Here is a 144179-nt window from a genome sequence, read left to right on the forward strand (position 1 = left end):
TAAATTTTAGATTTAAAATACATCCAGTTACAGCAGTTAAAATAATAAAACATATAAAACAAGCGATCGATCAGAATACTACACTACAGCCTTCTATAGAGTTTCCAATGCCAGTTAGTTATAGGCCAGCCGAAAGAGGGCTGTCTTACAGGCCCTGCGGAACTGGCCAAGGTCCCGCAGAGCCTTCACCTTTTCCGGCAGCTGGTTCCACCAGTAAGGAGCCGTTACAGAAAAGGCCCTGTCCCTGGTGGATTTCAGACGGGCCTCCTTTGGCCCGGGGATAACAAGCAGATTTTGGGAGCCTGATCTCAGTACTCTCTGGGGAACATGCGGGGAGAGACGGTCCCTAAGGTAGGCAGGTCCTAGGCCATATAGGGCTTTAAAGGTAATAACCAGCACCTTGTACCGGACTCGGTATATTATTGGCAGCCAGTGCAGACCCCGGAGCTCCGGCCAAATGTGCTCCCATCTTGGGAGCCCTAATAACAGCCGGGCAGTGGCATTCTGCACTAACTGCAACTTCCGGGTTCGGCACAGGGGCAACCCCATGTAGAGGGCCTTATAGTAGTCCAACCTTGAGGTGACTGTTGCATGAATCACCGTTGCTAGATCGTCATGCTCCAGGAAAGGAGCCAACTGCCTCGCCCGCCTAAGATGAAAAAATGCAGACTTAGCAGTGGCTGCTATTTGAGCCTCCATTGTTAGGGAAGGCTCCAATAGTACCCCCAAACTCTTGACCTTGGCAGACAGAAATGAGACCTGCTGGTGAGAGTATTTAAGGCCTTGCACTGCAAGTTTTATTGAGGAAACAAATAAAGCTGAAAGCAGAGATTGAGCTCCACTTTTGATGATTTTGCAAGGGGCAGAAGAAAGATGATGAGGCACTGCAGTCTTTGGACTGTCCCTGGCGAGAGCTGAGCTGAGCTGGACGCGGACTGTGGAGTGGTGCGAGGCCGGGGCGAGAGCAGAGCCTGGAGGAGTCGAGCGGCGGCGTTTGGTGAGCTGCGAAAGAGGCGACGGGGTGAAGTACCGAGGTAGCTGAGCTACTGACTGGACGACGGCCCTAACTTCTCCTCTCCTCCCCCCCCCCCCGGATGTTGTGATTGGGGGTTGCGGACAAAAAACAAGGGGGAGTCGGAACAGGCTGGGAAGACCAATGGCGGTGAGGTGTGACCGGAGGACGCCTGGTGGGGGCTGTAACATCAGCAAGCTACTGTGCAACTCTGGGTCCCTGAGAGCGTCGGCTGCGCAGCTGGAGGGACACAGGGGGGGCTAGTACCTCCCTGGGTCCCTTGTGTTGTGTGGTGGGTTGCCTCAGGTTTGCCAGACAGCACCCCCCGGAATAAGAACACGCGCACTGTATGGTCAACGCCCAAGAATAGGATCATTTGCACTCTATGGACACTGATGCACTTTAACAATAAGAACATTGCACTTTATGGCCATCGTCACTTTAAAAATAACAGCACTTTTATCTAGTTTTAAGTCCCTTTAACCTTTTAACTCTAATGGATTTTAACTGTCAATATTATTAGAATTGGATAATTATCTATTTATTGGTTATTTAAATGAATTGTTTATTGATTAGCTAATTGGAGGGCATATATTTACGGCAAATTAATTAGAGATGAGATACTGGTTGGGGAGGGTTTTTATTTAAGGAGCCAATGGAGGTATCAATATAATTATTGTTATTGTTAGCTAACGAATTAGGGGTTGATTGGGGGAGGGATTTAAATTAAATAATTTTTAGTTATTGGCAGATAGTTTAGTGATAAATTGGTTGGAGACGGGAGGGCTGAGGAGGAAATAGGTACAGCTATTCTGCCAGTCTAAAGGGCTGGTGGGCACCAGCAGGAAATGACTGGCCTGGGGATTCCTGTACTCCTGGGAAGGGGAAGGGACGGTGGGAAAAGGCAGAATTATAAGGGAAGGAAGCTGAGACATGACAGTGCTCGACCACCTTCTAGCCTGCGTCCCAACCCGACGGTGACAGGTAGTGGGGCAAGGCGAAATTACTCGCCTCCGTCACTGGTGTTATGTAATGCCAGGTCCATTAATAATAAGACCTCCACCCTTCGGGAATTCCTGCTCAAGCAGGATATGGACCTGGCATGCGTGACCGAGACCTGGGTGTGCGATGGCGAGACCGTAGCTATCTCCCAGATGGCGCCCCTAGGATACTCGGTCTTTCACCAGTCACGGACTAGTGGTGAGGGGGAGGAGTGGCACTATTCATACAAGAGGCTTACTCCTTTCAGGCTCTCCCGGCCCCGGAGATCAAGGGCATTGAATGTGCCGGTCTGATGTGGGATGTTGGGGAGCGGTTGGCGATCTGGCTGGTGTACTGTCCGCCTAACACACCGGCCGGCGCCTTGCCATCCCTGATGGAGGCTGCGGCAGGCTGGGCATTGGAGTACCCAAGGCTTTTGATCTTGGGCGACTTCAATGTTCATGCCGATGACGTGGCCTCCAATCGGGCGATGGACCTAGTGTCATCCATGGCGACACTAGGACTCTCCCAAATTGTTACAACGCCCACTCATCGGGCGGGGTACATGTTAGACTTGGTCTTCGTGGAGGAAGTTTTAGTGAACGATATTACTGCTAAAGCAGTGCCATGGTCGGATCACTATGCCCTTAAGGCTCGTGTGGATGTGCTACCCCCAGCCTGTTTAGGCGGCGAGTGTATTTTAGCTCGCCCGCGGAGCCTGATGGACCCGGAACGGTTCCTGGCAGCGCTGCGGGATCCCTGGCCCCCTGGCGATTCCTTAGATGATCTGGTGGAGTCTTGGAATGATAGGATCTTCAGAGCCATCGATGAGATCGCACCTAGGCGTCCTCTGCGCCCTTGTTTAAAGCCGACACCTTGGTACAACCAAGAGTTGCGGCAATTAAAACAGGGACTCAGACAACTAGAGAGGCAATGGCAGCATACTCGAGACAAAGCAACTCGAACATCCTATAGAGAGATTATGAAGTCCTATGAGATGGCAGTCAAAACCGCAAAGGAAACATACTTTGCGGCTAAGATTGCGTCTGCAATTTTGTGCCCGGCACAACTGTTCAATATAATTCGGACTCTTACAACGCTGCCACAAGGCAGACCAAATTCTAATGAATTGGAAATTGGCTGTGAGGCTTTTGCGATTTTTTTTGCGGAAAAAATTGCGTCGCTCCACCACGACCTCCCTGCCATATTAGAGACAGTTTGTGAACCCGAGGCACCGTGCCTGTCTTTGGATAGTGTTCTGGATGGTTTCAGTGCTCTCAGCCTGGAGGAAGTTGACAGGATCCTCTTATCTGCACGCCCAACAACTTGCAATCTGGACCCATGCCTCTCCTGGCTTATCAAAACCTGCCAGAGGGAGCTTAGATATCCTGTGCAGGATATCATAAATAGATCCCTGATGGAAGGGCACTTTCCAACACCGCTTAAAGAGGTGGTGGTCCGTCCCCTCTTGAAAAAAACAGACCCGGCCGAATTACACTACTGGCCGGTCTTGAATTTGCCCTTTTTGGGCAAACTCATCGAGAGGGCAGTGGCGATGCAGCTACAGAGTTTCCTGGAGGATGCTTCCATCCTTGATCCCCATCAGTCCAGCTTTTGCCCGGGCCACGGGACGGAGACGGTGCTGGTTGCCCTGGTAGATGACCTTCAACGGCATCTGGATCGAGGCGGCTCGGCGGTGCTGATGTTGTTGGACCTATCGGCAGCATTCGATACGGTCGACCATCAGTTACTGACCTGCCGACACGGGGATTCAGGGGTTGGCCTTACAATGGCTTTCCTCTTTCCTTGAGGGGACAAAGGGTGGCGATTGGGGGTGAACTGTCCCAGAGACACATGCTTGACTGCGGAGTGCCTCAAGGGGCAGTGCTCTCCCCGATGTTATTTGACATCTCTATGTGCCTCCTTGCCCAGATTGCCCGAAGGTATGGGTTGGGTTGTCATCAGTATGCCAATGACACCCAGCTCTATCTGCTTATGGACGGCTGGCCTGCCTGCGCCCCAGAAAGTTTGGACCAGGCGTTACATGTTGTGGCTAGGTGGCTCAGGCTGAGTGGGCTGAGGCTAAATCCGGCCAAGACAGAGGTCCTTTGCTTGGGCCGTCATGGCCCGGGAGGGGAAATCCCCCTGCCAGTTGTTGACGGTGTCACAGTGGCCATTATAAGTGTGTGTGTGCACACACACATATATACTGTGGCTAATAGCCACTGATGGACCTCTGCTCCATATTTTTATCCAATCCCCTCTTAAAGCTGGCTATGTTCGTAGCCGCCACCACCTCCTGTGGCAGTGAATTCCACATGTTAATCACCCTTTGGGTGAAGAAGTACTTTCTTTTATCCGTTTTAACCTGATTGCTCAGCAATTTCATTGAATGCCCACAAGTTATACATACATACATATAATGCATAATAATAATAATAATAATTATTATTATTATTATTTATTTTCTTCCAGACTGGCCCTGATGTAATGACTTGGTATATGGAAAAATTCCTTCATAGATTATCAGAAGCAGTTTACCTGATTACACTTTTCCCAGAACAACCTGGAAAGCAGCTTCCAGAGACTGAACTGTGTGACAAATTAAGACATGTCTGGGTTTAACCCCTGGTTAAACCACTTCATTTTAGCAGCTCAGGAGAGATTTTTATTTATAAAATGAAATAATAATATGGAGAGACATCATAGCTCAGTGCTGTACATGAAAAAGACCTCACATCCAGTCCCTATTTTCTGCTTTTAGAAGGATTTCATTGTAGCTGAGCTGGGTAAGATTCTCTGCCTCAGACCCTGGAGAGCCACCACCAACCAAAGTAAACCATATTAGTTTGACTCAATGTAATGCAGCTTGAGACATTTTCTCCCACCATATGCTTGTTGTGTTACGGATGAGATGGAGCAGGTATTTTGCTTGAAGTTTAGTTGTTTTCTGATCAGCTAATGGAAGGGAGACCTGATAGAAGTTGATGGAGAATGATGACAGAGAAACTCAGACCTCAATTATTATTCATGGGCTAATGTATTGATTTATATGGTTTGTGATGATAGAAAACCAGTTTGATGTAGTAGTTAAGTGTGTGGACTCTCATCTGGGAGAATTTGGTTTGATTCTCCACCAGGCCCATATCTAGGATTTTTTTCTTGGAGGGAGCTAATTTAATTAGTGAAGCATAAACAATAGGAGAGGGGGCAGTTACAGCACTGTTCCCCACTCCTCCACATGCATCTGCTGGAATGACCTTGGGTCAGTCACAAGTTCTGTCAGAGCTGTTCTCTCAAGAGCAGTTCTGGAAAGAGCTCTGTCAGCCTTACCTACCTCACAGGGTGTCTGTTGTGGGGAGAGGAAAGGAAAGGAGACTAAACCAATCTGAGACTTCTAGTGAATGGTGGGGTACAAATCCAATCTCCCCGTCTTCTTTTACATGGACAAGGCTAATTCATGGAGGATGGGTCTCTCAACCAATGACTGTTGGCTAAAGGTCCAGCAGATACCTGAAGATGTCTTACACAAGTCAAACCACTGGTCCATCAAGGTCAGTCTTGTTTATTCTAAGTGGCAGAGATTCTGCAGGGCATGAAGCACAGGAAATGCAGGGTGCTTCCTACCTGATCCTCTTAACTGGAGATGCCAAGGACTGGATCTGGAATCTTTCTACATGCAGAGTAGATGATCTGCCACTGAGCCACTAGCTACTGCAGTGCAGGCCACCAACTCATGGGGAAAGGCTGTTGTCTTTACGCTTGCTAATGGGTTTATGCCTCACAGCTATTACAAACAGGCAGCTAGATTAGAGGGTCCTTGGAATTATCCACCATGGCTGTTATCAGATTAGAAGTTAATCAAATCTGTGTGGAATTATGGTGCTGTGTTGAGGGAAAGCAGCCCCCTGTGTTACAACGCCAGGGATGGCAAGGAAGGCCCGAAGACCCAAAGGCTCTCGCCTGCTTCCCCTTCCTTCCCACTGAGGACTGGCTAAGTGGGAAGCGCATCGATCCGCTGTTGCTGCTGCCGCCGCCGCTTCCCGCTCGGGCAGCTGAGCTAATCTTCCCCAATGCCGGTTCCCCATCCTTCCACCCCGCCCTTTCCCGCCCCACAAGAAGGAGAAGGCGAAGCCCGCGAGTAGCCCAGCCAAGTTGCTGCTGGTAATCCCTCCAGCTCAGATGCCGGAAAGATGCAGCCCGGGCGGGCGACTGCGCGAAAAGGGAGGCGCGTGACGAGGCAGGAGGGCGTCCAAAGGAAACGGGAGGGGGGGGGGCGAATGAATACTTCAGGTCGGCTTTCTAATTAAGAGAAATTCGGGCTGTGCCCCCCCCCCCGTCCCTTCCTCACGCCCTCCCCCTCGAGCGAGCTCGGGTTCTTTTTACGTCTGTGGGAGGCAGCATAAGAAGGGCGAACGGAGGCAGGAGGGGAGAACTTCTTGCGGTGGCAGAAGCAGGCGAGCGAGCGAGCCAGCCAGCGGCGCTTCGCGGGGTTGCCTTGCGGGGGACTTGGAGGAGCTGCTTCGCCCACCCACTTTGCAAGTCGATACCAAGCGCTGACTCTGCCGCCCCGGCCACCTCACGGATACCTTCGGCGCCGATATAAAGCGCGGCCATGGAGTAGGTGGGGGAGACTGGACGGCGTGAGCGCCGCGGAACCGAGACCGACGGGAGCAGCCAGGCGAAGCAAGCTTGCGGCGGCAGAGGAGAACCGTCGAAGGCACCCAGTGAGAGACAGGTAATGCTAGCAGCTGCGCTCCAGCAACTGCACGTCCCCAGGCTTACAAGGCGGCAGCGGCGGACGCTTCCCGCCAAATCCAGCTGCCTAACGGGAGGCTTGCTGAGCGCGGCGCGAGGGTGTCGCTCGCCTCTCTTGCGACGAGGGAGGCAACCCAGGGGTCTCAGCGAGAAGGTTCAGCTAAAGGGCGCCCGCCGCTGGCCGCCGACTACGCATGTGCTGGGTGGTACTTCCAAGGGAGCGCGGCCGGGCGTTTGGTCCATTGGCGTCTGCGGGGAGGGGGAGAGGCTAGCCGGAATGCACCTGCTCAGAAGGGAGGGCGCGGGGAAAGCCACCTCGGCCCAGCCAGCCTTGCCGGTGGTACCCCCCCCCCCCTCTTTATAAAGTGATTGCTCTGCGTCCTGCTTCTTGCAAAACTTTTGCACGAGGACATGCTTGCCTCTTGCGTGCGCCTTCTTAGCAGGACGGTTTCCCACTTCCACACGCGTCTGTTCTTCCTTTGTCGCCTTCTATCCCGCCGGTGCTCGGAGGGGCTGCTCAGCGTGGTTTCGATCATTCGCCTCCCCCCTCCCTCCCCCCCTCTTTTTTTTTTTTGTTACCGTTTCGCACTGCAGTCCTCTAGATTAGGGAGCGGAGTGGGGATTTGAACCTGTGTTTCTTTGCGCCTAAATTGGGCGCAATACTTGACCCTTGCAGCACACTGCCTCACATCCAAACCGCGAGGCGGGGCCGATCCTCTCCATTGGGTGCATGTCGCCCTATCGGGCTCAGTTGAAGAGCTTTGTGGGGGGCGGGGGAGGGGGCGTCTTCGAGTCTTCTCGCTGAGAAAGCACCAAGTTCTTTTTCGCTCTCATTCCAGTCCATTAATGGGCAGGATCGAAGACCCAAACGAGGTTGGGACTTTTCAGAGGCTCGCCTGGCGGGCTTGTGTTTCTTAACCCACGAGGGCTCCAGAACTGGCTGGAGATCGTAGACGACGGGCTGGCTGGGATGTGAGATCTCCAGGATCCCTGGGAATCCCGACGTCCATCGCTACTTGGGGACACTCCCTCGGAAACAAAGTGTGAGGATGTGAATCTGGGGCGGGGTGGGGGGAGTGCAGTGGCCAGGGCTGCGCCGCCAGCGTGAATGACAGGAGGGAGTCGCCGCTGTGCACATGAGGCTCCAACCCATTCCAGACAAGCAGAGGAGAGTTCCTCTGAGGTGTTGCTTTTGACCGACGCTGGCGGAAGTTCCTCTGCCAGGCCTGAGAGGATCGCTGTAGACAAGCCAACTCTTCTAAACTTTCTTATACCCAAACAAGAACTGGGCGGGCGCAGCGGGGAGAGGATTTGCCCTTTCTCCCTGGCTTCTTTTAGTGGGTTGGATCTGGGAGGAAGAGCAGCCTGCCTTTCTGGAAGGGACACCTGACTGCCTCCGCTTCCTCTCCCCAGTCTCATTTGTGTAGCGTGAGTTGTGAGGAAAGCCCTGGATTCCCAAATCCATTGCTGTAACGCTCAAGGGAGGACTTGGGTGCAGCAGATCGGACTGTTAGTTTAGTACACGGGAGAGTCCTCCGACCAGGATTGCCCCGAAGAGCGTAAAGCTGTCGTGCAGCAGCTAAGGATCTGAGGGAAATACGCCAGAGAGCAGAACTCCCCATTGTTTTGCTTGTTGTGTTTCGGCAACTGGCAGTTTCTTTCCACCCTGACATTCCCCCCGCCCCAATCCTCCTCTTTTTTTCCTTCCAGGGAATTACCCAGGAACGTGGCTCCATTGCATCGCTCTGAGCGGTTCTCCTTTGCAGTGCAATGTGCAGACTCCTAAAATCTCCTGCGCTGCTCGGACTGGTGCTTGTGATGCTTTCGGCGGGACATTGCAAAGAGAGAGCGGAGTCGAGTGCGGAGCTAAAGGAAAGGCAGAACCTCCTAAATCTGATCATGGAGATCATCCAGGAGCTGAGAAAGTACCACCTGGAGGACGAGGAGGAGAACGGGGCACAGTATAAACAAAACTATCTGTTGGACCAGAGGGAAGTGACTGATTATGGAGGCTCCTCAGAGGAACAGAGAGTTGGTAAGTGTGCAGACTGTGCTGTGTTAGGACAACACCCCCCCCCCAAAAAAAAAATCTGGGGAAAGAGAGAGTGAGAAATTGTCAATCACTTTAAAATTATCTTACATCAGATAAACTACCTTAACGTTTCTTGGAGGATGTTTGCAGATCATCTCAGAAAAGCCCTGGGAGAAATTCCTCAACAAGAAGATTGGTTGTGATGGAAAATCTCAAAGGGAACACCCACCCAACAGCATAGTAGAAGGGATTTCAAGTGCTTGCCACCGCTGGATGGCGCTGAGGAGCACAATCTATAGAAAGAAATCGGGAAAGCATCATGTAAAAGGGAATCAGTTTCCAGGATGGCCCCTTGGTAGTATTTGTTAATATAGCTGGTGATAATTTGAAAATTCTTTCCCCTGAAAGTTTATTTTTCCAGACTTCTACTTAAAAAAAAAACTTGTTTCATAGTTCAAGAAACTATTTCCACTGTACAAAGCCGGATTACCTTTGTTTTTCTCCCACCGTACCTTAAACTCTTTTTCAAACACATGTGGGCTACTTTCTTGCATCCCTCCAGTAGTGATCTGTGTTTAGCAATCCATTGGTGGGCTCTTAGACAGAGTTACTTCAGTCCAAGCCCCTTGAAATCTGCAGTGTAAGGTTGATCGTTTGCTTCTGTTCTAAATAATGGAAACTTCAATACAGGTTTTCAGAAGGATAGCACCCCTGGTGGTTATTTTGTTTTTTGAGCTCTTTAGCTCTTGAATAGAACAGAAATCCTATTACAACTGCCTTCTGGAGGATTTTGGTCTTCATATGCAATCATGCTACACACTTTAGATGCAGACTGTTAATTTGTGCACATGCATATTATGCTTTTCTTGGTGCCTGCACAGCACTGAAATTGCAATATTTGACTACTAGATACCACAAAGAAGTCTCAAATTGTTTGTCTTTCTTACTGTTTAATTTTAGAAAAATTCTAACATTGAAATTAAACATTTTTAAAATCCCATTGACTTTAATGAACAAAAATTATGAAGCACGTTTAATAGAGCATGTATTAAGTCTCATTCTCTCCTCCCACCAATCAGTGGCAATTAGCATTACCTGGGCTACTGTGCATTTTGATGTATGGTTTTGATTTATTTCTGTTCACTTTGTTTACACCTGTGAAATCTAAAGTCTCCAACAGTGCTAGTTTTTGTTGTGGTGGTTTAACTGGGTATTGCCTATTCAAGAAATCAGTTGTGCTAAAACTTGATTTTAGTCTATTTTATTTGCATTTATGACAATTGAAATAAACCTACATACATCGGAGCATGTTGGCCTAATGGGTGAAAAACAGCATGGTGTAGTAGTTAAGAGCAGTGGATTCTAATCTAGAGAACTGAGTTTGATTCCCCACTCCCCCAAATGAAGCCTGCTTTGTCACAGTTCTCTCGGAACTCTTTCAGCCCCACCTACCTCAAAAGGTGCTTGTTGTGGGAAGAGGAAGGGAAGGGGGTTCTAAGCCAGTTTGAGACTCCTTAGGGAAGAGAAAAGTGAGGTACAAAAACATCTTCTGAACTAATAGTATTGTTTCACTTAAGTGAAATAATTCTGTTGACAGTCATTTAAGGGATGTAACTTTAGGCATTTCCAAGTCTTTATGCTCTTTGGATACCTTTTAAAATCATTGAGACAGGACTGTGCTTTTCATCTGTTTGATTTTCTCTATTAGCATGGACTGTTATGCAAATGAGGTAGTAGGGCTCTAACCCAGAGGTCCCCAACCTTTTAAAGCCTGTGGGCACATTTGGAAATCTCAGACATTGTGGTGGGCACAGCACAAAATGGCTGCTGGAGCTTACTTTCAGTCACACATTGAATATTCTTATGCTGCGGTGGCAACTGCTGTCAAAGCAGTGTACAGCCAATCAAATCTCCAGTGGCCAATCAGAAGCATTGCTGGGCAAAAGCCCCACATGGCCCCACCCACTTTCTAAAGCACTTGGTGGGTGCCATGGCCCCCATGAGCATCATGTTGGGGATCCCTGCTCTAACCTGTATCTCTTCAGACTGCAGGCGGAGGGTGTCCCCCCCCTCCAAATGTACTAATACAGTTTTTTCTAAATCTCTCTCCTTGTTAGTCACTCTAGTATTCTACTTGCAGAGATTTTTTTAAAAAATATGATCCCAACCATTTTTATATTTGTCTACATGAATGTGTTGAATAGGTCTTCGACGGCTGAAAATCTGTTAATCCCAATTGATTAAAGTTCCTGCATAGCAATTCTATATCACTTAATTAGAATATATCAGCTCAGACTGTAAAGAGAACCTGTTATAATCAAAACAAAGCCAGTTCTGAAAGATTCCCCATTTTTCTGAAAGTTTTTTTTTTAAATTATTGTCACAATAGTTTTGTTCCTATCGCTGAAAACAATCATTACCTAAAGATCTTATCAGTCTTCTGTGTCTCTCTGGGCCCTGAGGAACTTTTGAGAGAAACATGTCTTTAATGCTCCATATGACACATTTAGGTCAGCTATGATAAGGTCAATTCTACTGAGGCTGCCTATACTAAGAAATAAGAATGAGTTTCAAGAAATGTCTAAACTCACCAGTGAATCAGATCTGGTTCAAAATCTTCTAGCTTTAAATGCGATAAGAGGTTCCAAGGGAATTCAGTGGCCACTTAGACATTCATTTATGGTAAAATAAATAAAGTATAATGTTTCATGTGTAATCAACATTAAGACATAAATGCAAGTAACTCAAAGCAATAAAAGATGACAATAAATCAAGGAGACAGCCCGAAGTAGCGAAAGCAGATTTCAGTAAACTAGTTATATTCCCATCCATTGAATACAAGATGTGGGAAAGCAACCACAGGAAGACAGACAAAGTAGTTTCCTGGGCACATTTTCTGTTTTGCTCAGTGCTTCACATAATTCCTGTAAAGATAAAGCCATTGGTTTATATACATTCAGTTTCTCAGGCATTTTCCCTGGATTGTTCTAATAGTCCATTATAATCCCATGAGTGGGACAGCAAGATGGGGATACAACATGGTATGCTTACTCAGGGGCCACTCTGGGGAGGCATAAAAGTACTGGTTTGTACATTGAAAAAGAAGAAAACACATCTGAAATAGAACAGTGAACACTAAACATGCCCATTGCTTTACCACAGCAATGCTGAGCTTCAGTTAAAAGTGGAAGTAACTGGAGATTGATATTATCGTTTGGCACACACACCTCCCTTTCCATTCCAAGATCCTCTAAACCAAATATTCTGATAACTGTTTTAAAGTCCTAGTTGGGGTATTAAGAGCACTTCCTCTGATCAAACACAGTTGATCCACCAGCAGTTCTTAAGTTGTACAGGGATCAGAGCACCTAACAGCAAGGATCTGAGCCTAAACTGGAATTAGGGGGTGGGGGGGAGAGGAAAATGTGCTAGGAAGTGTGCATTTTTCATTCCCAATATCCTTCTCCAGAGCCTTCCATGCAGCATGGAGTGGTAAAAGAATTCCCACTACCGAACTGTACTGATCAGATTCAGGACTTCCTGTTCATTTAAGCCCAAAGTTCCATTGTTACACTATTGTACTTGGGTGATGATGTGGGAGAGGGCTTTCCCAGTTGTTTTCTTCCACTTTGAGATACCTTCTAAGCCTTCAACTATTTTTCCCTGGATAAGAAATTTGTTAACTTGTAAAGAAAGGAATTACAGAACCAAGTCCAGGTTGTCTTTATTATGAGCATCTGTACTTCTGTGTAATGTAAGGCAGTACCAAAGAATATCTTGTGAAACTCATCATGGATGTGGAATAATAACATAAGATGATATCTGTTTCTGAAATTCTCCTTAATTCCCTCACCCCTGAGCATCAGCATCTATCTTCAGTAAAAGGCCATGACACAGCTCAGCCAGTTGATATGAACATAGTGTCATTTGAAAGACTGTGATGTGTGGGCAGTGCAACTTAACTTAAAAGTTTACCACAGAGCTAAGAATTGAAATGTTTATAGTGAGGTTGAATGGGTATACTTAGGGATCCCTGTCATCCCAAACTCTTAGAATTTTTGGGTGGGGCCCGATGTGGTGAGGTCAAGTAATGTCATGGGGTAGAAAGTGGTGATGTAACATAGAATAGCAGTATTAATAGCAGTACTCCCACATTCCATTAAGTACTGTGCCATCTGTGAATGTGTGTAGTCACAATTATGTGGCTACCTTGGTAATTAACTATGCACTAAATGTAAACTGCAGTTTAGCTGGTGGTGCCAGAATATTATCTCCCACCTCCAGTTTACCAATGCTATTGTTACCACAAGCAAGCACAACAAGGATTGATTTGCTTATGAGTCCATTGATTTAATTAGTTCACCTATATTCTTCTCTTATACCAGATGTGTGATTATTGTATAAAGGAAAAGTCCTCTGCACGTGTGCTGAGTGTTTGCAGTCTCAGCATTTAGGGGAGGAATTATTTTTTACTCAGATATACGTAGTTACACTCTCGCAAAGACCTTATTTTTCTGTATGGAAAGGTGGCAGGCTTGCTACTATACCTCCTGTCTTTTGCCCTTCTGCATTGAAGTGCCTTTCCCCCCCCCCCTGTGGTGAGAGACTCTAGAGCAGGGCTAGCCAAACTTGCTTATCGCAAGAGCCACATAGAATAAATGTCAGATGCTTGAGCTGCAAGACATGAACATCAGGTGTTTGAGAGCCACAAGACACGAATATTAGTAGTAAAAGGACTTACTACTACTAATATTAAATGTTTGAGAGCTGCAAGACAGGAAGGCAGGCAGGCAGGCAAATAGATGGTAGAAGGGGGAGAGAGGTAAAAAGAAAGCAATTTTAACTTTAAATGCATTCTCCAAGCTGCTGGCTGGCTTGGAGAAGTGATTTAAACAGACAAATGCCTTCTCCAAGCCAGTCAACCAGGTGGTGGGAGCTTCAAGAGCCTCAAAATATGTGTGAAAGAGCCACATGTCGCTCCTCAGCCACAGTTTGGCCACCCCTGCTCTAGAGTTTGTGTGCTTAGATATTATGCCTCTTTCTTGTTCTAACATAGAAACTTTATTAAAAAAAAAAACCTGGAAATTTTTATACCTCTTGTAGCTATAGTTCTGCCTAATTTACCAGGCTATTGTATGTATTACTAAGATGATGAATATAAAAAGTGCTTTGAATATTTTTACGCTGATCTTCATTAATTTAGAAGACTTACTCCTATGTAGTTAGTTACTGGATTATTTTTGAGAAGAACTATTTATTTATTTTAAAAAATGCATATTGCCAGGGACGGTTGCACCAGTTTCACACAAACACACATTGTGCAAGTGAAGCAACTGTACTCTGGTTCTGTGAAGAACATGAATTATTTTAGTATAATAAATGTCAATTTCTTTCATCAGAAATAGTTCCTAGAGACCTAAGGATGAAAGACAAGTTTTTAAAGCATTTAACAGGTAAGCAAAGTTTAACATTTGAATATGTTACTGTTAGTTGTTAACCTGTCTTCAGATACAAATTCAGTTAATCCATGTTTTCTTCTTCTCCAGGTCCTCTCTATTTTGGTCCAAAATGCACTAAACACTTTCACAGACTTTACCACAATACAAGAGACTGCACCATTCCTGCATGTAAGTGCCACAGCCTATAAACAGTTGCCAGCTGCTGAACTTAGTTCAAGTTTGCATGCAGCTATCGTTCCATTCCTGCAAGGAGCTTGTGGAATTACAGAAATTAATCAAACCACAAACTGTCGCTAAAATAAAATGAAGTTCCAGTGTGGATACCCATTACCTGTCATTGTTGATTGTAAAACAGGCATGTTTACTGATCATCAAGTTGTATTCCATGGAAAAATATTTTGCTGTTGCTGCGGTTCCTCAGAGAGGTATTAATGGCTCCCATTTCATTTGCCATCAGCTAAAAATGACCTTTCTGCAGGGAAGGGATAGCATCTGAAATCAAAACAGACTGTTCATATATTCCAGTTGTATTAGTCAACTCCTTTACCTCAGATTTGCAGCACAGTAACTTGACACTTAAGCCCATATGCTGATAAACTTTAATAAGTCAAATATATTTTAGCTTGGGATAAGTTTTTTTTTTAATGTTTTCTGCCACTGCAGTTGACAGAAATAACAATGGATGCTGATCTTCATTCTTAAGAACAAGGGCATATTCTCAGCATCTCAGATTTGCAGGTTCTCTGTGTGCCAACCAAATAATCTCAGAAAAGGTGGCCTATGGATAGGGTGCTTCTGGTGACGCATTCTGGTAACATCTTCTCATCCAGCCAAACTGGAATCCCAAGCTAGACCTATACTTTTATCAACTCTGCTCAAATGTACATATATTTACATATTTAAAACATCTATATCTTGTCTTGACTCAAGGCAACTAGCAATGCAGCAATCAGGTTGCAAGGATCCAAAAGATACTAGTACAGTATAATTTCTAAAAAGCAGATATGTTTCAGTTAAAATGAATACAAACTACATATTGTTGAGGGCAGCTTCTTGTGAAGATATCCAAGTACAAAACGATTATATAGACACACATACACATGTCATACAGAGGCAGTACACAGTTGAGAAACCAGTAATGGAAATTTGCTTTTGCCCCCCGAGATCGGAAAAAAGAGTCAGACACAATGCATTGGTATAAACTTGGGCCACTTTATTAAACATCATAATAAACGGCAAGGGCACCCAACCAGTGGCCTGGCCAGGGCTAGGGGTCACCACGACCGCTCCCCTACCATTAGCGGGCAAGAGACCCAGCTCCCCAGCTGGAGCTGTGTGACTCAGTTCCCGCCAGGGAGGCACGCACCAGAGGGCCCAAACCCAGACGCACGTCTCGACGGAAGGCACCCTCTAGTCGAGCCTCCAGGACGGTCTGCATTCTCCACAGCCCGGGTCACCAAACCCCAAGGTTGATCATGCCAGACCCCTAATTCCCCAAAAGGGGGATGCTTCACAGTCCTCCTCTAGCCACATAGTGCCCTAAACCCCCAAAACCTGCCAACTAAAGTGACGACCTATTTAACAGCACCTCCCGATAGCCAAATCCACAATCCACTCTACTGCTATGTAGGGTAAGCAAAAAACACCCCCCCACAACTGCCAATCAGCTGGGCCGTAAAAAATTCCTACCCGGCTCCCCAAATGAGGCAACCAGCAACCACCTACATAACAGACAGGGTGGGCAGGCCAATCGTCTGCAGGACTGTAAGCAAAGCATGGGGTTGGCCATTAGAACTGCCAGGCCTCACCCACAGCATTGCGCATGTGCCAAATGGCGCATGCAGACTCTCTCCTCCCCGGGCGGCAAACAGGCTAATGCAGCCTAGCAGTGTTGCTGCTGGCTGCAAGCTTTGGAATGTATATATTTTAACCAGCAGATAATACACACCTGTATAATTGCTGTGTTTTGTAGTGACACTAAGGAAACAAATCATTGTGATAAGGTTGCCTAACAGTAGTAAAGTTCTGCTTTGGACCCATGATTCAAAATAAATACTTCATTCTAGGTATGTAAGCCTATCCCAAACTCTGAATTGTTGATGATAGCTTCACATGGCAACTGAACCTCTTATCTATGAAATAATTTCCTCATCCCTATAGTACACCATTGGCTGGACTAGTAATGAATGTCAGATCCTTCCACCTAACAAACAAACAAATGTATATATTATTGTCATGTTCCTCAGTTCTCCTTAATGGAGCATCTTTAATTTGCCTTTCCGTTCCCTCAATAACTTTAGCTTAACTTGGCAGTCTTCTTATACAACTTGGCTCATATTCTGATTTTTAGGTTTAGAGTTTACATTCATTCTTGGCAACTGTTCATAAGACAATTACTTACCTTTGCAAGTTGGACAGTTGTCATTTGATGCATTAGCAGAGTTATTCATTCTGCTGCCAGTTACAGCAGACTTTTCAGTGCTATATGAATTTGACCTCACCCTGGTTAGGTTTCACACACAAAGAACCATCCTGATGCTTCCTACTTAAATTAGGTTGAAGGAATTCTCAACTCAGAACATGAATGTTCTCTAAATATTTCCCTTCCAAGCCGTTATTTCCAAATCTCATTACTTGCATAAGCATTTCTGGCTTGGAGATTTTTGTAATTCTAATACTTGGTGTTCTACAAAAAACTTGTTGCTTATCACTTACCTTTTTCATAGAGAATGTTTCTCATAATGTCAGTAAACCTGGGTTTGCTACCAATGCTGCATCTACACAGCAATTATTCTATGTTGCTTTCAGTGCATTTGCAGCAGTAGAGGCATTCATAGAGTATTTCCATGATCACCTGAGGAATGAATTCCTGCCCCACTTCATCTTGCCCTCTCCATTTCTTTCCAAACAATCTGTACAAAAACTGCCTGTATCTTTCCCATTATGTCCAGTGTGATGCAGTGGTTAGAGTTCTGGACTGGGATCTGGGAGACCCCAGTTCAGTGGCCCACTCTGCCATGGCCGCTTGCTGGGTGACCTTGGGCCAGTCACATTCTCAGCCTAATGTCCTCACAGGGTTGTTGCGAGAATATACAGAAGGGAGAATGATGTAATCTGCTTTGGGTCCCCATTGGGGAGATAGTGCAGTAGAAATGAAGCAGATAAATAATTACAGTGAAAAGGGCTACAATTGCAGTTTTCAAAACAAAAACCCAGAAGCTGGAAATTAAGAGGCTCAATTAAGTAGCTCATAGCAGTAGATTTTTATAACAAGATAGCTTTTTTTTTTTTGCTGGCACAAAGAAAAATAATGTTGATGTGGGAAGAACCTTCAAAATGTAAAACTTCCTATCCAGATAGTACTTGGATTGTATTCTTTCAAAAAAGAATGAGGCAAAGCCAGTTTGGGAAAAAAATGGGGCAAAACAGGGAAACCTGGAAAGTGGTTGATTAGAGAATGGCATTCTGTAAATTCTCTGGGGCAGGGGGAAGCACACACCAGTGTGGAAGAAAGGCCAAAGCAAAACATCTGTGTGGAAACATTCATAATGTATATTTGTCAGGGAACTGCAGCCAAATAGCTCTCGGTGTACCTGTTATGATTCATATATTTGCAAATACAAACTGATCACATTCACGTTACATTTTTGGGTAAACACTTTAAACAATATGTGAAATGACTAAAACATAGGCAACTTTCACAGCTCAGGAGCCAAACACTAAGGTATAGAAGGCATTTAATATAGCACTCTTGCTGAAACTAAGCAAGTATGTGAGTGCCTGAATGGAAGGACTCCTTGGTACCTTTTGCTTGCTGCTTTGAATTCTATGAAGGAGGGCAGAATGTAAGTGCAATTCATGAACAAAATGCAACTGTTCTTTCCTGCTAGCTTGCAACATCGAATGATTTTTCATGTTATCAGTCTTTTGATATCACTGTTAACAAAGACAACACTACAATTCTAGTGTAGTGCTTGGTGGAGTCAAAGTGTTACGCTTGCTATATACAGCATGTATGTACAAGGATGACATACATAACTGACTGTTTTTACAGATGTTTTGCATGTAATGTTAAGACCGTACTAATCCTGTTGTGGGCTACACTGTTTGATGTCCCACAAGAAGATTTTTGGAGTATGAAATTTTTGAGAGTCAAAACTCCCTGTATTTTTTTAACCAGTCAATAGCAGTGTGTTGGTTGTTTAATTTCTATTTATGATCTTTTTCTCTGTAGACTATAAAAGATGTGCCAGGCTTCTTACTCGGCTAGCAGTAAGTCCAATGTGCATGGAAGGATAAGGTAAGCTTTTGGTACAAACCAAATGGCACTTTATTTGCATATGTCTAACCACAACTACATTGTAATATCAAAAACTCACAAGGGTCAAAACAATATATATATTTTTTATTTATCTAAGATTTATATCCCGCCCTTCCCACTGGGTGGCTCAGGACGACTTACAACATGTAAAACTAACATAAAATATAAAATTAAGCATTAAAATTAACATTTCATAATTTATAGTTAAAAATCTAAACAATTATTATATACATAAACATTAAAATCATACAGCGGTCTTAAAGCTACACTCGATTCAAGTTCGATTTCAGATTCAGTATTTCGGTGTTCAGTGTTCGATGTTCGATGCCAGTTAGCTGTGGGCCAGCCAGAAGAGGGCTGTCTTATAGGCCCCTTGGCTAAAGGACCCCCCCCTTCAAAGAGATTGGACTAACTGCCTTTATATGTCAAAATACTAGTTTAGGGGTGGCCAAACCAGTTTGGTGTAGTGGTTAAGTGTGCGGACTCTTATCTGGGAGAATCGGGTTTGATTCCCCACTCCTCCACTTGCACCTGCTAGCATGGCCTTGGGTCAGCCATAGCTCTGGCAGAGGTTGTCCTTGAAAGGGCAGCTGCTGTGAGAGCCCTCTCCAGCCCCACCCACCTCCCAGGGTGTTTGTTGTGGGGGAGGAAGGTAAAGGAGATTGTGAGCCGCTCTGAGACTCTTCGGAGTGGAGGGCGGGATATAAATCCAATATCTTCTTCTTCTTCACAAACTGCAGCTCAGGAGTCATGTGTGACTCTTTTACACATATTGTGTGGCTCTCAAAGCGCCCAGTGCCCCCAGTGAATGCATTTAAAGTGAAAGTTGCTTTCTTTCCATGTCCCTCTTCCCTCCCCCATCTACTTGCCGTCCTTCTTTCTTTCCTTGCAGCTCTCAAACATCTGATGTTCATGTCTTGTGGCTCTCAAACATCTGACAATTATTCTATGTGGCTCTTATGTTCAGCAAATTTGGCCAACCCTGTACTAGTTATTATAAAAGGAACTCTCCCACCATACTTCTGGGCTGGAAAGCATTATAAAGAATTAAACCTAATGTATGAATTAATGTATGAATTAAAGTATGAAAACTGGGGAAGGCAAGCCAAACCACCCAATAAAAAGTCTGCAGTGAAAACATCGTGGTGCAGTGTCACCCCAGAGTCGGAAACGACTGGTGTTTGCACAAGGGACTACCTTTACCTTTATGAATTAATAGTGAATGTTTAAAAAACAAAGCATCCCAGGCAGAGATGATTCAACAGTTGAGTCAACATCAATTTCCATGTATTGGCATTTGTCATCTTTATTTATAACTGAAGATTATGCACATATTTTAATAAATACATGTTTCTATTTTGTGCATACAGAAATGAGTAGGGCATCTATGATAATTCACTTATTATATATTCTTAGCAAAGAAAACATTGTATAGATCTGAAGTCAGAGTTGCATTTATTTCTCATTGAAGTAGATGCATAACTAATGTAAGCATATTGGGTTTGTGTGTTTTGAATGTTGTTAGAACATTCAAAACACACAAACCCTGAAAACAAAATTCATGCCTACTGGAATTAGCATAGTGATGCAGTATTCATCTTTGAAAACTTGTGAAAAACAAATGTAGCTACTTAATATAAAATACCCACTCACAAATGAAGAGTGTATTTCAGAGGCTGGGCTTATGGTTCTTTCAATAGTTATTTTCTATTTGTTGAATTTATTTCAGTGATGACAACCACAAATATGGAAAGCCGTGCCTTTCCAAAGGCAGGCAGCACTATGCAAGACAGGAAATAAGGGGGTATAAGAATCTCAGCCAAGTTTGGTCTGAAGTGCCTCCCACCAAATAAAAGTATTTGCAAGGTCTAGTCCAGGAGTGGCCAAGCGGCTCAGGAATCACATGTGGCTCTTTCACACGTATTGTGTGGCTCTTGAAGCCCCTACCACCCTATTGGCTGGCTTGAAGAAGGCATTTCTCATCACTTCTCCAAGCCAAGCCAGCTGGCGGCTTGGAGAATGCATTTAAAGTAAAAGTTGCTTTATTTTCACCTCTTCCCTCCCCCATCTATTTGCTTTCCTTTCCTCCTTCCTTCTGGCTCTCAAATATCGGATGTTTATGACTTGCAGCTCTGAAACATCTGATGTTTATTCTGTGTGGCTCTCATATTAAGCAAGTTTGACCACCCCTGGTGTAGTCCAAGAGGCGTTAATTCTCCGTTTTCATGTAGGCCATAATGGAGAATTGTCCTCAATCTATGCTATTGCTACACTAAAAATGCAAGAGTTGCAACCACCAGACCAGCTGCTCCCTTCTTACTCTGTGTGAGACTGTCACATTTGCTTCAAGGTGCGTTAGACGTTTGTTGAACAATATCAGATAAATGCACAAGAGACTGGAGAATGTAAACACTACTTTGTCATACTGCCATCTCAGTAAGCCAAGTAAATCAAGATTCAAAGGGGGGAAGAGAATCTTACTTCACCATTTATAAAAACTACTTCCTGGGCGTTATTCCAGGATTTAAACCGATCTAATGAGAAGAGAATTTGTCCTTTCACAGATGATGATCAGTTTGGAATAACGTGCCAAGCAGACATGTTTCATCTAAGCTCTTGTTCTCTCTTAAGACCTGTTCACACAATTCACATCTGCATGTGGTAGCCATGGAAAAACACTGAAGAGGGAGACTGAGGGTCAATTCATAGTAGTTTCGCTACACAAATCCACTACACCAAATGTTACTTGTAAGCAGAATTCTGACCATACCACTAAGTTGTATGACTGACTTGGAGAGAAGCTCGGAGCCAGCATGTAAATACATTTAAAAATCACTATGGTGCACTTTATGTGAGCAGACATTTCATAGTGCCTTTCAAACTGAGCATCATGTGCTGTTTATACAGGACATTCTAATTTCCATAGATGGCAACCATACAGTTGTTTTAAATTTAGCATGTTTATTATCTTGCTTTCCCCCCTTAAACAGCAGTTCAAACCATCTAATAAAAAAGTGCAAATTATAAAATCAGAATACACCTTATAAGTGTTTGCACTGATGAATATGCCTATGGCATCACTATGTTAATGACACTGCTTTAGTACAGCTGTTGATATAATTGATGTAAAGTTAATTAGATGCCAGGTATGGCAGCAGCTATTGGTTAGACTCTGAATAAAGTTTACATCGCTAACAAAAACAGCTGTTGCCACAAAGCAAAGTTTAGACATATGAAAATGCGTAGTATAGTGAGAGACTATACAGGTTTTAAGAACAGAATGAATTCTGAGTCTTTCCAATTCCCCTCCCCCCAATAACTGTGTTGGACTAATTTACGTTCACACCAATCTAGTGAGAGGAGTATGATAGAGGAAGTTATGATTTTAAATCAAGTTTCCCTGTGAATTTACTGCTTAATAGCATATATGCTGTAATGCATCTAGCTTGGCTATTAAAATGAAACACTTCAAATTAAATTAGTGCTTTAATTTTTTTTTAACTGCTGAGGAACAGCATCCAGATTACATTTCCACTGAAAAGCAGTGCACATTTCTCCTCGTGACATTTGGAGATTTGAGTCCGCATACCATCTCCAACATCAGAAACGGCGGATACTAGCTATCCTCCCAGAGCTACCAAAGGCCATCACTACCATCTAGACAAGTTTACTGAATATAACTTTTTGTAGCCGTTCCCATGCAGTGATTGGACTTCTGTGGTGGTGCAACAGTGCTGCAACTTCTACTGAACTTTGCACTGTTCTGTTGAAAATATGCTCATTTTCACCTTCTGTCTCAATTGCATTAGCAACAAGATAGAATTGCACTAGTGAACTTCATACCTGGTGGTGGTGCTGCTGCTCCAGTTCTAAACTAAGTAAAATGACTGAATCCTGCTTGCATGTGTGTCCGAGGGAAAACCAATCAACTAAACAAACGAAGACGATTTTTCAAAGCAGTAATTTGTTGTAGATTCTTAAACTCATGGAAAGGAAATACTGCATAACCAATTATATCTTAACTGATTTATAAAGATGTCAGTGTGTGGAATTAAGTAACTAAAATCATTTTGTATTTAATGAAAAAAAATCTTATTTTGTTCCAGATGTTGGTCTTATCAAAGGAAAAAAATAATAATCAAGAACCATGAGAAGTGCCTTGGAAACTAACAGGGAAATCAAATACCATCTTTGTAACATATTCCATTGTGAACAAGAGATTTATTTTTGCAAGTTGATGGACTACTTCTCATAATTCTTTAAATATGTGTTTTGTATACTTGTCAACACTGTTTACAGATACATTCTTTATGGTAGATAAACTACCACTAGAACATCAGTGTTTAATACTTTTAGCTGCCCTACATCAGAAGCGTTACATTGCCAAAAGATCCAGTAATATCACCCTTTTCAAGTAAAAAAATTTACATTCTAATACTTTGTGGGATCCTGGTCAAGGAGAAGTTGAGACCTTTCATGCTTAGGCAATTACAAAAGGTTTGGTTACAAACTTATTCACAAATCTGTATGGTCAGGATCAAATCAAACTCCTATAGTACGAACTGCATGCCACGTGCAAAAGACAAATGTGTTTTAAGTGGAACTTTGAATTCTGACATATGTTTTCTGTACAAGAGAGGTATAAACATTCCAGCTAAATGTGCAATATGTAAATAATGTAAATATCGTAAGTAATAAAGTGTTTGGTATATGACTTGAGCATTCTTCCTGCTTCTGGACTGTAGTTTCATAGATGTAAAATTGAAAGAGACAAACACTGTAGTTTCATAACAAGATAGAGCTGGCTGAAATAAAGTGTTCAGATGTTAGGTACCAGTCACAATAGTGTATAAAGGGTAACATGAAATTTACTAGATCCAGGTGAGCAGCCATGTTGGTCTGAAGCAGAACAAAGCAAGAGCCAAGTTGCACCTTTAAGAACAACAAAGTTTTATTCAGAATGTAAGCTTTTGTGTGCTAGAAGCACACTTCATCAGACAATAGTATGGAATGGCAAGCAGTCCTAAATATAGAGAAAGTGGGTAGTGAGTCAGTATGCAAAGTCATGGACATTTTTTTTAGTAGATTAAAAGAATCAGAAGTGGGGGCCTGGTGTTTCTTAGTTTGTGCTGACTGGGCTGAAACAACAAAGGGTAATATAAGTCAGAATAGCAGATTGATGTCTATGTCATTAAGTATCCTGGGTGTGAATGAGAGTCTGCTGTAATGTTAGCTCTGGGTTAAAATGAAATTTACTGGAAGAGCATCCTTTCAAATAATTCTTTCAGAAAAATCACCTAATATACTCTACAGACCTGTGGCACTACCACCCATACTTACTTTGACTATGCTTCACTTCCATGGAAGACCACCACTTTTAGGCTAGGAGATCCATTCTGCATGCACAGTCAACTCAGCAGGGCTATACTGTTGTTTATAGATGGCTCTGCTTCTATCTCTCATTAGGACAGTGGATCTTAAGAACACACACACAAATCCTTCTGTTTCATTTATAACAAGGACAGTCCTCTGGCTTGCTGAGAGGATACGGCAGAACTATTGTTTGATACAAGCACAGTTCAGGTTCTCTCCTGAAAACTTATCTTTTACAGGTAAAAGAGAACAGATAAATATCAAGGCATGCCCAAAGTGGCCAAGTTTCTCCCACAGTCAGTACCAGGGACCCAGCCAAGACAGGGAGTATGAAACGGTTCCTGAATCATTTGTACCTGGAGACACAGGGCACAATGGCAGTTCTGTATTTGGAAAAGGCTTGTGTGTAGACTTTTCAAAAGCAGAAAAATTGATGGCAATATTAAACATTAGACTTTATTTCAACCGTTAGTTTTATCAATTAGAATTACATTTTATGGTAAAAGGACATTCAGTTGGATCTAGCCGTCTTTTTTTTCTATTTTCTCAGCACACTATGACAATCCACATATGCCTCCAAAAAGCAGCTTCTGCAGGACTGTGGGTAATCATGTGGGAAGTAACACAGCTGAGGACTGCGATCAGCAGAAACTGTCCTTCCCCCTTGCCCAAGCCACAGAAATAACTTACACTAGCAATTACCAACCCCATTACAGCTCCCTGTCCGAGAGAGTTTTATTTCTGGTGCAGGGAACTGTCAGAAGAATAGGAAGGTGGTGAAAATTCCTTCTGTGTGTCTGCAAGACCCAAACCATTATTTGGCTCAGTTTTGAAGCAGCACCTAAAAATTTATCTTCCTTTATTTAAAAAAAGAGTGTGTGTAAGCACCTCAATTTGGAGTTGCTTGTTATTACAGCAGACAAGGATTTATATTCTTATCCAAAGCTTGCTGTATTTAGCTTTCTTAAGATAGATGTAATGCAAACAGTGACATAACAATGTAGAAAGAGTCTTTCCTTTTAGAAAAAAAAATGAGCTAACAAATGGGATATAATCCAACAGATGGTCTGTTTAAAAGCAAGAAACTTGGGAAAAAACATTAAAAACCCTCCCATTATGCAAAAAGTTATGCTCTAAAACAATGTTCTTCAGCCCTTGACAGAGAACTTTCTGCTGGGTTATGGGATCCTATACATTTATTATTTTTCACTGAATTCTGAAAGGACTTGAAGCATGCGGAGCCTCCTCTTCGCATGGACAATGAGAATAGCAGCACTGAAAAAGTGAGGATTGCCACCATAGCTCTGGCCCCTCAGCTTGTTCCTTACTACAGTATGGTGCTTGGCTTGTGTTTCCAGTCCCTAGATCTTTGGTCTGCTTTAACACGGGAAATTGTAACTCTTCCTAACACTTGGCTAGTCTGGACCAACAGCCAGCATAGTAGCTGCCTCGCTCAAAGAATGCATGCTCAACGAGGGTAAATTTGACAGAGATGTGAAGAAGGGTCATAATGGAAGTATACAATTGTTTCTGCCTAAGAACATTCAAGGCCTGGATTCTTACAGTGCGACAACCACAAAGAATGTACAGAGTTAAGAAAGCAGTGTAATTAGATGCAATCTATGACAAATCACATAACCACTAAAAATGATTTAATAAAGAACAGGAAAATAAAGGAAATCCAACTTCTATTTTTGCTGGAGAAAAGGGAAAATGGAAGTCTCATGATGCACTGAAGGCCCTTACTGGAAATCTCTCTCAAGCAAGCACTTGGCTTCTGACTTTTCACAAGGCACTGCCTACACACTTTCAAGCATCATTGCAACAGTGAGCAAGAATAGAGCTTCTTGAAAGAAAAAAGAAAGCCAAGATTGAACTCATTACTTAGCACATTTTGAGCTTTTCTTGTGTTTACGGTAAGCTGCAAAATTCACACACCAATTACGGTATTCTAAAGGACTGCTGGCATTTACAAATGGTTACCGGACTTTTTTTGTCTGTCTCCAGTACCTAATAATGTGACAACCCAAGAGCTTATACAGGAAACATATGAAACTGCCTGAAACTGGAAATATAACAAAAACACTTAAGATAGGTAGCTGTGTTAGTCTGTAGCAGGAGAAAAAAGCAAGAGTCCCGTGGTGTCTTAAAGACTAACAGAATTTGTGGCAGGGTATGAGCTGTCTGAAGTGAGCAGACTTGAAAGCTCATATCCTGTCTTTTGGCCATTTAAAATGTTTCATATTTAGAATATTTATATATGAATTCTTATACATAATAGAACACACACACACTCAGTTGCATGTTTATTCTTTTCATTGAAAAACTTCTCTCCTATTACACAGATGATCAAGCACAATACTGATTTTTGAAAGTGTGCTGTTTCTCAAATAGGACATACAGGAACTGCAGCGCAACACAAAAATTACTAAAATTCAACTGAAATGTCTTTTAAAGGCACATTATTACAATTTGATAGTTAAGTTCTAGAACACACCTTCTATAGAAGAGTTACTGTTTGTCACTTTCAGGAACACCTGAGCATGTTAATGAGGTTTCACTAAAAACTCTGTACAGCATCTACGGCACTGTTCATAAACAGTATCAAAATCTTCATCATTCCCCTATGGGGGAAAAAAGAAACAGAAGGTAAGTGGCGATCAAGGGCACCAATTCAAGCTACAAACACATTTATTTATTAAGTACAATGATTGATTTTATGTTAGACAGGGGTAAAGGGGCTGGGCTACTTACATAGTATGGATCTTCAATAATAAGCTGTTTCTGGGGATCATAGCTGCCCAACAGCTCAATTCGGGCTTTGCAGTTCTGAATTTGATTGCTCTTCCTTTTCAGATCTCTGTAATTGAAAAGACAAAGCAGCTTCTTTTAAAGAAGTTTTGGGAGGTATTTACTGAACATCAGCATGTTTGTAATTAGAGTCTGTCAAGTATGAAAGATACTGAAAGACTGCAAGGAACACTTTGTGATGCACTTTCCCTACAAATGGTATCAAGGATGGGGATGGGCATGGACCAGACCATGGACTTAATTCTTCCATGAACTGGGGCCCAGTTCATGGTCCATGCCATCCTGCTAACCCTCCCAGGAACATGAGTGAAGGTGAGGGGCAGCTTCACCCATCCAAAAGTGGGTGAAGTTGCCATTTGCCTTAGCTTGCACGCCGCATGGCTTCGAACAAGGGCCATTTAAATGCCTTTTGTAAAGCTGCACAGCACATGAATGAAGGTCAAGCAGCGACTTCACCCACTTGGAAGCGGGTGAAATTGCTGCTCACCTTCACTCGCATGCCATGTGGTTTTGCACAGAGGCTATTTCAATTTTAAATGACTTCTGCACAGACCACAACCTGGTCCATTAAACCTGAAGGTTTGTGGTTCAAGGTCCATAAACATCAAGGACCTAAAATCTCTGTGGTCCATTTTTTTCTGGACTGTGCCAATCCCTAATTAAGAACACAACGTATACAAAAGTAATTACAAATCTCTCCCTTTTGCAGAAATAAACATGTGACAATACAGTTAACTGGCTTTTTGTCAGTGACATGAATTTACATTGTTCATCCCCCAATTCATTTCCCCTTTTAATTTTAACTTCTGTATAGTAAAAACGTTATTTATGTATTCCTAGAAGATAATCGGGAACACAAAATCTCCTTACCATCCCTGGGCCGAAGGAAGCCCGCTTGAAGTCCACCAGAGAAAGGGCTTTCTCTGTTATGGCCCCTACATGGTGGAATCAGCTGCCGGAAGAGGTGAGGGCCCTGCGGGACCTTGTTCAGTTCCGCAGGGCCTGTAAGACGACCCTCTTCCGGCTAGCCTATAACTAGCTTGAGAATTTTAATGTAACTTGCTGGATTTCTTTTATTTACAGTTGCAATATTTATTAATATGTATTAATAACTAAGGTTTTATCTGTTTTAAATACGGATCCCTTTATATGTTTAATTATTGTAATTTTGTTGGATCTACTATTGGAAGCCGCCCTGAGCCACTTGTGGGAAGGGCGGGATACAAATCTTAAATAAATAAATAAATAAATAAAAATAAATAATGGAGAAAAACACTTTGATGTTTCCATTGCACAATACTCCCTTGTTAAATGTTTCCCTTTATTTTCATTCCAGGTCAATTCAAAAACAGTATTCCTCATGAACATTCTCCAGTAATACACCAATAACTGAAATGCTGGACAATATAGGATCTGAGAGACCCTGGTTTGAATCTCCAATCTGCCATGGAAGCTTGGTGGGTGACTTTGGGTCAGTCACACTCATCTTACCTATCGCACAAGGTTGTTGTGAGGATAAAATGGATCCCATTGAGGAGAAAGGCGAGATATACATTTTTAAAAAAATTCTACTGCATCTTCTCATTTTTCAGCTTTACAAAAACAGAAAGTCCTTCTCTCTGCTTCGGACTTCCACCCATGATCAGGGACTTGTAGACAGCCAGCCAACAGTATGTGGATTTCCCCACATTCAGTTCCCTCCCACCACAGTCCCTTTTGCCCCTGGAAACAATTACTGCTGTAGCTATAGGACCTACAGGGATGAATAACTGCACAGTTTGGGACAGGGTGGTGGTGGCTTCAGTGAGGAGGGAGAAGAGGTTGAAAAGTGTCCCTTCTTTTGTCAGTGGAGCTTACACTTGCCCCTTTCCCATTCTCACTGCAGCTCCCCCCCCACAAGCCCCTGGGGCTGTTTGTCTTTGAGGGTCCTGCAAACCCAGGGATAATCTTTCCAGGTCAAAAGGACATCTGGTGTGGAAGAAAGGGGGAGAAAGAACATGAGAAGAATCAACCTTACTCTAACAGTTGGTGTGGTACAAGCCAATAGTTCCATGGTTGATGGACATCTCTGGTTTAGATGATAGAAGACTAAGAGGGCAGCCCAGGATCAGATATGGCCAGCCAAAGACACATAGCACCTGATGGCCATTCAGTGACCAAGGCACAATGAAGTGTTTTCCTCAGTAAGGAAAATATCTTCAAGCTGCAAAAGGAGGATACCAGATGCCACTGCCCCATCTCTCTTTGATTATGGAGGCAACTAAATGTAGGTAAAACAAAGCCTTTGATAACCAGAAAACTTTTAATATAAATGGGCAGCAGCTTTATTATGGGTCCCAGACAACAACGAGGGGCTCAGTTTCTGTGGCAAGATACACTTTCAGCTCTAGCACAGGAGAGGAACTTAACAACTCTGTAGGAAGCTTTGATACAATGGCTTTTGAATACGACGATTCATCACAAAGACACATTCATGTCAGCAGCCTTTTCTCCTACTGCAGAATAAGACTGGTGATCGTTTGCTTGTAGGAGGAACATTTTACTGTGCTGTAAGACAACACTAGTCTGGCTGCTCCCTGACAAACTGCCAAGCAACTGCTATGGATGTTGTGGAGGGGCACCTTTGAAGACTGTATCTTCTATGGACAGTTTTTCTAAACAGAACACATTTTGAGGTTGCATTTAACAGAAACATCATCAATATCGGCAGGAATGCTTCTTTTGTACAACTTACCGTAAATTGCTTTCATCCATACAAAGTATATAATCAAACGTCAGGAAATCATCCTTTGTAATCTAAAATACAACAAACATGTTTGAAGACTATTAAAGCAGAGAGCACATCACTGGCACAGAATTCCAAATGTATATGCATAGGTAAATAGGAATTTTACATTATAAGTTGCATATATATTTGTGGAAGTGTGGTTTCAAACAAAGAAAAAAAATTCTAAGTATCACTGGAACTTCTGTAAAATCCGAAGTTCTGCATTCATTGTAAGAGATGCTCATATGGGCTATTTCAAAAACTGTAAGAACTGGTCTCTTGCAAGTATGCATGTAGTCGAAAACTTATGCCCCACTTTCTTATGAACAACTATTTCAGACAGAGAATCATGAGTAGCTGATTTTTAAGAATTACAAAAAATGAGCAGGCCACTGGGTAATTAACTGTGTTAAAAGCACATGCTAGAGAGAATAAAGTCTGCTAAGACTTGAAAGTGTCTCCTGCTTTGTGTAAAAAAAAGGTTCCGCTTATCAAATGATTTTCCAGATGTGTCTTGGCTTTCCCTTCATGAGGAAGGTAGCTGTTCAACTAGACGGAAACTCTTCCCCCACATACAAATGTGGATCTATGGATTGAGTCATGCATGCTGGGTGGTTTCAAATCACCCAAAGGTTGCTGACAGGCCTAGATCCACCAACCTCCAGGTTGCAATCTCCTGCTATTACAATCGACCATCAGATGATCAAGATTAGTTCCCCTGGAAAAAATTGTTAGTGTGGAGGATGGGCTCTAAGGCATTATACCCCAAAAAGGTATGTAAGTTTTTTGGGCAGCAACATTCCTCTTGAGACCCTCTTGGGGCAGGTCCTATTGTTCAAAGTTTGGTGGGGTGAACAGGTCAGAGTGATATATTCCTTAGGCATGCCTAAAGCAGATCTTTAGTTACTGACCTAAGCTTGGAAAAATTTTATTGATTCCTGTACATATCTGGAAAAAGAGGAAGAGGCAAGAGAGCACTTATTTCAGACAATAAATGAACTTGCACCTGGGTATCTGGTACCTTCTTTAGATGCTTACCTAACACAACTCTTCAAACAATTTCACACACCAAACATTCTTTAAAGAGTATATAAAGCTAGAAGGAAGAATAATGGTCTGTCCTGCTTAGTGGGGGAATATGAACTATGTTATGTTGTATTACATGTGCATGTTTTTTGCTGAAGTGTTTTTAAAAATTATATATAAACTATTTTAAATGCTGCTTTAGTATAAAGAATTTTAATGCTGAAATGTTTTAATGTGTGCTACCTTGATGACCTTATTTGGGTGGGAATGTGATATAGAAAGGTTTTAAATATTCAAGAAATTCCTGGAACATAGCTACTAATACAAAGGAGATATTAAAGGTTCCCACCGTTGGGCTTCTTTCAAATTATGTTAAAGAAAATATTCACAGAGAACATTCTGATCCATTGACAGTCATAGGTAGGTGTATTATATCTTAACTATAGCTAAAAATTTAACTGCTAAATACTGGAAAAAAATCTCAAAATGCTACCAACATTTTTAAAAAGCACCAGAATTGTTTAATTGCTGAGGAGGAAATCAAATATATGCTGCATTGTGTAGGTAAATACGAGCTAAGGGAGCATAAGATCTGTGAAAGGCATTAGTGTAGCTGAAAAAACTTCATTCAAAGGACTACTCAGTATTTCTAAAGGCAGAGTGAAGGTAACAGAATATTTTACATAATACAAAAGCTGGAAGCATGACCTCACCTAAGAAAGGTCAGGCCTTGAAAGGAATGTTTGAAAACTGAAACAGAACAACTGAAAAAAGTTACATGCATTTTTTTGAAATACGCAATTAAAACATTATATTCTCCTTTAGCTTCTTTCTCTTCTTCATGCTTAGCAAGGAGACTGTAGTATGTACTCTGAGAAATGGCAGAACATAAGCACTGATGTCACACAAGCATTGATGTCACTCAAGAACCAAGTCTATTTAACTTGCTATTAAATGACTGGAATCAGGAAGTATTAGAACGACTGGAGTCTATGAAGTAGCCAAATATAAAGAGGACACCAAAATTACTCATGGCAAGAACATATGCAGACTGCAAAGAGCTCCAGAATGCCACTGTCCAAACTGGATAAATGGTCAACAAAATAACAAATGAGATTCAGTGTAAATCTGAATCCCGCCCCCCCTGCCCAATCACTGGGCTGGATCCACACACAGTACCATGAGCAGCATAAAACTCACAGAATATGACTTTCTCTTATCCCCTGTCCTGCTGCAGCCCACAAATCCCCCTGAACTTTGCTTCTGGGGATTAATGAATAGTACAGTGGGGAAAACAAGGGCTTGCAGTGTGTGCATGTGGTGGGTTAAGGGAGACCGGCAAAAATAATATAAATACCATTAAGCTGGTGGTGGAACAGCATCTGAATCCAACCCGCTCTTCTAAACACTCAGGTTAGAGCCTTAAAAGGCACTAGAAACTGGGTACATCTGACTTATCATAAAGATGCTATTAACAACTTAGTTAATACGTCGTATTTGCATGTGAACACACCCATTACCAGGACTAGACAATAATTACAGCATAAGACACTCCCATTATTTCTGCCAAACAATGAAACAGACTCTTTCTACCTGTCGTGCAATATGGGCCGTCTCAACGCCATGGTTTCTTAAACAGCTTAAAGCCCTTGCATCTGGGGAGCGCCCCACGTTCCAGTCAGAAACAGCAGCACTGTCTATCATCCACTGTGAACAACAATACACATGCATTTAAATAAACATTGGTACAGTACCTGCCTGGCAATATGATTCATGGTAATGCCATGTTTCCGCATGCAATTCTGGCCCCGATAATCTGGAGGGTTTCCTATTTCATATGTAGACGTTGCTGCACTGTCTATCCTCCACTACAGAAAGACAAATACAAATATTTACATTTCCCTTATAATGCTAAGAGAAGTATTGCTTCAGAGGACAGAAACAAAAATGTACCTTGTTTTCAGCATTCTGATCAATTACGAGTCTTCTGAATACAGCTTCTGCTATAGGTGATCGACAAATATTCCCTGCAGGAAACAAAAATATAAGGATTTAGTATAATTTTAAAATACAGACCTGTACCTCTGACAGCCAAAAAATTCCCAATAGTTACAGAAGCAGAGAAGGTAAACTGGCATAGTTCTAGGGTACTGTGACAGCCACACAGCTGTTTAAAGGGACTGCGCAAGACAACCTAAAACAGTTGGGCAGCAGGAAGCAAGCTGCTCCCTATCGCTCAGGTGTTTTTCAGGCTTTCTGCAGACCCAGTTGAAAAGGACCGAAAAGACATGGAGGTTTGCAGGGCCATGAATCACAAACCAATTTAGTTCATGAACAAACCTCCTGGTTTGGTTCAGGATTCAGTTTGTGGTCCGACCATGAAACACAAACTGAACCACATTGTCACAACTCCCTCTCTAAATGTATATAATGCTGCCACCAAGAATTTAATTCCAAGCACTTTATTTAACGTTCCTCACTTAACTGTGCCCAAGCTCTAAGGCTTCTTCATTGGACTATGTGGCCCTGAGGATGAGACTCTTATAATTTAATATCATAGAACTCAAGGTTAATATAAAACAAAACAAAACTTTATTTGTAAAATATGCATATTGGTTTCAAGATGTTTATCGCTTAATTCTACAGTAAATAATTTCTGATTGAGGTATCACTCACTTCACGTTCTCACTCTCAAATCCTCCTTTCTCTTCCTAGCTCAACTTTCTGACAGCTTCTGTCTCTCAAGTTATTATAATATTCTGACAATATTAGGTTTTGGCTCTCTATCTAGCCCCTAAAGTATTTTACTTTTCTTCTCTAGATTCTTAATGCCTTTCACAGCACTAGTATGGGATTCTAATTGGAAGACTGCTTCTCAGACTCTGTAGATTGCTGATTGGCCAGAACTGACTGTTAACTGCTGTCTGACTTCTGTCTCCACACATACCGTACATCTTAGCTCCACCCACATTCTCTCAGTCACCAATCACCTCACTCATTCCCCCTCTTTCACCCCCTCCTTTTTCTACTGCAACTTACCAACAATTAAAGGAATACACATATATAAATTCAAATCATTACATGCATTTTCCCAGTCTTGCCCTTCTCTACTCAAAAATAGCAACCCTATGGACAGCGGAGAAGGAATCCCACCCACCTTTCCTCCTAGCTTCCCTGATTGTGGAACACTGATAAAGCAACAGTGCCCCAAGAATCAGTTTTCCATGCTCTTAAAGAAAAAAACAGCCACTCATGTTTGAGCAGGGTGGATAAAAATTAATGATAAAATAAAAAAAAAATAAAAAAAAAATCAGATTTTTAAAATTTAAATCGGATTTTAAAAATAAAATGCTTTTTGAGGAAAATATATTATCATCCAAAGGTTATTCCATCATGAAACAAGAATTCTTTTTAAATTCTGAAGCATAAGGCTGTATATGCATGCAATATTTGAATTTTTTGGTAATAAATTCTATTAATCCATTCACAATGTCATGCTCTTCCAGAGGTTTCTGTAAGATTACTGGGCAGTTTTTCTGTCTACAAGATATTATCACAGAACACAGATGCTTGGTTTTGCAGTTCTCAAAAACGTAATTTGTGTCTGCAGAGATCACATGCCTCTTCTACACAGCAAAAATGTTATAAAATGAACAAAAAGACCTTAATCTCATTGTTCTACAAACCTATGTACACAGAATCAACCCCTTAAGTGTTAAGTTTCAAAAAGTTCAATGAATAGAAAAAGACTGCTTGAAGTGGAATAGATCTGCACAAGAAGAATTTAATTGTGAGGAGGCAGGGGCAAGCAGTAAATATGAAGGTGAAACTTCTTGAGCAGAATATTCCACAAGACTTTGGATCTTTTGTGTGTATAACACGAGGTTTATCACATTATTCTTTCCCTGGAGAAAACCTATAATGGCAGCAGGCCGTAAAAGAGACCCAGTTTGGGAATATTTTAATGAAGTTCCTCTACCTATTGGTAAGCCAGGCATGTGTGCAAAATGCAAACAGTGCAACAAAGAAATGCAAGGCCTGGTGGCCCGAATGAGACAACATCATGAGAAGTGCTAGGATGAAGATGACAACAAACATGTTTGAACAGGCAGGATCTTCAGGTTGGTAAACATTTTTATTTAATCATCATATTTCTTATTATTACTGCATGTTACTGTCATTTTGATACAGTTATGAAGAAAAGCAAATATTCCTTTTTGGGTAGTGCTGCATGACAATGAATACAATAAGCAGAAATTGTATCAATAATAAAATAACAGCACTGATTATTTTTTTTTGTTTAGGGGAATTCATCATCAACACTAAGGATTCTGGAACCTATCTGCCTTCAACATCACCATCCTCCTGTTCTACAGTTTCAGAGTTATCTATCCAGGATAGTGTTTCAGTTGCACCATATACGTCATTATCAGACACCCGCAGTATATCACCTAAAAGAAATAAAAAACCCTTCCCTCATGGAACCACCATAGATAAGTTTTTGATAAAAACCAGCAGATTAGAAAAAGAGTTAACTGACGAAAAAACTGCCTAGTTTGTTTATGCAACAAACTCTTCTTTCCGTCTGACTGAGAGCCCGCAGTTCATTAATATGGTTCAATCACTGAGACCAGGATGCAGTCCACCCAGCAGAGCAGATGTTGAAGGGAAACTGCTGGATAAAGTGTATGATAGAGAAATGGAGCAATGTGCAACAGCTCTGGAGGGTAAAATTGTTAACCTAAGTCTTGATGGGTGGAGTACTGTCCACAATGATCCAGTTGTATGTGCTTGTATGACAACAGAAGAAGGGAAAGTCTTCCTTGCACAAACAATTGAAACGTCAGTAAATGCACACACAGCAGAATACTTACAGGACGTGGCAGCAAAACATGTATACAACAACATGTAAACAAAAATTCAAATGTCCAGTACGCAGCTTGGTCACAGACAATGCTGCAAATGTATCCAAGTTGAGAAGAAATTCAGAAGAGCAGGAAGGGAACACAAAGCTAATAACATATGGTTGCAGTGCTCATTTGCTGCATCTCCTAGCCAAAGACTTCAGTGTTCCAGAAATAAAGACTAATATTGTTGATATTGCTAAATACTTCCGTAACAATCATTTTGCTGCAGCAGCTCTGAAAAGAATGGGTGGACACAAGCTAATGCTCCCACAAGATGTTAGATAGAACTCTGTGGTGGACTGTTTTGAGCAGTATATCAAGAACGGGCCTATTCTGATGACAATTTGTGAACAAAATCGAGATAAAATAGATGGCACTGTCACGCCCAAAATCCTCAACATTGTGCTTAAAATAAATGTTGACTATATGCTGAGCATCCTGAAACCCATTTCTGGAGCTTTAAACAAAATACAGAAAAATAGCTATTTTATTGCTGATGCTGTTGAAATTTGGAAGGAACGGAGTGAGCACTAAAAAACAGAACTACATATTGACAGAATCAAATTACAAGCATTAAAAAACAAATGGGACGAGCACTGCCTCCAGCTCATTTTCTGGCAAATATTGTCAATATCCGGTACCAGGGTCAAAACTTAAGTGCTGAGGAAGAGGAGTTAGCTATGACATGGGTATCCAGCAATCATCCATCTGTAATGCCAACTTTAATAAACTTCAGAGCTAAGGGGGAACCATTCAAGAAATATATGTTTGCTGAAGATGTTTTAAAGAAAGTCACACCAGTGAACTGGTGAAAGTCACTTAAGCACTTGGATTTAGAGACTATTCAAATAATGATTTCACTTTTAACAGCAGTAGCTTCTTCTGCCAGCGTAGAAAGAATATTCTCTTCCTTTGGACTCATTCATTCTAAATTGAGAAATTGTTTGGGACCCGATAAAGAAGGAAAGCTTGTTTTTCTTTTCCAGATTATGAACAAAGAAGAAGATGAAGATGATGAGTGAGCTAAAGATGATAGTATTTAAGTTTTTCATGTGTAGGCTGGGCTAACAGTTTAAGTTTTTAAAAAATGTATATTGTTTAATCACATCAGTTAACAAACATGGATGTTTAAGCAAACATATGCTATAATGTTATTGTTTTAGTTGAATAAAACGATTTAAATTATTATTATTAAGGGAATTATTATTTTTCTCCTTCCAATAAAATACAGCAGAAAAGTCGCCCAAATATGAATGATTAATCTATTAAACTGGAGACAATTCACCTCACAATTTCATAATGACCTATCTATAATGTGTTTCTAATAGTATTAAAATCAATATTTTTATATAACTCTAAAACTAATATGAACAGTTGTTATTCTAAAAATGAAATCTTCATCTAATTGTGAATATTAAGATTATACCAGCAAAAATGAGTCTTTATGTAGAAAACTATGATTTAAATCAAGTCTTACTGACTAGTGATTTAAATTGTGATCAATTTGATTTAAATCAAATCTACCCTGATAAAAACTAAATCAATCAAACACAGTTCTATATAAACTGTCTTCAACTGCTTCCTGAAGACTGACAGTGAGGGGGACAGGTGGACCTCCCTGGGGAAGTTCTTCCATAATCGTGGGGTTGCCACTGAAAAGGCCCTTTCTCATGTGGCCACCAAATGAGCTTCTTTGATTGATGGAATAGTCAGGAGGGTCTCTACTTGTGATCTCCATTCCTGTGCAGGAATATATGGAAAAAGACAGTCCTCCAGATACCCCAGTCCCAAGTCATGTACGGCTTGAGAACTACAACCTTTAAAGAAAGAGCTATTACAAAGAAGTGAGTATGCAAATTATGACTAGCAGATGTTTGTGTGTTCTTGTGGCACAACATTAACTGAAAAGTTTCATCTAAGAACAACAACAACCCAGAGATGCTTTTAATCTAACAAGCACTTATTTCATCAGTCGTTGGGGTCCGATTTGTTGGAGTCTTTACCTTTCAGTTAAGTAATACATTTTCAGCTATTCCACCTCTGGGATATAATTAATATAGCAAAATATTAATCCTGGTCCATATGGTACAATCTCTTCTTCATAGGTCATGCACTCTACTTATTGTTAACAGCAAGAGCAACTCACAAACATATAACTTTGCAAGTATTAACTAGATTATAGATTGCTATGTAAAGTATATGGGCTACTCCTGTTACGAACAGAAGGCAGATGGTATAGTGATATTTTACCAGATTTATATTTTGAAACCAATGTAAAAGCAGTCAGATGTTTACACCATGCAAGAAAACCCATAAGGTCACCCACCAAGTCCTTCCCTATAATTTGGGGCAACTTGTGACTTGTAAATCAAGGTCTGTATAAATCAAGTCCCACCTAGTTGTTACTATCTTATACCACAGATGATTAAGTGTGACTAGTTTTCTTTTGTTTGGGCCACAATCTTCATACAAAGAATGCACTACAGAAAAGGCATGGCACACCAAGGTATCTAAGCAGAGGACTTTAACCTGTTGGCATTCCAACAGGTCATTAATACACTGAACAAGGAAGAGATTTGTTGTACCAAATGCAACTATGATGATCAAAGAGATCCTAAGTGCAAAATGAATCCAACTGTGATGACGAATGAGATTCTAATTGCAAAGTGAAACCATCATATTTTTCCACTGCTCTCAGACTTCCAAGGATTCTGTGGGTCTTGCTTTGTCTGAGAAACATCTCACTAGCTGCTGGTTTTTGTATCTTCAATGGAATGCTTCCATTCCACATTTCTTCTTCCCAGCATGCCAGGGGCACAATCTGATGCTAGCTAGCCACATCCTGAGCCTACTGAAGTCAGCTAAGCATCCTATGGACACCATGGCTTGAAAAATCTATCTTCCACCCTCACACTTTTTAAAAAATCCAGCATGATGAAAAAATATGGAGAACTCAAAAAGCTTGCACACTGTTCTGTATCATTTTGGTTTGCTGTAACAAAAGGTATTTGCAGCTTTTGGATTCTGCTTTGGACCAAGGCCACTACCTGCAACTTTTATCTAATCAGCTCTCATAAAGGACATGCCATCGCGCACATCCGTAAATGTCCCTACCTAGCTAGTCAAGGAGTTCAGTACTCAGTGTATATATCAACAACTAAATCATACTCTGTTAACTGTAGCTGATGTGCTTTGCCTTTTTGTGTGCATTTCTTTTGAACCCGGGTAATGAGGAGAGCCTTACAAAATAACAGTCAAGACACATCAGAATAAACAAGTAAAAAGTACCATCCACTATATCATGTTATCACAGAAGTTTCACATGAAATAACAACAAATAGGGATCTAGAGCATCTGAACGGCCTGCAAGGAGAGTGGACTTTCAAAATGCTTTAACCATCAAACTCTTATCAGCTCCCTAAGTTAACCAGGAAGGAAAGATTCTGACATGTAATTTAATTACTTTAGTTAAAAGGATTCAAAGCATTCAGTCAGCAGCTTTATACACACTACCAGAAAACCTGCTAAGGTGGGAGCTGTATGGCCCAATTTTTGAAACAAAAGACTGCTCCCACAGTTTAGTGAACTGCAACATGATCAACAACTGACAAAACTACTAAACAAGAATCAACATCTATAACAATGCAAGCTACATGATATCACTTTACAACCCCGTGACTGTCTCTTCCAGGCAACCAAACAAATGGAAAATTACTAGGCATAATTTAGAAAAAGCATAAAGTAAGGAATGGCTCCTCTTTTTTTTTTTTTTAAAGTAAACATTTATACACTGCCTTTTGCTGCAGCTCAAGGTGGCTTACAAGTCACAGTTAAAACCAATAGAATAAGCCCCTATCTCTGATATGTCTCAGAGATATCCCCTAAGCCTCATCTTTCTAGAGGGGGTCTGTAAGTCTCTTTGCTAAATGCTACTGAGCCAGTATAGCAGCTTGGTAACGAATTGTGATGTGACTAGAGAATTTACCAATGGAATACAGCAAGGCCAGGGAAGAAAAATCTTTCAAGATTGTTCTGTGTGCTATTCTTCTGCAATACTGATGTAATCCAGACATCTAAGGTATAGGCATTATTGCTAGGTTCCTGAACAATCCAGCATTTGTAGTTTGACAAAAATAGTAATCAGGATTCTTTAGTAGACCACACTCTAACACGACAAAGTTATTATGCAACTAAGAGCTGTGGATTAAGTTCATATTATGAGACAAGAGCCTGTCTTTAAAGAGTAACAACCCAAATAGCTGAAAAAGATACACCAAGGGAGCCAATCAGTGTGAGAGTACTCTGCAGAGTTCCAAGCGTATGTGGCTAAAGTAAGAGATTGGTCTGAGGGGGTGAAGATAAGAATTTTACCAAGCAGGAATGAACCCCAACCTGGTGGCAAAGGTGATGGTGCAGGGTGATGGGGTGATACAACTGGCCTGCAGGATGGAGAATTGAGAGCAGGTGGTAAGACTTTTATGGCAGCAGCACCAAGCCAGTCATGGGAAGAGCACCCGAGATGGCTGGGGAGAGATAGCCCGAACCAAGCATGACTCTCCAGACACTGAGAAAGACCAGAGAAGGAAACTGGGATTGTGTTTGCAGTGTGGGGCCGATAATCATTTTGCTGCCTCTTGTCTGAAAGTACCAGCAGCCCCTCAGGGAAACAGAAACTGAGAGGCTCCAAAGAGTAGTGGATTGAGACCAAAGCCAGATTGATCCACTAACAGAGTGAAGGAGGCACAATGAAGCCATGAGATGAACGAGTAGACAGCCCCCCAACTTCATCATCCAGAAGCAACACTGAACAATACCCTCCATCAGGAAATGAGCAAGACCTGCTGTGAGAGACATAAAGCAGCAGGTCCAGGGAATTGATGCACCACCTCAAGTGAGGAATAAAGGAATTTTGTTTTATGTTCCACCATAGTTAATCCCAGGTTGGGAACTCTTATAAGATTGAGTGCACTGCTGAATTCAGGCTGCAGCCATAATTTAATCATTCCTACCATAGTTATGGGGTTGGGTTTGAATCTGACCAACCAAACTGCCAGAGCCAATCAGGTTTGAATGGATGGATGGGACTCCTATGAAAGGAGACCCGTGTACTCTAGAAACCGAAGCAGTCCATGTGGGGATGGGCCACCACTGGGGGAGAGAACTTTTGTGGTTACCCCCATCGGCTAGTTTCCCCATAGTGCTAGAGGTGAGGTGGCTGGTGGATCACGACCCTTATGTGCAGTGGAGTGAACAGAGACTGTGTTTCCCCAATAAACTGTGTGAGATTCATGTATGGAATGCTGAATGGGGCCCTGAACCTCCTCTCATTCCAGAAGCTGATTGCCTAACCAAGGAGGACTTGGGCCAGATCTCCCCACAGTACCAAGATCCGAGCCAAGCATTTGGAGAGAGGGAAGCTGATGAGCTCCCTTTTCATAGGAACACTGATTGTGCGACTGAATTAATCCCCGGGGAATCCCTACCTAAAGCTAAACCGTATTCAATGAATTTCTTAAGGAGGTTGCCCTCCTGCTCAGTGACTTATTAGAAACTAAGAGAAAAGAGCCAGAAGGGGGAAAAAAAAAACAGGAGCTAAGTTAAAAACAGGAGCTAAGTCCCCAGAGTGTCAACAGTCTTTTCTAAAGCTAAAACAGTTGTTCACTTCTGAGCCGGTCCTCCTTCACCCAGACGAGACTAAACAATTAACTGTTTAAGTGAAGGTGAGTGATGTGACTATGGGCAGAGTCTTATTGCAAGAGGGATGGTAAACTCCAATCCTGTGCCTACGTTTCCCAGAAGTTTTCTGAAGCCAAGCATTATTGGTCTGTGTGGGATAAGGAGGAGGTGGCTGTAAAGTTGGCCCTAGAGATGTGGTGCCGTTGGCTAAAGTGGGCGAGAGTGCCATTTGAGATATGAACAGATCACAAAAATCTAGAGGCACTGCAGTCATGCCGGAAACTAGGAGCTAAACAGATCTGGTGGGTGCAGTTTTTCTCTAAGTTTACCTTCATGTTGAAGCACCTCCCTGGTAAGTTAAACATTCTGGCTGACACTCTCTCCTGCTTACAGCACAAGAGCAAGCGGGAAGAAGTAATTGATTCACTATTCACAGAAGAACAACTGGGGGGGGGGCAGTAACTGCTCGCAGCCAAGCAAAAAAACTGGAAATTGGTCCCACCTCCCCGCCTTGGGTCAGTAAAATCAAAGAGAATTACAAAGCCCAAGCAGAGAAATGGAGAGCTGGAATATTTATGATGGGGATGCCATGCATATTTCTACTTAAGAGAACTCCAGCACACGAGAAAACTAGACTGGAAATTTTTAGGTCCATTCAAAGTGGTGAGGCTGATTAACAAAGTCACCATGGAAGTTGCATTGCCAAAGAACCTAAAACATATTCATCCTGTTTTTCATTTTAGCCTGCTGAAGCACATTCCAGAACCTGACCAGTGGCACCAAAAACCTACAGCCCTGCCACCAATTGTAGTGGCCAGCCCCACTATGAAGTCAAATATATTTTGGATTCCAAGATTAAATAGGAGACTTTGTATTATCTGGTGAAATGGACCCACTTTTCATAGAGGCATAATGAATGAGTGAAATCCATGGATGTAAGCACCCAAAAACTGATCAGGGAGTTCCACAAACAATTCTCAGATCTCCCAGAGGGGGAAGTTGATGTTTGGCAGGCAGAATGTCAGGATGAGCCTGTTATGATTTCTAAGATGCATGAACTCTGTGCTAAACCTGAACTATGAACTCTGCAACTTTTGTTTCTTGCAGCTGCTTGAGGACATATCTATGTAACAGCTAAGAAATGGGGAGAAACTGTACTAGATCACTGATTGTGCTCTAGACCAGTGGTCCCCAACCTTTTTGGCACCAGGGACCAGTTCTGCGGAAGACAATTTTTCCACAGACTGGGGTGGTGGTGGTTTTGGGATGCAATTGTGCACTTTATTTCTATTATGACATTGTAATATATAATGAAATTATTATACAACTCACAGTCCAGTTGCTAACAGGCCTCGAACAAGTACCAGTCCATGGCTCGGAGACCCCTGCTCCAGACAGAACTCACTGGTTATCACATTGCTCAGGCAACAGAGCAGGAGGATTCGGCCACTGGCCTTGATCCTCTAAGCTTTAGGTACAGCCATCTGTGGGAACAAGTGCTAGATTGGCGGGAGACTTTTTGTGCACACTCTTTTTACTATAACTGTGTGCCTTGTTATTGCTTCTGTTATTCCTGGCTTTGGCTGTTTGCAGCACAAAGCACTGCTCTGTAAATGAATCCAATAAAACCTTTTACTCTTTTATTATGAGTATTGGTGACTTGGGTCAATAACTGGCAGAACCTTACACTTATCATGAATGGACAAAGAATAAGCTTGACATGGAAGTGATCTTGCCTCTTTCTATGCTATTTTTCCACATCCATTATACTAATTAAGACAATGTGCAATACTAAAAAATAACTACAAATATAGCACACTTTCTAGTGTTAAAGTCTGTAAATAGCTGGAACTGCTATTTGGGTTTGCCTGTTCTTTGCAGGCTACCTGCTTTGCTTATGAGATGGCTTAAAAATTCTTAGGGATCAGCTGCTTGACAAGAACATAAGAGCCTGATGGATCACAGAGCCACTCTGGTGCAGTGGTTAAGTGCATGGACTCTAATCTGGGAGAACTTGGCTTGATTCCCCACTCCTCCACATGCACCGGCTGAGTGACCATGAGCTAGTCAAAGTTCTCTCAGAACTGCTCTCTTAAGACCAGTTCTCAAAAGATCTCTCTCAGCCCCACCAATCTCACAGGGTGTCTGTTGTGGGGAGAGGAAGGGAATGGGATTATAAACTGCTGAGACTCCAAGTGAAGGGTGGGGTATAAATTCAATATCTTGTTCTTCTAATCATAGCTTACAGCATGCTCTTGTTCTTTATCATGTTTTAGACAGACTGTCCTTGTCACCTGCAAGTTGGTTCTTTTGACCCATGGAAGAGAAATGTAAAAGAAATATCTCAACAGGCTCATTTTTTAAACCCCATCTTGACAAACTGCACCTGCTTCCCCCCCCCCCCCAAAACCCATTACAGATGTCTTAATATGCCATCACCTCACAGCCACAGAATAGACTCTACATGAAACCCTTCCAGTGCCACACCACCAAAGAGACATGTGGATGTGCATACTGCACATGGTGTCTCATTTCACTGTTCTCCCGTCCCTCCACTTCATTCCTTTTTTCTTAGCAACAGCTAAGCAGACCTAACCTTTAGTCCGCAATCCTAATGACAATTATTTGCAAGTAATTCTATTAAATTCAACAGGGGTCACTGTCAGACAGACCCACTGAAGAATACTAAGGCTGCCACCCTCTTCCCACTACCTGAGAGTTCTGAATATATACGCCTACAACAACTACAGTTACAGTGACTTGTGTAAGTAACCCTCCACGGATAGGGCGAACAGCGCTTCTAATAAAGAGAAGTTACCAGTGAGCCACGGAAAAGCAGTAACCGCTTGAAACAAAAAAGCAGGAGAGAAAGACGACAGAAAGAGAAACTACTGCTGACGATCGATTAGAAAACAAGGTTATGTAACTGGAGAGAACACTGCACTCCTGCTTTATGAAGCAAACAGAAAGACGAGCAAGAAGTTCTGATCAATTTTCTCCCCAAGTTGACAAAAGAATAAAAATTAAAATTAAAAAAAAATTCTCCCCACGCTGCATTTTGCATGCCTGCGCTCATCACATCAGCACCTCCATCACTGTATTTCGCCCCAGATATAAGCAATCAGAAGACCTTCTTAACTGGTCATATTGCACCCCCCCCCCCCCCCGGTCCTTCTTCTCCCACTCACCCAAACACACGAACAAGACAGACTTCACCTCAGCCGCCATATTCACTCAATAGTCCCTTGGCGAGGAAGCCGCCGCGGGAAGAGAACGCCACACAACCACCACCACGAAAGCCGCTCTCCAGGACTGTCGCAAACCTCGCTCGCTGCTTTACGGCAACAAAAACGAAAAAGCCCCTGAAACACCGTCTTTGTATAGTGCCTGGCAGGCGGAAAGGCGGTCTTTTTAAAAAAAATATAGAAGGGATAAATAAATAGTGTCCTTTTCTAAATGTAAAAAACACAAGTGATGATCCAAACACCAGCAGGCGCCCACTTTCCTTCACCGAGAGAGGTGTCTAAAAATCAGGCACTTGCTTGGCCCACTATTCCCCTACTCAATGCACCTGCTTCAGGTGAGCAGCAGCTTCTGATAGGCGGCGTTTTGCAGAGGGAAGTAGCAGTCCTCTTTCCTCTCTCTGTTTTCTTGCAATCGCCTAATGTGTTGTCAAGACTGGGAGCGTCCTTTCCATCGAGGGTTTTCATGCGTGTGTAAGAGCGCACTGAAATAAGTAAGTATAGGGATGCTTAGAAATAAGCGAAGGTACGAATTGGCGGAGGAAATCTTTCGAGAAACTGGGTTTCCCTGGCTTCTTTCTCCTTCCTGCCTCTGTTCAATTTCTATATAGCTCTTACTGAAATACATGGAACATTTTAAAATAATAATGGGGGAGGGGGTGTAAATCTCAAAAACCCGAAGATTGGAAAGACTACCTGCCGTTTTTAGAGTTTCAGACTCCTAGTCCAGTTGAGAGAGAACTACTTTTTAATGTGTGTTGTGCACAGTGATTTCTTTTTCCGTCCTCATAGTGTCCAGTAGCTTGTAGTTGCTTTAAAATTTAGTTTTGGGTGGGAACTCAATTTTTAAAAAAACACCGTTGTCCAAGCCGCTTTGCTTAATCTTTTATTAAACTTTTTATTCTGTTGGACTTGAGGATCACTGTATCTTAAAAGCTGAGGGCTAGTAATCCTACATTCTCCCTTGTGATCAACAGGCCAACCCTGTGTCTTTTATGGACCAAATCAATATTCCCCGCTGCTTCTTTTTCAATCATGTATTTAGTTGCTTGCCACTGAAATTAATGGTATTTCAAGAGCTTAATTTTGGTTGAGATGTGCTTAAGTTGAAAAGAAAAAATGGCTTTATACAGGAATGAACTTATTCATTAAGTAGAAAAGTTGCACCTTTAAGACCAACTAAGTTTTATTCAGAATGTAAGCTTTCGTATGCTCTTAAGTTTACATTCTGAATAAAACTTAGTTGGTCTTAAAGGTGCACTTCTCTATTGCTTTGTTCTGTTGCTTTAGACCAACACGGCTGCCCACTTGGATTTATTCATTAAGTGATTTCATAGTTGTATAAATGCCTCATGTATGTTACCATAAGCCCAGCTCCACCTTGTAGCTACTACTTCTCTGTTACTACCGACTGCCATCAGTGAAATTGCACATACAAAGGAAGCGGTCAGGCACCTTTGTATTATACCTGGACTGAGACCTTACTGAGTTCTTGATCCCTAAACAATCTTTTTATTATTGTTGTTATATCGTAGTCAATACGAATAGGAGTTTTAGATTGATGTCTGGGGTTTTGGGAGCCAACTGAAGAGTTGGGCACAATGAAACCAATATGATGCTGAAGATACATCACAGACATTGTTTAGGAAACCTGAGAATGGTCGTGCAACCCACTATTATTACTCCCATTCTGCCAGTGGGGACTGAGGTAAAGAGACTGAACACTTTGCTTGAGGTTACCTAATAAATTATGTCAAATGTGGGATTTGCATGGGACGCTTCTTGGTTCATGGTTGGTTCTCTATGCTATCCCAGATATTTTAAATCTTTTTAATGTATTCATTTTTAATGATCAGACTATACCACAGAATAGCATATCCCCACTGTATAAACCAAAATGTGTGTGTTAAAAAAAAAGACTGTTTTAGAAAAAAAAAATCTTATTTGTAAGCCTTGCATAAATTTTAATACCAAAATATAAACTACTGGGCAATTGATACACAATCTGCAAGGTGAAGGAAATAAAAGGCAGCAAGTGATATGGTGTAGGGGAGTGATCCTAAGCAGGTCTAGTCAGAAATAAGCCCTATTTTATTCAATCGGCTAAGTCCCAAGAAAATGTTTTTAGGATTGTACTGTGGGGCTCTAACTCAATTGTTAAATTAATTGTATTTAGCCAGAACAGGCCAAATTCAGCTCTTAAGGTCCTTGTCCGTCTTGTCCTTTCCACTCATCCACAGTATGAAACTTTTACATCAGTTGCCAGAGGAGCTTTTTTATTTATGTGAGAGTATAATTTAAGAAGTCTTTTCTACATTCACGTGCCCTTAGTAGGAAGAGGCCTGCTTTAGTTCAATGTTTTCCATCTTGTATACCTACTGCTAGTTTAGCTTTTGTGGTGCTCTGTTTTAAAGGCTGAAGGTAGGCAGAGCTTCCCCAGGGATGACCTCCTAACCCTGGAGAACTCATCCATAATCTTGGAGAGAGATGTCATCAGCATGCTAATGGCACCCAGGCCTTTATTTCTGTCATGAATCATTTGGGAACAATTCTGAACAGATCAACTCTGAAGTAAATCCCATATTATCCAATGGGGGTTACTTCTTGGAATGGACAGCAGCTGTTCTTCTGAACCATCATCTTGAGTGCTGGGCAAATGGATGAGCTAGAACAGACTGAAACTGAATCTACACAAATCAGAGGAGATGCCTTCAGGCGCTGAAAGAATCCAGGTTGCCTGTGACCAATGGTGATACGACTTCTCCATCTGAATGAGTACAATGCATAGGACTGCTGTTTTATAAGCAGGGAGGAGGTTGTGATTGGTAGCTTTTTATTAGCTTTGTTTATTATGGAGGTTCCACCTCTTCCTTAGCAGAGGAACTCTTTCAATGATGATTCATGCTTTTATAGCCTCCAGCCTGTAACCTGCTGTATGTGAACTGCTCTCGAAGATGACTCTTTTAACTTAAGCTGGTTGAGACTGCAGCTGCTCCCCTTCCTATGGATTTGGGGTACTATAAACGATGTGTGCTATTTATATCAATTGCACTGGCTGTCAGCACGCTTCCAGGCCCAATTGCAAGTGCTCGTTTTATTCTTTTAAAGCTGTTCACGGTCTGGCACCCATATAACCTTAGGAACAGCCTCTCTGTGCATGATCCTCTGCACCCACTGCATTCTTTTAACCAGTTTTGCTTGGTAATTCAGCAGTGTGTAAGATAAGAACTGTAGCCAGCACAAGCAGGGATTTTACTTGGATTGTTGTAAGTCACCATTAGAACCCTGGGTGAGCAGTGATTTTAAAAGTCTAATTTTAAAAATCTATACATATTTCTCCTCTTAAATTCAGAGTACCATTTTCTTCCTTGTTTCTAGAAAGGGAATCAGATTGCAACTGCTTTGTCCGGCATTGCATTTGTGGATTTGATGCTGTTGTATCTGACGAACAGAACTTTGACTCTCAAAAGTTCACTATACCCAAAAAATGTTAGTCTGTCAGTTGCTACTGGACTTGAATCTCTGTTTTACTGCAGACCAGCACAGCTACCCTCTGAAACTAAATAAATATACTAACTCTTTAATAAGAGACAGATTCATGCTCCCCCCCCATCTCCCGGTGAGCACTCTCTCGCTCTCCCTTCTTCTCTTAATGTATTTCAGCTTTCATTCAGAGAGATTATCCTGCTTAGGGGGATGATAGAGAATTCTGCTTGTGTGTACTGAGATACTCAATTCCAGCTGTTCTGGAATACAAAAATAATTTCCTGTGAGATTCATAAAATCCTCTTGATAATATTTTTGTCTTTTAATTAGTTTATCTAGCAGGTTTTCCTAAGATAAAGTCATAAAATAAATTCAAAGCATCTTGTCAGGAGCTTAGTTAATGGATTTTGTGTTGAGGCATTCAGCCCATTCATAAGAATATGTTCTTAGATCACAGCCCAAACCTGGATTTCCATAACTAAACTATATTGTATATGTGATATTTTAGCAGTTGTAAAGTAAGTGCTTCTGTTGTGTTATTGTACACTATCAGAGTACAATGGGAAAGCAGTTAAAACTAGCAAAGTGTTATCTAGATATCTATCTTTGAAGACTATGGGTGGAATTGTGAGTTGTCTTGATAGTGACACTTGATAGTGGATCAGGAGTCAGCGCATTTATTCTGTACCTACACTGTGTTTCTTTGGAGGCTGTCATGACTGACATTGTTCTTGTGGTCTATACAGGGGTGTCGAACATATTTGTTATAAGGGCCAAATCTGACATAAATGAGAGCTTGTTGGGCCAGGCCATGCTGGTGCAGGCCATGTATGTACTTATTTAAGATTAGGTAGAGAGATATAAACTTTATAAAGCACACAGGCAAACACAATTAAAGATGTTTTTTTAAAAAAACAAAAAAACCTTAAAGCATGCTTAAAACATTAGCACTCATCAGTCTTAAAGGTGCTTTCTTTGTATTTCTCTCATAAGATCCAAGGAACTGAGCAAAGGAAGCTCTGGCTCTTTCCTTCCTTCCTTTCAGAAGACCAGGAGGGGGAGGAGGCTCAGCCAATAAAAGGAAGAGAGACTTGGCTCAGTAGCTCTGCCATGTGATTAAGAGAGCCTGCAAAAGCAAGCTCTCCCTCTTCCCCAAGGGAGGAACCTCAGCTAATGGAGAAAATAGACTGGCCTTTGCTCTGTAACTCTTGTGTGATTAAGCAAGCCTGGCAAAGCAAGCTGTGATGCAGAAAGAAGCGAGAGAGAGAGAGAGAAGGAAGCAGATGACAGCCAGTTGCTCAGGGGCCTGATAGGAGCTCTCTGGCGGCCTGATTTGTCTCCAGGGCCACATGTTTGACACCCCTGCTATAGACTCTTGGAGAACACAGACTTGTAAAAGTCCACTTGTGCAATAATCGGTGGAGAGATCTGCAAGTCACAAATAATAGCTATTACTTGTCTTGTTACAGTTTGTCGGCGCTATCATATCTAAGCCAGAAACAGACATTAATCAAAAGCTGAGAATTCATCTGTCTCCAAGAAACTTTAGAGACATTTGCAAGATTGTGTTTGGGATTGTTGCTCTGTATCTTGGATTGTAATTTTTATAACAGTTCTTTGATCTATTTGTGCACTATAAATGTTATCTATTTCTGAAAGTTAAATTTGTCATGTTTTTAAATATTTTCTTGTCTTCTATTTTGTAAGCTTTTCCCCCTTTTAGTGCAGGAATAGATGTATTCTTTCCCTTTCTACCATGAAGAATAGGTTACAATATTCATAATCAATGAATATTATTCATTGTGGATCTTAGGTTGCAAAAGTTCTGTAGGTCAAATTTTTATTCCTGTATGTTGTATCAGTTGTTTGATGATAATGGCAAGCTTTTATGCTTTCCCTTAATAGGGCCATAACTATGAGTTTTATTTTAAAGATTTCAGTGAAGTCATTAAAGTAAAAAAAAAAGTTATTTTAAAAGGAACTGAGCCAACATAACACAGTTGGAATACTAATTATGAACTGTCAGGCTTCCCTTAGAACCCCGCAAATTAAACAATATGCCAGTTTTCTGATGACATCTTGCCCTGGAGCACGCACACTGTTGACTCAGATAGGGTTTTGATATCATCTTTCTTGAATAAGGATTTCCCACCAAATGCTCCAAATCCACCAATGAATAAAGTCCTCCCTCTGGAATAACATTTTAAAAATGTCTTGCTACATCCCTTGTCTTTCTTGAATGCTATTGGAATGGGAAGTGGAATAATTTTTGTTATGTAGCTTGAAGTATACTTCAGATCTACCACTGAAGGAATGTGTCACCTACTCCCAGACTGTATTCCCATTGCTGTGGTATCAAAATAATAAATTTTACTGCATTTGATTGGTGTGGTTTCCCAAAAGTCCAGCTATTATTGTGCTTAGAGTGCAGGAAAGTTGTATGTATTATGCATTTTGTGCTAAATTGGATGCTTAAGGTCATAGCAGTCCAAACACTAATGTTCTTAAAATATCATGAATCCTTCCAACCCTTTGATATTCAAGGTTTTGTTATACTATCAGTTTTATAATATTTATCATTTTTTCCCCAGTGAATAACCCTATACCTTCCAATTTGAAGTCAGAAGCAAAAAAAGCAGCTAAAATCTTGAGAGAATTTACAGAAATAACATCCAGGAATGGACCCGACAAAATCATACCTGGTTAGTAAGGATCTCTCTCTCTCTCCCTTTCTCTCTCTCTGTCTCTCTCAAATTGGAACTTTAGTTCATACATCTGTCTTTGAGCCAAGTATTCCTCTTGGCGTGCCTCTTATCGGACCTCACTTTAGAAGAATAAAGGCATCAGCTCAATGTTTAATGTGAAATGGCAAAACCTGCTTGTTGAGGCTGTAGAACTTGATAAATTGTTCTCATGGTAACTGACTAGAGATGTAAAATTTCCAAAAATTTTGAAGCTCAGGAAAAAAATGGAAATTTTCAGAAAAATTGAAAAAAAATGCCACACTAGCATTTCTTTTTTCTTTTCCGGACTGAAAGTCATTCTGTTACTTTAGGAACATAAAATATGACTATGGACAATTTTACTTGGCATGGAATTATCACAACCAGCATATTAAAAATATAGTTTAGCCAAACAATTATTACAAACAGAATTTACTTTTAAAATAATATGTATTTGTAATTGTAACAAATGGAGGAATAATCTCCTGAACTGTTTACTAGTTTATGTGGAACAGACAAAAAAACCTTCATAAAAAAACAATTTTTAAAAATCCAGAAGTAACAATTATTCATATTTCCTTTCCACAGTATTAAATAAAAATAAAAAAACTCATTCTCATAAAAAGAATTGAAGGGGGGAGTGTATAGAAGGGAGTCCAGGACTAAGTTTCAATGAATGGGCATGACTTAGAACTTGCTCGTCCTCAGAACACAGAAATTAGAATAATCTGATACATACATATTTTTTAGAAATTATTTGGAAAATATTTGAACACCTTGTCTTAAAATATTATAGTCATCATGTTAAAATAAAAAACGTTCCATAATCAATTTTTTCTTTTTTCTTTTTTTCAATTTTTTTAATTTTTTGGAAAAAAGCAAAAAAGGCCTCAGGAAAAAAAGTTTTTTTTTCTGGGCCTTCCTATCTCTATAACTGACTGATATAAATTCCAGGAGACAGCAGTGGCCCAAAAGCACTCTTATCTTCAATCCTATAATGAATGCCACATTCAGTGAGGGCACTGAAGAACATCAACTTTCAGAGACAATGATACATTCTGGTTTGCAAACCATGGTTTGCAGTTGCTTCTTAACCATCAAACCAGAATGTTAACAGTGATATGAAGTTAGTTTGCAGTTCATCATTCAGACAGACTGTAGTTTGGGTTGCATCTGAAATTAGCTAACCATACTTTGAAGTGGCACTGTACCCTGTACCATAGAGAAAGGAGCAGAGAGGGAAAATCGGATTGTTCTGGTGGCTGTCTATCAGTAATGCTTTCCTATATTATTCCTTCCTCTTTCTTGGTTCCTGCCTTGACTCTAAGGCGAATTCACAGCTCTACTGACTGTCAAAATGTTGTTGCTAAGGCTGTTAATTTTTTGAAGAAGGTAATGTACATTAGGTAATCTATTTATTAAGAACTGTTCAATGTAAAACCCAAGATATATTACAATTAGGACTCCTCCCTCCCCCCTTGAAATAGATGTAGATGTTATCTATCTCAATCCCATCTACATATTTTGTACTGAAATGAAAAATGCATCAAGTGGGAACACCTAGCTTCTGCACTGAGGTGTAAAGCATGCATTGATCAATAAGGATGTTCCATGGAGCTGCAGCTCCACCTCAGTGATTAGGTGTAAAACATGAAAATTAGCACGTGCCTACTCTGTACAGCAAGCTAAAATTTATCTTCTCTAATATATGGTGGAACCCTCAATCGCTTTGGTGCCTACAGATGCTTTGCAACACATCCTGTGGCAAAAGATCACACTCTGTCCTGACCTCCGTTTCTCAACATGGCACTCATCAGAGCCTGTATTTTCCTGACACCTGGACTCCGCTCTGGAATCCAAGACCATAAAAACCATGGCTGTATCCAACCAGAAATTGGTGTCTTCCAAAACTTGTGACTGATAAGTCAATACAGCTACAAAGACGGTCTTCAACTGATTAGCTTTACAATTCAAAGCAAACAATGTATTTCCTTAAAAAGTAATTCAGGTGCTCCAGTGTTCAGCAGTGTTTTTGTGGAATTGGCACTGAGGCTTCCTGAATGGTAAGATATGACCACCAGCTACACTGTAGACAGTGGGATAATGTAGGGAGCAAGGGATGAACAGCTAGCAGAACATATGCTACTTCCATTACTCTTGCTATTATGCCTTCTATTTCTGGGTTCAGCAAGGTGGCCATGAGGATTAGCAACCTAAACAGATTTTCATCAGCTTGTGGAAGCTACCTTAGCCATAATAGCAAACAGTACCAAGGACTGTTCTTTAATAAAGCCATCCAGAACCAATAGTGAGATGACAAATTATGATGTCCACCCCACTGTCTGTCTGTCCCCACTGTCTGTGGAAGTACCAGTAGGCTCACCCAGCCTTGCCAGCATGCTCCCAGAAGAGATGCAGCCATGATACCTGTCACACAGCAGGGGACCAGGAAGGGCCTTCTACTGGCTGCCACCACTCTGGTAAGGGTCTGAATGGGAGGGCTCAGAGCACCCAAACACCCACCCATCTTCCTTATTAGCAAAACTTTTTAACCATGACCAGAGAGACGTGAGGACCCAGGCAGTTTAACAATAATAGATTTATCATAAGTGCTCAAACAATAATAGGTAACAAAATACTTAGTGCAACAGTGCAATAAGAAACAATAAAGGTTGGTGCAAATAAATAAAAAGCCCTGACACATCTGACTAGACGTTTCCTGCCTTTATTGCCAAAAACTCGCCACCTCCTTAGGGTGAGGGATCCCTCTCTCCAACTGCCTTCTCTCTTGCAGCCTTTTCCAGGGAGAGAACAAACTTCCTTTCCAGCCAGGCCTTTTATGCTTTCCTCCGAGGACCCACCCCCTCTGGGCTAGTTCTCCCTCCAAAATTCTGCTACCCAGTCAGAGGGACAGAAGGAATCCTGGGAGATGTAGGCCCCTGTATCTACTCCTAGGCAGGCCTCTCCCTGCCCTCTAGGCTGCACAAGACCTCAGATCCTGACAATACCCATTACCACAGGAGCCTTCCTCCTGGTCTATGAATAGGGTGGAAAGGTGAAGATTCCACTGTATGGGCAGTTTGAGGAAGAGATGTTGGAAGACATGGACTTCTCTGAAGATCATTGATCTTTGTATGTGTAGTACTGAAAAGATTTGTCATAGGAAATTTTTCTGGCTTTAGCCTTCTACTTGATCAAAATATTCCTCTTCTAATAGATTTTCAAGCAAAGTCACAGCAAACCAGGTTTCCCTGATAACATTAATTTAATTTAATTTTTTGGTTTATATTCCGCCCTATCCTGCAAGCGGGCTCAGGGCGGCTTACAACAATAAAAGCAACATATCAAGATTAAAATCCACACATCAAGATTAAGAGGAAGACAGGCAGAAGCAAGCAGCCCTTCCAGAATGGTTTATGACATCCTCTGTTGTGTTTGATCAGCAAAGTGAGCAAACAGCATGCTAAAGCTTTTCATTTCATATGTTCCTTCTCATATTCATCTCTAGTTATCCAGTGTATTATTACCAAAATATGTGTTCGTGGGATGTGTGTTTGTTTTCTAGCAATGCATGTATTTACTGATCTCTCAAAATCCGTGCAACCACCATGCAGAATCTAAAGCCCATCTCTTCTGCCAAGGATAATACAATTCCAGTGATGAATGGCAGGTGTTCTGTGCTTAAATAACTAGTGCCAGTTCTTATAAGACATATGCTATGTATCTTCTTGTCTGGTTGACACTTACAAAGCTCTCTTCAGCGTCCCTCTTAAATCACCTATCTCATTTTACGTATTTCCAGGCAAACTAATCTCTCATTGCTATTACTGAATTTTGTGGCAAACATCCAAAGTCAGCTAACTAATCTGATACTTCTGCTGACTTGAGTATCTGTTGGTGCTCAAGTTCAGAAGAGGTACTAATGCATACAAGAAGGCTGTGGTGGAGAGCACCTTCAAGGAAGATATGATGCCCCAAGAAGAGTCTATTGAAGGGGTGGTGGTGGGAATAAATTCTTAGAAATGTGGACTACAGCAACCTCTAGTTGGCATCCAGCCTGCCCATATTGAATTAATAAACATTGTGGAGTGCATGTTCAACATGGGAAAGAGGCTGGTATGTGTGAAAGACAGGGCAGCTGAAACTATCTGGGCTGGGCAAAGCCTTTATACCAAACTGACTGTCACGGTCAGATACAAGTGCAACATAGAAGTGTTTCAGTGACCAACATGCAGTGGTTTGAGTGTCACAAGAAGTAATTGGGTGCATACCTGAAACCATCAATAAAACCCTAGAGGACTCTAAGTTGATGCTTGTTGCCCTCTGGGAGTCTGACACTGTGCATCTGATGAAGGCACATATTAGGCTACGAGAGGAATCTGGATGGGATTTTGAACCCTAAGCCACAGCAATCAATTATGGTGGCCTGCGATATTAGAGAGAGCATTCCAGAGCAATGCACCACCAAATGTGATGATCAGCATGTGAGCAAAACTGAGTGGTTACATTTTTCCCCACATGTTTCCTTTTATAAGTTCATTCATATGGCCCTCTGCATTAGCGGAAACTTTCCTGTCTGATTTCTGATCAGGGCCTTTTTTGTAGAAAATCCCAGGAGGAACTAATTTTCATATTAGGCCACACTCCCTGACATCACCATTGTTTTACACAGGGCTTTTTTGTTGAAAAAGCCTCGCAGAAGCTCATTTGCATATTAAGCCACACCCCCTAATGCCAAGTTAGCCGGAACTGTGTTCCAAAAAAAGCCCTGCTTCTGATATTTAGAAACAAGTGTTTGGAAGATTGTTCTTGATATGATCATATCAGCTAATGAAAACAACACATTGCTGTTCTATCTATCTACTTCATACTGTTTCTTAACATTAGTTCTAAGTAGATTACTAAAATATAGAAAAACCCATTTGAATGGCTGCAAAAATCTGTCACAAATGCATAAAATTTCACTGCTAAGAGAGTGATAGGTCTGCTATTGTAATAAAAGAGGCAACATCTCCATATGTTCTACGTTTTGGAGCAAAGGAAGAGTTAAAAGATCTCTAGGCTCATACAAGTAATTCCATTCAAAGGTTGCATGATACAGGATGTCTACACTACCTGCCTCACAGTTGCATACTTTATCAGAGTATGGTATCTTAAGATACCTCCCTTGCAAAACTCTAGATGGTAAGGCATTAAGTCACACCAACATAAAGGCACACCTATAGTGAGGAACAATCAAATACGAACTCTGGTATTGGAGAGCTTCCCAATCAAATCAAATTGGGAAGCTCTCCAATACCAGCCAATTGAGCAGAACAAATACATCGTGCTCCACTGATTGTACTGTTATAATCTTACTTAAGTAGATGTTTCTTAATCATTCTCATGGCTTCCTATCTGGTAACTGAATAATTTGCTGAATAGTGCTATCCTAAGCAGAGCTATGCCCTTTGAAGCCCACTGATTTTCAATGGACTTAAAAGGTATTTAGGGTGGCCCTGCCAGTGTGGCTGCTTGGTTTAGGTGCAGGTTTGTATGTTCTTTCCCTCCCAACACTATTTTAATGGGCTGTTTTTCTCTTTGCTCTCCTCTTAGCAATAGTTTTTGTCAGGGCTTTTTTGTAGCAGGAACTCTTTTGCATATTAGGCCACACACCCCTGATGTAGCCAATCCTCCTGGAGCTACAGCAGGCCCTGTACCAAGAGCCCTGTAAGCTGCAGGAGGATTGGCTACATCAAGGTTGTGTGGCCTAATATGCAAAGGAGTTCCTGCTACAAAAGAAGCCCTGTTTTTTGTTTACTGTGTTGTCCAGATTGAACAAGCTGTGGTTAGTGCTGAATCTGACCTTGAAGTCATGTCCCCCCCTCAGTTTAGGATAGCACAGCAAATAGTGGGTAGACTAACCTAAAAGTGGAAACAGGAATCCACACATGATGGGAGGAGGAATATGGAAGTGTTCAAGCACATGGTATGTTTTCATTTTTCCAAAGCATTGTTTGGATTTATCAGGTACATCAGAGTCCCAGTACTGCTGAGATTTTCACAAAAGAGCCACTCTGATGAAAAGTACATAAATTTTAGCAGAAAGGTGTTTGTCATTTGATTGGATTCTTTAAGTTTAAGATCGGATTCGTCAATTTAAATTGTCAGGAGAGGGAGTAGAAAGGTTCCCTAAATTTGGAAGAGCATTGCTTATGAATGGACATAAGAGAACCTGATGTACTCCCAAGTGTATTTATGTAAGAATTTGACTCTTTGTTTTCATTGTGATCTTGTCATCATGGTTCTGTTTCGTCTATCACTTTATTCGTATTATATGTAACTCTGAAAGGTATGTAAGGGAAACCCCAGCCTTTTGTGTTGGTTAGCAAAGTGGATGACGATAACTTTACAGCAGTATCTTCCCCTTCTCCCCTCTTTGCACAAGTGTTCAAGTCTTATATTTATCTAACTTTCCAATTAAAAAGGCAAAACAAAAACAAACCTGAACAGATTTCATATACACAACAAGGCTTTTTGGAGTTGAGTTTCTTGAAGTCATAGCCATCCCCATGTTATATGGCCAAGTATTGTTTAAACCAAAGGCAGTTGCAAAAGTAATTTGAGATAAATTATAGGAATCTATTTCTCTGAGAAGCAAAAAGTCATATGTTGGATTTGGTGGCTTTAGCTTCAGCTGCAATGTTGTGTTGCATTTTTCAAAATAAGCTTAGATCAGTTGGATTAAAAAGGCTTTGCCCTTTAACTTTATGGCCGAGGACCTGTCTACCTTAGGGACCGTCTCTCTCCATATCCTCCCCAGAGAGCAGTACGATCTAGCTCACAAAATCTCCTGGAAGTACCTGGGCCAAAGGAGGCCAAACTAAAAATAACTAGAGAACAGGCCTTCTCTATAAAAGCACCCCAATGGTGGAACCAGCTGCCGGAAGAGGTGCGGGCCCTACGGGACCTTAGTCAGTTCCGTAGGGCGTGCAAAACCGCCCTCTTCTGGCTAGCCTTTCAAGATGGAGCTTGAAATAAACATCACGCCATCACAAATACTAATAACTGAGATAACAGCGAGTAGAGATTATTCTAGACTGTTTTTAGATTGTTTTAGATTATGTAAAAATTTAACAGTAAATTGTAATTTTATTGAATTGTTTAACTGTTTTATTGTTCAATGGCTTTGCCATACCTGTAAGCCGCCCTGAGCCTGCCTTGGCGGGGAGGGCAGGGTATAAATAAAATTTTATTATTATTATTATTATTATTATTATTATTATTATTATTATTATTATTATTTAAAGAAATCTTTAACTTTTCGTTATTTGCAGCCCATGTAATTGCTAAAGCAAAAGGCCTCGCAATCTTATCAGTTATCAAGGCTGGATTTTTGGTAACTGCTCGAGGAGGCAGTGGGATTGTATTGGCTCGTCTGCCTAGTGGACGTAAGTGTGACCATTTTCATTAAAAGAAAGAACTCTTTCTTTCCCATACAATTGCCTAATAACATTCTGTGTGGGGTGCAGAAAAGATCTTAAAGTTATGGGCCATATTAGATTTTATGGGATGGAGGGGGAAAGGGAAGATTCTTGCTTGTTTTACAGAAATCCATCAATTCTTGTGTAAAGAAAGTGAGGAGACATCTATTTTTAAACAAAAATAAGATGAGGTAATGTCCCTTACTGCATCTGATATCCTTGAACTTTTCTTCCAACCAGGCTCTTTCGGATTTTTTAGTATCTGAGCCTGGCAAAGCGAACAATATGTGCATAAGTGCCATCAAGTTGCAACCTATAGATGGCAACCCCAGCAAGGGGCTTCCAAGGCAAGTTTGCCATTGCTTTGCAGAAGTTGTTAGTAGTAGTATTCTTGGATGGCCTTCCATCCAAGTACTGAGCTCTCTTAGCTTCCGAATTCTCATGAGATCACGCTATAACATACCTCCCTGGACAATATTTACGAACTGTCAAATTGTCCCTGCTTTGAGTATCAGAGCATGTAGAAATATTTAAGGGTCCCCCTTTTATTGTTGTCTGTGCTCCTAATTATCTATTTGGGTACCAGTCATCTCCATATGCCTGCTCTGGAAGTGAGCATTTTAATTCCTATAAAACAGGGATAAGTGTGTGTCTAACATTTGGCAGGAAAAATTGTTTGAGTCAGGATGTACTGCCATATAGTTTCTTCCCACATGGATGAGAGAGAAAGGGCTATAGGAAGGCAAATTTCCTATTGAAATGGAAAAACCAAACTGAGTAATTGAAACTTATATTAATCAATTTGATTAAATGAGATCAAGTTTTTTAAAAAGAAAACAAAATTGTGCATATGCCTATTAGCTCAAGTGGATAAAAGAAAATGCCAAGCATTCTGCGCTGTTTCAGTTGTAAGACTACAACTTGGCAGTGTCACTGTTTTTATTTAAAATTGTATCATTTAGAACAATAGTGAATTAGTTTCAGTGCAGAACTGGGTGCCACTTGCTTTGTTCTAGTGCTATAAACATTTTGATACCTATGAATGCATTTTTTGGTTAGTCGTTCAGTTACATGCTGTCACCTTCTCCCTCCCATGCTTCTGGAAAGTGACAGAACTCACTGAAAACAGTATGCTAACACTGAGATTGAATTAATTGTATTACTAATGCAGCCACTTGCCTTAGATGTGTGTATTTTTGGCAGACACTGATGGCTTTCTTCCGTAACTCTGAAGAACAGCTACAAATGAATGTTTTCTTTGTCTTGAGTCTCTACTTATCCAGAAAGTATTACAGTATGATTGTATAACATGGATTAAGAGTTGACTGTGCTATAAAACGGCTCATTATAAACTGTTATGAAACTTTTCTGATTAAATAATGAACCCAGTTTGGTAAGCATGGGTCTGTTGTTCAGTTAGTTCTTTTCCCTAAAGATTACCAGTTCCGGGATATGGTAGACGGTGTACATACTTTTAAAGGAAAAGTTTTTTCCAGGGTATTAGCAATGAATTGCAGGGTTCTCAAAACCAATGTGAATACATTTATGAAGTATCAGATCTACAAGGGTCTAAGTTGTGAGTTTGTAGCATTCCCTCCCTCTCCTTATGCTGAAGACCCCCAAAACAATATCACATCTGGAGACTTGCAGATTTTGGTAGATAGGAGTCTAATTACTCACTTGGGGAATGCTGAAGGAGTTTATGTTTGAGTCAGATTTGCAAGTGATAATTTCTGACTTTTATTTTCAATACCCCCATGTATGTATGTATCAAATTTGGCATGCCTACTTTGAATTAGATAAACTATTGCTGTAAAAATTTCCAGTATTCGCTTATGGAAATTTTGAGATATCTTAACTTAGGCGTAGCATGATCTTCAAGTGCTTACTCCTCCTTCTCCCCTGCTGGGAAATGTAGTCTGCAAAATGACCTGTCTCATTTCCAATGTGGTCAGCACCTCTGTCCATGTAGTATGAGTAAATGACTTCCTCGTTCTAAAGGATGCTACACTGTCAATGTGTGTTTCTGTTCATATTGTCCAGACTGGTCTGCTCCTTCTGCAATAGGAATAGCTGGCCTTGGTGGTGGATTTGAAATTGGAATTGAGGTAAGCATTTTATAATATATATAATTCTTTTTACAGGCATGCATCTTCTGTTCAATACCTGACAAAGCCCCCAAATGCTTTCTAGTTATTGACTGAGATAGAACCTTAAAACAAGCTCTGCATTGTATGCTAATATAGTAAGAGTTTGAGTTTATGGCTGAGCACTAGCCATGCTGTCCTATATTTTCCAAGTGTTTCTTTCATGATGGAAGTTTAATTGCCTAGATCCAATCAGGGGTAGTCTGTTGCAGCCAAAATAAATCTTGTGGCAGCTTAAAGACAAACACACTTATTGTGGGATAAGCGCCTTCACAAGACTTCTTCTTTTTAACAGCTGGTAGTTTAGTTTGTGAACTGATTTACAAAATAAGTTCAGCAGCAATGCTTTCCACAAGCTTTACTCCCACAGACCAAATCAAGGGGGAACTGTGCTTCTTCAGAAAACAGATGGCCAGGAGATGACTGGCACAGCTTCAGTCTCTAGCACCATCAGCGGGGACTATCTTATAATACCGATCATTCACGTACAAACCTGCTAACTGACCCCCTAGCCAGATATGTGTCAGATCTTACCCTGAGTCTGGCTGGTTAAATCAAGAAACCAACTGCTCTCCCACTACAGCTTATTGCTATAAATCTAACAGTACTTTGGGACTGCCTCTCCTGGTATACCCTCGGAAGAGTCTTGCACTCTGTAGATAAGAACTTACCAGTGGTCCCTGGCCCAAGAGACATCTGGCTGTTCTCAGCTAGAGCTAGGGCTTTTTCTCCCCTGGCCCATACCTGATGGAACTTTCTGCTGAACAACATCCATGCCCTACGGGAATTGTTGCCCTTTCACAGGGCATGTAAGGCAGGCATTTGGTTGAGGACAGTGATGGTTCCCCATATAGCCTGGCACTCCTCTTCCTCTGCCTCCCTCCTCTACAAGGAAATAGCACTTTCTTGGAAATCATCGCCATCAGAATGGCTTAGGTTGCTGTTAAATGTAATTTATGCATTTTCTGTATTATTTTAATTTTGGTATCTTTGTAATTTTTACTACTGTTGTATGCTGCCCTGAGCCCTGTTTTTCAGGGGAGGGTGGCTTAAAAATTGAATCTAATAAATTAACAAATAATAAACCTGACATTATGTTCTCCAGGCCCAACTGGGAGGAGGTTACTTGGCCACAGATCTGTCACAGAATCATAGAGTGGGAAGGGACCTCCAGGGTCATCCAGTCCAACGCCCTGCACAATGCATGAAATTCACAAATACCTCCCCCACACGCATACATCCCCAGTGACCCCTGCTGCAAGCCCAGAAGATAGCAAAAACCTCCAGGATCCTTTGCCAATCCAGTCAAGATGGAAACTTCCATAAGTGCATACATGTGAAATGAAGACTCACATAATCACAAAGCCTTTATTGGCATAATGAAACAACGCATATGGATAACAATGGAGGCTGTGGTCAATAGGATCACCAAGTCCCTCTGCCACTGTGGTGGGGCACACACAGTGCAATGACGTCACCTGGAAGAGATGTCATTGCTCCGGGGATGCGTGTCAGGGACACTCTAGGACTCAGGGTAAAACTCTATGCTACCATAGGGTTTGTATCATAAGTCCTAGAGTGTCACACTGAAAATGTTCTAGGATTTGCGATAAAACTCTATGGTACCATAGAGTTTTTAGCATGAGTCCTAGAGCGTCCCCAGTGCAATGTCCCCGGCGTGATGATGTCACTTCCGGTTGATGTGATTGTGCTGGAGACAGCACATGCCAGCAGGGCTCTTTGGGGGTGGGGATCCCCCCAGTGGCCTGCTCCCTGCCGGTGGGTTGGGACCCTCCATGGTGGGGGATCCCTGCACCTGGTGGGAGCTTGGCAGCCCTGGTGGTCTAAAAGAACATCTCCTGGAAATGAAGACTCAAGAGACCATAACACTGCCAGTGCTATGTAGCAGGCCTAATTTGGGGGGGAGGGGTGTTACCTTGATCTTAATTGCTTTGGAGGCCTGTTTGCATGCCCTCCCCTCATTTTTGGTCAGGATGAATCCACAGCACACCTAATGAGCTATGTAATAGGCACAGCTCTCTCCAAACCTCCAGGTGTGATATATATGTGTGTGTTTTTCCTATCACTGACAAGGGCATCTTTTTCCTATTCTATTCTGACCTAGTTAAGCCTCAAAAGGCATGGCAGATCACTTGCTATTCCTACATTGGGGTCATGCTCAAAGCCTGTTCCTCTAGATTAATTGTGGTAGGGTATAATCATGTGGAATAGGTTTCAGGATGCTAGTTTATTGGACTCTCTATTTATATTCCTCTCTTTTTCTTGATGGGGAACCAAAGCAGCTAGCAGTACACACAGAGAAATATACACTAAACAAAGAGAGGGGACGCTTCCAATAGTGGATCAGGCTTTCTCTCACCACCAGCTAATCATCTTTCCAGCTCTAGTCCCGCCCATCAGGTTTAGAGCTAAGATTGCCTGCTTCCAGGTGGCACCTGGACACCTGCTGTTATGATTGATCTCCAGCTGACCAAGATCAGTTCCCCTGGAGAAAATGGGTGGACTCAGAGTTTTATACCTCGATTTTATAGCCATCTGAGCTCCCTCCCTTCCCTAAATCCCACCCTCTCCAGGCTCCACTCCCAAAATCTCCAGGTATTTCCCAACCCAGAGCTGGCAACCCTGCTAAGAGCCCTTCATCTTATGCCTCTGGGTACACCCAGGGCTCACATATTTATGTGCAGAGACAGGAGCAAACACAGCAGGGTGTTATTTAGCTGATGTCAGCTAGGAGGATCTTCCCCAATTCCATCTCTGCCAGAAACTGTTCAGTTTCAGATACCTGAGCACCTAAAGCCTTAAATGTTTTCAGTCTGTGGGTCTAGAATTATGTTTACTTTGCAGTTACTTAAGACCAAAACGATAGAGAGATGTGGAGCCATTTAGTAGTAAATGGGTTTCTTTCTTAGGTTATCTTCTACTGAAAGATCTTGATAACACCTGTTCTTTGAAATGTTTTCTATGCTATTCTGCTGGTTGGCAGATTAAATAATTTGAATATCTGTGTTCTTTCTTTCTAGAAATATATTAAAATTTAAGGCTTTCCCCCCTCCTTTTGTTCCTTCTTCAGGTATCAGATCTTGTAATAATACTGAATCATGAAAGAGCTGTTGAAGCGTTTGCAAAAGGTGGCAATCTTGCCCTGGGAGGAAACTTTACAGTGGCAATTGGGCCTTTGGGGAGGTAACAAGATAATTTCTTTCCAGTTTACCTCTGCATACCTCTTCCTTCTTGAAAGGCAATGGCACTAAGGACCAGATAATACCTGTGGAGTTGCTTGGTTTATTTTTCTTTCCCCATACCAGCCTTTAAAACAGCCCTGAGAGGTGTGCACAGTTTCCAGTTAGGGAAACAGCTGGGGGTGGAGAAAGTACTTCTTTTCTGCAACATCACAATCTTGCTTCACTACCCAGTTTATTTTTTGTTCTAGAGGAGTTCCAGTTGTGGAACTAGAGCCACCAGTAGTTTGAGCATAAGAAACAGTGGTACTACTAGTAAATAGCTTGATATTAAGAACATAAGAAGAGCCCTGCTAGATCAGACCAGTAGTCCATCTAGTCCAGCATCCTATCTCAAAGTTCCTCTGGATGGCCAACAACAGGGCATAGAGACTGTGAGCTTCCCCTTGGATTTTTTGTGCATGTGGCTGTTTTGGGAACATGGGGAAATGGTAATAGGTGTCACCACAAAATGGCTGCCTGGGAAGCGGGAATGGCCCATCACAGAGTGTTGGGAGATTCCTACCCAAGGGTTCTCTTGTGATAAGGACAGCTAGTTTTAGAGAATGAGCTCTTCCTGCAGACCCAAAGGACTACTCTGGTCTCCTTCTAAGTGCCTCCTATTCCAGTGAGGTGGAGGAAAAGCACAGTTCTTTGTTTGTGGGAAGAACTACCCTGAGGAAGAAATAAGTGGGAAAGAGGAAACCTATCAACAGGTACTATGGTACTGATAGGTTCTGAACTGGGGATCAGTGGTACAGTTACTTACTTGAGTTCCATTGCCAGATTTATTGTACCTGGAACCTGCAATGACTTTCTGCAAGAAGAACAGTTCTAGAAATTTGTTTAAGTATGTAGTTCAAAAAAGAATGTGCAACCCAAGGTAGACTATTGCAAATGATCAAGAGGTAACTGACAACTGATCACAATGGGTCTCTTTTCTTTCTTCTACCCCCAGAAATCTAGAAGGTGATATAGCCTTGAGAAGCTCTGCTGCTGTCTATACCTACTGCAAATCTCGAGGGTTATTCGCAGGTGTCTCTTTAGAAGGAAGCTGTTTAATTGAAAGGAAGGAAACAAACAGAAAGTAAGTTGTAAGCAGAATATCAGTTTAAACTTTTAATTCCTGCAATGAGGATATGTTAAAGAAGTCCTCTTTCTAAAGTTTGATCATGAACACACTGTCTGCAGTTGGGTTCCTAAGTCTATCCAGTAACCTGTTCGGTGTTGTAGTTGCACAGTGCAATTTACCCTTGTGCTCAGTATGTTCCTTCCCACTGGAGCTACAGAAACCATAACTGAGTATTTCCTCTTCCAGTACATAAAGGGATACATTTTGCCAAATATTTCTGCTGTCACCAGAATAGAACTTATCTCCTCTCTCTTGCTGCACCCCAAAATATCCCCAGAGATGCTACTTCTGGGGGCCATAGGGACCTCGAGGAACAGCACAAAGGAGGAGTTAGATGTCCACCATGGAGGGCAAGAAGTAAAAATTATCCCTCCCCTTGTGTTTGCAAAAACTTTCCACTGGATCAAGCCCATTTGCCCTGATCTAAACCTGTTGGGCCTCAGCAGAACCGGGAACTTAAACCCACTGATGAGCCAGTTTGGTGTAGTGGTTAAGCCCATGGACTCTTATCTGGGAGAACTGGGTTTGATTCCCCACTCCTCCACTTGCAGCTGCTGGAATGGCCTTGGATTAGCCATAGCTCTCATAGGAATTTTCCTTGAAAGGGCAGCTTCTGAGAGAGGTCTCTCAGCCCCACCCACCTCACAGGGTGTCTTTTGTGGGGGAAGAAGATAAAGGAGATTGTAAGCCACTCTGAGTCTCTGATTGAGAGAGAAGGGCGGGGTATAAATCTGCAATTCTTCTTCCCATTCCTCTTTTCCAAGTGCAACCTCCAGCTCCCAGCATCTACTTCTCAGGGTCAAAAAAAGTACTGGATGCGAAGAAATTTGTTGTCTTCCTGTTAAATGTTTAAATGTTGAACAAGTAGATGACATAAATCTGGATTTCATTTGTGTTTCTCTAAAAAGCATTAATAAATATTTTTAAAGCATCACATGATCTAACAGGTATCCTAATATTAATTCATATATACTGAGCAGCTATGTTCTATGATTAGAAAACAGTCAGACATCAAATGTATAGTTTTGTTGAAAAAAAACCCAGAGAAATGGGATGATCCTTTCCTTGATCAGTTATGTGTTTGGTTAACCTTTCTCACCCCCCATTTTTGAATTAGATTCTATGGTGTGGACATCCGAGCAAGTGCCATTCTGTTTGGTGATCTACCACCTCCTGCTCCGGCACAAGACCTTTATGATACTCTGGAGTCTTTCACTTTGCAGTATGAAACCCTGGAGGAGAGAAACCATAGATGGACACCAGCAGCAAGGGAACCAAGAAAGGTGGGCACAATACTATTCTGTACAAGTTAATCCCTTCAGTCAGGCCATTCTGCTCATTTTTATGGCACGTGTCCATGTGCAAGTTGAATTTTCTGTGCCTATTCCAGAGTTCCTGTATTCCTCCCATCACCCTTGGCTACCAAACTTATAATGCACAGGTGTTAGGAAAGCCCCAGTACAAAGTGTGGAAGCACTTCTCCATGGTTTGGGAACTGGAGAAGAGAAACTGGAAGTGAGTTATAGTGGGGAGAAAATCATGTGTCTGTACTCTATTGTAGGCAGTATTGCAGGAGTTGTTCCACCATGGCCATAGTTGGTTATATAATCACAAAGAGACTTTTCTTAAGTTTTATAGTTTTAGACACTCATCATTTCTCCAGATTTTACAAAATCAAATTTAAATATAAAAGTAAAAATTAATAATAATTATCATATGGCATATGTGTAGAACAGCCAGGAGATCCTAAGTTTGTCTAGCAGCCAGCAGTTCCAGTTCTTTTAGTGTTAGGCACCACTAGGTGGTGAGCTGGACTTGTTGTTAAAGCAAGAGGTTGTTGCAGTTGCCTGCCTCTACGTTGCAGCCCTGGTATTCCTTGGAAGAAGCCCTTCCAAGTACTAGCCAAGACTGACCCTGCTTAGCTTCTGAGATCTGATGGGATCAGGCTAGCCTGGGCTATCCAGGTCAGGATAAAAGTAATAAAATCAACTATTTTGATATATTGGGTTTTATGCTGTTTTTAAGTAGTCACTGTAAGGACAGAGTCTCTAGGTGTGTTAGTTATTATGGATGAGATATCCCACAAGAAGAATGGAGTAATTGGAGAAGTCAAAGAGAAAAGATCAAGAATCCATCTGAATTTTTCTGAGAAGAGCGAAGAGGAAGGTTACTGGCAAATTATGACACAGTGAAGGGCACCATTTTGAGCCCAAATTCAGAACATTTATGCAGCATTTGGAGCATTTGTGCTTTGCACAATGGTTGTATGTAACCTTCAGAATTTGGGAAAATAAAGAAAATAAGTGTATTTATATTCAACTCGAATTTACAGGGAGTTCCACACCTATGCAGAAATGATTATCAGGCAGATAAAGAAAATGATTTGGATCCAGAGAATGTGTTCCACACATACATCAGTCCAGCTGTAGCTGAGATTTCTTCCTTTGCTGCTAGCACTTCAGGGTCTCACAGAAAACCATTGCTTGCACATGAGGAGAAGCAGTAAAGGAAGCAGATCATGCTGCAGCCAGAGCAAATAGCATGTGGAATACATTCACAAGATCCCAATCAATGGGCTGGATCCAACCAGTTCTTCCATTGATGAAAAGGGGAGGGAGAGGGTTCTGTTAGACCTCCCAAAGGCTATGATTGGCAGTATGGATAGATCAGAGCCAGATGGAATGGGGCCCGAGGGAAAAGGCTGCCTGGATCCAGCCCGTATACTGGAGCATAACAGCTGCAGTCAAAATGGGCAAAAGCCTCCAGAAAGATTGCCACCATGAAAGGTAAAACTATGTTTTTTGCTGCATGTTGAGACTAAACACCAAGGGGAAAGGATGCATGTAGGCTGCTGAGATGTGACAAGTGTGTTATGTATAAATATTAAAAATGGATGCTTATGAGTATTACAGGAAGACCTAAGTGGTATAATTGGATCCAGTGATGTATCATTTGCAGTGCCATAACATTGGGCTGATATATTCAGTTAATTAAAATGTATCACAGTGGCATAGCTGTTCTGTGAGCTGCAGCACTCTTATGTTAATTTGATAATAAGTCCTGCCGCTGCCACTTGTTATTTAGTTACCAACTTCAGCAGGAAGAATATGTAATACTGTTGAAGCACTTGGGCAGGGTAGCCTTGCACTACTGAGCCACAGGAGCTCTGACATCCATTATGAAACCCAGGTCACCAACCAGCAGGCATTAACTAGGAAGACTATAACAGTACAATCTTAAAGAGAGTTAAATCCTTCTAAGCCCATTGACTTCAATGGATTGTACTTTTGGGCTCCACATACAGCTTCCACTGTTATTAACTACTTTAAACCTCTTTGAAGTCAGTTTCTTTATTTGCTTCTACTGTGAGAAATAGGAACCTATTCTGGAAGCAAATATGACTTGGGACTGACAAAAACCTGAGGTCAGTTCCAGTTTGGTGTAGTGGTTAAGTGTGCGGACTTTTATCTGGGAGAACCGGGTTTGATGCCCCACTCCTCCACTTGCACCTGCTAGCATGGCCTTGGGTCAGCCATAGCTCTGGCAGAGGTTGTCCTTGACAGGGCAGCTGCTGTGAGAGCCCTCTCCAGCCCCACCCACCTAACAAGGTGTCTGTTGTGGGGGAGGAAGGTAAAGGAGATTGTGAACCACTCTGAGACTCTTTGGAGTGGAGGGCGGGATATAAATCCAATATCTTCTTCTTATTATTATTATTATTACTGAAGCCCCATGGGGCTAAATCTCGAAATGGCTCTTCTTTCCCTGGGGGCTGTGAATGTTGACATGTGAAGGAAGCATGTTGGAGGGACAGATCAGAGGTCTCCTGCAGGGGAAGAGAATTTGAGAAAATTGCCCCCACAGAAATTCTAGGCAGGATTCAAGCTATAACGATGGTTAACGTAGCGTGTTTGAATAGTTGATTGATGATTGGAAGACAATCCTCCACCAAGTGAATAGGGAGAAAACTCATAGGTTTGGGGGCATTAAAAAGCATGGGGCAATTTTTGTGTTAGTTGCACTTTTATTTGCACTTTAATAGTCACTTTAAAAGCTGCAGCTAGAATCCCAAGTTCTCCGGAGGTTCCAGGAGTGGGAGGGTCCATTATCATAGGGATTAGGCTTCTCCTCCTCTGGAATAGGGTCGTTTCTTCTTCGATCCACCAGGAGGGGAGTGATCTATCCCCTGGGACCTTCCCCAGTCTTACCGGCCCTATTGCTGGAACAGGACGTGTTCGGCAGCCATGAGCGACTTCAATCTACTCCCCCCCCCCTTCTTTTCTTCCTTTGTCTGTGGCTTGTTCGAGGCGAGCGGCCAGAGAGAGAGGAAATGCGGTGGAGGATCAGCAGGACTCGTCCCAGCTGCAAGTGTCCCTGCCGGTGTCTGGGAACTTCCTGACAAGGGCGTGGGGAGGAGGTTTCTTCCGCGGGGCGCCCAGTTCAAAGGGCCCCTACTTCCCCCCTCTTCTTCCCCGACGTGTTCGGCAAGGGGAGGAAGCAGCGGAGACCTCCAGTGGACCCACACAGCACCGTTGGAGTGATGTTTGCTGAAGGCCGAGGCCCAATGAGCAGGCACGGACCTCCAGAGGAGTCCTGGTAAGAGCTCCTCTCCAATAGAAGACCCGGCTGGCAGCCATTGTTCTGGGCGGCAAGCTTTCCCCTCCAAGGATTCTGGGACACCCAATAGCCTGGCGGGACACAGAAATGGGCAGGCAGAGTAGAGGGGAAAAAGGCGCGAAGACGGGGCAGCCATTTTGTGTGGGTAGCCCCCGGTACTAGCCTGCCTTTCTCCCTTTTGTTTTCCTTTCCCCAGCCTCAATCTCAGTATGGCTGAAGGACAAGGGTGTTCAACAGTTAGAGGGTTCCCCAAGTGAATTTGAGTTGCCCCTCTACTCAGGGTCCACAGCAGCACAGGGCTCTTCCAGGATTTCTGAGCCCGACCTCTCAGGAGAGGATGCCAAGAGCAATTTGCTGCAGTGGTTCAAGAAGGAGCTCTTAAAGGACAGGAGTTTTTCTCAAAACCTGTCTGCTGCTGCCTCAGGGCAAAAGAAACGGAAAAGAGAAAGCTCTCCTTGTCACTCAAAGCAGCGCAGGGTGGACTTAGAGCCAGAGTTACCTCGGACAGGGAGGAAGGGGAACTCTGAAGAGGAGGAATCACCCACTGTCCACTCCAGAATCTTTGCCCTGGAGTATTATTCCAAACTCCTACCCAAGGTTCTTCGGGAGATGGGGTTTGAAGCCACACCGAAGGAGAAAGAAGATTTGGTTCCTGGTTCAGGGAAGATGATGCCAAAGTTGGGGATCTCTCAGACAGGAGTGCCGCTCCCCTCTCCTTTCTTTAGCATCATCAAGGCAGAGTGGGAACACCCTGCCAAACCTAAGACTAACCCACAAATATTTTCAAAACTGTATGGTCATATTCCGGAGGTGACTAAACGTCTGAAGTTACCTACAGTGGATGACCCAGTGTACAGCCTGATACCGTGTTACCTATGGACACAGATGGCCTTCCCAAGGATGCTTGCGATAGACAAATGGAACAAGCCCTGCGCAAGGACTTCGAGGCCTCGGCCTGGTCAGTCCAGGCCTCTACAGCTGCTTCCCTATTTGCCAGGGCAATGCACTTCTGGGCTTCCAACTTAGCTGCAGCTGACAGCGGGGCACCGAAGGAGTTCAAAGATGAGCTTGAGAAAATTTCTCTGGCCTCCACATTTGTTGCCGATGCAACTCTGGATGCTGTCCAACTCTTTGCTCAAACGATGGCTTGTAGTGTGGCGACCAGGTGGAACCTGTGGCTACGTACCTGGGAGGTGGATGCGGCTGCGCACGCCAAAGTGGCAGGGGTGCCTTTCAAGGGAGTGAAGCTGTTTGGAGATGAATTGGAACAATTCCTCATTGAAGACAAGGACAAGAAAAAGGTGTTACCATCTAAGAAGAAAGATGCTAAACAAAAGGGGCATTTTCAGTCCTTTCAGGACTCAAAAAAGCCCTCTCGGCAGTCGACCTTCAAGTCCTTCAAAGGGAAATGTCAGCCCAGAGGTAGAGACTTTAAATCCTTCATGGGAAAGGGAACTCCAAAAAAGGGGGGTCCCAATGACTATGCCAAGAACCCCACCAGAAGATGGGATCGGGGGGCGATTGCTGCACTTTGCGACAGTTTGGGCTCAGTCAGTGCAAGATCCCAAGGAAAACAGATCCCCATACCCATCAACAGATGTTGGTTGCAATATGCCACCTACTCAACATTTGGGCGATAGAGAAGGTACCCACACCCCATCAGGGATTGGGGGTATTTCCTATTCTGTTTCTGGTTCCAAAAAAGAATGGAGAAGTCTGCACCATCCTGGATCTCAAATGGTTGAACAGGTTTGTCCGATCAATGAAATTCAGAATGGAAATGCTACGCTCTATTCTTCCAGCCATACAGACCAGAGAATTTCTCACTTCAATAGATCTCTCCAAAGCTTATTTGCACGTTCCAATAAAGGAAGGGCACCGGCGCTTCCTGAGGTTCGTGTATGACCAGAGGAATTCCAGTACAGAGCCCTCCCATTTGGGCTGAAGTCCTCTCCCAGGTCCTAGTGGCCTATTTATGCCTTCAGGGGATCCAGCTGTATCCTTACCTGGACGACATCCTGGTGAGAGCACAGTCGTATCAGCAGTCCGTCGACATGACACAATTGACGGTGATCACCCTGCAGGAGCACAGGTTCGTGGTGAATCGGAAGAAGAGCAACCTGATACCTGTGCAATGGCTAGTGCATTTGGGGGTGCAAATAGACACCACCCTGGACAAAGTCTTTCTCTCAGAGGACAGACAGATAAAGCATCACAGGGCGTTGACAGAGGTGATGGCGCAGCGGGTGCAGGTGATGCAGTTGGCGTGACTGCTCAGCATGATGGTGTCCTGCCAGGAAGTTCTACACTGGGCCAGGTTCCATGCACGTCCATTACAACAATTCCTGCGGCCCTTCCAGCAGCTCATAGCTCACAAGCCCAAGTGCAGGTGGAGATGCCTTCATTGCTCAGACAACAGTTACAGTGGTGGCAGAACTCTGGTCTATTCCTGGAGGGGATAGATCTCCGGGAGTCACTGAGAGTCTGCATGGCGACAGATGCCAGTTTGTTTGGCTGGGGAGCCCACGCGAGGGGTCAGATGATACAAGGAACCTGGTCAGACAAGGAAGCTCATTGGAGCATCAGTTTTCTAGAACTCCGAGCAATCCGCTTGGGGCTGATCTGGCTCGAGACAGTGCTACAAGGTTGCCATGTGTTAGTCAAGATGGACAATATGATTGCGAAGTCTTACGTCAGTTGGCAAGGGGACACCAGGGCGCAGTCCCTTTGCAAGGAGGCAGTGACTCTGATGACATGGGCAGAATCGCATCTGCGGTCCATGCACGTGGCAGGCAAGGACAACGTCCTAGCAGACAGTGGACCAGGCAGAGTGGATGTTGGATCGGATGGTATTTCAGCAACTTTGCCACAGATACGGCAAGATAGAGGTGGACCTCTTTGCAACAACGCAGAACTGCCACGTGCCGAGATTTCTGTCAAGGAGAAAAGAGGACAAGGCGGAAGGGTCCAATGCCCTCAGTTGTGTTTGGCCTCCAGGGCTTTTGCATGCCTTTCCCCTGATCCAACTGATACCCAGGGTTATTCAAAAGGTGTTGGTCCAGAGAGCAGAAGTGGTGCTCTTGGCTCCTTTCTGGCCTTGGAGGGGTTGGTTCCAAGACCTGTTGAGGTTGTCAACAGAGGCGCCTTGGTGCCTGCCAGTACAGGAGTCTCTGCTACAACAGGGAGCAGTGTATCATCCTCAGCCGGGGCTGTGGCAGCTGACTGCCTGGAGATTGAGTGGGCGCAATTAGCTACTTTGGGGTATTCGCGGCAGGTTTTTGACACCATGTTAGCGTCTAGGAAGGAATCCACTAACATAATTTACAACAACACTTGGAAGTTTTTCTCTAAGTGGTGTGCAGAAAAGGGTTGGGATCCAATGAAGATACCAGTCAGAAAGCTGCTTCTCTTTTTACAGGAGGGGCTGGATATGGGTCTTTCTACCAATACTCTGCACAGACAGGAAGCAGCGATTTCCACTGTGCGTGGAGCTAAGAAAGGGGGGTCCCTGGCAGTTCACCCACATGTCAAGCGTTTCCTTCAAGGAACGGCCCTACTCAATTCACCTGCAGTACACAGGTTTCTTAAGTGAAAATTGAGCATAATGCTGAAGGCTTTGAGCAAGCCCCCGTTTGAGCCCCTGGCTATTTGTAGTTCAAAAGATTTGACCTTAAAACCCCTTTTTTTTGGGTAGGGATTACCTTGGCACGGAGAGTGTCAGAGCTAAAAGCGTTATCAGTGGACAAGGAGTTGTGCATTTTTCATGCAGATCGTGTGGTCTTGCGTCCCTCCTTTGTGCCGAAGGTTAATTCGGTTTTCCATAGGACCCAGGAGATTGTCCTGCCCTCCTTTTGCCCCAATCCACAGAAGAAAAGGGAGAAAGAATGGCATCCCCTAGATGTTAAGAGGGCCTTGAGTTTCTATGTGGACAGAACCAAGGGGTTCAGGAAGTCAGACTCCCTTTTTGTTTTGTTTCTCGGCTTCTTTGGGAAAACCGGTTTCTTCCTCCACCATTAGTAGGTGGTTACGGGAAGGTACTGCAGCAGCGTTTAGAGCTCAGGGACTGGTGCCTCCAGGTTGGATTACGGTCCATTTGTTACGGGGGGTGGCCACTTCGGCAGCATATAGGGGCTTCCCGTCCCTAGAGTCTGTTTGCAGGGCAGCTACCTGGCGATCCATCCACACCTTCACAAAGCATCATAAGTTGGATAAGTGGGCCTCGGCGAAAGCGGTGCTTGGCCGTAAAGTGCTGCAGAATGTTCTGGGTTAGGGGAAGCCTGGTATCTCCCTCCCTAAGGGCCTACTGCTGTTGTATGTCCCTATAGTAATGGACCCTCCCACTCCTGGAACCACCGGAGAACAGAAGATTGTAAGAACTTACTGTGAAGCTTCCTTCTCAGTGGTTACGAAGTGGGATGGTCCAACCCTCCCAGAGGTGAGAGCGGCTTCCCTGTCTTGATGTGTTGCTAAACTGGTTTTGGGGTATTACCATTACTGTCATTAGACAGATAAGGGGTGTACTGTGATATGTTTTTGCTCCTATGGATTCCCTTCTTTGCTTCAATAAACATTGAATCGGACCAATATATTCCAGGCTATTGGTGTCTGTTTTGGGAGCTTTGCTTTCTTCACAGAGTTTACAGGATGGGGGAGTTAAGGCTTGGTGACGATTGGGGAAGGTCCTAGGGGATAGGCCACTCCCCCCAATGGATCGAAGAAGAACCGACCCTATTCCAGAGGAGAAGGAGCCTAGTCCCTTCGGTAATGAGCCTAGTCCCTCCTCCCACTCCGGAACCACCGAGAAGGAAGCTTCATGGTAAGTTCTTACAATCTTCCGTTTTCCCCAGCAACTACATGTGGATTGGGACTGACTTTGATTTGACAATGCAGTCCATTGCTCTGTTTAAATAGCTGAATGTTAATAGTTCAGTTCAGTACCTTTATTGGCATACAAGCTGAATGTTAATACTTCTGTGTGTGATGTTTGTGTATAAAATGTATTGGGTTAATGGCTTTGGATTTTGTTGCACTGTGTACTAAGAATGAACATGTTGTTGGATTTCTTTCCCTCTTACTATCCCCTTGTAGACTAATGAATACGCCTCAAGGCCACATTCACGCAGGTCTTCTGAAATCCCCATGCCAGAAGGTACTGTATAAGTAGTAGTATGCATTCTCTCTCTCTCTCTCTCTCTGTGTACAGTTTTATGTATCTTCAGTTCTGTCTTCCCAAATTACTTAGCAACTGTATTATAATAATTAGTTAAAACAGATATATTCCTTGTAAACCTCTTACTATTTATACCTTCTTCCCAGGGTATACTGTAGATGTACTACATTTACACATTACGATAAATAGGCATCTTGGTATACCCAGGGCTTTTTTTGTAACAGGAACTCCTTTGCATATTAGGCCATACACCCCTGATGTAGCTAATCCTCCTGGAGCTTTCAGTAGGCCCTGTACCTGTAAGCTCTTGGAGGATTGGCTACATCAGGGATAGTGGCCTAATTTGCAAAGGAGTTCCTACTATAAAAAAAAGTCCTGGGTATACCTATCCTATGCAACAAGTTTTTCTGGCCACTCTGGCTTCTCTGTTTACTTCAGTAAAGGGTGGGACTGGAAGAGCACAGCTCCATGTACATTAAAATTTAAATATACTACATATACATATATGTAAAACTACCTACCACCTCTGATGCAAATATGGTAGGTGGACTAAATGAAGCACTTGAAAATGGCTCCCCCTTCCCCAGCTCTGCACTTTGTCTTCTCTAAAAGGTTTCTTGCATAATTATGCTCAACCTGTTACAAAGGCAGACTGCTAAAATGGAGCTCTTCTAATAGTTTTATGTTCTTTTCCTCTTGATATTATTTTGGTCTCTCTTGCACCACTTTTTTTTTTAAAACTAGGAGTTCTGAGAGAACCATGATAGCTTGGGATGGGCATGAAGATTGCTGCAAACCTAAATTTGTTATGAAAATTGCCAGGTTCATGATTTGAGAACCAAGGCTCATGCGATCACACCAGCAACAAACCTCCATGGTTTTTATGGAAGTTTGTGTGATTTGTGTCAGTGGTTTGTGCAGCAAACATGCTGGCACCTATCAATCATCAAAGCAATGTGGGGGATGGACTTCTGCAGCTTTGGAAACAAGAATAGTGGCCCTCCAAAGCTTGACAGGCAGCATGAGCTGCCAACAAGAGAGCTCCCATTCTGCTCTATGGGAGCAAAATGGATATGTCCCCTCAGCTCTCACACGGCTGTTTTTACTTGGCAGCAGACAGTTAGGCAGAGAGGGAAAAGAACTAGAAGTTATTCCTCAGTACTGTGAATAGTGGGGTTGAGGGTGTTTGCTGCTTACTCAGGGCTGTGAGGTACCTGTGCTTCTGCTGGAGATGAGCAGAGGGGCTTGGCCAATGGGTGCTTTGGCTGAGGTCCCACACTTCTCCCTCCATGGGGTTTTTGCATGCCTGTCCCCAGCTGGGGCGGTGTCTGGTGGACTCAAGGCTCTGAGCCACCAAGAATCAGTGCCTCCAGCCTCCCTCGTCCACACACATCTCTTCACCATATATCCCCCTCCCTAAGAATCGGCGCTTCCAGCCTCCCCACATCCACATGTCTCCATCTTGCCTCCCTCATTGAGGTCATGTTGCTGTAGATAAGCATCTCATCAGTGTTCGGGTTCACAGAACCGCTTCTGCCAGGTGGCGGTGGGCAGGACTAACACACAACCCATGGTGTAACAAAACACCATAACAAAACACCCAATGAACCAATATCTACCTCATAGTACAACACCCACCTCATGAACCAATATGTACCTCATAGTACAACACCTACCTCATGAACCAAGATCTACCTCCTAGCACAACACCCACCTCGTTTGATTGTACCCAAGCTTTTCCCATATATAGCAGCAATCTCTACAATGAGGAGATGGGTGGGTGACCACCTCCTGGTCCAGAAGGGAAGAAGAATTGCAGATTTATACTCTGCCCTTCTCTCTTACTCAGAGACTCAGAGTGGCTTACATTGTCCTTTATCTTCTCCCCCACAACAGACATCCTGTGAGGTGGGTGGGGCTGAGGGCTGTTAAGCAGCTGCCCTTTCAAGGACAACCTCTGTCAGAGCTATGGCTGACACAAGGCCATTCCAGCAGCTGCAGGTGGAGAAGTGGGGAATCAAACTTGGTTCTCCCAGATAAGAGTCCGCACACTTAACCACTACACCAAACTGGAAGGGTTGAACATCCTCCTGAAACCCTGCCATCCATGGGAAGGAGAGTAGATGATCACTTCCCAGACCCAAGGAGAAAGATTGCCCATCTACAGCAACAATATCTATGAGGAGGGGGTGGGCAGTATTCGCCCCCTCAAGCAAATCCACACCAAACTTAGAGGGCAGGTAGAGAGGCATACTAGGCAGATCTGCAAGTTTGATGTCTCTAGCTTTTAAGGGAGCCATTCATCACACTCTTGAAACTGCAGCTGTACTTTCCTAGGGGCACCTGCTTTGGGGGGCTGTAACTCAGCTCACCTAAATCCAGTCCTCACTAAACTTCGAGGGCAGGTAGAGGAGAGTCAGTTGGAGACTCACTGAGAGTTTGGCATCTCTAGCCCACGGGCCATTCTACCACATCATGAACCTTATGAAATGAACCAGTTCAGTAAACAGGAAGGTTTGTGAAGGTTCATGGTTCGTAAGATCCCATGAACCACTAACTAGGACAAACTTCCATTTCCAGGTTTGTGTCCATCCCTAATTATAGTCTCACAATATCAAAGTAAGATGAATTCTTAAAACATGTTTTGGATTCTTTGACAGCTGTAAGAGCACCCAACAAACTTTATCCTGAACTTCCCAGGTACTCTGAGCTTCCCAGTTCCTCTGCCACAGTGGGTAAGTGCTTACAACATTGTCATTTTGGTCAACTCCAAGCAGGGTTTAATTCAACAAACTGTTTATAAGTGATTATGTTATTTATAATCCAAATTCTACCATTATTCCATGCATAGACCTAGAACTGGAGAATTCACACATGCTTTTATCACTTTAACATTAAGGAAAAATTAGCTTGTTTTTTTTAACAGTGTTGGATATATCTTGTTGTGTCTTGGTTGAGTCAGTCCACCTCATGTTGGGTCTTCCTCTTTCTGCTGCCTTCAACTTTTCCTAGCATTATTTATTTAACCAAACTTTTATACAGCCCTCTCTGCAAGCCGGCTCAGAGCAGTGTATAATGAATTCATGCAGAATACATTAAAACAATTTAATATATGAAACCATAAAACCTAGCATCTGCCTGGCTCCATAGTGCAACATTTTCTGACCCCCAATTTATATTAACATGGTGGGGGAGAGGGGAGAATAGTTAATAAACGGGTTTCTGTTAAAACCATTATTTTTAAAAGTTGCTAAAAATAAAAACCCTGTTGCTGTCCTCAACCATATACTTGGCAGAATATCTCTGCCTTGCAGGCCCTGAGGAATTGTAACAAGTCCCACAGGGCCCTGATGTTAGTAGACAGGGAGTTCCACCAAGCTGGAGCCAGGGCCAAGAAAACGGCTCGACGCTCTTTGGACCAGGGACTTCTAGTCAGTGTTGATCTCTTGAGCGTAGTGCTCTGTGGGGAGCATACCAGGAAAGTGGGTCCCATAGGTACATTGATCCCTGACTGTTTAGGGCCTTAAAAGTCAAAAACAGAAACTTGAACCTGACTCAGTACTCAACCTGGCAAAGCCCAGGTGGAATGTGCAATTATCGGTGTCCCCATAAGGACTTGAGTCACTGCATTCTAGACAAGTTGTAACTTCCAGATCAGTTTGAAGGGCAGCCCTGTGTAAAGCAAGTTACAGTGATCGAGTCTAGAGGTGACCATTGCGTGGATTACAGTGGCTCAGTCAGGGCGAGACAGGTAGGGAGCCAGTTGCCTGACCTTTTCCCAGTGATTTTTGTCTTGTCATAATATCACCAAATTATGATAGCCTCAGTTTAGGCACTTTAACTTCTAGGGAGATTTGATCTAGAACCCATTCATTTGTCTTTTCAATGGTCTACAGTATTCATAAAACTCTCATCCAACACTACATTTCAAAGGAATCTACTTTCTTCCTGGCAGTAGCGTAATGATATTAACTGTGGGAGAAAGTTCGAATAGCTCATCATTCAACAGTGCTTTCAAATCCTGGATATGGACTATCTAAGGCTTGCAGTGGCCCACCTCACAACTACTGCCTACAAAATGGTGATTCGTCCTTCCCCTTTTCTCATCACTGCCCAACTGACATTTAAGATAGGTTGGGACAGAGCAGGCTCAAGTTGCATCTTTGTGATGCATGATGACCATCTGCTGGCAGTGTCATTTATCCCAGGAAGTCTACCTGGTAGCTACCAGTTGATGTTTCTCTGATGTTGCTCTTCAGTTATGAAATGACTTTGCTGAAACAGAGCAACAGCACCTGCCCTCTCTGCTGGTGTTTAATAATGCCTGGAAGGCCTCCCTGTTCCAGAAGGAATTTTTGTTACTATTTATTTTATTTTTTATTTTTTAAATCAAATGTATTTTTACTAATGTATTTTTATTAAAAATGTATTTTTAAATCAAATATTTAATCAAATGTATTTCTGTAGGTTTTTCTGTGTGCACTGGCATTCAGGGTAACATTGCAGTGTTTTGTCTTTGTGGGGGCGGGACATGGGCAGAGCTCTTGAGGGTTACTTTTTTTTAGTCCAAAATGTTATATTTAATGATTTTGGTTGTTTGCTGCCTTGAGCCTTTGCAAACAGCAGGCTAGAAATGGTTTTAATAAAATCTTTTGGCTCTTTCTAAAACTGTATCCTGAAGCTCCAAGGTCTTGTCTTTCTGATGCTTCTTCCTCCCTTCACTCTGAATCTCAGTCAGTCTGGCTGTCCGTCACGCAACAGACTTTTTGATAATTAACGACTGTGAAAGCTCCTCTGAGTGCTAAAGGAAGAAAGGAGCCCCGCAGTTCATCTGCTGTCGCTGATAACCAGTGGCTGCAGCAACTATCTTCTCAAATATCACTGGTAGCTGGTGCAGAGCTGTACTATTTCTGTCTGGCTCTTAAGGCCCCTGCTCCCAATTCCTTCAGAGCTCCTAAAACTTTCCATTTCAAACAATAGTTTCCCCTTGCCTAATGGTGTGCCCAGCCCTGTCACCCATGGCAAAATAAATCAAGGTCATAGTTGCTGATTAAAGCCTGCTCAATTCAGAAGTGACCTATAGTAAACCTATAGTGTTGACAAATCCCAAGACCGCATATCTATCTTTGTTAAAAGAACAGATGTTGAAAGAGATTTAAACAGACAGCAGGAACGACCCTACATCTCCATGGTTATTAATCCAATTCAGTTACAAAAATATCATTTTTATTTACACTGTCTGTACTGGAGAAAAGAGACTTGTAGCTCCCACCACAACCAATCACGTCATAATCTCCAAATGCACATTTTCTGTCAGAGTCTCCAAGCATTATGCCTGCTACCCTCATCACCCATGAGATATAGAATCACTCTTTAGAAATGCTTTTCTTTCTCCACCAGACTGAAAACGCAATAGTATGGGCTAGGTTACCACACAGCTCAAATTCAAATTAAGATCCCAATTAAGCAGCCTAAATTCTATTTCCACTTGTTCAAAAGGCAGAGGAAGAAACCGAATACACTACAAGAAGGAGGAATTACATGTATTATTTTGGGTTCCTCTTTCTCAGCACCATAGTTCCTATCAGTGAGAGGGGCCCTGCATGTAAAGGGAGATACATTGTCTCCGTTTAGCCATAAATTGATATGCTTTTCATCAGCATAGCATTCAGAGATCCTCTGACCCCTCTTGCACATGCCTCTGTGTGTACATACAAAGCTTCCTTGCCTGGCAGAAATTCCCCAATGCATTTGCTGCAGCAACATATGAGGCTTGAGTGTTTTTGGCAGTGCAGTCACAATGGTGCAGGGCCAAACTAGGTGCCGCAGTGGTAGCCTTCACTTTTGATTCCTGTGTATGGCCCCATCCCGTCTATAAAGTAACCAGAAGAAATGCAGTTTTTACCAAAAGAAAGATGTGGGTGAAGGGAGCTAAACACTCCCTCACCCCTTAACTTTCTCCACAGTTCATTAGTCCAGGCTCTTTTCTTTCACTTTAGGTATTGAGAGTAAGGCTGCAAGTTCTGGTGCTGTACCTTAGGTTGGTAAGATGGGGGGTGGGAAGGGGGGTGGAGGAAGGAGTCATTTTCCTTCAGCTCAGCTGCACTTTGCTGTCAATGTTAGAGTTGGTCAGTCTCCCTCATTCACACATACCATATTTGAACTGGGCTGTCATGAATAATAAATGAGGTTGCTGCTGTCACATTTAGCCTGGCCCTTAACTCTGTGGTTTGTATACTGAATTAGCCATTAATGTATGGTCTTCCCTTTAAGATTTAGCAGCATCAAACCTCCACAAGAGCCTTGGCTGAGCTATTCATGCACATCAGGTGGTTTAGGCACCTGCCTGTCATTTGCTGCCTTCATAAACTTATAGGCCTTGGCAGTAGGTCTCAAGCTTGCAATGAATAGTTGATAAGGAGGAGGAGTTCATCCATGTTGATTCTTGACAGCAGTCCATGTTCATTCCCGAGGAAAGCCATTATTCATGCCCTAAATATTTGTTTAGTTTGTGAAAATTGTACAACTGCCATGAGTTAATCGTGCTAAAAAAGATATGCATTCTTAGTGTCTGCCAACTACAAAATGGACTGAAACACACCTCAAACCCGCAGTTTTCTAGCCTGAAAACCCGCAGTTTTCTAGCCTGGCTTCAGTCCCTAGTTGTGCTTTGTAGCCAGCTGTCTCTGTTGCCATGTGCATTTTCAAGGTATTTATTCCCAGTAGGATCCTGAATCCATTGGTGCATTTCCCTCCCTCCTTATCATTCTGGTATAAGCCAGAAAAAGAATCTCGATTTAAAGGGCCATAAATAGTATTATCCTAGTAAAGCAATCATAAAAATAGTCTCAGAAATTGTTTCCTGGGGATTTCCTGCCTTATGATAAGATTAAGGCCATCTATAATAGTAACAGCAGAGGAAGGGAAGCTCTGAGAGGGATGCTTATTTTAGTTGCACACAGGGCACAAGCCTGATTAGGAAACAGAAAGCCACAAAAAGAGAGAGAAAGAGACTAGGCTACAATAAACCACTTTAAAATGGAGGGGGGGAGGAAAGCTTCATATTTTCCTATTTACAAAGTTGAGCATGTCATCGTGGCTTATAAACAGACATGCCACATTATCCCTACTGCCTAAGGATCTTCTGGTACAAATATCCATTAGTCACCCTGATCTAGTGTGTTGCTTTTATCATTTATAATCGGCTATGGGATGCTTTCTAGAAATTATTGCAAACATGCTGCCACACAGCCTCTACACATGAGCATCCACTTTCCTTTTGAAGTGTTAGATGGAACAATTTCTCCTACTTACGTTCTCTAAAACAACCAGTGGCCACACATCCATTCCTGCATAAAAAAGTTCACTGCTATATTCCAATGTGCTGTAAAAGGTAATGGGTAGCACCAAATTAGGGCTAGCTAGCTATCTGGATTAATTTAGTGAGCTCCCTTATACCCAATGGAAGCCTTGCTCGTTATGATCTGTGCAATTCCACCTTCTCCCCTAGAAAGGGAACATTTCCCTGTTTTGTGCAATTTTGCCATAAGGATTTGTTTCGGAGTTGTACATCAGCATCAATGAGAATGACAGGCAAACAAAACTAACCCAATGATATAGAGGAAAGCTATGACTCTTGGAGATCTTGGGTGGGGGGGCTCACCAGTGAGGAGGCTAGTAGCAGCAGAGGGTGAGTGCAGAGGCCAGCAGTGGCACAGGACTGCCCGCCTTCTGTGCAGTAGTAGTTTGGCAATCTTGAGGGTGAGGCTTGCCAGAAAGGAGGCCAAAAAACCATGCAGGGCCCCCTGGCTTTGGATGATAGAGTGAGTGAAGTTCTGAGAGTAAGGGGGTAGGTAGGAAAAGAAGCAAGGGTGGTGGTGCTAAGAGTGGGGGGAGAGATAGGGAGAGCAGCGGCCGAGGGAAGGTAGGAAGAGCATCAAGAATGGGGGTGATTAGGTGCCAAAAGTGGAGACCTAGGTGGAGTGAGGAGCAAGAGTAGGGGGGGAGTGAAGTGCCACAATTTTCCAAATAATTCCATAGAATTTACCAGTTCACACCACCAGCCCAGTTGAGCTAATCATTTGTCTCTCTCTCTCTCGGCTTGGCTTCGCGAACGAAGATTTAAGAAGGGTGCAATAGTCCACGTTTGCTGCAGGCTTGCTGGTGGCTGACAAGACCAATGTGGGACAGGCAGGTCCGGCCACAGCGGCTGCAGGGAAAAGTCTGATTTAGGGTTGGTCCTGTAGCAGTGCGATTCTTCCTCAATCTCCTTTTGTCCTCAAGACCAGCTATGCGTGCGTTCTCAAAGGAAGAGACAGCCTGGTGGATGGTGTGCCTCCATGCTTTGCGATCTGAGGCTAGGTCAGACCACTGGTGATGGTTGATGTGACAGGTGCTAAGGGATTTCTTCAAGGAGTCCTTGTACCTCTTCTTTGATGCCCCTCTATTTCGATGACCGGTGGAGAGTTCGCCATACAGGGCAATCTTGGGAAGGCGGTGGTTTTCCATCCTAGAAATATGCCCTGCCCAGCGCAGCTGCGTCTTCAACAGCAGTGCCTCAATGCTGGTAACCTCCGCCCGCTTGAGGACTTCAGTGTTGGTCACAAAGTCACTCCAGTGGATGTTGAGGATGGTGCGAAGGCAGCGCTGATGAAAGCGCTCGAGGAGTCGCAGGTGATGACGGTATAAAACCCACGATTCGGAGCCGTAGATGAGGGTTGTCATCACAACCGCTTTGTAAACATTGATCTTTGTGCCTTTTTTCAGATGCTTGTTGCTCCACACTCTTTTGTGCAGTTGGCCAAATGCACGGTTTGCCTTTGCCAGCCTGTTGTCAATCTCCTTGTTGATCTTGGCATCTGAGGAGATGATGCACCCCAGGTAGCTGAACTGCTGGACTGTCTTCAGAACTGATTCACCCACAGTGATGCAGGGGGGGTGATAATCTTCCTGGGGTGCAGGCTGGTGGAGAACTTCTGTCTTCTTCAGACTAACTTCTAGGCCGAATAGCTTGGCAGCCTCTGCAAAGCAGGACGTCATATGCTGCAGAGCTGATACCGAGTGGGAGACGAGTGCAGCATCATCAGCAAACAGTAGCTCTCGGATGAGTTTTTCCATTGTCTTGGAGTATGCCTTTAGTCGCCTCAGGTTGAACAGGCTGCCATCGGTGCGATAGCGGATGTATACACCATCGTCATCATCTAGATCTGCTGCGGCTCTTTGAAGCATCATGCTAAAGAAGATCGTAAAGAGAGTTGGCGTGAGAACGCAGCCTTGCTTTACACCTGTGCCTATTGGGAAGGGCTCTGAGAGGTCGTTGCAGTGTCTGACTTGGCCTCGCTGGTCTTCGTGTAGCTGGATGATCATGCTGAGGAACCTTGGGGGACATCCTAAATGTTCCAAGATTTGCCACAGGCCTTTCCTGCTAACAGTATCGAAAGCTTTGGTAAGGTCGACAAAAGTCACATACAGAGCCTTGTTCTGTTCCCTGCATTTCTCTTGGAGCTGCCTGAGAACAAATACCATGTCGGTGGTGCTCCTGTTAGCTCTGAAGCCGCACTGGCTCTCTGGGAGGAGTTCTTCTGCAATGGTGGGCACCAGTCTGTTCAGGAGTATTCTGGCAAGGATTTTGCCTGCGATGGAGAGCAGGGTTATCCCCCGGTAGTTGGAGCAGTCTGACTTTTCCCCTTTGTTCTTGTATAGGGTGATGATGATTGCATTGCGAAAGTCCTGTGGTAATTTGCCTTGTTCCCAGCAGGTGACAAGTACTTTGTGAAGTGAGCTATGTAGTACTGTGCCCCCATGCTTCCAGATCTCTGGTGGAATTCCATCAACTCCCGCTGCCTTGCCACTTTTCAGTTGCTTGATGGCTTTAACAGTCTCTTCTAGGGTGGGGATCTCATCCAACTCTGTTTTCACCGGTTGAAGTGGGGTGAGGTGGATTGCTGAATCTTGAACTACGCAGTTGGCACTGAAGAGAACCTGAAAATACTCTGACCACCGGTTCAGTATGGATGCCTTGTCTGTGAGGAGCACTTGGCCGTCTGCACTATGCAAGGGACTCTGAGCCTGATATGATGGACCATATACTGCCTTCAGGGCTTCGTAGAACCCTCTTAAATCACCAGTGTCTGCACACAGCTGGGTTCTCTCTGCAAGCTTGGTCCACCACTCGTTCTGAATGTCTCGAAGCTTGTGCTGGAGGTTGCTACATGCAGCGCGAAAGGTTGCTTTTTTCCCAAGACAGGAGGGCTGAGCAAGATGTGCTTGGTAGGCAGATCTCTTTTTTGCCAGTAATTCTTGGATCTCTTGATTGTTCTCATCAAACCAGTCCTTGTTCTTCCTTGTGGAGAACCCGAGGACTTCTTCAGAGATCTGCAGGACGGTAGTTTTTAGGTGTTCCCAGAGTGCTTCTGGAGAAGGGTCTGTGGGGCAACTGGGGTCCTCAATTCTTGACTGGAGTTTTGCCTGGAAGGCAGCTTTAACTTCGGCTGACTGGAGGCTGCCAACCTGAAACTTCCTCCGAGGGATACCTCCTCTCCTGGGTGTGGGTTTAAAGTGAAGACGGAGATTGCAGCGTACAAGACGATGATCCGTATGACATTCTGCGCTGGGCATTACTCGGGTGTGTAAGACATCTCGAAGGTCTCTCTGGCGCACCAGAATGTAGTCGATAAGGTGCCAATGCTTGGACTGTGGGTGCATCCAGGTTGTCTTCAGACTGTTCTTCTGCTGGAAGATAGTGTTGGTGATGGTGAGCTGGTGCTCCATGCAGAATTCTAGTAGGAGGCGCCCGTTGTCATTGCAGTTGCCAATGCCGTGTTTGCCAAGTACTCCTTTCCAGTCTTCCGAGTCTTTACCTACTCTGGCATTGAAGTCGCCAAGCATGATCACCTTGTCCTCTGTAGGGGTCTTCCGTACGAGGTTGCGTAGATCAGCATAGAACTTGTTCTTTTCTGCAGGATCTGCTTGAAGGGTTGGGGCATACACACTGAAGAGTGTTGCATGCTGCTTGTTTTGAAGTGGGAGGCGCATGGACATGATGCGATCTGAGTGACCTGTTGGCAGGTTTTCGAGTTTGGAGGCAATGGAGTTCCTGACCATGAAGCCAACGCCAGAAAGGCGGCTCTCAGCCTTTGACTTACCCGACCAGTAGAGGGTATAGCCAGCACCGTGTTCTTGAAGACTACCTTCCTCAGGGAAACGGACCTCACTGAGAGCTGCTATGTCGATATTCAACCTGAGAAGTTCGTGGGCAACTAGAGCAGAGCGTCGTTCAGGGCGACCACTGCCTACTGTGTCAAGCATGGTTCTGATGTTCCAACACGCAAGCTTTAGTCTTTGCACACTTTGTGAGGCAGGTGCATGCCTTTTCTTTGTTGTTATTTTTCGACCGCAAGTAAGGATGCCCGTTGACCGCGGCTAGCCAACTGGGGTGGGGGAGACGAGCTTTGTTTAGGCCACCTTTTCTAGGCCCCTCTCCGTGTGGAGCAAGCAGTGCTGTCCCTAGATAAGGCTGCTTGGTCGTTCAGGGTGCTGCCGAAAAATGCTTTCGTCTCCGGGTTAGCATCAGGCGACCAATACCCTGAACCGCCTACATGCAGGATCGGGACTGCGGCTTCCAGTGGCACCTTCCACCTGCCGTTTCGCCCCTTGCCCATCGCTGCAGGACTTGATGCGTTGTGTGTTGTGTGTGTGGATATGCCCTTCAGGCCTGCGCAGAGGAATTTTTTAGGTGAAGCGCAGTGTGCGCGGTTATCATTTGTAACCGAAATAAAACTTACAAGCCTGCAGCTGCCAAGATTCCTTGCCTGATCTCCTGGAAAGATGCTTGATCTCCACAGGTGACTAATACTACTTCATTAGAGTACACAAAGATCTCTGAATTGGATGAAGCAAGGATTTTAAAATATATTGCAGTGTTTCAAGCATAACTTCTGAGGGACGGTACAATATCAAAGAGGCCCATATTCCTTTCTTCTCCCATAGCCCTGTTCCTTACTCTATAAAATATCATCTGTACTTTTGGTACAACTCCAACATTTGTGATGCTGGCTCTCAGCTTTAGCACAATGCCAAATTCTAAACAAACCCTCCAATTTTACAGCAGCAACTTACCTGCTGTTCAAAAAGCTGTTCCACATATTTGATCAAAATTGAAGGGTATGCCTAGTACATTGAAAGTGATTATTAATAATCCATCACTACTGGACCTGCATTTCCTGAGACCATTTGGGTTTTTATTGGTTTGAGACATTTTATGCTTTTTTTCCCCCTCAAAAAAGTGCTGAAAGGAAGCTGTTTCAAAACAAAGCTCTGGAGCATTGGAATTAACCAAGCTGTGTTAATTTGGTCCCTGAATTAACCCATAGCAGCTTCTTGCTTAAGGGGTCTAAATTAACAAACTGCACTTACAGAAATTTCATTTTCTAGCTATGGGGAAGTACTAAAGCTGAAAAAGTTGGCTGTCTCTGAAATAGCACTTGGGTCAGTGATGTTCCCCTTCCCCCATTTTCCAAGATAAAAAGGAGCTGGTAGATATTTTCAGTCCCTCTCTGTAGTTTATCATGACCATCTAAGTAGTAAATGATTTCCTTCTCCTGTTAAATTGGACTTAGTAGAATGAAAATGCAGGTCTCACAATTAGGATCACCATAACCTGTTTGGTTTTCCAGTTTCCTATTAACAGATCATCACAGCACAATAGCTCAAATATTTGTTGAATGTAGCACTGTAGCACCATCTTGTGTGAGCTGTGTAGGGGTTTTCCTTTCACTCTTTAGAATTCAAACAAAAACCTTTTGTGGTGGAACAAATTGCGTAACAATGACTTTTCATTTATACATCTCGGTTAAATTGACTGCTATAGGTGTGAAGAGGCTACATGTCCTGTGTAGCTTCTTTGCTGAAATAACCTGTTTAAAATGAGATGCTATGTGAATAACCAGATCCCACAACAGTGATTTTGCTAGCGCTGTGTTTGAATCAGGCCTGTCATCTCACTTTATTTTCATTTGGTCAGTTACCAATCTGGTCCCTTAAACAGTGTGGCCAATTAAGATAAACTGTTTACAGGATAAAGCGCAAGAGTCCAGTAACACCTTAAAGACTCACACAATTTGTGGCAGGGTATGAGCTTTCATGAGTCACTGCTCACTTCTTCCAATAGAAGATGAATGGCCAGGGGTTAAACAGTCTCAGCTCTTCTGCATGCTGTGAAAACCTGACTACTTCTTTACATGTTAATTTGATGACAGCTCAGTTTGAGTTGGTGTATTGCTCAGATTTAGGACCTTAGACTCAGACTGTGCCAGAGTTCAGTTTTCTAGTCGCTCCAGTTTTTAACTTTTGAAACTCTTATTGTTCCTTTGCCAGCAATCTTCAGCTGGAAGTACCCTGGTCTGTTTGTAGATGTTAATGGTTTTGCCTACTGTTCAGTTTTACAGCGTGACACTGTGAAACATTTTCATGTATTGGTTCTCAGCAAATATTTTGACAGATACGCAGCCAACATAAAAATTAACCGATGTTCTGTGACCTTTGAACTACTTCTCTCTTTATTTTTTCACTGTAATAACACTGTGTGAGTTCAATGCAATATATTAGGAAGTTCAACAAACTCTATCTAAACTGCATACCAGTGATCTACTCCTTCAGAACAGCTACAGTCCCTTACCCACCATTACCACCCCTTCCTCAAATTACTGCAGCTACAGCCGCTGACTATTAATGTGCTATTTTCTAGAACAATTGTGGAAGAGAAGGAAAAGAAGGAAAGCAGTAAGACAGTTTATAAAACAGGGTAAACCATTCTTTTAATAATATTTAGTGCCCATTTTTGTACTGCTTAGCAGGTGCTGAATTGAAACCAGGTTCTCTTTTCTGTAGCATAAGGTATTGACATTTGGTATGTTAGCGCTATCCACTGTGTGAAAGTCTCCGTTTATAATCAAGTATAGCCTCAGGTCTTGAATGCGTTTCTTTCTTTTTCAGGAAACTCTTGTGCCAATTCTATGATGGCGACAGCAATATATCCATTTGAAGGACAACAGCCAGGGGACTTGAGTTTCAAAGCTGGAGACCAAATCAAGATCACGACAAAAACAGATTCACAGTTTGATTGGTGGGAAGGATGTTTACAAGGCAGGACTGGCATTTTTCCTGCCAATTATGTCTCCATGAGCTAAAGATAAAGCATATGGAATGGTGTTATCATTTAATCTACATGCTTCTGAAATATGCAACAGATTATCAATTGTATTAGATGATCTACTAAATCATAGGTGCTGCCTTGTATACAGAGGAATCACAGGGAGACAAGCACAAAAATATAAGGGTGAATGCAAGCAATGAATACCTCCCTGTCTCAATCCGGTCCACCCTCATGGAAGGGCTGGGGTGAGGATATGGGAGGTGCTTGTGGGTCTCCCGTTCCCCGCAAGTGCCCTCTTGTGATGCAGCTAAACTTTTCTTTTCACCAGGGGAAACAAGCTGTTGATTTCCATGGGACTTTGTGCATGAACACTGTGCCTTTGCTTGTCTGTTATTTGGCCTTATGTTTTTTAACAGATTTTTAAACAAGTTAATATTTTTTCAGAAACCTTTTTTCTATAACTTTTGGAAATGGAAGAAATTACAAAACTGATCAGAATGAACTGCACGTTGAATGATAAAATTAATATATTATGTATATTATAATGTTTTTCATTAATAGTGCTTAACAAAACTAATATTTTATTCCTTGCCAATTTTTTTGCCAAAATAAATGTGTATTTACAGGGGGAATATTTAAGTCTAATTGCAATAAAGCAAAAGTAAATTTGAAAGTAAGGCAGTCTTTTATTTCTTTAATCTGATCTTTACTTCTGTGTTTTACGTTGCTTCTAAGCCTCTTGTAGCAATCCCCTCCAACTTTGCCCCTTCTCTGGAACTGCAACTAGGAATTTCCAAAAGTCCAGTTGATTGTGACAATAGTCCTGTACAAGAAAAGGTTAATAATCCCTCATTCCAGCTGGTGTGATATTTGCATCAGTTCTCTGGTCACTAGGAGTAGAACAGTTCATATAAAAATGCATCTATTCGGGCCATGGATGCCAGGTATTTGAATAAGACACACTAGCCATCTCTCCCATTATGTTTATGTCCTTGATGACCCACTCAGTGTTGCCCAAATGCCAGCTGCTAAGCATTTCTTGCATTATTTCTAAATGTGATGTTTGGTTAAATTCCCCAAGAATGTATTTCTTGTCATTTAGACTTGGCCACCTGATGATATATTTACATATCACTCTTGGGAATTATGCACCGTTAATAATTGCTTCAAGCAGAGAGCTCTCAGTTTACAGTGCTCTTTCCCTTGAAACCACGGGTGGTCATCTTGGAATGCTGGGATATGCAGAGGGATTCATAACATTCTTTGGAACCTGATAGAGCCATCACCCTCCAGCTTTGACCAGTACTCTGTTGACATGGGGAATAAAGGTCTTGAGGTAGGAGGGCACCCATTCCTCAGATGATGAACTGATGAAAGGGTACTGTGGCAAAGGGGACAGTTTTAACCACCTGGTAATTTCCCAGCCCTCTGCACAGGTTGTAGATGTCATGCTGCTTAATCTGGTAATAGGACAGGACAGCAGTCAACAGTTGTGGGGTATGTCATCATTAACAAGGTTGGGAACAACATAGTCATAAGATCCCAGAAGAGAAATCTGTTAAGCTTGGCAAGAAGTTATGGTCCCAAGACAACATTTTCAGAAAAGCCACCGGTTCTACCCTCCATGTTTGCTAGACAGATAGTGAAGTGGGTTCTTAGTGTCTGCATAAAATTGTGGTGTTACAAGGCAGGACTGGAATTTTTCCTGCGTGTGTTAAGTGCTGACAAGCTGCTTATGACTTATGGCAATCCTGTGAATTAGTGAAGAGAAGTAGTAGAGTTTATAGATTTGTTAGGCATCTGGGACAGCATATAAAAGAGATGCGCTCTACTTGATCCAAAATAGAAGTAGGCTGTTGGACAGACAAAGTTAATTTGTGAAAACATGTTGCCATAGGATGTGGTGATGGCTGCTGACTTAGATGGCTTTCTGGAGCATAGGTCCCATTAGCCATAATGGCTGAGTGGGATCTCCATTTTCAGATGCCAATTTCTGGGAATCAGTAGCAGGGTCAAGAGTTGGGACTGGGCCTTTGTGCCCCTGATTGTGAGATATCTGGATGGTCAGCTTGGGGAGTAGGATGCTAGAATAGATGGAACTAATCCAGTGGGGTTCCCCTTGTGATTGTGGGGGGGGGGTGGTCAGTTGACTTCTCTGTAGAAATCCTTATTAATCAAAACTAGAATGTTGATTTTTAGGTGGGAAGACTGTAGGATTCTGTTGTCTGCCATGCAAGAGACATATGCAATAGGGATCATAGTCTGAAGAAGAATGCACATGTATGAATCATCCATCACAGAGCTAACAATGTATTAATCTTGATTGCAGAGCACATCTCCCAGTGCCTCCTGCAGAAGTCAGAAATTAATCTGATGGCTTTCAAAACATCTATATGGCTTTGATAAAGTAGTTGCTAAAACTTTGAAATATTAGAGTTCTGGTTGATCAAATCCAGCATCTTGTTTCCAGCTGTGGTCATCGGGATGGTTCTGGGGTTCCATAAGGAGGGTATGAAAACAAAGGTCAACTTTTATTGTTTATATTTTAACATTTGGCAGTTTTGGAAGTATATTACATCCAAACATGGAAGTTCCGTTGAGCTTTGATGGCAGTCTTGTCAGCATCTGTTAACTGATATAGCTGAATGTTCAAGCCAACTTTTAAAGCCATCTAGGTTAGTGACCATCACATCTTTAGGTGAAGACAGATGGATCTTCAAACTGCAGCAGTCTGTTGCTACTCAGGAAGTTCTGTTGCATACCCCAAAATCTCTGTACAAAAATGTTCTAGTAAAGTGAATAGCTCTTTTGTGTCTCATATGGCTGAATCACATGGCTCTTCTGCCAAGTTCTCCTTCAAGGGGGATAGACTTCTTTTGATGGAGAATGATTTTTGGAGCAATTTTTTTTAATGAATTCTCTCTCTGTTGGCAGAAGGGAGTCATAGTATGTGTTTCTTCTTCTCCATAGTAGTTTCTAAAGATGACCTTACTTATAGATACCATTAAAAAATCCTATTCTCCTGTTGTGCCACATACAAAACATACAATAAATTGTGACCTTTTCTATAATGGTCACTTCAGTATTTGAACAGAATACATTCCAGTTTTTCTAGACAACATCTTTTTAAATTTTCTGTATTTGGTGTGTAACTGTTTCTCATTTTGTGAATCTGAAGCAATTATTAATCATATCTTACTTTTACTTGAAAATTCTTGGAGGTCCAGGAGATTATGAATTGTGTATTCATCTCGATAGGCATGTTAAGAATCAACTTGTCAATTGCTGTTTATTTTACCATTCATTGTTTCAGTTTTTGCTTTAACATATAGCAAGCCACGCTAAGCACTTCATTGGGAAAGGATTTATTCAGATGTTATGACTAGCTCTTTGGTGACGGTTTGTTACCAAATGCCACACAGTATAAATCAGAGGTTCCTTGTTAATGGTAGTGTGTATGGAGGAGCGTTAAACACTACAAAATACAAGCATGTAATGTTTCAGTTGCCAGGATCATCATCAGAAATCACTTTATGCCAACATTAAGCCATTATATGCACAAAACTGGCTTACTGATGTGCTTGCTTGCACAAGTCCACAGCAGTTCCGCTAAGAACAGCTAGATTCTAACCAAGATTCTGCATGTGGGAAGAGAGAACAGCAAAGCATACAAGCAGAGCAACAAGCCAAATTCATGCGTATCAGCCTAATGTCTGTTATAAGTAACCTCCAAATGCAGCTGTGGAGCTGGCAGACATAATTTGTGAGCTTGGTCAGTAAATTTGTCACCCATAACCATGTCAAAACAAATTTTAATTCAGAAGAGATGCTTCTTGTTTCCAAATAGTGAACTCCATTTAAAATCCCAGATGGATGTTCTGTGTTAGTGTTAATTTTTCCTAAAATGAAATGTGGTCCACGGTCCATTTACTTTTCAGCTTTTTCTCTCCATGCGGTCTTGTTTTTCCTTTAGCAGCTCCTTTGTATTTTAATGCACCTTGTTTCTTTTCCTTCAGACTTGATTTCCAAACTCAACCACAAACCCAAACCATCATTCAACAAAAATGCACTTAATAACTCCCCCCACACCATGTCTCAAGTGTTTTGGGTCACTTGTTTTGTATATGTTTTTAATTAACTTGAAATGGGAGCCAGCAAATATCTATGTCTCATCGCGAGAAGTGTTTGCCTGGGGCTATAAACAGGATGCCACAATTCCACTGACCTTAGAAGACTTTTGAAATCTTTCGGATGACTTCATTAGACTTCAGGTCAATGTCAAAAAAATATGTCCACAAGCATGGGATACAAGGAACTGGCATTTCCATTAGCTGTAGTAGTAGAAGTGCTTTCCCATTAGAAATAGCATGTAACTGAGCTCTTGTCAGTTTGGCTAAGCTTATAAACTATTCTCATTTAGAATGTTTTCTTCTTGCCAGCACTTTTGGCCCAATAAATGCTAGCATATTGTACTCCTGGGATAATTGTTTTCTCATGTGTTTGCTACAATGCTCAGGCTTTGAAATAAAAACTGCCATGTTAATATAGTTCAGTCATGCTAGTGGCGCCCCTTTCTAGAGAATAGAGTTGTAAGTATAAAGCCTGACATCTCTTATAAAAGTATTAATAAGCAAAGGGTTTTTTTCTACAGAAATATTGTAAAAGGACTGATCATTTCCCAAATTCTGCTATCCCTAAAGTAAAAGAATATTCATTCCCATCTATAAAGTCATATATAAAATTATGGTGGAGCCAGAGGGCAACTATCTGCTCTTCTGGTTCAAACCTCAAGCACTCAACCGAGCCTTTAGATAGGAGCCCAGAGAATGGGAAACCCCTGTCTTTATAGATACTTTATAGAACTCCGTACTCCATACTGGCCCCATGCTGATATCAGAGAAGTAAGTGGACTGATGCAAGCTCAAGAACCCTGTCTGTACTGAGAGACCAAGATAGCATCCCTGATCTCTGACATAAAAGCCAGGTGGTTTTCCTAAAACCACTTCAGCTAGACCATTTTTTGGTCTCAAAATGACCAGTATCACATCCATGTATTCACTCAACATTCCCATCTCCCCCCGCCACCCCCATTATGCAGAGGAAGATTCCATTAATGGACTCCCGGCATCTAAGTGAGCACAAAGTTTAACGGGAGCCTCAAGAGCCTGATATTAACAGCTCTTGCCTGACAACGTGACGTGTGCACATTATGGATTACCCTCCTGGTGCATTGCGCGCGACTGAAGTACAGCGCTCAAGTAGCGTGTGCAGGCAAGCCAGATGCAAAACTGAAACACTATCTAAACAGAGCTGACTATGAAAGTAAATAATCCAGCGGGTGGTCCTCGAGATTGTCAGCAATCATCACAGTTTGCAACATAAACAGGGTTGTCAAACAGGATTCTTGTCACAGTGCTAAAAATCTCATTCTTCACCCTGAACCTTTAGGCTGTTTTTCCTCCATAAGAAAAATTCTTGCATTAAAAAGGATAAAAGCTTCTTTCCATATTGCAATATTCTTTTATTAAATAAACTGAGCTTGGATCCTAAGCCTTGCTTCTACTTGTGGAGGGAGGGTAACAGAATTTATGAAGACCACAGGTTGGTGACTTGCTTAAATGCGTCATTTTGGTCATAGAGAACTAAGCAAGCAATCCTTGAACTCCGTCCCTCTCTGCCTCTGACTCCAGCCCTTCACATCCTGCTAAATGATGTTCCTGAAAGTTGGTGGACCCTACTTTGTACTGACTTTAGATAGTGCCAAACTCTGAAACTAGAAGTGCAAAACATCCATTACTCTGTCCATGAAGACTGAACCGGAGATTTCTTGCTGATAAAAAAGCTTTAGTCCAAATTTCCTTTACAATATTATCATAAACTAAGTAACATTTTAATACTTAAGTTCAAGAGTTGAACAAGAAACTTTTCTTATTTCATTTTCACTTTTTTTTTTTGCTGCTGCTGCTGCTGCTTAAAAGCTACCACAGTGTTCCAGGAAGCTAATTGACTTTATGCATATTATTGAGCAGCTAAATTTCTTAATTACATTTCTTCCAGGGGAACAGGTAGCAGAACTCTCTCCCTCTCCCCAATACATTTATGTAGCTGGAGAAGGCAATCTAGAAGCTTTGGAACCCCATGCAGTTCTACCCAGTTTACCCTATGGTTGTTTTGACATGATGTATTCAAGTTTGTTAGGTGCACACAACAGGAGCTTCTTTGGATCTTGAGAGGTGTGTAGAGGAGACCTGAATCTTATTAGAGCATTTAATTTGAGCCTTATGGTACAGTCCACAGTCATCTTCAGCCCACCTACCTCACCTCTCAACTTAACCTACAGTAAGCAAGTCAAAGGCAGTTTCACAAGACACTAAAGATAATTCTCTTTTGTGGACAATGGCCTTGGTCAACACAGTCTTGGCATATCCAGAAACTGATTGTCATGTATTCAATGGTGCAGTTCTTCTGATGAAATGAAATTTTGGTTTGCAGAAGAAGAAGAAGCCTCCCATGATGTTCTTGAGGGCAATTTGATCCCTAGGACAAAATTTCAGGGGGGCTTAGTGAGCTTTGAGAAAGTTGTGGGAAAGTCCTGTTCTGTGGTACCCTGATTGTTCTGACTTCTTGACAGACTATTTTGGAAACCTGAGAAACAAGCAAAACTTGCAGATACTCATTGCTTCCCATTTTTTCCAGCCTTTCTGAGATGATGACAGAAGGAGGGCCAAGGACTGAAGTGAAGGAGAGGAGCGGATGCAGAGAAGATCTGGCAACTACAGTAACATCCATTTCACAGAGAAGCGAGGGAGAGGAGAGACTGCAAGGTGGGTTGGGTTTAAAGTGTTATGGTGCCCAAAGTTTTAAAAAACTTAAAGTGTAATGTCAGTGATGTCAAAAATAGAATAATGCAGTACAGCCAATTGAGCAATAAAACAAGATTTTAAAATAGTATAAATAAATTAAAATTCCCCAGACATTTCTACCTGAGTCCAAACTTTGTCTAAGCAGAGAACTGTTCCTGTATAGAAGATCTGAGAGACCCTGGAGCTAACTCAAAAACTGAATCAACAGCACAGCAAAATTAAAATGAATAGTGGGGGACCAACGCTACATAATTATTACCATTCTCTGAAAGTGACTTGTTCGTTAGTTAGCAATTAAAAAGCAAAATGACAAGATGAGGTGGCCTTACTAATGGTGAAGGGGAAAACTTGTGGGAGCTTCGCACTTGGACTTTGTTAGCATTGTCTCTCCTTATAAAATACATTAAAATAATCTTAATATATTAATCCTCAGAAAACAACTTTTAGAAATGCCAGGATCATGACTTCATAATGAAATTACTCTAAAGGTGTGTATAACTGAGCCCGCAATCAGAGCATTGAGAAACTAGCTGCAAACCTCCATCTTTAAATTGCTGATTAATGCTAATTAATGTTAAAGCCCCTTTTAGGAAAGCTACCTGTTGCAGAGCCAATATGAACTTCCCACAAAGTTTGAAATGCTGCTTTCCTTTTTTTCTCACTGGGCTGAGAGAGATCCAGTTTCTCATTCCCAGATGCAGCTGTCCCACTTTATGGGGTCATTTTAATCATCCTACCGTTGTGTTGTGTGCTTATCTTCCAGAGCATCTTCAGAAGTTTTCAAAGACTGTCTGGAAAGACAGGTGGTATCTCTCTTTAGAGAAATTGTTTTCCTTCTCAGCCCACTTTTAATGCAGTGGCTGCAAATGTTGCTCACTTCCATTAATGAGCTGAAGGAAGCTGTGCATGAACTTGGTGTGACCTGATCGTGATGATGTAAGAAGTCAGGCTCTGCCATCTGGGAGGGAAGATCTCTGTTGTCTTTCTGTAAATCCATCGTAGTCATATTTACTCCAAGAACAATGTATGTCTTTTTTTTTTCAAAGCAGCTAACAATATTTAGGAAAGTCAAGTGTGTGGGGCATGAAGGGTTCAGCTCTCTTCCTCATTATTGTGTGGCCTGGAGCTGGGTCTTTTGCTCTCTCTCTGTAGCTCTTTTGGCTCTAAGTGGGTGACCCAGTACTTGTACACATAGAATGACACTGATCCTGTCAGCCTGTTCATATGACTAGTGAAAGGGTGGCTACCAAGGGCTACATTTAACATTTATTAAAAATATTGAGTATTACCAGGCCCAGAACCAAGCCCTGTGACACTCCCTCAGCTACCCCAATCAGATGAAATGCCATTGACAACTACACTTTGGGTGAAGTTCTCCAGCCAGCTCCCTCTCCACCTAACTATCCTAGAGCCCCAGTCTGCACTCCTCCAGTTTATCCATCAGAACATCATGTGGAACATTATTAGAAGCTATACTGAAATCCAGGCTCCATCTGATCTGGCCTTCCCAGGTGGGCCTCTGCTGTTTGCGCTCCTTGAAACTCTTTATGCTGGTCATTTCCTTCCCCTTGTGGTATCAGTTGAAAGCCCTCCTGATGAATCTACCCAGGTTCCTGCCAAACATTCATCCCTGATCTTGATAGGTGAAGTCCATCACATGCTAATAGGCCATCTTCCAGTAAACCTAGTTTGTGGTCCCAGAATCCAGATTGCTCCTGTTGGCAGCAGCGAATGGTTCACTTTCATTATCTTCTATCCCAGTCACATTCTTCTTCCTCTGACAGGAAGGACTGAAAACAATACTACCTGTGTCTCTATTTCTTTTAGCTTTCTCCTGAGAACTCTTCATAGTCAGCCTCAATGCTTGTGATGGTGTCCATGGCCATGCTGTTTATTTCCATGTAGATAATCATAAATGGGTAATGTTCTGTAGGTTTAATCAGTTTTGGCATCCAATCTGCAATATCTTTAATAACACAGCTCTCAGGCTAGGGGGTCAGGTCTGGACACATGAGGTTCCATATGCCACAACAGAGAGTCACCAATGACCAACACTTTTCTTTTCCTTGCCATTTTGCTTAACATTAGGGTGTCATAGGGTCTTTTCACACAGAGGTTCCCCTTCCCCCAGTAGTTTGGGTGCCAAACTGCAGCTCCACCCCCCCCCCCATGCACTTCCTGATAACATTGTTTTCCATTTTGTTGCTTTCCTGTTATTTCCTTATAATTTCTTCATGCTTTTCCAAACCATCTTTGATGTGATTTGAGAAAGCAGGGAGAAATGGCACAGAAAAACAGATAATGGCATCATGAGGAAGCCTGGAGAAAAACTACTGCAGCCTGGCACTCAAACTGTGGTGGTGGTGGGGAAATCTCCATGTGGAAAGGACACTTACAGGGTAAGCTTAGCCAAGACAGCATCTCTGTGGCAGCTGTTTCATATTAAAAACTTCTCACAATATTGTATACAGCTATCGTATGAGACACACATGGTGATATGTTTTGGAATTAAAGGTTGCTGAGAATTCACTGCTGCAAAGCATCCACACTTTGACCCTGTAACTCTGCTGATCCTTGTAAGAATTCTGTTTTTACATTTCATAATGAGGTGTGAGGACTAAAGAACAAGCAGTTTTGCTTCATGTTTTCTGTGCACAAACTGCCTGGCACAGCACCGTTATGATCTCTCAGTTAATATTGTCAGACTAACACCATCCCATTAGTTAAGATCAGACTCTCAAGTCATGTTCTCCATGCCCCTGCCTTCAGAGGTGAGGTGAGTGACAGGTGAGTAACACCATTCCACTTGAAGTTTGCTTGGCACCTACCTTGCCTTCTTTTAGATGCCAGCCCAAAATACATTTTTACTTAGGCTTTTGTTTAGGAAGTTTATTTCACCAGGTTTATAATAGTCTGCATCTGCCTCTGTTTTATGGATTTCTTCCCTCTTCTTTATGCTGTCCAATGGAGCTTTTTTTTTTTTTTAAATTATGTTGTTTTAATTGCAAGTTTCCTCAAGCAGGACCTTGTGGAGGAGGAGAGTTGGATTTATTCCCTGCTCTTCACTTGGAGTCTCAGAGCAGCTTGCAATCTCCTTCCCTTCGTCTCCCCACAACAGACATCCTGTGAGGTAGATGGGGCTGAGAGAGCTCTTGAGAGAACAGCTCTGAGAGAATTGTGACTAGCCCAAGGTCACCCAGCTGGCTGCATGCAGAAGAGAGGGGAATCAAACCCAGTTCTCCAGATTAGAGTCCACTGCTCCTGATCACTACACCAAACTGATGCTTATGGGTCACCTTTGGCCCAGTCACTACTTTTCATTCTCACCTCCTTGCAGAATTGTGATGGGAAAGGAAATACAATTAGCCTCCTCTAAGCTCCTTGGAAGAAAAGTAGAATATAAAGGAGAGGAAAGGATAAATGGATTGTCAAATTTTACAGCACTATGATCCTTTGAATGCTGACTGATGTCAAGAGAATTTAAGGTCTTTTGGCCTTTGATAGTTTGGCTTTTCATGTGCAACATTTTTTTAAACATCTAAATAGGATGTCCAATTTAGGAGATGTGATGGGATGGAACAAAACTAATATCCCTGAACTGCCTTACTGCATGACTGCAGGCTTCAGTTTCACAAAAGATTTCAGTACTACAACATTCCCACAAAAAGAGGGAAATTGCCAGCTCTTGCAAACCCAGCTGTCCCAAATACCCATCACTCTTAAAGCAACCCTTTGGCCCCTTTTTTATTTTCATAATTAAATGTATGTTATTAAAAAGAAACAAGAACATGGGAAAGGAAAGGTTTTTCTTTTTTGCAAGCAAAAACTGTGGGAATCTAAGATGGGAAACAAGCAATGGGGAACTTGGGTGCAACAATGCAAAATTCTACAAAGACCCAATTGTTTATATATTGCATTTATTTTTAGGGACACCCAATGAGTGGGCACTTAGGTGCCCTGTGCTAAACAAAACAAACATCTGGCCAAAATAGACTTTGTAAAGTCTACTAAGGTCACTGCACAAGCTTAGAATCTTCCCTTGGCTTTCCTATTAATCTAACTCAATAATGAAATAGTAACAGGGACAGATGGATTTCATCAGAAAGTCTGGGTTTCATCCATCCGTCATCCACCTTCCAGTCAACCTACTATTTAGATGGCTGGGTGGAACTCCCACACTTCCCCTCCCCTCTTCACTTCACCTTTCCCCCATGGTAATCTTCTGTGGGGAATGGTAGAGTGTGAGCTACCAACCAGGGGCTACTTTCCCTACAAATCACTTTTCCCATCAGCCCTGAAAGAATGTCATGCTAGGGAAGATTAAGAACAGTGGTTTGCATGGCCTCCCAAATTGAATCAGAAGGCAGAGAAACTTAGAGTTCCCATCAGTACCAACAATGCCATAAATCAGGGGTGTCAAACTCATTCGTTAGGAGGGCCAGATCTGACACAAATGGGACTTTGTGGGGCCAGGCCATGTGTGTGATGAAATGTATTGCAAGGTAGCAGAGAGATAAAGGCCACAAACACAAATGTATTATTTTTAACTTAAAATACAAACATGCTTAAAACTCTTGCAATATTTTGTTTAAAATGGAAAGGAGGTGGAATAGTGGGATTTGGCAATGCAATATTAAAAATAAAACATCAAGAAAAAGCAGAAGGATCACAGCAAAAACTAAAAATATAAAATGTTCAGAGCCTGGGAAAATTGGTGAAATGGCATTACAAGCTCCACCCCCCCCCCCCCCCAAACCCAGGTCTACTTAGATTGGCAATGGCTCTCCAGTGTAATATCTCCCTTTGGCTGTGGGTTCCCAGGTTAGAGTATTCTCTTGGTAAGGTCCATTCAGCAGAGGCAAGCTGGCTCAAAGTATCAACCCTTTATTTGCAAGGACACAAATTCAGAAAACAAGAGCTTCAGCTGGCTATAGGAATGCTGAGAAATGAAACTGATCTGCACTCTGTTGAAACACATTGCAGTACAAAGTTGCAAAGAAAATGTGGAATGGATTTTCCTTTATTTATTTATTTAGATTTATAGCCTGCCCTTACCGTAGAACACGCTCAGGGTGGGCTACATCATAGAAGAAGACAATCAACAATGAAAACCAAATTAAAATATATCAAATCTAAAATTACAGACTAAACACTGGAAGCTAAAAATGACAAATTCAGCCTCACAGGCATTGCCTATTGTCCAGGTCCATCAGGTCCTACAGCGCTGAAGTGGAATGGAAGGGGAGAGGCCAATAATAAAGTGACATCCGCTGCCTCAGCTGAAAGCCTGGCAAGAGAGCTCTGTTTTACAGGCTCTGCAGAATTGGAGTAGGTCCTTCAGGGTCTGGATCTTTGAGGGGGGTGGGTTTCATTTCACCAGGCAGGGGCCATGGCCAAGACAATAATTAAATTATTTAGAGCAGGGGTGGCCGACGGTAGCTCTCCAGATGTTTTTTTGCCTACAACTCCCATCAGCCCCAGCCATTGGCCATGCTGGCTGGGGCTGATGGGAGTTGTAAGCAAAAAACATCTGGAGAGCTACCGTTGACCATCCCTGATTTAGAGCACTGATTGATTAAAGTAGCAACAAAAACAGAAAATTAAAAAAAATGTCCTTTAGAAAATGTCTATAGAAGACTCACAGAGCACTATTTCAGGTCATCTATAGGTCTCTTCTCCCCCACACACTCCAGCAACTACAGTGCACTCAGTGGTAAGCCTGACTCCTGGACAATACAACGTTCCCACCTTCTAGAAGGGGCCTGGAGATATCCTGACCTGCAGAACACAAGGATCAGTTCCCTGGAAAAAATGCCTGCACTCATTTAATGCCAGAGAATGCACCCCGGACAGTGCACTCTATGGCATTAAATGCCATCAAGGTCCCTCCCCAAACTCTGCTCTCCCAGGCTCCACCCCCAAATTCCAGGAATTTCCCAACCCAGAGTTGGCAACCCAAGTAATAATAAAGCATGTTGCCTTCAACACGTCTCGTCACTCAGTACATTACATATTTTTTCCCCTAAGGGCCAAACAACTTGCAAACTAATTTGGTCTTTAAGAGAAGCAAGGTTAGGGCTTCATCTGGAAAACTCTCCATCATGGACTAGCCCTCCCTGCCCCAATACCACATCCCTGATTAGAAATCTCCTCTCTCCTGGGCTGCTTTGAATTGGGAGGAAGAAAGACAAATGTGTTTTTCTTTTTATTTTTTGTTGTGTGTCTTAAGGTAACTGAAGAGGTAGAACAGATCCAGTCAGGGAAACAGCATAAGAGGGAACTTCTTTTCCATTCTCAACACCACAACTTGGGTTGCCATCTTCAATAATTCCTGGGGATTTTGGAGTGGAGTTTGAGGAGGGCAGAGTTTGGGGCATGGAGGGAGCTCAGTATGATGACATAGAGTCTACCCTCCAAAGCTGCCATTTTCTTCAAGGGACCTGTTCTTTGTAGTCTGGAGATCAGTTCTAATTTCAGGAGATTATCAAGCAACATCCTCTAGGTTGTCAGCTCTAACCACAGCCCTGATATCAGTCACTGCTTTTAAGAGCCAGGTCATATATTTGGGGGTTCCTGTTGTTGAACTCCAGCATCGCTTGCAATTTGGTACTAAGCTAGCAATGTTTGGTACTAAGCTAGTGATGTTTCTGATTCCTACAAAAGTATGGCATTTGAGCAAGGTTTGTGTACAAGCAAGGTCCTGTAATTTTTAATGGCTTCTGGGTGCTTTGAAATTTTGAGTAATCATGATAACTGTAAGGCAATAAAAGAGAGTAAGCAGAGAGTATTTCTTGGGAAACAAATGTACTAGGAATGAAGCTTGTTGGTTTTCCATGCTTCTCCAAAGCGTAACACTAAATAGAAACTAAATAGAAATCTTATTTGTTGTCCCCCCCCCCCTAAGAAAGTTTTTCAGAACTCATCAACATGTTCTTTCTAAATCAAAGAAAAATGTTCATAAACACAACTTAGAGGGCTTTTTTTTTTTACATACTTGGGAAGTATTTGGCAAAACTCTAAATATGAAAACCGTATGAGCATTTAGACAGATAATATTCTGGTAAACTGACATGTGTTGGCATTTCACGTGATCCTAATATAGCTCCAAACATCAGAATTTACTGTTTATAGCAGCTTTGTTTCCTTCTTTTATCCCTTTCTTTTTACTTGGGTTGTATTTTTAGCACCTCGGGCTGTCACAAAACTTGATGCATTGTAAATATGCTGAATTTGGAAGGAATGACAATATTTTTTACATTGATGATGCGACTTTTTGCCCTTTTCAACTTAAGAGTATTTTTTTAATGCTATAATATAGCAGGAAAAGGGCAAGACCTTCAGAATTAAATGAATTCCAGTTACAATTTGGCCGTCATTCAACAATGTAAAATTCTAATGGTTTCATGAGATAGTTGTTATCAGATGTTCTGAACTGTGCCTGTCAGTGGTGGAGAGCATATGGAAGGGAACATTTTCCCATAATTGGTACCATTCAGAGCTCTTATCCTTTCTTAATAGAAAATAGTTTTGTGTGATCGCTCTCTTGCATACAGACACTCACACATGCACACACACAAAATGGCAGCTCTGTAAAGAGTGCTGCTCTAGTGAAAGTGTAAGGGCCAAACTCCATGTGACATTGGAGCTTACTGAGGTTTTAAAAATCCCCAAAACCTGAAGCTTAAAGCAAGGATGGAAATGCATTTGTATTTAGCCTTCCATCCTTCCGAGGTCAGTAAAATAAGTACCCAGCTTGCTGGGGGGGAAAGCGTAGATGACTGGGGAAGGCAATGGCAAACCACGCCGTAAAAAGTCTGCCATGAAAATGTTGTGAAAGCAACGTTACCCCAGAGTTGGAAACAACTGGTGCTTGCACAGGGGACCTTTCCTTTCCTGCAGAAGAAAAGTTAATGCACCACGACATGCTCCTGAAGCTAAAGTATTGGGGGGGGGGGGAGGTGTCTGATTATAGATCCCCAGTGCCATGTGTCATTTGTCTTTAAGAATCTATTTGAAAGGATGTTCTGAGAGCTGCCACACATGGAAGACACATCCCATGGCTGTGTTTGCCCTTGTTCACGCAGAGTAACTTTTACCTTATTTCTAATCAAATCTATCTAATTAGCCTGCATGCGACACTAATACAAATTTGCCGCATCTCATTAATTTTGTTACCTGGTCTCACTCAAGGAATTTGAATGTTTTTTAAGGTTTCAAGTACATGCAGAAGATCTTTTTTATTTAATAGGGCAGAAGAGGGCTAAAGACATAGCTCCTAGGGATGAATATTGTTGCCAGTTTGGATCTGTTTACTGTGGGTCTTTTTGTCCTACTGGCTTGGCCCTTCAGAAGTGTTTGGAAGTGTTCTGTTCAGACAGAATGTTGCAGTCAGGATGTTGACTGGAGTGCGTAATAAGGACCATGTCATTCTAGCCTTGGCCCATCTACACTGGGCAGAAATCAAGCTGCTGGTCTTGACTTTTAAAGAGTTATATGATTTGGGACCTGCTCCCTTATGAACCTGCCCATCCACTACAGTAATCTTCTGATGCCCTGCTTTGGGTGCCCTCTGAGATTATGCAGGTGGCTACCTGGGAGAGGGCTTTCTTGGTCATAGCACCAAAGTTGTGGAACCCTCTCCCCAAGGAGATTCATCTGTCTCATTCTGTTGCCATCTTCCACAAAGTGAAGATTTTTTTATTATTATTTGGCATTCCCTTGTGATCCCGCTTTCCTGATTGTTTTACTTGCTGTTTTGGTGTGTCTGTGCATATTTTAACTCTAGTTTTAATTTGTTTTAATGATGTGTATTGGGGGGGGTTGATTTTAACAATTTTAAAATGTGATTTTGTCACGTACATTCTTGTTAGCTGCCTTGGTGGCCTTTATGAGGACAAAAAGGCAGGATATAAATTTTGTTAATAAATAAAAAGGTGGTCAGTCTGGGAACTGTAATATTTCTTAAGGAGTCCTCATATTTCTTAAGGAGTCCTCATATTTCAATGTCCCTCAACTGTGATAAAAAAAATATTACCTGAATGCTAGTTCCAAGTGAGTAGCTATGTTAGTCTGCAGTAGTGGAACATTTAACAATTTGAGAATACAGGCAGAAAACAGTGAAAACTTGAAATGACTACTGAAGTCATTTCAGCCATGGTGGAACAATGCTTGTTGGACAAATTCTGTATACCTAACCATTAAATGGTGAAGTATTAGAACTGAAGTGCAGGTGACATACAATATGATCTTTCTCTTGCACTGTGTTCCTGTAGAACATTGGTATGTGATGAAACACTGTGGCTATTACTGCTTTAGGTTCACATAGTTGTTCTCCAGTAAATTAAATGACTTGTACATGGTAGTAAAATGGAGACTTGATGTAAGTAACTTTCAGTATTTTCTTGGGTTTTTTTAAAAAAAGCTAAGACTTCTGTATATTTACAGTGCAAAACTAAGAATATTTTCCTGGGAGCAAGCCCCACTGAATAGACCTCAGTATGATTCTGAGTAGACCTGCTTAGAATGCTACTGTCAAAAGATCTACCCCCCCCCCCCCCAAACTATTATAATCAGGGCTTTTTTTGAAGAAAAAGCCCAGCGCAGGAACTTGTTTGCATATTAGGCCACATCCCCTGACATCGAGCCAGCCAGAACTGTGTTCCTGTGTATTCCTGCTAAAAAAAAGGCCTTGATTATAATTTACGGCACAGTGGCTTGTACTGTTGAAGTTAAAATGCCACTTCATGTTTACATTGTAAACCTGAACTTTGTGAAAGTTATAGATCAGACCTGTGGATCTGATCCAAGCAGGAACTTGGCCTCCAGCTTCCTCACCCAGGAGAGAGTTGTTATTAAATTAGATAAAAATAGGCTTGCCCATTTGTGAGTTAACACTGGCAGAATGTCATCGACAAATAAATAACAAGATGCCTCCGTCATTGGTTTATTCTATTTGAATGCAAGTTATCTAGTTTTGAAAGACACTGAGTCCATATGGGGTCTGATCTGGCATTCATTTGACAATTTTGTGATTCATGAGTGGAAAAATCAAAAGGGAAGAGAACAGTAGACACCACAGTAGTAGAGATGGCCTTTTAAAAACCTACTTTGCTTCCGAAATAGTGCAAACAAAAGTATTTGTATTTATAGAAATCTATGGGATCTTGGAACATTGCACTCTAAGGGAAATCATCATCTGCTCCTGCCTGTCCCCCCCCCCACAACCCCCCCTTTGCTTCTTACACATTACAAATTATCAGCATTCACTAAAATATTATAATTAATATCAGCAGTGCAAGCTGTCCCATAATGGGAACTTTCCTCATTCTCCCTGACTGTCCATGTTACTACAATATCCAGTTCTTCCCACACAAAAGCTTAAATGAGAATGGTTCTACCAGTTCCTCCTTTGTGGTGATCTCATACTTCAGTGGAAAAACATATGCTTTTTATAAGATCCCAGGTTCATTCACAGGTATCTTTAGCTAAAAAGCTCTTGAGGTGAGACCTTGGAGAGCCACTGCCAGACAGGGTAGACCGAGGTTCCCCAGTGTGAAGCCCATAGGTTCAAAATGTTGAGGACCCTTGGAGTAGACAGTACTCATGTCATGGAGAAGTGCACATACATTGCTATGTGCCAGCTGTGGGGGCTTTTTCGGCTACACAAGTTGAAAATCAGAAGGATTATTATGAGTATCTTTTTTGGCAGGTGCCCCACCTTTCCTGCAATAGAGAGTCTGGTAATGGCACTTTTGTTCCTAGTTTGTATCAAGTGTTCACTCACTACTGAAAACTTCCCTCCAAATGTACCACTTTGGCTTAGTAGAATATTAGCTTTTTCAGCTTTTTGTTACTGGATCTTACACTTTTTTTGGTATATGTCAGCGTTTGCCATTCTGGATATTATATTACTTGGGAATGAATTCTGCATAATATTACCAGGGGAGAAATACAGATTTCATATATATTGGTGATAGAGAATTGTACATTTTATAGTTATTATTTAAAACATCATTTAGTCTGGCAGGCCATCAAATCCCATGAAATCAAATTGTTATGCTGCTCTGTTATGGGGAGCTACACTCTTAGTGTCAAGCCAGATGTGACACAAAATGCCATGTATCTTTTCTTTCCCAAAAGCTTTTGCAGAAAAATAGACTCAGTAGCTGCAATTGAACTGAGGGGGGGGGGGGGAGGCTTCTCTCAACTCTTTCCTTCCCAATAATCTTTCTGCTTATAATTGCACCCTTTGTCAGATATCAGAAGCTAAGCAGAGTCTGTCCAGCTTAGTATTTAGATGGGAAACCTCCAAAGAATATCAGGGTTGTGACAGAGAGGCAAGCAATGGCAAACTACCTCTGAAGTCTCTTGCCTTGAAAACCCCACGGGGTCAGCTGTGACCTGACAGGCCAAAAAAAGTTGCTTTCACACTTGTGGAGAATAGAGATTCAGGTTTCCCACACATATCACAAATGAATGAATGTGTTGTAATTTTCTAAAGTCACAACTGCATCAGTCATTACAAAATGGAAATCATATTTTAGAATTCTATCACTCTGTGGAAGCTTGCAGTATTGTTGGAGAATGTTGTAGCACTTGTTAAACTTTGAAAAAGCACCAGTGAAATGAGAGTACATCTCATTTCTGCAACGCCCTCTACATGGGGCTGCCCTTGTGCTGAACTCGGTGGCTGCAGCTGGTGCAGAACGCGGCGGCCAGGCTGTTGCTGGGGCTCCCAAGGTGGGAGCACATACAGCCGGGGCTGCGCGGGCTGCACTGGCTGCCGGTGGCGTACCGAGTTCGCTACAAAGTGCTGGTTATCACCTTTAAAGCCCTATATGGCCGAGGACCTACCTACCTGAGGAACCGTCTCTCCCCATATGAGCCCCAGAGGGCACTGAGGTCATCTGGGAAAAACCAGTTGAATATCCCTGGGCCAAGGGAGGCCAGACTGAAGGCCACCCGGGATCGGGCCTTCTCTGTCACCGCTCCAACACTGTGGAACCAACTCCCTGAGGAGGTGAGGGCCCTAAGATGTTTAGATCGATTCCGTAGGGCCTGTAAGACCCACCTTTTCAAGATGGCCTATAACTAATGACAGAATTAATGATAAAGCTAGGCATGCTGCTGGAAATGGTTTAATTATTTGAAATTTACTAAAAATCTAATGTTATAACGCCATATTGTTAAATTAATTTTAATATTTATAACTGTTTTTAACCATATTTTTATACTGTAAAATTGATGTAATGTGCATTTTATGTTGTGAGCCGCCCTGAGCCTGCTTTGGCGGGGAGGGCGGGATAGAAATAAAAAATTATTGTTATTATATTATTATTATATTAGCTGAACTTGGACTTCTTGAGGATGTATACAGCTGAGCCTGGACTCTTTGGACTCATATTGCATTGAGAAGTAGACTCCTCATACAAATGTGGTTTTCCACTACTGAGTTGGAATGGAGGATGCTTGCTAAAAGTGGGTTCCCTTTAAATTGTATGTTTTGGGTTACCCATTCCCAGGGCTCTTTTTTTTTGAGCAGGAATGCACAGGAACACAGTTCCGGCTGGCTTGGTGTCAGGGGATGTGGCCTAATATGCAAATGAGTTCTTGCTGGGCTTTTTTGTAGAAAAAAACCAGCAAGAACTCAATTGCATATTAGGTGATGTCAGGAACAATGGTGATGTCAGGGGGTGTGGCCTAATATGCAAATAAGCCCGTTCCTAAAATATGTTTTCTATTTTGTAAATGATTTAACGACTGATGCAATTGTGACTTTAAGAAAATTACATTATATCCATACATTTGTAATACATGTAACTGAAGCTTTATATCACACAGAGACTTTTTTGCCTTCTTGTTTGCACCACCTGGAGGTGGGCAACCCTGGATCAGACTGGCAGCCTACCCAAGTTGTGCCTAGTTCACAGAATGTGAAAGAACAGAATCAGATCTATATGTCATATTTAGTTTGGTCCTCAGAGGCAACTGAATGTGCAACAGATATTTATTACTCATTGAGTACAGTTCCATCCCACTCTTCCTTTAAAGAAAAAGCAAACCTCAAAAGCACTCCCAGTGTCCTCCTAGCCAAGCAGAGATCAGTTCTGATAATCATGTCAACAATCCTAATGGTCTCCCAGGCTATTCCCTGGTCCTCACGGGTGGCCTGACATAATTGTACTGAAAATCCTTGTGCATGGCTGCAGGTTACAGAAAGTGACCTTTACTGAAAAATTGCTTACCATTCCTGAGAGCAGGCTAAACTAGCTTGGAAAGTGTTCTAATCACAAATGAAGGAAAGCTTGTTTTATTTTTTCTGGAAGAAAATGTTATTAAGCATCAGATTTTTCAGCTGTTTTAAATTTTGAAAGGTTAGAAAGTACAGTTATGCTAAAATAATAATGATAATTCTCATTTTACAGTTGGTTCGCTGATAAACAATGGTATCTAGACAATGGCCTAATATCGAATCATAATGAAAACATAGGCTTTCTTTATGTCTCAAGAGATTTTTTTTCCATTTAAAAGCAATTTATGTGTGTATTATTTGGAGTTTGCTGCACATATTACCCATTGTTTTCTACTGATGTAATACCATTTTTGTTCTTTACACACTGGTGCTGTATCACTTCTAATATGCTATTGTCATTCAGTTTTCAATAATCCTAGTCTTAGTCAGTGTTCCTTCTAGTAGCTGTGTGTGTGAGCAGCCACTCATTAACACAGGAAGCCCTGCTTAGTAGCAATCTGGAGCTGCACAGATTCTTGCACTGCCCATTACCCATTGCAAGATTACAGCAGTGATATTCTGCTCAGAATGTGAACTGCTCCACTCAGGAGGGAGTGGAATTAGAGGGAACACTGGTCCTAGTACATAGTTCATTGATTCCTCACTGATTGTATCAACCTACCTTGTGCTTATGGTTAAGAGCTTATGGTTTGGTGTAGTGGTCAAGAGTGGTGGACTGTAATCTGGAGAACCAAGTTTGATTCCCCACTCTTCCACATGAAGCTCCTGGGTGACCTTGGGTTAGTCATAGTTCTCTCAGAGCTGTTCTCTCAAGAGCAATTTTTGAAAGAGCTCCCTCAGCCTCACCTACCTCACAGGGTGTCTGTTGTGCAGAGAGGTAGGGAAAGGAGATTCTAAGCTGCTCTGAGACTCCAAGTGAAGGGCAGAATATAAATCCAATCTCCTCCTCCTCCCCGCCTCATTATTATTATTACTATTCTTTTTGTATGAACCGTTACCAGGCTAGATTGTGTAATCCTCTTTGAGTCTTAGTGAGAAAGGTGAATTATAGATACAGTAAGTAAGTAAGTACAGTATTTTTTGCACCATAAGACTCACTTTTCCCCCCCAAAAAAGTGGAGGGAAAAGTGTGTGCGTCTTAAGGAGCGAATACTGCAAAAAATTCACACAAATGCCTCTAAATTCACACAAACGGCTCTAAAAACTAGGTGCGTCTTATGCTCAGGTGCGTCTTATGGTGCGAAAAATAGTAAGTAAGTAAGTAAGTAAATAAATAAATAAATAAATAGTAAATATTGCCAGGCCTCATTTTGGGCAGGAGCTCACAGGAGTGGAGCTCTGAAACCTCTAGATTTTATTGTGCTTTTTCTTTCTTACTTCCCCTCCCCCAATACTTGCTTCTGGGCTCCATTGTTCATTTGACAAACTTTCTAATATTTTTCCCCACAAAAAAAATGGGGAAATAACCAAAACATATACAGGTATAGCAGACGGATGGAAGTCTTCATCATGCCGAAGTAGCCACATAGGAGAACGGAATTTTAAAAGTATAATGGGAGTAAGGTTTTATTATGACAATTATAATTCAAGAAGCATTTTAAGGTTCGTGCTGAGTTGATACAATTTAGTACACCTACTAGTGATGTCAGCGGTGTGTGGCAAATGAGTTGGGCTAATGAGAGGCACCTCTTTTTCTACAAAATGACCCCTGAATATTTCTATTCCTACACCGGTTCTCACAGTACAGTGCAATGTAGAATAAGTTCAGTATATGAATATAAGAAGAGTCCATTAGGATTCCCATTGGTTTGAATAGGCTTAGACTGGAGTAACTCTTCATACAGTTGCACTGTCAGTCACGTAAAAAGGCCAAAACACATCTGAAATCACTGTTAATAGTTATCACCTATTTGGGGATATATTTGGTAAAATATTTGGTGGTAGTTTAGTACTGCTGGTGTGATTTCAATGATTGCAATATCACATAATAGTCCCTAGATGTCACTAAATACCATGGTTGGTTTCAGGATGAAATAATTAAAGCTTCCTATCAGCAATCATTTCTACTTGTCAGGAAAGCTGAATCCTTTGTTCTCTAAGTAATTAATGTTCTGTGGACATTAATGAAACCTACCCATGAAATCTTGAAATGCTAGAGGTAATTGCTCAATAGGAACAAGAACATAATTTGGGGCTTGGTTGAATATTCCTACCTTGAAACCATATTGCTCCAAACATGATAACCAAACAACAAACTTTCTCACAGAGCTTACCGCAGAGCGACGTCCCTCTTCACCGCGCAGCGTCTGCGTGGATTTCCCACCAACTGCTCCACATAACCAGGAAGAGCCGCGGCTTTTGTGTCGCTAATGTAAACTGGTTTTTAGCGGTTTACATCTGTGACGCAAAAGGTCCGGCACTTCCTGGTTCTGCAGAGCAGTTGGTGGGAAATCTGTGCAGACGCTGCGCGGTGAAGAGGGACGTCGCACCGTGGTAAGCTCTGTGGGAAAACGCCCTATATCTTCAATTATAGTGAGCCTGTTTGGATGAGATGGCTACCTTATGGGGAGTTAGTAGTCTTTAGTGTGTAGGCATGCATCAAGCTGAAGCATGCTAAACTGATTCATAAGAACACAAGAAGAAGCTTGATTACACACACACAGGCACATAAAATCACAGAATCATAGAATTGGAAGGGACCTACAGGGTCATCTAGTCCAACCCCCTGCATAATGCAGGAAACTCACAAACACCTCCCCCCAAATTCACAGGATCTTCATTGCTGTCTGATGGCCATCTAGCTTTTATAACATTAAAGGTGCCTTATACTGAATCAGACCATTGTCCATCAAGGTCAGTATTGTCTACACAGACTGCAGCTCTCCAAGGTCCCAGGCAGAGATCTTTAACATCACCTGATCCTTTTAACTGGGCATCGCTGAGACTTTCTGCATGCCAAGCAGACCCAGCACGGTGTAATGGTTAAGAGTGGCTGACTTTAATCTGGAGAACCGGGTTTGAGTCCCCTCTCCTTCATATGAAGCCTGCTGGCTGACCTTGGGCCAGTCACAGTTCTCTCAGAACTCTCTCAGCCCCACCTACCCCAGAAGATGCCTGTTGTGGGGAGAGGAAGGGAAGGCAATTGTAAGCCTCTCTGAGACTCCTTAAGGTAAACCAGGGCTTTTTTTGTAGAAAAAGCCCAGTAGGAGCCCTGATGTCACCATTGTTTCACACTGGGCCTTTTTGGTAGAAAAAGCCCAGCAGGAACTCATTTGCATATTAGACCACACACCCCTGCCACCAAGCCAGCCAGAACTGTGTTCCTGCGCATTTCTGCTCAAAAAAAGGCCCTGGGATAGAGAAAAGCAAGATATAAAAACCAACTCTCCTTCATCTCTACCACTGAGCCACAACAAACAGTCCTTCTAGCCCAGTGTCCTAAATCCCACAGTGGCCAGATAGATGTCTCAGAAGCCTACAGGAAAGGCACAGAGACACCCTTACTCTGTTGCTGCCACTTAGCAACCAGCATGAAACAGTCTCCAAACACTCACACTTTCTTTTTTATTTAAATAATTCTATTCTTCTTTCTTCCCTGCCTCCGAGTGGCCCTCAAAGCATCTTACAAAAATTTCAGCAATGAAACAATAAAACATAATATTCTAACCAAAACATTAAAACAGCAAGCATTAATACTAAAGCAACAGTGTTAACTAACATCCAAACCTGCAGATTAATATCTATATCAGAAGCCTAAAGCCATGCTGTGATGTCATGGCATTCTGGGCCTCCCCCCTCCCATTCTCTTCTCTTCTCTTCTCTTCTCTTCTCTTCTCTTCTCTTCTCTTCTCTTCTCTTCTCTTCTCTTCTCTTCTCTTCTCTTCTCTTCTCTTCTCTTCTCTTCTCTTCTCTTCTCTTCTCTTCTCTTGTTTGCTTTAAAGTCAGATTTAACCTAAATTACAGATACTGTTCCATACCACTAGTATGTTGTAAGTGAAAAGAGGCATTTGCATTCTAAACTTAAAATAATTTCTGAATTCAAGAACATAATTCAAGGACTACTGCCATCAAAGGATAGAGAAGGATAAAATTCTTTTGCGCAGATTTACCAGAACTCGTTGGGATTCTTTTTTAAAAAAAATATCCAATGCAACATCTAACATTTCACTGTGACATTTTAAAAGTCTCTTGGAATCATCCTCATTTTATTTCCGTATATTTTACCATGGGTAGAACTCTCCCCTAGTAATATGAAAGTCAGAAATATTGGAATTAATGCTCCAGGTACTTCTAATTGCTGGCATAAATCCACATTTGAAATCCTGTTGAGCCATGAAAGCCATCCTCTTTAGAAGAAGTCCATTCTAGAAACACCCTGTACTGTGACAGCCGAGTGTATTTGCCTTGTTTTAAAAATACCGAGGAGGGGAATAAACAGCTTTTCTTGATAGAGAGGAGACAGTGGTACAATTTCAGTGATTAAAAAAATGTAAACTGCTGTGTTTTGTGCTTCTAGAAACTGTAGTTTATAAAACACTGACAATTTCTAAAAAGATGTTTTGCCATCACTGCTGTACATTTTCTAGAGAAAACCAGAAGATAATATTTTCACATATTTTAAATCCTACCACTATTTCTCCCCAAATTACCAGTGGCTGCTTCCACTTGGAGAGCAGGAAAATGGAAGCATCCAGACAAAGTCATGTCCAATATGTGCATGATTAGCCTGGCTTCCATTCTCCCCTTTCCAGCCTCTGCTTCAGAGAAAATAGAAAACCTAGAGAGATCTCCTGTTCTGAATGGGGTTGCCTTCCTCCTAAAGGAGCAGGTTCCTAGCTCAGGAGTGCTGCTGCTGGACCTTGTGGGATAAAGAGGTGACAGTGATAGCAAGGACTGCCTTTCACCAGCTCATGCTGGGGAGCCAGCGGCAGCCCTTTCTGGGCAGAAAAGATATTGACTGATTTCCCACTAGCCTAATGCCGCTCTCACGCTCCTCTTCTCTGCAGGGCTTCCGTCGGATTTCATACTATCTGCCCTGGGGCTGCAACTAGGGTTGCCAAGTCCAATTCAAGAAATATCTGGGGACTTTGGGGGAGGAGCCAGGAGACTTTGGGGGTGGAGCCAGGAGACATTGGGGCGGAGCCAAGAACAAGGGTGTGACAAGCATAATTGAACTCCAAGAGAGTTCTGGCCATCACATTTAAAGGGACAGCACACTTTTTAAAATGTCTTCCTTCTATAGGAAATAACAAAGAATAGGGGCACCTTCTTTTGGGGCTCATAGAATTGGACCCCCTGGTCCAATCGTTTTGAAACTTGGAGGGTACTTTGGGGAGAGGCACTAGATACTATATTGAAAATTTGGTGCCTCTACCTCAAAAAAACAGCTCCCCCAGAGCCCCCAAAACCTCCAGATTAATTCCCCATTATACCCTATGAGAATTGATCTCCACATAGGGAATAATGAAGACGTTTCCCTCTCCTCCTCCCTCCCCCCCCCCCTTTCTGGCAACTGAAGCGAGGGACTGGCCTTTCTACTCACGAGTTGCTGCCAGCTTCTTTACAGCAGCAGTCACACCATCCCAAAGTGGAGCCTTGCAATCAAGCCTCCGGAGGTGCAAAGGCACATGGTCCTTTGCAGGCGGGGCTTCTCTCCTCCCCCCCCCCCAGCCAGCTGACTGGGCGCGGGAAGCAGCTTGCGAAAAGGAAGAACGGCTGCTGCAACGGGGCTGGGTGGGAAGGGAAGGGAGGAGGAGAAGCATCGGGCATTGGAGTCCGTCAAGACCCGCCTGCGTTCGGCAGCCACCTCCACCCGCTCGCTGGCGAGCCAGCCTCCCTTCTCAAGATTTCCCTTGCCAGGCTCAGCACCTCCTCCCCGGACGACGCAAATGCTCCTTGGCGCCATTCCCCCCTCCTCCCCCCGCTTCCAGAGTTATGGAAAGCGGGAAAAGAGGCTGAAAATCCAGTATTCTCCCGCCAGGGCGGGAGGCTTGGGAAGGCTAGCTGCAACTCGCTTCGCCTTTTTTACATGGCAAACAGAAACTGATTTTTAGAGGATCTTGTTTGCTGTGCAAAAGAGGCGGAGCGAGTTGCAGCCCCGGGGCAGATAGTGTGAAATCTGACAGAAGCCCCGCAGAGAAGAGAAAGTGAGAGCGGCATAAGGCTAGTGGGAAATTGGTCCTTGATATTGCAGCAAATGCCCTGATGACATCTTGATTAGATTGCTGCAGTACACTCTGCATGGGGCTGTCTTTTAAAACTATCCAGAAGCTACTGTTCAGAATGCTGTGACCAGAATGTTGACTGGAATGGGTTATAGGGATCGTATGATTCTAGTCTTGTTCCATGCACTCCTGCTTCTAGTTTGCTTCCAAGCTTCATTCAGGGTGGAAATATTGCTCTTTAAAGTATTTTATGGCCTGGGACCAACATATCTGAAGGACTGCCTTCTGCCATAAGCACCTACCCATCCACTTTGGTCATCCACTCAGAGGCTCTACTTTATATGTCGTTGTCATTGGAGCTAGATGGGTGGCAACCTGAGAAAGGGCCTTTCGGTCATGGCACTAAAATGATGGAAGGAGATTTCATCTGCCTCTTTCTATTGGTGTCGTTTGCCAGCAAGTGAAGACTTTTTTGTTTAGTTTGGCATGCTCCAAGTAACTCTTATTGGCCATCCTCCCTGGTTGTGTTGTGTTTTTATGTCTATATGTTTTTGTTGAGTTGTTTAAAAAAATTATATATACCTTATTTTAAATGCTGTTTTAAATATTGTAATGCTTTGGTGTTTGCTGTCTTGGAGACCCTATTTGGATGGAAAGGCGGAAGGAAGGAAGGAAGGAAGGAAGGAAGGAAGGAAGGAAGGAAGGAAGGAAGGAAGGAAGGAAGGAAGGAAGGAAGGAAGGAAGGAAGGAAGGAAGGAAGGAAGGAAGGAAGGAAGGAAGGAAGTCAAAGCTAAACTCCATGCCACCCCACCAAAATTCAACTTTTTAAAACACTTTCCCTTTTCCTTGCTGAAGTGCACTGTGGTGGTGGTGGTATGTGTGTGGTCTAAACTGGAACGTCCAAGCAAAATTTCTGCTGGTGTCTGCACGTTTGTGCAGGCACGACAAAAAAAAGGGAGAGGAGGGGTTGGGGCAGCAGCAGTAGCAGCAAGCAGCTGAGGATGTTTTTGCTGTGCTCTCTGCTGCGGTTGCCACCATGATAAAACTTTTGTGTCCCCATGGAGATGCATTTGTTCTGCATTCAACCCCCTCCCCTCCAAGTTTATATAAGTCACACAAGTTTTTGTAACATCCATATTGGATTATTGCTATATATTCAGTCAAGAATCTTCAACTGTTGCATGTTTGTCTGGAAATACAACTGGCCACAATTTTAACAGTTAGCTGACGATTTGAACTGAAATGCCCATGCTCTGCCCAGTGTACTGGCTTCCAATTTGTTTCTGGGCTCATTTCAAGCTGTTGGTGTTGGTGTTTAAATGTCCTTGTGGTTTAGGGCCAAGTACCTGAAAGACTGCCTTCACCTAGCACAACCGCAGGTTATCCTATAAGGTGCTGTTGCAATGAAAGGCACTATCAGAAGTCAGACCAATTAGCACCAGTAGTGGGTCTTTGCTTCCAAGTAAAGTATAAATGTAATATTTTGTGTGTGTGTTACCTTAACGTTGGTGCAAAATTTGGCTCTGTTTTTGTGTGTGAAGCTGTGTTGGCACCACATTTGTGTTTGGCTTTTCCCTTTATTAAAAAATAAATCTCCATTGTTATAATATTGTTGTTGGCAAATGAGAAAATCAGTAGAGTTACTCTGGTTCTCTGGCTGAGCATCGGTTAATCTGAAGGTGTGCTGACGGAAGGAGCATTACCCACACTATTAAAAAGCAAAGGATACAAGAGCATTGGAATACAATGAAACATAAACATGCTCATACATTTTACAGATATTAAAAATTCCACATATTCAATCATATCTCCTTGAGAACAAAGGATATACATCGTGCAATGAGACAGGCAGCAGGATGGATTTTAAATTGAAGTCCCTGAACATTTGCTGTGCAAGTTGGCTAGCTATAACAGATAGACAAACGTGTATGGCATAAGAACGTTCAAAGGGCACTGATTTCAATAGAATTTTCTGGACTGTCATAAAGCAGCTTCTGATAGTTTCAAAGATCTGTGTGTGCATGGACATTCTCAAGAACTGGACAACCAGTGTTATATAGTGATTAGAGCAGGGGTGTCAAACTCATTTGTTATGAGGGCCAGATCTGACATAAATGAGATCTTGTTGGGCCAAGCCATGTTGGGCCGGGCCATATGTGTACCTATTTAAGATTAGGTAGCAGAGATATAAACTTTGTACTCTCCCATGGGATTCAGGGAACTGGGCAAAGGAAGCTCTGGCTCTTTCCTTCCTTCCCCAGGGGACCAGGAGGGGGAGGAGCTTCAGCCAACAGAAGGAAGAGAGGCTTGGCTCAGTAGCTCTGCTGTGTGAATGAGAGAGCCTGGCAAAGCAAGCTATCCTTCCTCCCCAAGGGAGGAGCCTCAGCCAAGGAGAAAATAGAGGTTTTGCTCTCTAGCTCCTGTGTGACTGAGCAAACCTTGCAAAGCAAGCTTTGATGCAGAAGGAAGCAGATGACAGCCAGTTGCTCAGGGGTCTGATAGGAACCCTTGGAGGGCCTGATTTGGCCCCTGGGTCACATGTTTGACCCTGGATTGTGGCCCCTGGGCCACACGTTAATCTGGATTAGATTATCTGTTAGGGATTTGGGTTTCAATTCCCACTCTGCAATGGAAATGTGCTGGGTGAATTTGGGCTAGTTTTAGACTCTAACCACAATTGGAATTGCCAATGTATGGGTTCTGGCAGCAACAAAACTAGGGCTGACACCCTAGGTGGGCACACTTCTTCCTCCTTCTGCATGAGCTGCTGGACAAGGAATTTTTTGGCAAATACAAACTTCCACTATTGAAATAGTTCGTAGTTACTAGCATTCCATTTTCCTATGTGACTTCTTCTGTTTTACAAATCCTCACAGTGGAGAACATTTAAATGGGTCTATAAGAAAGACATTTTAGAACTGTCATCTGTTTTATAGCGTTAATCAATACATTCCATGCAGGAGACGGCACTGGCAAAAATCTCTTTTACAGCCATCTTTAGCCATGCAGAAGTGGCATTTATGTGCCAATAGCAACCAGGTGTTTTAAATTGGAGACAGGAACCATTATGCTGTGTTCTCTGTCATTTCTTAATTAGCTTTAATTTGTGTATATAGCACCATTTCAAGCACTGCTATTACTCTGAACTCAAAAGATTAAATTCAACTGTGGTAGTGATGAAGAGGAACTAAAATACATTTAATTTCCTTCTGGGATATATGTTCACTTCATAGAACTAGGTAATAATCACCTGAATCAAGATGAAATTGCATTTGGGTGAATGTTAAAGAGTTTTCTGGCAACAAAAAGCTAAATCCCTGTATCTTTAGTCCTACTGTGTTCTGGAATGATACCATTTCAGGAGCTGTAGCAGTGATTCATTCTGTCCCATTCGCCAGCTCTATTGCCTGTTAACAATAGCTCTGAGTAGGATTTGTATTTCATCTTCTTTGGTTGACAAGAGCAAGAGTGAAATCAATATAGTTAGATCCCTGCATATGCCAAGTGCCCATAGATTCTCTGGTTCAAATCACTGCATTGAGCTGAACTGATTTGCAAGCAGCCTGAAGGCTGATTCAGATCTTCATGTTCCTCACTTAATTGTTTAATGGTTGATGGCTGTAGCCCTTTTCAGACAATGTTGGGCTATATAATGGATGACATGGGCAGGGGAAATGAGCTTGCAATGACATGTTCTCCTCCCCAACTATTTAAAGGTCTGAAGAAAGCCTGTGTATGTTTTAATTTTTTACTTAGATATTTATACCCCACTTTTTCTTCCCAGTAGAGACCCAACGAAGCCTACAACATTTTGTCTGCTCTTCCATTTTGTCTTCACAACAATAGCAACAACAACAACAAAACTGAGGGTATTTTGGATGAGAGGCGGGCCTGAGGTAATCTGGTGAACTTCTTTGGCAGAGTAGGGATTCAAAGCTGGCTCTCCCAGATCCTAGTCAGAAACTTCTGATCATGACTGTGCAGTGCTGTCCATATAACCACGTGCAGTGTTCTCCATGTAACTGAGGAGAAAAGAGCCCTACATGTGCACAGTTTCAATGAATGTACAAAAGTCACCACTACAATCCTATTCCCACTCACCACCTGTATGTATTTAAACTGTAACCCAAAGTTTATGGCTTCTCTAATAAATGTATTTTATACCCAGTCCTCCTTCCAAATAGCTCAGGGTAGGCTACATGTTTCTCCCACCCTTCATTTTATCCACACAAGAACTTTGTGAAGTGAGCTAGTCTGGCAGAACAATTAGAAAAACCGGAAGCCTTCTATTTTATGTATTTTCCCTCTTTTTCTTTTCCCCTTTCTTTTACTTTCTCAATAAAAACTTACATTTCAATTTAAAAAAGAAAATAGTAACTGAAGCTGGCTGAAAGAAAGATTGCTTGTAACAGATAGACTTGGAAGCACAAACTGAGTTAGAGATCAAAATTTCAAGTATTTCCTGAATCTCTCCAATGTTGTTTTAAGCTTTCATTAACTCTTTTCTGGTTAACCCTGCTGAGCTAATAGGTGCTGTCTCAGGGGAAGAAACACACACACATACACAAACCTGTCAGGCCTTGGCCTCTCTCTATATTTACATATGAATAAGAGGTGGCTGCATGACATAGCATCAGTGTTTGAGTCCAAACCCCAATAGCTCTGTGAAATGAGTGAGTGAGGAGTGTTTGACTAAGGAGACTGGGCTGCCCTGTCTGGTAGTGCCCCTGGGAATGAGAGGGAGACCTGGAATGTCTATGGGTTAGAGTTCTCTATATATCAGAAAGATACGGCAGGTGTGAAACTGTGACTTCCTGATCCTTGAACCTCTGTGAGAGGCTGCGGTGGGCAGTAGTATCTGGTAGTGTCTATAAGGTAAAAACCATGAAAGGAGAAATGGACAGGATTGTGACATGTTCAAACTAGCGTGCATCAATTTGACAGACTTAATGGCTGTAATTTTTACAGGGATGATCCATTCACATGATTTGAAATGTAAAATGAGAACAACACTGTGCCTGAGCCTGATTGCAATTGGCCTTGAGTAGCCCGTTCTGATGAATATTGATGTGGTTCAATTGATTGCAGTGGAATTTACTCCCAAGTAAGCATGCATCAGACTGCTGCTGTAGCTTTCTCCATTTTTCTGTTGGTTGTACAAAACATCTAAAGCAATGTGGCCGGAATAATTTAATATTACAAACTATAGGGCAGTTTTGTGCACACTACAGAATATTAGCATGCAAGAATGGCAGAACAGTGAAATGCTGACAAGTCCTAATTTGCTGTGGACAATTACTTATGGCAGATTCTTGGCCATCAATCTAGGCCAGTTTCTTTTCAGATGTACAGAATGGCCTAGTGGATGAAACAATTCCATTCAGAAGAGAACGTGGGAGTTCAGAGTGCACCATCTCATATCTGCCTTCTGTTACATGTGCTTGAGTTATTCACTGACTGATGGAGGTGTGATCATTATCTTAAATGTAAACCTTATCTTGGATCTTGGGTAGTCAAGGCATCAGTGTTTAAAAACTCAAAGCACAAACAGGAAACCTGGTTGGACAAGAAACATCTTGCAGTTACACTCTATTGATTGAGAAATCACAGTAATTCATGGTAACTTCTGGAAAGGAAACATAAATAAGCAGGCTCTTTTGTCAGGCTAAAATAGACAGACATGGCAAAGGATAATATTAGTGGCCACTGTAACTGTTGAGTTGTTATCGTTTGCAGACAAGTGTTTGAAGGGGAACTATGGGATGGGTTAACTGATGCTTGCAAGCATCAGTTAACCCATCCCATAGTTCCCCTTCAAACACTTACCTCCCCTGTGCTGATAGCCTGGACAATGTTATTGGAGGTTTTACAGAGGAAGTTTCTCATAGATTTGATAGCTAATGTTGTGCTGTATAGGAAGAGAGGAAGGCTCTGTTTCTAAACTTTAAACTATAGTACTTTGTGATAAGTAAATACAATTGGTATCTGCTAACATATAGTAATGGGATAAGATTTCTTATTATTTGTTTTCTGGACAAAGCAGAGAGAATGTTTCAAGATTCAAAGGTGAAAGGCAAATTAACAGATCAAACTTCCTCTGTCAAAACCAACAACGTCCTTTTAAAAATCCCATTGAACAATGATTAAATCCAGGAAGAAAAGCAGTTGAAGAAAAGCTTTGCAATAGAATAATGGGGAGGTTGACTTGTTTCTCATTCACATCTGAAATAGTCTGTAACAATGTTTGAATCAAAATTGTGGGACTGTTGTGACATCACAGGTCCTCATACTAAGCAGGCAACTTAGATACTTTACCCCATCTTAAGCCCTTCTAGGTTCATACAACAACATCTTAGAAACCACCAACTAGTAGTACATCTGTTTCTTTTAACCAAACATAACTATACTCCAAATACTTATCAAATGGCCTTTAATAATGGATGGCAGATATGCAACCACAAGGACTCGGTTGTTCAAATGTTTTGCAAACACAAAATACAGATATGTTTAGTAGGAGAGAGATGAATTGTCTCCTACTGGACACTTTCAGTCTAATAATGAAGAAACTGTTTCCCCAATGCCAAGAAAATTAGCCATGAGTCAGTCTTATAAAAATCAATGAAGCTAAAGAGCATCACAAACCAAATTGTTCCACTGATCTCAATCGGATTTAAGTGTGGCCTAATTCAGGAAATGGGAGTGAAGCAAGCAGCGTAGTGGCCAAGTTCAGTCTCTGTGCCCTCTGGAATAATTAGGTGGTGGGCCACTGTGAGAGGCAGGTGTCTAGACTAGATGGATCACTGGTCTGATACAACAGGACTCTTCTTATGTTCTTACAGCTAATTGTCTTTTAATGTGTATGGCATGTCTGTGCACTGTCACCTTTTGTCATCTCTTACACATCTGTCTGTACTATTTTCCTGTTTGTTTTTATATTTGTATCTTCCCTTGTTTGTTCTGCTTTATTCCTATGCTGCTTTTTGCATGTTTACAGTAAACATGCACAAAGAATAATAAACTACTATATGCTGTAATTCTTTGTCGTTTAATGTTTTCTCTAACATCAAAGGGCAAAGAATTACAGTATATAGTAGTTTATTAGTGCACACCTAAGCAGAGTCACAGCCTTCAAAGCCCACTGACTTTGTATAGACTTAGAAGAGTATAACACTGTTTAGGATTATCCTGCAAGGCTCCTAATTGTAAGTAGCTTTAATCTTGGACAGGCACCCAAACCTGGCAGGCTGGTCCACTAGACTGATGTACATCAGTTTGCATCAGTTTGTTGTTTCAGGCAGCAAGACTGTAACGTACTCGAGGCGGAGACGAGAGTAGGGCAACATAGTTTATTAGGAGCACGTTGCAAGAGAGAGAGCACGCGGGCCGGGCCCCGCTTATATACAATTCCCGGTACAGCCTACTGGGTCGGTCAGGCCAATCCTGACCTGTTGAACTACCCGCCGCAGCTGTTGATTGGTGGGTGATTCCGCGCCCTGCGCTGGAGGCTTCTGGGACAGCCCAGTTGCCTCCGCGCGGGGCACATGTTGTTACTGATACACTACACCCCTTCCCCCCTAGTTAAGGAACATAGTCCTTGAGATACGCGGGAGGTCGGCGGTCCCGGGTGGACCGCCTAGGGAGGTCCGGTGGGGGAGGCGCTGCTTCCGCGGTTGGCGCTTCGGCGGCCCGTGGTGTGGCTGGAGGCGGCAGGGCTGGCTCAGCGGGTCTTTCGGGCTCGGACCGTTCTGGTGTTCCCTGCGTCGGCGTGATGGGCGTTGGGGCCTCGTCCTCAGGTCGGCTCTCGGTTGGCCCCTCCCCGGACCGCGCCTCTTCTGTGTCCGCCGGCTCCTCCGGTAGTGTGCGGCGGCGCAACTGGTCTATGTGCCGCCGTAATACCTGGCCCCCCTCGGTTGATATATCGTAGTGGCGGGACCCCGTCACTCGTAGCACTCAGCCCGCCACCCAATCAGGTCCCCTTGCATAGTTCCGGGCGTAAACTGGGTCGCCCGCAAAGAACCCCCTGACTGCGTCCCGAACCTCGGGGCTCTCGCGGGTGTCTGACGCCCGGTCGGGGTGTAGTCTGTCCAGTCGGGTTGTCAGCTTGCGTCCCATTAGGAGCTCTGCCGGGCACACCCCTGTGACCGGGTTGGGGGTGACCCTATTGTCGAAAAGGAATGCCGCTAATCGGTGGTCCCAGTCACCCTGCACAATTCGGCCCAGGGCTTCTTTAGTGGTGCGGACCATCCGCTCCGCCTGGCCGTTGGTGGCTGGGTGGAAGGGGGCAGATCTTATGTGTCTAATCAGGTATCTATGGAGGAACGCCTGGAAGTCTGCGGACGTGAACGCGGTCCCGTTGTCTGAGACTATGGTGTCCGGGATACCGTGTGTGCATAAGGCCCTGCGCAGCGCTCGGATTGCGGCGGCGGATGAGGTGGACCCTACGGGGATGACCTCCAACCACTTGGTGTAGGCGTCCACTATTATCATGAAGATCTGCCCCTGGAATGGCCCCGCGAAATCGAGGTGGAGTCTCGACCATGGTTTCCGGGTTGACTCCCACCTAGTGGCGGGGGCGCTGGGAGGCTCGGGCCGTGACTCTTGACACGTTTGGCACCGTCGGACCCAGCTCTCTATCTCCCCATCCATCCCCGGCCACCAGACGTAGCTTCTGGCCAAGGCCTTCATTCGGACTATGCCGGGATGGGTCTCATGTAAGGATTCTAGGACACGCTTTTGCAGCGGGGGCGGAATCACCACCCTACTTCCCCATAACAGGCACCCCTTGTGGGCAGCTAGTTCCTCCCTCCTGGTCTTATATGGCTTGAATTCTTCCCCCATGTTCCCCTCCGGCCAGCCCCTCACCACCCAGTCGAGCACCCGTGCTAGTGTCTTGTGTTTCTGGGTGGCCTTGGCGACCTCCGCTGCGTGTAGGGGCGGCTCCGGGAGGCTCTCCATTAGCATGACCTGGTGTGCGGGGGCGGGGTCTGGACCCGTTTCAGGAAGCGGCAAGCGGCTGAGTGCGTCCGTGTGACCCATAGCCTTGCCGGCCCTGTGTACCAGTGTGTAAGTGTAGGAGTTGAGGAATTGGTTCCACCTCAACACGCGCTGCGACAGTATTTGGGGGGTTTGACGGTCGGGGGCCAGCAGACCTAAGAGGGGCTTGTGGTCCGTAGCTATGGTGAACCTCCGCCCATACAGGTATTCATGGAACTTGCGGACCCCCGCCACGATTGCCAGAGCCTCCTTGTCTATTTGCGCATAGTTGCGCTCGGCTGGTGTCAGTGTGCGGGAGTAGTATGCGACCGGTACCTCCCTCCCGTCCGGGAGTTGGTGCCCCAGGACTGCTCCCACCCCGTATGGCGACGCATCGCAAGCCAGGATGACGGGGAGGCCCTCGTCAAAATGGTGGAGCACCGCATTAGACACCAGAACGTCCTTGACTGCCTGAAACGCGGCTGCTTGGCGTTTGCCCCAAACCCAAGGGGCGTTTTTGTCCAGCAGGCGGTGCAGGGGCTCTGCTAGGGCCGCCTTGTGGGGGAGAAATGAATGGTAAAAGTTAAGCACCCCCAAGAAGCTTTGTAGCTCCGCTTTGCAGGTGGGGGCTGGCGCTTTCACAATGGCTCGGGTCTTTTCTTCCGTTGGGTGGATTCCCGCTGCGTCTATGGCGAACCCCAGGAACTCCACCCGTGGGACCCCCAGCAGGCATTTCTCCCTCTTGACTTTGAGCCCCGCTGCCTGGAACCGGCGGAGTACCTCTCTTAGGCGGTTGCCGAATTCTTCGGGGTCTGGGGCGGCGACCAGCACGTCATCAAAAAATGGCTGGACCCGGGGATCCCTTTCAGGAGAGCGTCCATTATACTCTGGAAGATCCCGGGAGCGACGCTAACCCCGAACTGAAGCCTCCTCACCTGGAAGGCCCCCCTGTGTGTCACAATAGTTTGGGCCTCCGCCGTCTTAGCATCTACCGGGAGCTGCTGGTAGGCCTGTGCCAGGTCCAGCTTCCCGAAGATCTTGGACCCCGCTAGGGCAGCCAGAACGTGGCTCACCACCGGCACTGGGTAGGGGTTATCCTGCAGTGCCTTGTTTATCGTGCATTTATAGTCTGCACAGATCCGCACCTCCCCGTTTGGCTTGATAGGGGTTACGATGGGGGTCTCCCAGGTGGCGTAGTCCATGGGCTCCAGGACTCCCTGGGCTGTGAGGCGGTCTAGTTCGGCCTCTATTTTTGGCTTTAAAGCGAACGGGACCCTCCTCGCCTTGAGCCGAATCGGCCTGACCGTGGGGTCTAGCGGTAGGGAGATGGCCGGCCCTTTGTAGCTCCGTAGAGAACCATCGAACACTTCAGGGAACTCTTGGCATATCTCCCCGAACCCCCTGGGTGTTAGGGTTTGCCCCACCCCTTCCAACCGGATCCCCAAGGGTTTGAACCGCGCCAGTCCTAGCAGGGTGGTAAGCTGGCGCTTTACCACCAGGATGTCCAGCGGGCCGTAGAAGGTCCCCCGCTCGACTTGCACCCGCACCCACCCCGCGATTTGCACCGGATTCTTCTGAAAGTCCCGGAGTATGAAGTTCGCCGGCCTTAGTTGCAGCCGCTGGGGGGGACACAGCTTCCTCAGGGTTTCCTCCGCTATAATGGAGATGGAGGAACCAGAGTCCACTTCCATTTGGCAGGGGTTCCCTTCGATGAGGACCGCCATTTTGATTTTATCGGGGGTGGAGAGGGGCAAGTTCAGTACCTGCAGGGACGTGGAGTCCGTGGAGTGGAACTCCGCTGACTCGTGATGCGTGGTCGGCCTCCGGCGGTTGGGCTTGGCTCGGCAAGCCCTCGCAATGTGGCCCGTTTTTCCGCAGCTCCGGCAGTCCCAGGTCCGGTACCGGCAGTCCCGCCTGTCGTGGGGGTCGCCGCAGCTGGCGCACTTGGTGGCCGGGATCTTCTCCGTCGCTGGGGGTCGTTCGGCCGCTCGGGGGCATTGGGCGGCTCTGCTGGGTGGCCCGGCTGGGCGGCGCAGCTGGTGGGCTTCTTCCTCCTCTGGGCAGTCGTGGTCCAGCTCCTCGTGGTGGGCGGCTTCTGTCCGGGCCTTGGGGAAGGTCCTGGAGGTCCTCTCGAACGCCACCGCCTCGCTGAAGGCGCTCTGGAGGGTGAGCTCTTCTTTGGCGAAGAGCTTCTGCTGGAGCCTCTCGTCGCGGAGGCCCCACGTGAATCGGTCGGCCAGGGTGTCTTCCAGCTGGGGAAAGTTGCAGTTCCCGGCGATCTTGCGGAGGGCCGCCAGGTAGTCGGCGGCCGATTCCCCCACTGCCTGGTCCCTTCTGTGGAACAGGAACCGACGGGCCACCCGCGAAGGCTGTGGCGAGAAATGGCCGGTGAGGAGTCTGATGATCTCCTCGTAGGACTTCTCCGTGAGGCGGACGGGAGCCGAGAGACCCTTGGCGATCTCGAACGTGGCTGGCCCGCAGACGCTCAGGAGAACGTCCCTCTTCGTGCCGGCGTCGGTGACCTTGTTGGCCCTGAGGTAGAACTCGACCCGCTCCGCGTAGGACTCCCAGCCCTCGGGATTGGCGGGGTCGAATGTCTCGATGTAGCCGGTGGTTCCGTTCTGTGTGGCCATGGCGGCGGTGGTCAGGACTCGTGGTTGCCCTAGATCTCCGTGGTAGCCGCTGAGGCTAAGATCCCATCCTCGTCGCCAGTGTAATGTACTCGAGGCGGAGACGAGAGTAGGGCAACATAGTTTATTAGGAGCACGTTGCAAGAGAGAGAGCACGCGGGCCGGGCCCCGCTTATATACAATTCCCGGTACAGCCTACTGGGTCGGTCAGGCCAATCCTGACCTGTTGAACTACCCGCCGCAGCTGTTGATTGGTTGGTGATTCCGCGCCCTGCGCTGGAGGCTTCTGGGACAGCCCAGTTGCCTCCGCGCGGGGCGCATGTTGTTACTGATACACTACACAGACTGAAGAGTGTTTTTCAAAATTGGAATCCAGGCATCAAGAGAAACCTTGCAGGGAAGTTAGGAATGAGCTAATGATTTTCCTGGAGACTTTGTTCTATACTATAAATTGCACCAGCTGTTTCCAGAATATGTGTTGACATATTCCTAGATAAATTGCTTGTGCAAATACTCCACTATGATTTGCTGGGGGGGATTAGTCTAAAAGTTCATGTCCTTTGAATTACTAAGTGCTTTACACCTAACTTCCCACTGGGAGACTCTGATGCTTCAGTGTTTTATAATTCATTAGCCTGCATCCAGATGAACTGAATGATGACTTCACAAATCTCTTTTTGAGAAGAAGACAACAAAGAAGAAGAGAAGACGACTGTAGATTTATACCTCGCCCTTCCCTCTGAATCAGAGCCTCAGAACAGTTTACAGTCTCCTTTATCTTCTTCTCCCACAACAGACACCCTGTGAGTAGGTGGGGCTGAGAGAAGCTGCCCTTTCAAGGACAACCTCTGCCAGAGCTATGGCTGACCCAAGGCCATTCCAGCAGCTGCAAGTGGAGGAGTGGGGAATCAAACCTGGTTCTCCCAGATAAGAGTCCACACACTTAACCACTACACCAAACAGACTCCCAGTAAGTCTTTCTTGCTTTAAAAAAAACACTTTTAAAAGTGTAGCAGAAGAAGCATAATAAACAGTGATCACAGGTAACCAACGTGCAAATGGAAACAGAAACTGGACAAATTATATTTGGATGGCATGATTTTTCAAACTACATCATTATGTTATTTGATGTACACAACAAATGCATACAGCTCCAACTATTGTGGGGATACTTTGGGGCAACTCTTCTCTGTCATTCTCAGGGCAAAGGGGACTGGAGTTCTCAGTAGGCAGTTAACACAGAGAAGCAATTTCATCTGGTTTCCTTTTTATTCATGCCAAATGGCACCACTCCATTTGATAAGCAGCAGGTCAGGCTTTAGCTGAAGTAACACCCATCACTGCTTCTGCATTGGATACAGATTCTTAGCACCCAGCTGCCTAACCCTCCCCAAGCCAGACTATTCAGTAGTTTGCAGCTGGCTGGCTGATGGCAAAATTTGGTTACTTTTTCATAGCATATATAATCTCCCTTTCCAGAATTCTGTTCACTGTGTACACTCTTTTCCCATATTCTTTTGGCGATAAGACTTTCTGTGGTTCAGGAATTCTCCAATAATGCAAGACTAATTGCTTCATATTATTGGTTTAATTTCATCCTAATGGTATTTTTAATCCTGTACAATTTTATATTGAAAACCTAGCTGATTAAATGCCAGAGAGTTTTATTGGGTTGCTGTTTTCCTCTTACGTTTTTAAAATTAATGGTTCACATTGATTTGTTTGCTTTGGGGCTAAATCTTGCAGCCTTAAAGGAGTGAAATCGCTAATAAACATTTTGCTTAATCAGAATCAAAAGTCTGGCTTCTGTTCAGGTAAGCCTCGAGTCTGTACAAGAAAGGCAGCAAGAAAAACATTAATAAATAAAAGTCCCACAGATTTCCAGTTTGTGAATAGTTCTTGTGTAACCATAATTTTGTTTTGTTATGTTTTGTTTTAAATATATGGGGATTCAGGGCCAGCCCTAGACTGCCTAGCACCCTAGGCAATGCTGACTTCTGGCACCCCCCCTTGCACTGATAACATCACCAAGTCACATGGGGGGTGCCCAATCTGTCACCCCCAGGAGGCCAGCACCCTAGACAATTGCCTAGTTTGCCAAGTAGCAGGGTTGGCCTTGTGGACACTAAGTGCTGTTTAGCTCTGCTCACTATACCTGATACACTGTAACTGATTCCTCATCTGATGCAGTGTGCTTAGAGCACACAACAGCTTACATTCTGAATAAAACTTTGTTGGTCTTAAAGGTGCAACTGACCCCTACTTTGTTTTAATCCCAACCCGACTGAGGACTTTTTGAGTGATTTTGATTAAATCACAGCCATTCCACCTCTGTTTTTCTATCAGTGCAAAAAGGAAAAAAAACACCAATGTCCTCTGTTACAAGGCTGTCAAATAGACATCTCTGTTAAAAATTAGAAAGCATTTGGTATGTGAAGAAGTGTAGCAGAAACAATTAACATTATTTCCCTACATAATGTTACTACTAGACATAGATCGTATTGGCATAGTTAGAAGTCAGGTAAAAAACACACATGCAGACTGAGCAAAGAGGAAAATAAATATACCTATAAAAAGCAGGAGCAATCTAGCTCTAAGTACACTGTGTGTAATTGAAGAAGTCCCCCCCCCCCCAATTTGACATAATGGTTCAAAAGTTTTTATAGTAATATAAATACTGTACCACACACACACACAATAATACCTCATTTAATCAGGTATTGTGGTTGTTATGGAATGAAGTGTAGAAGGGAGAGATGCTGTGACAGTTGTGGTGATAGTGTCTCTGTGACTGGGGAAAGTGCTCTTCGGATAGAGAGCATCCTTTACAACTGGCAGGGAGAACTACTTATTGTTTGATATGTTAACACCTCTTAGCCCCAGGACCTGGTACCCAGATTGGGTAAGGACTTCAGAGGTCATGTGGATTGGGGTCTGAAAAGCGGAGCTGGTTCTTTGTCTGGTGTGTGAGCATTTGACATTCATCAGGAGTTTTTGGTATTCGTCTGTGGGTGTTGCCAAGAAGGATGGCAGGGAAATGATGTTAAATATGGTTACAGATGCAGTCATGGGGCATTATGTAACTAACAAAGACCAGATATACCATGGATTGTAAGGACCTAGTTAGTGACTGTCCTCTTGTTTGTTTTGCTTAGCACACCTAAATCTTTTCTGGTAGTAACCTGAGTTTGTTCCTTGTAGAAATAAAGTTGCTTAACTGCACAAGTCCTTACACATCTGCTATGGTGTGACGGTAATGAACGGGTTAACAAGAAAACTAAGGACGCACAGAGCCTGCGTCAGGTGATCTGAGGGTGGGGGCCAGAGTGCTCAGAACTCTCAGTGGTGATTGACAGCTAACGGCTGAGGGCAGTTAGTGTCAGACGGAGTCTGAGGGAGACTGCTGAAGAGAGCAGTTGGTCTGAGAAGGAGCTGAGATAGGAGCTGAGGAGAGTCTTCAAGAGAAGCAAAGCTCACTGTTCACTCTATTTAGACAGCCACGGGGCTGTGTGTGACTAGAGGAGAGTCACAGTAAAAGACCTGAGAGGTCACAGACACAGAGACACTTCTCTTAAGAGCTAAAGAGGTGGTTGAGGGAAAGATGTGGGTCTAGAAGTCTGAGGGGCTGGGAGAAGAGACACCAGTCGACTTAAGGGACTTGGCACATTATACCCAAGAGGCTAACCCAGAATAGTGTTGGAGAGTGAAAACTGTATGATCTGTGAAACCTGAGAGACCTAAGTGAACTTGATATTATAAAGCCTGAACTACGAAGAAACTGTTAACTGCTTGAGATACAATATAGCCCATGTATATATTTCCCATTCCCCAGTTGAAGACGGTGTGTGTGTGTTAATAAATTTCTGTGGTTTACTTTAAAGTTCTCTGGTGCCAGTATATTGGGAAAGCTATCAAAGCTGCTGTGGTCCCCTACCTACAAACTGAATTTATATCCATCTGAAAGCAAAACAAAACCCCCGAAGAGACTAGTAGTGAGAAATCCATATTACACCCACCCCTTGAGTTCCATAGTCGTGAGGTAAAAATTCAAATGGAAGATGGAAGAGGGGCTGGGATAGCCATAAGCCACATATAGAAGCGATCCAGTGAGACTGCGAGGTGCACTGTTATATATGGCTATTCAGCATGCTACAGAAATACCTCCATGGTGTCAACCTCAGGAGAGCCACAAGAGAGACAGAGGCTGGATTTTACCCAAAATGGCAGAAAAAGAGACAGCACTACAGAGGCTTGTCTGTCCCACATAGGTAACAGAGTTAGCAATAGTGGTTATTTTAATTGGAAGTGGCTGCTGCTGTTCTTGCCAGCATTGCCAGTTTCTCACTATGTGGCAGTATTCACAGAGAACCACTAGATGTAAGTACAGAGTCAGGCTGTCACAAAAACATGTAATAATTGTCAGAGAAATCTCCCTGAAATATCCAGAAAATGAGAGAGAGGCCGCTATCAGCTTGCTTTGCTGAACCATATTCTCAGTCTCTTTCAAGGTTGTCTTGACCAGGGGATTTGTAAGGTTGCTGACAAGAAGCTTTCTTATTAAGTCACTCATTTTTTATTCATCCAGCCTGTTTATCATAAAAATTCCCTGTGCTCCCACCAATCAGTACTCTGTGCTGTGCCAAGCATACACATCGGCTTAACAACATTTCTCCGGTCTTTTGTTTCCTCCAGCTGTCTTCTTCTCTGATGCATGCACATACAGCTCCCCGTTTCCCCATTCAATTAAATATAACACAACTCTGCTCATATAACCCATATACTTGTGGCCAAATTAGATGTGACCCTGTGAGGCTTATGAGTGGATCTGTCCAGCATTTTAAAAGGTGAACGGCAGCCTCAGCCCTGCCCCCAACTTCTCTGGCAACTCAACCTCTGCAGTGCAGGGAGAACAATAGTTGAATAGTGCAATCCTATACAGAGTTATACCCTTCTCAGTCTATTGACTTCAACGGGCTAAAAAAGGAACAGTTCTGCTTGGGATTGCACTAACTTTTCCCTGTGGTTTCACCAACTATAACCAATCACCCATGCAGTTATAAGCCCTGGAAGGGAGAGGGGGAGAGACCAGCACTCTCTCTTCATCTGCCCACCCCCCCTTTAAGGGTGAATGACATCCCAAGAAGATCCATTTCAATAAGTGAAGCTCTATGCAGGAGACAGGAAAAGATAAGCCACTTCTCCGTCATGCTGTGGTTCTAATCCAAAATGCTTTCCCCTCCCTTCCCAGAGCTGCAGTGTACCATTTAAACTCATTAGGCAGATATGTTCATGGATTTCCCAGTACTTTGCCTAGTTTGAAGTCCATCCCAATCCCGTAGTTAGTTATGTGCTCATAGCATTCCTCGCTACATTACTTCTTTACACAGAGCGATTAAACCGCTGCCAGAGGATATAGTGATGGCCACAGGAATAAATAGCTTTAAAAGGGGGTTAGATAGATTCATGGAGGATAAGCCTATCAATGGCTACTAGCCATGGTGACCGAGGGGAACTCCCACATTAAGAGGCACCAATCCTCTGAATCCCAGAGCGTGACAAAAAAGAATCAGAAATAGCCAATATAGTGTTAATGGAGTATGTCTGTTCATAGAGAAGGTATAGAGAAGGATATAGGTATAGAGAAGGATACAATGTCATTTTCAGGTAACATTCAAGGCTAGTTACTATGATCTTTACCATAAAGACAAAGAAAAATTCCTACAGCGTCACTGTGTTGAAGCTATCTTTTTTCCTGCTCCTCAAGTCCCCAGGGATGGGAAAATGGAACTTGGGGCAGGTAAATGGGAGGCCTAAGCAGAAACCCAAAAGAATCAGAAATAGCCAATATAGTGTTAATGGAGTATGTCTGTTCATACTGTTATCCCCAACAAACAAACAAATTCAGTCCTCAATCTGTCTCAGTTCTCCAAACAAAACCAAATCTTTGACTTGTATTCCAAGATATTGCTGAACATTTAAGTAAGTCATTTTAGATGCTTTATTATTATTTTTTAACAAGGAGAGCATCATATACATATTTCCAATGGGTAAAAAACAAACGCACTTATAAACTCTGGCTTGTAAGTTCACTTTCATATGTGTCTTTTATTAGTACATGTGCAAATGGTTTCCCTCTGTAGATGGCTGTGTTTATAAAGATAAGCAAGTATATTAAACAGACATGCCTTCCAAGATGATCAGACATTTACAAAAATCTTAAGTAACTGTGTTGAAGCTATCTTTTTTCCTACTCCTCAAGTCCTCAAGGATGGGAAAATGGAACTTGGGGCAGGTAAATGGGAGGCCTAAGCAGAAACCCAAATCAAAATATCATAAATTGTTATGGAGATTTTGTTGCAATGTGATATTCAAATGTTACGAACTGGAAATCACTCTGAGAAGCCCATTAATCTTTTCCATTTACAGTTTTTCACTATATTGAGTAACAATTAGATCATCCCAAATCACTGTTTCTGTGTTTGGATCTTTTAGTTGGAACAAAAATCCTACTGAGTGTATTGCGAATAAAGGCATTTGCTAAAGTGTAAAGTCTTAAAGGGAACCAACAAGGAAGATAGGGGCTGCCTGTAGGCACTAAGGTACTTAAAAGCAATGAAGCATTCAAAAGTGAATCTTAATGAATCCAACTGTTAATATTCAAGGGCAACCAGCAGACCTTGTAAGATCAGACTACACAAACGGAAAAAATGGAAAGGAATCGTGCCAAATATAAAAAGCTTTGAAAAGGCACACTATGGCACCCTCAGTCAAAAATGAATTGCATCTATCTACATGAAAAATATCCCTTTGAGCTGAAATGACAACATGGAAATGCCAGTGTCATCTTGACACCCATCTGGACAAGAGCAAGGCTGCATTAAGGTCCATCAAAAATCAGTCAGACATCAGTCATCAAAAGCTGGTAAAATATATCCTACATAACACAAAACATATCAGTCATCAGAAGCTGGTAAAGTAAATCCTACAGAACACAGTGGAATTTTAAGGAAGGGAATGGTTATCATTGTGCTACATAGAACAGTTCGTTGCAATAACAGCTGTACTTTCCTTTAAGAGAATGCCCTGGCTGTGGTCTTTAATTGATTGAGAATTGCATGCTGCAGCTACAATTGACAACAAGCTGGACTGGGGAAGGTGCGGGAGAAACCTTATCTGCCCTGATAAGATGCAACATGCCTTTAAAAGAAGTTGACTTTTCAGGAATGAGATGGTAATAAAGTTTTTAATGGTTTGGATGTAAGTGTTGTAATTTTCTAGGTTATGCACAAGAAATTGCTGATAAGGGCACCGACAACCCTTCCTGAATGGTACTGGAATGCTTCGCTATACTTATTCTTAATTCTGCTTCTGCTTTTGCAATATTTTCCTGGGTGGAATACATTCATTACCCATTACTGAAGCCTCATGTGTGATCTATGTAACAATGGTCAAAGGACTTTTCTTCATTTCTATCTAGTTGTCCTCCTCACTGAAGCCGCTCACCATGGCACTTTGTTCATGAGGGTACTGGGACTTCAACAGAGGCTTTTCATAGCAGGGATGAGCTTGTCGAGGGGAAGGAAAGATGGAAAAGATCCATTTGTGGGCACTGAAATACTGGACAGTGTGGCTGGATTGATGACAAAATAAAATACATTGTGCAAATGACATTGAGATGACAACATAATACTTACAGAACCAAAGTAGTTATACATTGAAAGAGCGAGGGTGCCTGTCTAAAATAGCATTCCTTTGCCCAATTTTTCCTCCCTGTAATGTGATAACACTTATTCCATGTCATGATATCATGACCTTTGCTTCAATTACCAATGTGATGATGTCACAATATAGAATAAGTGATGCTCCATTTTTGACAGGAGAATTTGACATGGAGATGCCTTTAAAAAAAAAAAAGATAGATCGATGTTTCTCAAAATGTGCCGCTGGGGATCCTAAATCTGAATTATCCTGTGACAATATCATAATCCTTTCAACGTGTCCCAAGATATCGCTTCTTTCCAGAGCCAATGTCTTGCTTTCAATGTCTTGTTTTTATTTTTGTCCTGAGATTTCAAACTATTGTTTGGAAGAGGCCAGGAATGTCCTTCGTATTTGCTGACAGTTTATCAACCACATTACCTATTGACACAGAGAAGATTCCAAACCAAGATGTTATATATGAGCCTCTTTGCCTTGGGGGTTACATAAACTTCAGCTGGCCACAACTGTGAGAACTGCTTCAGGAGATGATATAAATAAACAGGTTTTTTTAAAAAGTAATTATGAATTCTGATACTGATCAGAAGGATAGGAATATTGGTTTCACCTTGGTCAGCAAGATCGACACGGAGAAGCAAAACAAATGCTTTTCTGCAACAGATCAAAACATGGACTGAAGATTACACAACCTGGAGCCATTGCCTGTTGAAGTAAACATTGTATCTTTTTCTACAACTTGCTTTATGCCACAAATTTAACACAAAAATGGTTCTTGGAGCCATGAATATGGGTAGAATGCTTTTCTGTGTACCCTGACTATAGCAGTAGATATGGTCTAGCCAAACTTTTTTCTCAAGTAGAATGTCTTGTTTCATTATGCAGCTTTTTATTTTGATCATATTGTCTTGTTGTTATATCTACCTCTTGAACTTTGCCTGTCTGAATCTGGTCCTAGGATACTGGTATAGATGTATGATTATAGGTTTTTGTCTGGGGGGAGGGGAGATTTAAAGGGTCAAGTATTTTGTGAATATTTGACTATACATGTTGTATATCGTTAAAACTTTAATTAAAAAAAGAAAATGTAAAAAAAAAAATAAGAGTGTCCTGTTCCCCTTAAGACATGCTGTTGTGGAATCATTTCAGTTCATAGGTTTCTATAAAGAATAGTCGCTCAGACACTGGTAACCCTCCTGCATTGCTGCAGGATTAGGACTTGGATTCAAGGAGCAGGCTGCATCCATGTGGCTGTTGCAAAGGAGGTTAGTGGATTCAATTCTTATAAAGATCCCCCCAGTATGATAATTCTCTCCAACCCCCCATAGTCATTCCTAATGTACTGATTCAGGAGTTCAAAACCAGAAAAAGGAAGACTGCTGAAGGGAGTAAATAATGGCAAAATGAGGGGGGAAATAGATGCCTTGAAGCACAAGGAAAGGTGGGGTATAAATGTTTTAATAAATTAAAATAAAGAAAGAGAAGGCAGAAGCCAGGGAGGAGACATAAAGGTATACACATGAGGGAAATGGAAAACTGTGGCAACACAGAGAGGAGACTAGCTGGCAAAGGCAATTTTCATCATATACTGAGCTGAAAATGACTAGTCAAATAATAGACTGCAGGTCTTTATTTAATCTGTATTATCTAGCCTCCAGATCTTCTGATATTCTATTTCCTGTCATGAAATGCTGATTTCTTGAGGAAATGTATTCTGGGAGAATTGAGATATTAAACACATTCAAGTCTACAATGGGATAGCTTGTGTACCATCCCTACCGAGGATGATTACTATCAGCTGGTACTTGAACTTTTAAGCAACACATACTTAGTTGGGAATTCTGTGAAATAATCATGCAAAAGTCTCCTATTTTGATTTTTAAAACAACAACAATCATGTCTAGAGCTGCCAAGCCCCTAGTGAGGGTGAGGTATTCCTTGTCCTGTTTCATGCCACTGTATCAGGAGGAAAAACAAACAAACAAAAGGTTGTTGGCTTTATGTTACTTCTGGGGGAAAACCTGGAAGTGACATCACTTCTATTTGGGAATCACCAGAAGGCTCTATCATTTTAGTTTTTACTATCTAGGAATCATCAGGAAGCTCTATCATTATAGACTCTTCTGGAGATTCTCAGAGAGGTCTGATGTCACATCTGGGTTTTCCTTGAAAGTGATGTACTGGTGTTGCCAATAGTGCTGCCCCCCAATATCCCTGCCCCCATCTCCTGCTGATTGCCCTCTCTTTTATATATAAATAACAAAACATGTATTATAAATAATTAGCTATGAATAGAATAAAATAATAAATACAACTCAATGGTATTAAAAGTGTCCTCATACAAAATTAATTCAAAAGCCTACAACCAATAGCCTAAACATCTACTTTTAATTGATTATAAGATTCTCACAAGTCTCTTCTCATGATTCATCTCCCACATTGGGCTTCAATTCATCTTGCCTCTATATATAGACTCCTTCCTGCTGAGACTGCTCTTCATTTTCTGTGTCATTCATTGTTAGCTTCCTCTCTGGCTGTTGAACTTTAATTAATATTTCTTGCTTCAGTTTTGCTTTTCTGGGTTTTTTTTCCTGGCTAAAAAAGGAACATGAAAGTCACTGTTAGGATACGGTTGCAAACTTGCAACCTACCAAAAATCAGGGGATAACTACACTGATGCATGCAAGAGAAACCCAATATGTTTTTTTTAAAGAAGAAAAACAATCTGATATTAAAGAGACCTGACATGGGAATCCTTTCTGACATGCCTCAACCCCAAAGGACACAGGGGTACTGACAGCTACAAACTAGGTCCTCAAAGAGAGGAAATAGGTGAGAGAGCTATGTATTCATGACAAGATGGGCAAGCTGCCTAGAATCAACTTCTGTTTCAGAACTTGTTAACTACTCTCTCTCTCTGTAGGTTTATAGTAGTATAAAATTAGAGAAGTTGTTTGTAACCTCCAGCCTTTCAAACATTCCTGACACTTAGTATCAAACATTTGCAGGGATAGCAAAAGAAGTTTGAAATGCTGGTATCAGACAGGAAGGCCATCATATGAAAAATAACCAACAATATAGCGCTCCAAAGGTATCAGACCAGTACAATACGTAATAACTCCTGTAAAAGGTAAAGGTAGTCCCTTGTGCAAGCGCTGAGTCATTACTGTCCCATGAGGTGACGTCACATTCATGACGTTTTCTTGGCAGACCTTTTATGGGGTGGTTTGCCATTGCCTTCCCCAGTCATCTACACTGGCACAACTATAATTCAATAAACAGTATTTTCAAATATTCCAGAACATTAAAAATGTTATTATATAAATGGAATATCCAAACCACTTGCATTTGCAGTCACAACTTGCTTCATTCACCAGCAGGTAAGACGTTCTGGTGCTTGGATGTTCCATTTATATAATATTTTTTCCTCTTGGAAAAGAAGTACAATTTAAGAGGATATTGCTCCATAGAACACTCAACTGTAGATCAAGACTTCAAAACCGGATATTTTTTATTGATCACCAGTCATTTGAAGACATTTTGTTGCTATTCCCATGGTAGCACCAGATGAGAACCTACCTGAGAAGATACACAAAGGTTTTTGGACTTTAATTACTGAGAGCAGTCTTGAGGTTTTTTTTTTTTTGTGTATGCATGTATTATGATATTGTAGTTATGAAATCTTGTGCTGTATTGCATAGTGTGTATGGATCTGTTTATGAATTTTTTTGTGCTTGTATGAGCCTTATATAAATAATTTTAAATGTTATGGAATATTTGAAAATACTGTTTGTTGAATAATAGTTGTGCCAGGGGTTGTTACGTATTGTACTGGATCCTATGAAAAATGGCTGGCAGAAAAAGGAAACTGGGCAGGTTTCCTCATGGTGAGGTTTGCAAAATACCAAAGGAAAGAAATAAATCAAGAGAGTTGCATGAGCAGAAGTTGTTGTTATTGTTTTTAAGCATATAAAATCTTTCAGGCAGTGCAGACCAAGAGAGGAAACATACACAGTTGCTCAGTATAATGGTGACATTTGGCATCTTCCTCTCCATGCTGCTAATGAGACAAGAGCAATAATACTCTGGATTTATGGAAGTAAAATGTGCTTTCTTTGTTAAAATAGGTAAATAAAAACTCTTGGGTGAAAAGGCATCCCTGCCGCTCTTTGTTTCTTTGCAGAAGAATGTATTGGGAAGTGGCTCTGCAACTTTTCCCTTTAGAATATTGTCACCTACACATTTGTAAACCTGGTCTTCAAAGTATAGCCACTTAGCACTTCTAGGGTGTTTTCTCCCTAGGAAGTAGGAAAGTACTTGGGTCATGAAACAACCCCCGTCAATCTACTAATTTAGACATTGGGGTGCCTTTTGTTGTTGTTTTTTGTCCCAACCAAAAAAAAGTATTGAAATTTAAAAAATCCCTGCTTTTTTTTTTTTTGCAAAAAAAAAATCCCAACACAAGGAAGTAGTTAAGTGCTGTCTGTAGATTGGTGCAAACTGTGGCTTCACTAAAGAATACTGACCACATCAGACAGGGATGTGCTTGAGGGAAAACAAAACCCCATACACACAATAATACTAATAATATATATTTACAACAGGATTGAGGGGCTATAGAACACATTGAAGAGTCTCGTGATGCAGTGTGGTAAAGCTGCAGTACTGCAGTCTGAGCTCTCTGCTCACGATCTGAGTTTGATCCTGGTGGAAGCTGGGTTCAGATAGCCAGCTCAAGGTTGACTCAGCCTTCCATCCTTCTGAGGTCGGTAAAATAAGTACCCAGCTTGTTGGAGGGAAAGTGCAGATGACTGGGGAAGGCAATGACAAACCACCCTGTAAAAACTCTGCCATGAAAATATTGTGATGCGACATCAGCCCAGAGTCAGAAGTGATTGGTGCTTGCACAGGGGACTACCTTTACCTTTTTCACATTTTTTAGAACACATTGACTTTTTTTTTTACTAAAGGTAGATTGAGTTGTCAACCTCCAAGTGGCTGAAATAAAAAAGTAAGCCGTGAACAATAACTAATACCAGTGACTGCAAATCAGCAAAATATAATATTTAAAGTCACAACATCACAATCTATGTCCAAATACAATGTCCATATAATGTATAACTTGGAAACTGTAAATTCCAATTAAGCTTCAAAAAGTTCATAAAGTGCATTACTCTTCCAACTTCAAAGGTAAGTAGGTCTTCCTTTCCACTTTTCAGCTTTTCATGAAAAGTGCTTGTGCAGTCCCAACTAATAAATAAAGATCCAGTAAAAATCCGAGAGCTTTACTTAAAGACTTGTGACTTTATATATTATGTTTTGCTGATTTGCAGTTATTGGCATTCGTTATTGTTCATGGCTTACTTTTTTATTTCATCCACTTCCACAATTCTCTTTTGCCTTAGTTTCCTTTAACAATATAGCGAGTAATTCATGAATCAGCTGTGTGGCAGTGTATTTTCTTCCATCTAGAATTCAGAGAACCTTGGACTGGATCTTATACACTGCCAGAATAACAATCTAGTAGAAGTAGATATCTCTCCCCTGCCCCACACACACATCCCCTTCCCCTAGCAGCCTGTTTCAAAGCAAACAAAAAGCAATACCAGAGGTTGAGAGACCTGTGTGGTTAAGAGCCACACAAAGCAAGCAGTTGCAGTGAGGGAAAATACAGGGAAAATCACCCATCTTTGATTTTTGGAAGCATCTTTGGCAGAAAAGCCATAAAAGTATGGTAATCAGGGCCGGCCCTAGATGATCTGCCACCACAGGCAGTAGTACTGGGCTCCGCCCCTGAGCCTGGCTAGCAAGCCAGGATTCAGGGAAGCTGCCATGGCAGTGCAGCTCAACCCCCTGAGCCTGGCCAGTGAGCTGGGGAAGCTGCTGTGGCACTGTAGCTCTGCCCCTGAGCTGGGCAGCTCCACCCCCAAGCCTAGAGGTCAGGAAAGGGAGGAGCCTGTGGCTGCAGGGATCTTTTTGAGCCAGGGCACGTGTTCTGGCTCAAAAAAAGACCTGGTCATGTGGGGGACATCCAATTTGGCGCCCCCCCCCAGGCCAGTGCCCAAGGCGAATGCCTAATTTGCCTAGTGGCAGGGCCAGTCCTGGTGGTAATCCAGTAGTAATCTCCAGTTGGGGGGCAGGGGATCCCCTGGTTTGGAGGCCCTCTCTCCACTTCAGGGTCATTAGAAAGCAGGGGGGGGGAGGGACTCCTTTATACCCTGCTGGACACTTCATTATACCCTTTGGAAACCAATTCCCATAGGGTATAATGGAGAATTGATCCATGGGTATCTGGGACTCTAGGGGTCTGTTTTTTGAGGTAGAGCATAGCATCCAGTGCCTATTGTCAGAACACCATCCTCAAGTTTCAAAAAAGATTGTACCAGGGGGCCCAATTCTATGAGCCCCCCCAAAGGTGCCCCTATCCTTCATTATTCCAAATGGAAGGAAGGCTTTTAAAAGGTATGCAATCCCTTTAAAAGTGATTGCCAGAACTCTCTTAGGAGTTCAGTCGTGCTTGTCACACCCTTGCTCCTGGCTCTGCCCCCAAAGTCCCCAGATATTTCTTGAGTCGGACCTGGCAACCTCATGGATTAGGATTGTCAATAGGCCTGGAGAAAATGCCTTGTCTCTGAGAAATGATAAACATTGTTATGTATCGGGCTTTATGAATGGTGGGAAACTTTAGCAGGCAATCGGGCAACCGCGGGAACACTAGCAATGCGATACTTCCACTTGAGATTGGAACTCTTTAAAGTAACCAATGAGCGGTCAGGGCTAAGCAGGGCTTTTTTTGTAGCAGGAATTCCTTGGTGTATTTGGCTACACCCCCCTGATGTAGCCAATCCTTCAAGAGCTTAGAGTAGGCCCTTTAAGAAGAGCCTCTGTGTGAAAATTCTACCTACAGTCAAACTGGAGAGGAAGGGATGTGGGTGGAGTGTAGCACTGCCATTTTGAAGGTGTTCTCCCTTCCCTTTTAGTCTTCCTACAAGGCTTTTTTTCTTTAGTAATGAGTCACATGAGTGTCCACAGCCTCTAAGGGTTTCTGAATTGCCTTAGTTTGTCATATTGAGTACCGTTTTATTAGCATTTGTTAATTAGATTAATGTCACACTTTCCTCCCATCATATTAATGGGAACACCAAGGACATTACTGATTATAATTGAATGCTTCTGTATAATTTATATAAAAATATGTCCCTTTAAAAAGACATGTAATATGAAATATGAATAGCCCCAGATACAATTTGAAGACCACAATTATGCAATAGGTAATTAATACAGCATTAATTAAAATGATGGTTGCCAAATGTTCTGACATTGCAAAGCAAGGCTAGAAAATAACCATCATACCCTGAAGTTAAAGCATGGTCTGAATTTAAGCATGGTTTGGTATTACTTTATTTAGAAAGTCAATGGAAATAGCCATTCTGTTTCAGTTTACACTAGTGCTATTAATACATTTAGGGTCAATTGACTTTAACTTTAAGGCAGTCTCTGTAGAGGTTAGATAAAATTAATTGCTCACCTGCAAGACCAAGCCAGACAGAAGCACCAATTTAAAACAAAAATGTTCCTAGCTGTCAGGGAAATGTAGTGGTGAATAAAGGTTTTCAACCTTTGTTTAACTAACAGCCTAATTTAGTGGCTGTGTGAAATGGGCACATAGAACTAATGTTAATACTATGTTAGACTTCCATATTGAAGGTGAGCAAGAACTTCAGAGACAGGCCTCTTGAAGACAAGTTGGGGTGTGAAGAGACATCCAGGAGGGAAGCCAAAAGGTCTGAGAGACAAAGAGAGGCCCACATGATCTCCCTTGTACAAAAAAACCACATACATGTAGATAGATTATATGTCTCTCATTATGACCAGACTGGTGAAAAAGAAGAGGAGACTGGATGTATACCCTGCCTTTCACTACCCGAAGAAGTCTCAGAGTGGTTTACAATCTCCTTTCCCTTCACCTTCCCACAACAGATGCCTTGTGATGTAGGTGAGGCTGAGAGAGCTCTCCCAGAATTGCTCTTGAGTAGAACAGCTCAGAGAGAATTATGAATGACCCAAGGTCACTCCAGCAGGTGCATGTGGAGGAGCAGGGAATCAAACCTGGTTCTCCCAGATAAGTCTGTGCACTTAACCACTAGACCAAACTGGCTGTTGTGTGGATCAAAAGGGGGAGAGGAAAATTATGTAAACTGCTTTGGTCCCCATTGTGGAGAAAGACTAGGAGGAGGGGAGGAGATGGAAAGCTGAAGTCAGAGGGGCAGATAAGGGTAGGTTGATGGTTGGTTGGGAAGAAGAGAGGTTTTCCAACTTCAGGTTGGGAAATTATTGGAGATTTGAGGGGTGGGGCCTGGAAAGGGTGGTGTTTGAAGAAGAGTAGGAACTCAGACAGGTACAATGCCATAGAGTCCATGCCCCAAACCAGCCAATTCCTCCTGGGGAACCATTTTTGCCAGTCTCCAGGTGAGACCTGGAGATCACTCAACTACAACTGCTCTCCAGATGGGCAGATATCAGTTCTTCTGGAGAGGACAGCACACTCTTGTCATAATACCCTGCTGGGGTATAATGGCAGTTGGCACTTCAGAGTAGGGTCTGCCAGACCCAGCTTCTTGCTGTGGAAGCTGACTGGGTGATTTTGGACCAGTCACAGACTTTCAGCCTAACCTGCCTCACAGGGTTGTTGTGCAAATCAAAAGGGGAAAGAGGAGAATGATGTAAGTTGCTTTGGTCTCCACTGCAGAGAAAGACTGCACTTTTCCTAAATAGAGGCTGCAGGGAAGGGAGAGGAGATGGAAATCTACCCCCATCTTCTTTCTCAAGATATCCCCCCTTCTCTGATAACCTATCCTACATTCTTCCACTTTCTCCATTTCACTTCCCAACAGCTGCCTTCTCAACATACCTCACCTCCCTTTATCTCCCCACCCCCCCTCAAGGCCATGAAACTCACCCATAACAAATTTCCAGTGCCCGTTGTATTTCTCCCTATACCGGGCCTTATTTCTAGTTGATATATAAAACTCACAGCCAAAAGAACCAGTGCTTCCCTTTTCCAGTTAAAGAAACATGGTGAACACAGTACCAGGTGTCTAATCCAGTGTTATAGCACTGTTTCTTGCTAGCGTAGGAGGAATTTAGTAGTGGGCATATGCTACTCAGCAGGCAGCATTGTAACTTGAAGGCTACTATCATTCAGTTGTTACCCAAATAATCTTTCTTTCCCAGATGAATGAGCAACAGAGAATACCCAAGTATGTTTTTTGTCTACATATGACAACTGTGATAGCCAAATCTCAACACATCTGTAAGATTTCTGTCTGCATCTATTGTGGTGCACTGAGGTCATTTCAAGAAACTGACTATACCAAAATTATTAAATACTAGTAAAAGTCCATTATTTTAGTGGTTCATCAGATTGCATTTTTTTAAAAAAAAATAAAACTATATGATGTGGAATAACAACCTCCTCCCAGGTTGCACCATTTTGAAGTAGAATGTATGATGAAGTGCCTACAACTTTTTCCTTTTAGGAAATTGAAACCAGTTTATTAATAAACAATGTCCCCAGACTGCAGCCACTTAACAGTTTTCTTTCTATAGACAAAAAAGGGGTTGGGGGACTGGGAGATAACAACAAACCCACAAAAATATATTGACTGTGTGACTGAGGTGTGATTACTGCTCCCCAACAATGTAACAAATATTCTGTGGTGGGATGAGGATTTTTAAAAGTCCTGAGAGTATTACTTTAGGAAAACTTGTGTAGCTGTGTTTTGCTTGCATTATTGCTTATTGATTACTTGTTACTTGTGGATCATTCCCCCCCCCCCTAAACCACCTAGAGGTGCCATTATTGGCTAAAATCAGTGGTTTAACATTACTAAAAAGATTGAGTTAGCAACATATATCCAGTTGTCTCTAGTCTTATTTTAAAAACAAGAAATGTTTTTAAATGATATAAGGAAACAGAATTGGGAAACAGCAACATGTCACAGTAAAGACTGGATTGGGAAAGGTTTGCTGGCAAAACAGCTAGCTGTCACAAATTACATAGACGTGAGCATTATTAAGAGCTTGCCTA

The 144179-nt window shown here is 42.8% G+C and overlaps 3 protein-coding genes across 7 annotated transcripts; 2 read left to right on the top strand and 1 right to left on the bottom strand.

Annotated features, from left to right (window-relative positions):
- The first annotated feature begins 6141 nt into the window (after positions 1-6141).
- Positions 6142-23277, top strand: ALKAL2 (ALK and LTK ligand 2). 4 transcript variants are annotated; one of them, XM_060234676.1, is made up of 6 exons: positions 6142-6731; positions 8462-8786; positions 14183-14236; positions 14330-14410; positions 18477-18542; positions 22670-23277. In XM_060234676.1, exons 2-5 carry the CDS (start codon positions 8522-8524, stop codon positions 18539-18541), a joined length of 465 nt encoding a protein of 154 aa, XP_060090659.1. In that variant the 5' UTR covers positions 6142-6731; positions 8462-8521; the 3' UTR covers position 18542; positions 22670-23277. The 4 variants fall into 4 exon arrangements, with proteins under 4 accessions (XP_060090659.1, XP_060090650.1, XP_060090669.1 ...); XM_060234667.1 differs by having other exon boundaries at positions 6619-6731; positions 18477-18553; XM_060234686.1 differs by having other exon boundaries at positions 6723-6957.
- A 2952-nt stretch (positions 23278-26229) lies between these two features.
- On the bottom strand, positions 26230-44717 carry ACP1 (acid phosphatase 1). Of its 2 annotated transcripts, none has more exons than XM_060234727.1 (6): positions 44312-44717; positions 32494-32567; positions 32134-32247; positions 29482-29543; positions 26691-26796; positions 26230-26560 (listed from the first exon to the last, which is right to left on the bottom strand). In XM_060234727.1, exons 1-6 carry the CDS (start codon positions 44349-44351, stop codon positions 26483-26485), a joined length of 474 nt encoding a protein of 157 aa, XP_060090710.1. In that variant the 5' UTR covers positions 44352-44717; the 3' UTR covers positions 26230-26482. The 2 variants fall into 2 exon arrangements, with proteins under 2 accessions (XP_060090710.1, XP_060090702.1); XM_060234719.1 differs by lacking the exon at positions 32134-32247 and adding an exon at positions 32295-32408 and having other exon boundaries at positions 44312-44643.
- Positions 44678-89164, top strand: SH3YL1 (SH3 and SYLF domain containing 1). Its single transcript, XM_060234708.1, has 10 exons — positions 44678-44859; positions 50443-50553; positions 57891-58004; positions 60081-60145; positions 63276-63388; positions 64382-64510; positions 65673-65838; positions 74258-74318; positions 77000-77074; positions 88332-89164. Coding segments are annotated over exons 1-10 (1029 nt in total). The 5' UTR covers positions 44678-44858; the 3' UTR covers positions 88526-89164.
- Positions 89165-144179: the final 55015 nt, after the last annotated feature.

This window comes from Heteronotia binoei, chromosome 1 (genome assembly GCF_032191835.1).
Source record: "Heteronotia binoei isolate CCM8104 ecotype False Entrance Well chromosome 1, APGP_CSIRO_Hbin_v1, whole genome shotgun sequence".
NCBI lineage: Eukaryota > Metazoa > Chordata > Lepidosauria > Squamata > Gekkonidae > Heteronotia > Heteronotia binoei.

What these genes read in the sequence shown, in the direction of transcription:
- ACP1 (XM_060234727.1), bottom strand. Translation starts at nt 44,351, where the DNA reads ATGGCGGCTGAGGTGAAGTCTGTCTTGTTCGTGTGTTTGG. An exon ending in TGTCTTGTTCGTGTGTTTGG is followed by an intron (nt 32,568 to 44,311) that starts GTGAGTGGGAGA and finishes TGTTTCCTGCAG; the next exon opens with GGAATATTTGTCGATCACCT. An exon ending in ATCAGAATGCTGAAAACAAG is followed by an intron (nt 32,248 to 32,493) that starts GTACATTTTTGT and finishes TGTTGTTCACAG; the next exon opens with TGGATGATAGACAGTGCTGC.
- ALKAL2 (XM_060234676.1), top strand. Translation starts at nt 8,522, where the DNA reads ATGTGCAGACTCCTAAAATCTCCTGCGCTGCTCGGACTGGTGCTTGTG. An exon ending in GTTTTTAAAGCATTTAACAG is followed by an intron (nt 14,237 to 14,329) that starts GTAAGCAAAGTT and finishes CTTCTTCTCCAG; the next exon opens with GTCCTCTCTATTTTGGTCCA. An exon ending in AGACTGCACCATTCCTGCAT is followed by an intron (nt 14,411 to 18,476) that starts GTAAGTGCCACA and finishes TTTTCTCTGTAG; the next exon opens with ACTATAAAAGATGTGCCAGG.
- SH3YL1 (XM_060234708.1), top strand. An exon ending in GGCTCGTCTGCCTAGTGGAC is followed by an intron (nt 58,005 to 60,080) that starts GTAAGTGTGACC and finishes CATATTGTCCAG; the next exon opens with ACTGGTCTGCTCCTTCTGCA. An exon ending in TGAAATCCCCATGCCAGAAG is followed by an intron (nt 74,319 to 76,999) that starts GTACTGTATAAG and finishes ATTCTTTGACAG; the next exon opens with CTGTAAGAGCACCCAACAAA.